General features: G+C 33.4%; 2 long non-coding RNA genes and 1 pseudogene across 2 annotated transcripts; 2 read left to right on the forward strand and 1 right to left on the reverse strand.

The window, feature by feature from the left end:
• Window positions 1-6352: 6352 nt before the first annotated feature.
• Window positions 6353-88129, forward strand: LOC144250263 (uncharacterized). The gene is made up of 5 exons (XR_013342433.1): window positions 6353-6433; window positions 73750-73897; window positions 78951-79060; window positions 82274-82319; window positions 88003-88129. It is a non-coding gene; the product is annotated as an uncharacterized LOC144250263 (long non-coding RNA).
• Window positions 41589-62244, reverse strand: LOC113187784 (MORN repeat-containing protein 5-like; annotated as a pseudogene).
• Window positions 88130-97178: 9049 nt separating the features above from the next.
• Window positions 97179-105835, forward strand: LOC113187792 (uncharacterized). The gene is made up of 3 exons (XR_003301461.2): window positions 97179-97296; window positions 103978-104070; window positions 104803-105835. It is a non-coding gene; the product is annotated as an uncharacterized LOC113187792 (long non-coding RNA).
• Window positions 105836-131792: the final 25957 nt, after the last annotated feature.

The raw sequence follows: 131792 nt of genomic DNA on the forward strand, positions 1-131792 counted from the left end.
AAAAAGTCAGGACCTAATCCAACATGATGAAGATTTGGGCCTACTTTTTATTCTACTAGATGCAGTGTCTCTGTCTTAATTCTTAGGTCCTTGATCCACTTTGAGTTGAGTTTTGTGTAGGGTGAGAGATAGATGTTTAATTTTATTTTGTTGCATATAGATTTCCAATTTTCCCAGAACCATTTGTTGAAAAAGCTATCTTTTCTCCAATGCATGTTTTTGGCACCTTTGTCTGATATAAGATAACTGTGATTATGTGAGTTAGTCTGTGTCCTGTATTCTGTACCATTGGTCTACAAGTCTATTTTGGTGCCAATACCATGCTGCTTTTGTTACTATTGCTCTGTAGTATAGTTTAAGTTCTGGTATAGTGATGCCACCTGCTTCACTCTTCTTGATAAAGACTGTTTTAGCTATTCTGGGTCTCTTATTTTTCCAGATGAATTTCATGACTGCCTTTTCTATTTCTAGGAGGAATGTCATTGAGATTTTGCTTGGAATTGCATTAAATCTGTATAGTGCTTTTGGTAGTATGGTCATTTTTGCATATATTCTTGTCACTGGTGTGGTCAACTAATTGCTTGGCTACCTCAGTCACAGGGTGGGGGATAGAGACACAGAATCAACACACAGAATCTGGGAGCTGGTGAGAGAACTGGCTGGTGACAATCCATAGTCAATGTCCAGTAGCTCAGTTTATTTTTGGAATGCACACAACTGTTATAGGGTTCGAGTGGGGCGTGCCCGTCAATCATACATAAGCAAGATAATATCCATAAGCCAATCATCTTCTGCCTAATGTAACTGCACTGGGAGGAAACTCTAAATATTGCTGTCATGGTGAAAAGCAATCTGGAAGGGTCTTTGTCCCTAAGGGAAGGGGCTTACTGAGTCAGGGATTTCATGCCCAAAAGCCCCTGTTTCTCGGTTTCCTGGCCTGGTAATTTGGCAACACTAACCACAAGTGCTGAGGACATGGTTTCACTGATGGCTGGCTAGAGTAAAGCACCCCATCCTGCAGGTGTTCCTGTCAGGCCTGAAGGAACGTGGAGTCTTCAAGCACTCCGAGATGCTTGGAGCTGCAAGCCAAGCCGGGACTGAAAGTTATTCCAACACATTTTGACAATATTAATTCTGCTAATCCAAGAACAAGGGAGATCTTTCCATCTTCTAAGGTCTTTAATTTCTTTTTTTTTTGTGTTCTGTAGTATTGATTGTAGAGGTCTTTCATCTCTTTTGTTAGGTTGATTCCCAAGTATTTTAGTTTTTTTGATGCTATTGTAAATGGGGTAGTTTTCCTTGATTCCCTTTCAGATGGTTTGTCACTGATATACAGAAATGCCTTTGATTTATGAATGTTGATTTTGTATGCTGCTTCTTTGCTGAATTCATTTACTAGTTCTAGAAGTTTTCTGGTGGAATTTTTGGATCTCCTAGGTATAGAATCATATTGTCAGCAAATAGTACTAATATGAGTTCTTTACCAGCCATATCCCTTTAATTTCTTTCATCTAATTGTTCTGGCCAGTGTTTCAAGAACTATGTTAAATAAAAGTGGTGAAAGAGGAGGGCATATCTGTCCATTTCCAGTTTTTAGAGGGAATGCTTTCAATTTTTCTCCATTTAAAATGATGTTGATCTGGGGCTTAGGATAGATAGCTTTTACAATGTTGCGATAGGTACCTATTATCCCTAGTTTTTCGAAAATGAATGGGCACTGTATTTCGTCAATTGCATTTTCTGCATCTATTGAGATGGTCCTATGATTTTTACCTTTGTGTCTACGCTTATTGATTTCTGTATTTATATTACATTTATTGATTTCTGTATTTTGAACTAACATTGCATCCCTGGAAGGTTGATTGTGGTGCATGCTTTTTTATATGGTTTTGTATTTGATTTGCCAGAATTTTATTGAGAATTTTTGCATCTATGTTCATTAAAGATACTGGCCTAAAGTTTTCTTTCTTTGATATGTCTTTGCCTATTTTTGAATCAGAGTGATATTGACCTCATAGAATGAGTTTGGAAATGCTCCCTTTTTTCTATTTCCTGAAATAAATTGAAGGTGTTGGTATTATTTCCTCTTTAAAGGTCTTGGAGAACTTGCTGTGTATCTATGCAGTTCCAGGCTTTTCTTGGTTGGTAGGCTTCTGAATGCATATTCTATTTCGTCGCTTGAAATAGATCTGTTTACATTGTGTATATCATCCTTATTCAATTTGGGCAAATCATATGACTCTAGAAATTTGTCAATGACTTTGATATTTCCTATTTTATTGGAGTACAAGTTTTCAAAGTAATTTCTAATTTTTTCTGTATTTCTTTCGTGTCTGTTGTGATATTTCCTTTTTCATCACTTATGTTAATAATTTGATTTTCTCTCTCTTTCTTTTCTTTAGCATGGCTAAAAGTCTGTCAATTTTTTTTTATTTTTTTCAAAAAACCAACTTTTTGTTCTGTCATTATTTCCTTTCTTCTACTGCTTTTGGTGTAGATTTGTTCTTCATTTTCTAGGGCTTTGAGATGTAATGTTAAGTCATTTATTTGTTTACTTTTTCTTCTTTTAAGTAATAAACTCCATGCAATGGACTTTCCTCTTGGAACTGCTTTCATAGTGTTCCAGAGGTTTCAAGAAGTTGTATTTGTGTTCTCATTCATCCCTAAAATTTTTTTTAATCTCCTCCTTGATGTCTTCTGCAACCCATTGTTCATTCAGTAGCATATTATTTAGTCTCCAGGTGTTGGAGTAGCTTTTATTTCTTATTTTATCATTGATTTCTAATTTCATTCCATTATGACATGATAGGATGCAGGGTAGTATCTCTAATTTTTAAATATTTTCTAAGAGTTGCTTTTTGGCAAAACATATGCTCTATTTTAGAGAAGGATCCATGTGCTACTGAGAAGAATGTATATTCACTCGTTGAAGGATGAAATATTCTATATATGTCAGTTAAGTCTAAGTTATTGATTGTATTATTGAGTTCTATAGTTTATTTGTTCAGCTTTTGTTTGAAAGATATAATCAGTGGTGAACGAGGTGTGTTAAAGTCACCCAAAATTATTGTGTCATGTTCTATTTGACTTTTGAACTTGAAAAGAGTTTGTTTGATGAACGTAGATATCCCATTGTTTGGGCCATATGTATTTATAATGTTAAGTTTTGTTGGTGTATGGTGCCCTTGAGCAGTTTGTAGTGTCCTTCTCTATCCCTTTTGATTAAATTTAGCTTGAAGTCTACTTTATTTGATATGAGGATGGTAACCCTGCTTGCTTCCATAGTCCATGTGAGTGGTATGATTTTTCCCAACCTTTCACCTTTAGTCTGTTGATGTTTTTTCCTATGAGATGAATCTCTTGGAGGTGACATATTTTGGGTACTTTTTTTTTGTTATCCAATCTGCTAGTCTATGTCTTTTGATACTAAATGTAGGCTATTAATATTCAGGGTTATTATTGAGACATGATTTGTATTCCCAGCCATTTTTGTTTATTTTGGAATTTAATGTGACTTTGTTTCTCCTCTGATTAGTTTTTCCTTAGGTGTAATACCTCCCTCTGCTGACTTTCATTATTGTTTATTTCCTCTTTGTGGGATATTTTGCTGAGAATTTTTTGTAGTGCAGCCTTTCTAGTTGTAAATTCGTTTAACTTTTGTTTATGATGGGAGGTTTTTATTTCTTCATCAAATCTAAAAACTAATTTTCCTGGATAGAAGATTCTTGGTCGTCATCCATTTTGTTTCAGAGCTTGGTATCTGTTGTTCCACAATCTCCTGGCTTTGAGGGTCTGGGTTGAAAAAAATACTGAGATATAAATTGGTCTCCCCCATATGTGATCTGATTCCTTTCTCTTACAGACTTTAGGATTCTATTCTTTTTCTGCGTCTAGGTATTTTCATTATAATGTGCCTTGATGTGGATCTGTTGTAATTTTGTACATTTGGTGTCCTATAAGCCTCTAGTTTTCTAATTCATTCTTCATGCTTAGGAAATTTTCTCATATTATCTCATTGAAGAGATTGTGCATTACTTTGGTTTATAATTCTTTGGCTTCCTCTATCCCAATTAATCTTAGGTTTGGTCTTTTGATGCTGTCCCATAATTCCTGGATGTTCTGTTCATGGTTTCTTACTATCCTCACTGTGTGATCAACTTTATTTTCCAGATTTTATACTTTGTCTCCATTATCTGATATTCTGTCTTCCAAGTGATCTAGTCTGTTGGCTATGCTTTCTATTGAGTTTTTTAATTTGGTTTATTGTTTGCTTCATTTCAAGATTTTCTGTTTTTTTTTTTTTTTTCAGAGTCTCTATCTCTTTTTTGAAGTAATATTTTGCTACCTGTATTTGCTCACTTATTTCTTTGGTGCTGTGATCAATGGATGGCTGTATTTGTTCTCTTATCTGTTTATTGGTATCATGAATGGTTGCCTGTATTTGTTCTCTTATCTCTTTGTTGGAATGATCAATTTTTTGCATGTATTTGCTTATTTAGGTCATTCTTGAATTCACAGATCATTTTAATTATGAACCTTCTGAACTGCTTCTCTGACATTTCATCAACTTTGGTGCCCATGGGTTCTCTTATTGTAGTATCTTGGTTTTGGGGGGCACTTTTCTACCTTGATTTTTTCATGTTGTCTATGTGTCTTCCTTTCTTGCAGGGTGGATCTGTGATATTACAGTTTCTACTCTACATTCTTGTAGTACCCATGCAGATTCTCTTTACCTCACCTTGATTTGGGGCTTTCAGACCCTGCTGGTGTCCCTCAATGTATGCTACTGCAACCAAAAGTGGTGGTGGCAGTAGCGGTGGTAACTTGAGATAATAATGGAGGTGCCCCAAGATGGATGAAATGTCTTACAGTGATGGAGCTGAAAGGGTGGGCCTTATACTTTCTTTGGGATGCCTGCTATGAGATGCAGCCATTTCTAGGCCTTGTCTGTTGTCAAAAGGTAGGGGCTACTGCTTGGGGAAGGCTATGGCAATATCTGCAGTTTCCCAAGTTGTAAGTGGGTTAGGCTTGGGCTCCCTGGTGGGTAGTGTTGGTGAATTTAGACCTATGCTGGGCCTGGGACCCATGTATGTCTGTGTGGGTGGATCTGGGCTGGGCCTGAGCTCTGGTGGGTGTCTGCTGGTTGGAAGAGGTGTTCCTGTGCTGAAGCCTGAGCTCTGGCGGGTGTCTGCCTGTAGCAGGATGGACCCAAACTTACTGTGGGCCTGGGTCCTGCACAGGTCCCCTAATAGGTAATTTAAAATATTATGTTGTATATGAGTGGAAACAAATTATACAAATAGTAACTGAAATATGTCATTAAAATTTCCATTGTTTTTTTTTTAGTAAATAAATCCAGTTAAAAGAGTTTTCAGTTTCTATTTTCCATTTAAAATTTTTTTCTTGTGTCTTTGAGAGCAAATAAGGCAATTACATTTGTTGTGTTTCTTAATATGCAAAAGGTCTACTTATTTTGATTTAGAGTAACTTCTAGAGTAAGCTTCTAAAGGAAGCAGAATTTCAGTGAATTGAACTAAATACCATGACCACAAAAACTGAGCAAATAGTTAGAGTCTTTTGAGAAAAAAATTATACTATATTGACAATAAAAAACAAAGCAAAACAAAAGAACTTCAAAATACATATTTAACCATTTATATCTTAGATTAAAGAAGTAAGGTTGTACTGTTAATTACCTTGGTGATATATAAGTATCCTGTATATATATGTTACAGTTTTCTTAAGTGGGTCTGATAAAGAAAAAAAACATTAAAAACTGAATATCCATATTTGCTATTGCATTAGTGAACCCTTGCTATGATGCAAGAACTATACTGGACCTTCGTAAGATAAAAGACATTCATTGTCATCTCCTGGGGTGAATAGGGCAATAAGAAAGATTCCAAAACTTGAATTGTAAATTCCATTTAAATCATTTGACAGTGGCTTATTATATTCTCTCAGATTGAGCCATAAACAGTTTAGTTTAATTTGCTAAGTCATTGGAATTTTATTATTATATCTAGAAGTTAAACGCCGCAGAAGGAAGTTTGGGTTTCAGTACATTTTATAAATTTGTAATTCTATTTATGAATGTTGTATAGAACTTTATAATTCAAATATCGCCTCTTCTATTAATTGGTGAACCAGGCTGATATCTTCAGCAAAAAAGTCAATGTTAGTTTCTGAATCAACAATTCTACATGTAGAAGACAAAATTTAGGTCTAATTAAGTTGTGGAGAATGAATACATAACTGGAAATACTTTTACACCTGTTATCATAGTTGTAATAGGTCTTAAAATAGCCAGTGACATGTGGCTAATAATAGATTAGGAAACAAACAATATTAGCAGGACATGGACTGGTGAGCTGCCTCCACTTTTACTCAGCATCTGGGTTCCTGGAACTGGTACTTGTCTTGCCCCATTACAGTAAGTTAAACAATTCTATTCTATTTTTTCAAGTTGGCTTTACTTGTGTGTTGCCCATGTATCTGCCCTTGACTGATGTCTTTGGTTATATTAGAAACTGAAACTATCTCATGAATGCTGCATCCTCCTGAATGATTCTTCCTAAAAAATACTACCAAATACTTCTGCCGTCCATCATCCCTAAAACATATTCCCCTTTGTTAGTCGGTATTGATGGAATAAAGTCAAAATATGGAGCTGGTTCTTTTCTACAGAAAATATCACGATGCAGCTTTTGTTTGCCTTGTTCTTTAAAACAACTTCTCTCTCAGTGTTTGGCATTTGATAGAATAAAGTCAGGTCAATGGATAATCTGAGCAGCTATCACTTCAAAATATACACAGCAGACCTTCATCTCCCCACACAAAGTTTGAAGTATTCTTGGCAAAGGAGCTGGCTGTGGAACCAAAAGTGTCATGTCTTTTTCCTTTCTTTCTTATTCTAGTGTGTTTTATGCAGCCAAGGAGAGTTGGCACACTGGTCAAATCAACTTACCAAATCCTTTAATTGTTGGTGGGCCAGATCTATAACAATAATCTATGACTTGACTCTACTTGATCATATATTTAAAAAGTCTCCAATTTCAGGGAATTTTCATAGGCATTATTTGATGGACTGAGTTTACATGATTTATGTAATAAACACAAATGTAGTAACTTTCAAAAGGAAATCTTTTAAAATTTTAATTAAAAATGGAAATAAAAAAATAGATAAAATAGCTAGGAAGCACTAAATACATGTAGTAAAGAAAGGAAACCATATTTTGGTTCCTAAAAGTAAATTCTGGCTGATTTATATATGACGTATTCAGTTTTATATTCACTATCATTACCTCTACCTGCCAATTAGAGAATTGATTAAGTGACTGTATTAATCAATATTCTCACTCTATTTTTGTTCCTATATTCTACAATCATTTTTTTGTTATTGTTTTTCGTTTTTAAATTCTTAGTTGTTTTGCTTTCATTAAGGTTGACAGTTCCTAGTATTGTAATGAAAAGTAAATGGAAGAGTATAAGTATAATCAGTCAGTTACAAATAGTCATAAAATATAACACTCTTTCTTAAGTACAGAGTTTAATTGTATTTATTTTTATCTTTTCATTAATTTTAAATACCTTTTAAAGTGTGGATTGACATAATGTTTGTGATAATTTGATAAGTGTAAGCAATGTAAGAATTCTATTAAAAATTTTACTTGCAAAAGTCCTTACACTGTGAGACTGCAAAGTAGCCAGCATTTGAGAAAAACTATTGCCCTTTTACTATATAAATACACTCAGTCTTGTATACTATTATAGGAAATGTTCTTATAAAAGTTCATGTGTTTAAGAGGTTAAAGAATGCTTTGTAAAGTGAGCAATTCCTTCAGTATCTCTGCCATATCTGAAACACTCTTTCTCTTGGGGGCTCTTTCCTATTTCGCACTACAAAAATGCCACTGAAAACCAACAGTTTGTCCCTAAAGCATCTGAATTTAGCGTAGTCAGATTGTAAGTACATTTTGCACTTATGTACTTAGAGGTTAGTAGAATAAAGATGATTTGAAATTGTGCTGGAATTCCAACTTTTTGAATTTCTGTCCTAATGTTGCTTTAGTTTTATAAGGAAGATATATGAAAAAGATTTATAGTTTATTTATTTGAGGATTCAGCCATCATATTGTACACAAAGTCATTAAAAATGATCAGAAGCTACAAAAGGCCTTAATGACATGCTTGTTTTTAATAAAAGATAACTTTTATTAAATCTCTCTTCTGGATATTTTATTGTAGGCCAACCAATCCATGTAACTGAATAGTAAAAAAAAATTTTGTTTTTCATCAAAAAAAGTTTACACTTTATTTACATATAAATATACATAAAATCCCAAAACTATATTGCAAATCTGTTGATATTTTTTAATAGAGAATCATGTTTCTTTTTCTTTTTTTTTAACCTTATTGTGGCAGCAATACCAAAATGTCACATTTTACTAATTTGATGTTATTGTTGATAAGAAACCTGCAACTGTATCTTGTTATTTAATGTGTTGAAAAAGCAAATATGTTATTATATCATAATTTTAAATTTTTAAAAATTGTGCTTTAATACAATTGACTTCAATTTTAACCTTAGCATTGTATCCAATGAATTTAAATGTTTTTAATTTTATTATATTTCTAAACAGAGGTTTGTAGACTGTTAAAGATACTCATGGCACAAAATAAGTTTAAAAATGCTTATTCTATGCCTTCAACCTAATCTTGGTCCACATGGAAAAATAAACTCAAAAAAATATAACTATCAAAAAAAATTTCTAGATGTAAATTGAAGGGAGTTTCAGAAAGAGATTTTAAATAGAGAATTTTAACAAAAAATTAAAATATCATCTTATATCACACAGAGAAACATTTTGAGGCACAAATTTGGTTCAGTCACAAAAAAAGCACTAGTCAAAATTAAAAATGGCAAAAAAAACCTTTTATTAAGGCTGATACTGTATGAGAGAAAGAAAACTTCATTAAACAAAAGTTGGGTACTTTTTTTTGGTACTGAGGTACTGGGGATTGAACCCAGGGGTGAGTCTACTACTGAGCTACATCCCGTATATTTTTTTCTTTTTCTTTTTGGTACCAGGAATTGAACTCCTTCACAGAGCTACATCCCCAATCCTATTTTTGTATGTTATTTAGAGACAGGGTCTCACTGAGTTACTTAGCGCCTTGCCCTTGCTAAGGCTGGCTTTGAATTTGCAATCATTCTTCCTCAGCCTCCAGAATTTCTGGGTTACAGGGGTACCAGATAAATTGGGTTTATTTTTAAGAGAAGGCAGGCAGGAATTTTAAACCATTATTTTTGCTTATTGGCCTTACCTGAAGAAAAAAGCACTGTGTCTTATCTTCATGAGAAAAGATGGTTTCACTACTGAAGTTAGGCCCCACCCTCCCGCAGAAGCTGAGAGGACAGGAGATCATCTTTCTTGATGATCTCAGGTCCTAGAGAAAGATATCCTTGGGTTACAAAAACTACATGAGGCATTTAAAACAATCTACAACTCAAAAGAGAATTTTTAATTCAAAGTTTTCTAATGTTAAAGGCTCTAAGAAAGTGGAGATCAGGATTAAGATTCAGGAAGAAGCCTACCTAAAACTCCATCAAACTGAGAGCAATGGTCAGGCTACTGTTGTCATTTCAACAGCCCCTAATAGCATTTCTCTCTATTTACTAGAGTGAGGGAGAGAATCCAGATCCTGCAAGACACATTATTTCTGAGTATATGTTTGTGTGTAAATGTTAATATGTGTGAGTGTGTGTGTGTGTGTGTGTGTGTGTGTGTGTACACATGATGACAATGTGGTATTTTTCAGAAAAGCTGCTTTATGGTTACCTGAGCTAACTAAATAAATTATTAAGAACAATAAGTTTTGATAAGAAGTTATAGGTTTTTCCAGTAATTTTTTTAAATGATCATTTCTTTTTCTGTCTGCCAAAGACATGGTATATCATCAAATCTAAATGTAAGCACTCTGTACCAATAAAAAAAAAGCAAAGAAAGAAAAAAAAAAGGCAAGCAAACCCGATGTCCTTCTTGATTAAGTAATCACCATTTCAGTGCAAAGCCAAGAAGAGCTATTTTTTCCTCCCTGACATAGAAACTGCAACCTAATTCTCATTCCTAATCACAGAATCAAAGGTGAGCATTTGACCAACCTCATTCTCTCTTTAAATCACTCTATTTTTCTGCCCAAACTTCATTTTTTTTTACATTACTTGATTATTCACATTCATGATTGAATCAGCTTTTTTTGCCCTTGGATATTTCTTGTTCTTCATATTCACAAAACAGTATTTCCTGATCACAATATCAGAATCAAGAAATAAATTAACAACTGAAACACAATGAAAGCTTTTATTTTTCTTTTTAAGCATCAATAATTGGTGATGTCTTTAAGAGTTATGAAATATGTAAAATCAATTGTAAATGGGTACAAATTTCTAGGGTCCATATTTAAACTTGAAATCTTGTTTAACCTTATGCTTTTACTTGTTAATACTATTATTATAATTATTTAAAACCAGGAAGAAGTAATAAACTTGTGATAGCTGACAATATGCAAATTTAACTACTTTTAATTGAACTACTTTGAACAAAGTCTTTTTCTTTTGTGCAGAAATTAAAATCACATGCTAGTTCCAAGGTTTAACTTGCAAATAATGAAAAAGATAGTAAGTAGTTCCCTTAGGACTGCAATTCTGCACTGCAATTCATTTTCTTTTACTTTGAGAACAGCATACTGGATAATTTAAGCACAAAGAAGTGGAGAAAAAAGAGGTTTTTGTGTTTTCTGAATGTAAATTAAATTTCTGGTTTTTGGCCAAAAGGGGGCAGGCATTTCCATGATAATGGGAGAGATCTTTTTGAATTTGGGAATTTAAATGGTTAAAAAAAAAAAAAAAAGAAGAAGAAGAAGAAGAAAAAGCTATTATCTACTCCAAGATTCCACTTCTACTGAGAAAACTCTTGGGTTCTTCTAATAAGAAAGATACATCAGAGCTTCCTGACAAGAACAGAGTAAGCCTTTGTTAGCCTGGACTTTTCTGTCACTCACTTATAGATAACATCAAGCACTGAGACAGAGACCAGATTTCTCCTTGAGATAGACATTTTTTTTTATTAACAATTTGTCAAGTAAAAATAAAAAAAGTGATCTGCTAATTATTGTATGAGACTCCTCAGTGATTATATAATTGATCTTAGTAGTAATATATATAAGTTTCATAATTTTTGTCCACCATATCCATTTGCAGGTTCTTTACAATATGCTTGTATATGCTGAAGTAAAAATACGTTTTTCTTTTAGTTTCTAGAACTTTATTCATAAAAAAACTCTTAGTCCAACTGGTTTAGTTATCTCAAAATGTAAAAAGTCACCAAATAAAATAAAAGAAGTATTATTTTATTGCAGCTTAAAAATTATTCATGTATATATGTATGCCTATAATTACAATCACTTATATATATGAATATTGTTTATAAGAATGTTGACATCCTGTACTGTCATTCAAGATATACTGTCAACATGCACTATTTTGAAGCACCTTGAATATGTGCAGTATTTCTGTAGCCTGGGGCGCAGACATACAGCTTGCGCTTTATCATCTCTCTCCAAGTCTTTTATAAAATTGAAACTTCCTACTTTGCATATGTCTTTATTTCCTTCCCTCTCTTTATTGATAAGATTGAGTTTTACATTTGTGTTACTCTATATGAAAATATAAATAGATAAAAATCGCCATTTTCTTGTGTTTTTTTTTTTTTCAGTGCAGGTGGAGGTAGGAGTTTTCTTGTGTGTAAAGACTCATTCATCACAGAAAGAATGATGACTTCTGTTTCCTATGACAACTGTGTAAAGGCATCTTGTGTGAATGTATTATTGTTGCTTGTAGATTAGTCTTTTGTTGCCTTTATGTAGTAGGGAAGCACTATTAGGATTTAGGATAGTATAAATCATAAAACTGCAGCAAATAAACAAGGATTTGTTTTTTTTTACTCTTTTCAAATACTTCATATTCAAATAAAATTTCAAAAAGGAAGCAAATATAAATGATTAAAAATTTGAGAATATTCCACAGGTATTCGCAAGACAGTAACAAAATAAATAAATAGATATGCAAACAGTGAAAGCTTAATTTTACTTTTTCTTCTGAATAGAATACTATATTAGTGTTTCTTTCTGAATCAATTTATGAATCTATTAATTCACATGACTGTAAAGAAAATGACTAGTTAAATTTAGTACTAGATATTTTAAACTCATTTTTTTTAGTCCCCAAAAATGACATCTACCTTCTCAAGTTCTAGTGTGTATATGAGAATCTGTCAATCAAAATGCACGATGTTTCATATCTAAGCGTATCTGTCAGGAAGTCCTATTCAAGATCCATTGAATTTACTCTGGGTAAATGACTGAAGTGAATTCTTTTGGAAATTTCAAAAGTAATTACCAGGCTCAAATTTGTATGTGCAAATTTGGAAAACAAAGAAAGTAAATTTTGGAGATACATTGTCAAGCTCTAACCCATTTAAAGTCAAGAAATTATATTTTAGTAATTATTTTAATATTTTCTTTAAGTAGTAAAAAATGATAATGTTTCAGCTTTTAAGAAGAGTTATTTCGGTGAGAACTTCTTAACAATCTATTTACTGAGTGACTTTCTTATCTATTTAATGAAGAGATTCATCCTCTTCTCCTTTCAAAAATTAAAGATTTTTTGAGAAGCATCCCAGTCCTCTGCTTAATATTACACAGTGATTTTGATTGTTTTTGAAATTTAAAGATGATAACAAAATGAGAATTGTGCTTATTTAATACCACCTTAAATGAACTTCAGTTTCTAGGTTCTTTTCTGTGGAGGGAACACGAAAAGATGTAGGTGTTTTCAAAACTTTTGTAAACAATCCAAATACTGAATAATTGATTGAACTGTTTAAAAAGACTGGAACAGCTTAATCATGGCCTGGAACAAATTTCCTTTAAGTGTATAAATCTATTTCTTAAACAATTTATTACATTTATATTAGAAAATTAATTTTCTTCAGTATAGATGAAGCTATCTATAAGGACAGTATGAAACAAGTTTATAAGATCTTTATCAACTTAAAACTCCACATTTTGTATTTTCTTTTGCATTCTGTGAATGTTCTTCCATCTATGTGTTTGATACTATTTCAAATTTCATTTCTATAGATGAGAGAATTGAAGCTCAAAGATGTTCAAATAACATGCCCCAAAGGTGATTATCTTGATGTCATCCCCTTTTGATTCAATGAGTTAATCAGAATTATATTTTTCAAATACATTTCCATCTACTTACTTTATTAATACTTCTGTTTAATACAGTTACAGAGATTAAAATGGAAATTTTGAGCACTTAACTAATGATGGAACTTTAGTCAAGTTCCATAAACACTCTGTGAATTATGTTTCTTACTTCAAAATATGTATGTTAATAATAGTATTCCTAACAATGTTTTAAAATTTAAAAATTCCATATGTCTCAGAGTGATCTAAAATCTGAAGTGTTTTTGTTACAGATTAATCATTTATTCAGACACACATCAACTCTTATACAGTATGCACTGTGTGTTCAACACTGTGTAGGCCTTATATTAATGTCAGCCTGCCTTCTAAGAGTTTTGGAATCCTCAAAACAATATCAGCTAACTTAACTTTGTGTTACAATGATTTTGGCCTAGAAACCATTTGTGTCAATCTGTTATTGTGGCATAAAAATTACCACAGCAGTAAAAAGCACCCAGTTTTTAGTCTATAGATAGTTTGTCCTGTAGGTCTAAAGTCTGGTCATGACTGTATTCTTTGTTGACATTCTAGCAAGTCTGAATGTGAACAGGCAAGCTATATTCTTCTTTGAAGTCTTGACTGGGGACAATCAATTTTTTTTTTTAATTCATTCAAGTTGTTGGCAGTATTTTCTACTTATAATTTGACCTGAGTTCCCTGCTTTTTTTTTTTTTTTTTTTTTTTTTTTTGCTAGTTATCAGTTGAGGATCACTTTCAGCTCCTAGAGGCTACTCTTAGTACCTATAATGTTACCCTTTTACGACATGATACCTTATGTCTTCAAAGCCAGCAAGAGAATCTTTGAGCACAGAAAAAGACTGAGCTTACTTTCAGAGGTCTCTCTGATTAGGATGCATCTAATCAGAAGGCAAAATCCCTTTCATCTTTGCCATTTAACATAGCACTGCCTTAACAGCGATATCCCTTCCTATGCACAGGCCCAACATACTTAGGCAGGAGGAAGGGTCGGGAATCTTGGGAGCATTTTAGAAAGCTTTCTAGTACCACAACACATAAGGGTGATTTGATTTGAAATGTTCCTTATTCACGAACTGCTATGAGATAGGCTAGTTCCGGAAGGTGAAGTGCAGAAAAAAACAAATGATATGATTCTTGTGGAAGTGGACTCTGAACCCACTACCACTGAAATGTATAACAGTGACTTGGTAAAATTAGCCAGTCTTCACAATCACAACATGAGAAGCATGTCAAATTATCAAATTATGTTTAATGTCTCCTATATTCGTTTTAGTCCCTGATATCACAAGACAAGACAAATTACAATCCAGGAACCTGAATAATGAAGATATCAAAATAGTTTTTACGACATTGGGACAGAAACCGGATAGCAATATTTTAAGATATTGTGCCAACAACACGAACATGCAGACAATGGCACAAAACCATCTGCATTTATGACTCAGACACTGGAAATTCATATTAACAAATGAGAAAAACAATCAATCGGCTATTCTCAGTCACTCCATATTTGATTCTTCTGTCACAGTGGCTTTCCTCCTTTTTGCTTCTATAGTTCAAATTGGAAAATGACTGTCTGCAGTTGTAATATGTGAAAAATAGTCCACACTTTGATGGATCCTTATTACTTATTAAATGTTTAATAGGCTGCAAGACTCACTCTAAGCTCTGTTTCATTTCCCTTGGTGCATATAGTATGACTTGTTAGGGGAAGAATACTAGCAGTTCTTGGCGAGTTTTATAAATAGTATTAGGAAAAACTTCAAGATACTTATTTTCTCCTATTTAGCTTACACTGAGCTGAATTTCAAGCATAATAACCTCAATGGGGAATATTGCTAAAGTTAAATAGAAAATAGAGAGATAAATCCTTACCTGTATATAGAAAACTAGAGAATTAAAGAAATATATTTTTGGTGATCTACACAATCTTCAGAGCATTAGGAAAAGAGAAAGGTCACTGGGCTCAACAAGCAACCCCTGCTGTTTCCTCATCACTGGCTTCCTGTTCACTCTCTTCACTCTTCTCTTCTCTTTGTCTAATACATATTGACTTTCTTATTTCACAGACTCTGTGATATTTTGTAGCAAGGTTGGTAACCCTGAAGATTTTCTTTCACTGCAAAACAAAGGGTCACTCCTCTGAAGGTCTTTCATATATCCTCATTTTAAAATGTTGTTTAGAAGAGGAAGGAATACTGTTGTTTAAGGTAATAGAATTTTACATGAAAATTCTTTTTTTTAAAAAACCAAACCCAGTGTTCTTAAAAATCGGGCACATGTGGTATATATATATAAATGCATATTTATTTTATAACTTATAATTTTACATAGAATTAATTCCTACCCTACTTAAAACAAGCACATAGTTGCATATACATGGATGCATATATATACACATATATATATGAGGGCATACATACATGCATGTTTATGTGTGGAAACACACACATGTATACATGACCCTAAAGCTGCTTGAAGTAAAAGACTAATTTTAGGAAATAAGATTTATAAACTCAGTATAATCAGACTGTATATTGCTAATCAGAAAACAAATTTTTCTCAGTCCTATTCATATGTCCAAGAAATATACCGTGGGTTAATGTTTTAGCTTCATTTTACTGTGAAACATGTGTTCTCTTATTCATTGTTTTCAACATCACTGATCCCTACAGCACTCTATTTTCTTCATTTTTTTTTTAAACTAAGTATTGGGTGCACATTAATATCTCCCTCTTTTTACAGAAGTCTCTGAAAGAAACATTTTGGACAAAGTGATTATATTATTTGGGGTCCATTTCTTATCCATAAGCCTACTTATCCCTACTGGGACAATGTTCATTTTTCACTATTGAACTAAAAGTTTTGACTATTAGTGGATCTCTTTATTCCCTCTATTCTTCACACAAATCCTCTTCCGTTTTGACTTCACCAGAAGCTCAATTCTTTAAAAGCTTCTCTGAGCTGACCCACCCACAGAATTGAACAGTCACATCAACTTAATCCATTATGATTACTCTTGTACCACTTTAAAAATGACTATAATCCAATTATGATTGGGAACACACTGATACTCTTTTTCTCTATATATCTCCCCTCTTAGAGTATATAAATTTGTGTTTGTGTTTAACCTTAGGATTGTTAGCTTTAATGAATCAACATACAAACAAGGAATCTAGTTCAATTTGAATTTCAAATAAGCAATTGATAAGTGTTTAGGATACTTTAAATTTTATATAAACACCAGATAATATTTTGATGTAAGTATCTCCCATGCAGTACATTAGTTTTTTATTCCCAATTTGAATCAGTCATATCTTTGTTTATTTATCATCACAAACCCCTATCTGCTAGCTTAGCATGGAGTCAAATGCCACAAAATGAAACAATAAAAAATAGCCTATAATGGAAAATGACCCATTTTCTTTTTCAGATACTTCATCTGTAAAACAGGACAATGACACCTGTATAACTAAACTTGAAGCAAATTACATTATAAATGTATATTACTTTCCACAAGAGTTTTCACATAGAAGGTGCTCAGTATTTTATTTTTAAAATTGGTAACAGGGCTAGTTCCTTTGATACCTGTTCATCACTGTACTTAGACTTTGACCTGAAAATCAAATTTTAAATTATTCTTTTGAACAGAATATGATAAAAGTATACGCATGCACACACATATATATTAATTATTGCTCTTTGGAGACATAATTCAAATAACATAAAACAACCCATTTACAGTACATAATAAATCAATGAAGTTATGCTACTATCACAGGTATATATTTTGAAACATATTTTAGTTGTGTGTAGATGATAAATATATGCAAATGACAAAAATTTCAATAGATATAAAATATGAATGGGAAGTCTTACTTCTACATCCTATTACCAGTCTCTTAATTCTGTCCTCAGAGACAATAATAATTACTTTTCAAAAATTATCTCTGAATGTCTATGCATATATACATAGCACATAAAATATAGAAATTAAAGAAGAGTATATTCAGTTGTGTATTTGATGTTTTTATCACTTAATATGGGTCTTGAAGTTCTTTCCACATTGGCATAAATAAATCTGTTATCTCTTCTCAATTATTCTATAATATGCTGGTATATTGCACATATACTTTATGTAAACTGATTTATAATGAACTTTTGGGTTGTTAATTTACTTTTATAAATGCTCCAACAGTAAACACTTTTGGTCATCCATCTTTATTCAAATTCATGTATAAGTGCCTCTATAAGTTAAATTCTTCCAGTTGAATGCAGTATTTCTTTAAAAATTGCTATGTGAGCCAGTTTTTACTAAAGTACAGAAAGACATACACTGTATAAATTCCCACAGGGAATGGAAATTTTTCTGTAATGACTCATACCTTCAACGATGAGTGCAGGAAAAGAGCATAGCTTTGGAGACTGCACTTCCAAACTGGACTGGAAAAAAGTGTGGCGTATATATATATATATATATATATATATATATATTTAAGACATATGTTTTTATGACATATATACATGTCATAAAAATAAACTACTCCACATAGAGAAAAGTCAGTTACTTAGGAAATAATTATGTGTATCAATATCATGTATGCTCATTTTTAAGTTATAATCCTAAAATGAAGCCTTCTTTTTCAAAACACCTGTCTAATAACAGGGAACCCACTGTTGGTCCCTCACTTTGAGTATACAGGCATCTAGAAGTTGCAATGAAAATTCAACAAAGCAGTGTATTTAAGTTAAGATTATACTTAAATTTCAAAAATGAATAATAAGTTATGAAACTTTTGAAGAAAGCTAATAGTAAGAAACAGAAAGCCTAAGCTGAAAACACTCGCCTAAAAATAATGCAATAAAATAAAAATAAATATTTTAAAAGTCTGTTTTATTAATCAGAGATAGTCTTAATGTTATATTTTTAAAAAGCAGTTTTAATTTAAGAGGGACAATGTAGATAAATCAAAATTATGATGGTTAAAGTTAAAATATTAAAAATCAATCAGGGAATGATTAGTGATCAGTGCAAGAAACACAACTGAAGGTTTGAAAGACAGAGCCAAGTGTATATTCCACAATATAAGAGAAGATATCAGATGAAAGAGTTCAGAGAAAATTAAGAGATAAGGTTGATTGTTTTAAAAAAGACCTAAACTAATTTAATATCACTTTCAGAAAGAAAAATAGAGAAAATTGAGACTATTATTAAATAAATGATTTAAGACATTTCCAAAGACAAATAAATAGAGTTCTTTAGGTTGAAAAGGTCAGTTAAGTGAATGAAAACAGTCCCACAACATGACAGGATTTCAGAACAACAACCATAGAGAAAAGTCTTCAAATTGTCTTTGAAAAACAAATACATCACTGAAGCAGAAATGAAAATCAGATTGGCATCACAAATCTAGTGCCACAGTGAATTCAGGGATACAGCAATACCTCCAATGTCTAGAGGGAAAATTTTGTCAAGCTTAAAATTCTTTACTCAAGCAAATCAGATAGGCATAGATTGCTCATTAATAAAAAGCAAACCAGGTTAAGCTTACATAAGCAAAGTTTTCTTTTTCTCACATCAGAAATAGTTGTAGGGAAATGGTTCCATTATGGTCTCTTAGTAATGTGCGTGTCTCCACACAGGCATGCCCATCTCTTGGCACAATACCCCGTGATCCTTCTTGAAACTTGGGAATCTATGAGGAGCTATATAATGTTGGTTAACTTCTACTTTCCTGTTTTTGATGAGACATGGAATTTTCATTTTGCCCATCACTTGGCTGAACTTTAGGTATCTTTTGTCATCTGACACTCTGTTTCAGTGTCATCCTGTTGGACTAGAGGTGCAAGAAATTGATACCATGCTGATCTTGTATATGGTGCCTGTGTAAGTAATAACAGTTCAACCCATTTGGTCTCTCTGTCATTTTACTTATCAAACATACTAGAGTGTGATCAGTCAACCTACTGACTATGACAGTGTTAGCCTCTATGCTGCTACTGATAGAACACTGGTCCAGTTCAGAGTTAGATATCTCAGTCAAGTTAGAAAGACCCAGACACATTGTTAATTTTTTAAGTATTTGCTCTGCTTGCCATGTAGGTTTCTGTCTTCATACTTGCCTGGTGGTCACAAGATGGTTCACACTGCTCTTGACTGATTTTCACAATTATGAGCAAAACAGTAAGAGAATTGGAGAGGGCAGATGGAGAACATCAGCTGATTCTTTTTATTTGTATTTCTACAGAAACAAAAGTATTATTCTTTTTTTAGGTCTTTCCCTTTGCTCGCAGAATTTCACTGAGATTTGCCAGACGTAACTGTGTTTCTTAGCCACCCACTGCTGTCAGGAAACTGAGAATTGAGTACTGAAACTGAATTTCACTCTCCTGAGGCTTCATATTAGAGGCTGGCAAGGAAATCTGGAGCCTGGTAAGGGTGTTAAGTGAGCCAGTCATACTCTTTGTACACCAACCAAATAAAGTTTAGGGACAAAAAAAAATAACAATAATTTCAAGCACATACACAAAAAATAACTCATAAAATGTTTCATAGACTTTTCTTGGAGGAAAAAAAATCCTTAAAGTTGTATATACACAGACACAAAATTACCAAAAATAAAAATTATAAAAACCCGGAAGATTATAAAATTCAAGAGACAGTTATCCAAATCCCAGAGTAGATTGGTTTATAAATACTGAATATTAAAAGGATATCACCAAGAAATAAAGAGATACCTAAAAAGAACAGTGACTAAAGTGTGTTATGTTATAATTCAAGTAAATGTGCAATTTTGTAAGCATATATATTTTTTCTATTAATAAGCATATATATTTTTTTCTATTAATAGGATGAAAAAATAACCTAAAAGAATCAAAATTCATTTTAAGAAGCCTTAATCTATCAATGCCAGAAAACAATATGATATGAATTTTTAAGCATTCAAGGAACACAGTTTTACTAATTTTTTTTAATGGGTCTGGTCATATTTGATCTTGCAGGAAGGAAAAAAGGTCCTTAACTAAGTAGACATACTCAATTTAGTATGATGTTGTGAATCCTGTATATCAGTATGAATGAAAACAAAATTATAGTTTTAGAATTAATTGTAGTTTAATAATGTAAATATTATAAACCTGAATAATATAAACAAACTACACATGGCCACAAACCACAAGATAGGAGAAATGAGGGATAATATATATAGTTTCAATAAATGTTGTCTATAATTAATGGATCAATAACCAATAACGTGTATTATGTATATGAACTCAGGGAAAGGACCAAAACTATTGAACACAAACATTAAGGGTCTGATAGGAAAGGAATTAGAACAGGAAGGAAAAATTCCTCTAATATTTTTGTTTCTTATATTGGAGAACCAATGCATTCTGTCTAAATACAAATGAATGAGAAAATGACATACAGTACTTTATACTTCAATATATTATTAGTAATTATAAAATTATCTAAAATATTAATAGTTAAAATTGGTGAAATAAATACATATAAAATACAAAATAAAATATATATGCTAAAAATAAATTCTAAATATCTTGTCACTGAGAATGAGTTATTCTTCAGTCTTATAATATAGGCATCTTAGCTCATTAATTATAAGAAGGTATATACCAAGAACATAATTAATTTTTAAAACCTCAAGAAAGAAAAATATTGCAAATTAAACTATAATTCAATTAATTACTAAAATAATAATTTTATTTTTATATCTTTGAAAGAGTAGTGTTAGACATATATATAAATTTGATTCTACATCATCATGGTCAATAGAAAATAAAAGTGACATAAGTTGATTTTTGTATTTTTAAAGTTCTTCATATCTAAAGCTTGAATCACTGTTCTCCATTGTCTTTGTAATATTCTTATTTATTTTCAATATACATTTTTCCCTGCTATTAAATTAGTCAATGAAGGATATTTCTTTAAATATTGTTCTGCATTGTCTCTAGAATTTTATGTTATGGACACCAGTTATAAAAGGCTTGATGCTGGTACTCTATTGATATCAGAAAGTGTCTACAAAGATATATAAAAACTCATCAAAACTCAGATTTCTCCTTTCAGATGATTCTCAGTAGTTGATGAAAATGTAGACATATCAGCTGCATTAAGATGCCACAAAAGAACAATGACCCTTGTTTATGCACAGCCAGTGATGTATTTGTTGTTTAATTCTGTCTGCTAGACAAAAATTATAGGATACGGAATATCATAGATGCATTTTGATTTTTAAAGATGTGAAAATGTGAAAAACAAGCATGTAACTGTAATGGAAGAAATGTGATATTTGACCTAGTAAGTATTTTCTTGCTGAGTGGCATGACTAACAAGTACTGACTTCTAAGATATTTAATGTTGAATAGATGCATTAAATTCTATACTCTTGTATTAAGAGACAATATTTTTTTCAGTGAGTAGTAACTCTTTGACTCTGAGTATACATAGTGTAAGTATTAATTTTTCTTCTGCTTTTGTATTCTTAATCATTAATGAGGGAGAATGAATAAAATGTAATTATAAAAGGGTGTATATTGTAGTGATTTACGTGGCCTAAGGAAATTGGAAACATATATCTTGAAGCCCTTTGATAAATGACAGATAAAGGTGTTGTGGATGCCGAAGACAACCATGTATCCTTGCCCGTCAGGCCATGCACCAAAGTATGCACTATCATTACAAGTTTCTACTCAGTAGAGACCCCTTTTTTTAAATTGAAAGAAACTCTTCATAGTAGGTAAAATTCTAGAATATCTCAGTCTAACAGAAATATAATTTAAACAGTATATGTAAGAGTATATGTAACTCATAATAATAAAAGTAAAATGAAATGGAATAAATTTCAATGTTTTAAGCTCAATATTAACAAAATATATTATTTTAAAATATAGTCAGTATAAAAATAGTAATGCAATATTTTACATATTTTTGGTACTAAGTCTTCAATGTCCAGTGTGTGTTCTCTACTTGAATTGGTACTCAATAGCCAAATGCAACTGGCAGATACCATGCTAGATAGCATATCTCTAGCTTATAAATGCCAGCATAGTTCTATACTCCAAATGTTGGTGTTTTTGAAAGACCTCTATACCTATCTTCCATTTTGATCTGCCTGGCTATGGTCACAGAATTGTGAATGTGGTGCTATGGTCTCAGGTTCACTGATTTCTTAAGCAGCAGCAGTCTCCCAAGTGTTAATGTATACATAAAAAGTGAAGTGTAATATCAAGCCTGAGGCTAGGTAGAAATTTCTGGTTGTGAAGATAGACAAGAAAGAACTTAGACTTATTCACTATTAGAATAGCAGCAGAGCACTAAAAACACTAAATTACTGGATCCTTTGTGTGTGGTATCTGCCTTGTGTCTTAGCCTCCCTTTTCAGGCATGAATTTTGAGTGAGATTTTCTATTTTAATTTTCCTTCTTAACTCTTTTTCTTTCTGTCTCGCTGTCTCTCATTTCTATTGTCATTACTAATTTTCCTCTTTCAAAGCCACTTTTTTTCCCTCTATTTCTTTTTGTCTTGAGGCATAAAATCCATTCACTGTTGATCCATCATGGTAGGCAGGGATGCTTCTCCCCCTGGATATTTATACATTCACATGCTTCAGCACGAACTGCACACTCTATTATTACTGCCTCACCCTGTTCTTATGCAGAAAACCAGCTACTTGCCATGGTTTTGTTGTGTTTAATGCTTGCTTATAATTTATACTCCACATAATTTCCTAAATTTTATCTGACTTTCTTTCATCAGAATGCCTTCAACATTCTAAGCTGTATTCCTCAAGCTGTTTCGTGCTGCAGTAGACACTCACAAATCTTTATTATTGCTATATGCTTAGAATGAAAGATTAAAGAGTTATTAGTTTCTGGTTCTCTAAACCAGCCTCATTTTGTGTTTTAGTCCAATATGCAGTGTTTTATATATTTCATATTATTTTTAGGCATACAAAAATAAGAATAGGTTAGTCAATAAGCCTTTTTAACCAATTTATAAAATCAGTATTTATAGAGGTGAGTATGAAATTTTAATAAATTCCTTTTTTTTAGAAATATTACAATTTAATGAAGAAGATAACTTGTAATTCTAGGAACTTAATCTAGCTTTATATTACTTACTATTAAATAATATGACTTTAAAGAAAATAAAGTAGAAGTCTATAACAGACTTAAAATTAAAAAATGAAAGACTGATAAAAATCATTATTCTAGAGTAAAGCAGATATGTGATTCTATATGCTAATTTTACTGTATTCTAATGTGCCAAGTACTGTTTTAAGTATGTATCCAAAATATATTTAATATTTATGGTAACCTAATAAAGTTTATTAGCATTTTCCACAGATGAGAAAACTGAAGTATAGGAAAGTCTTTGTCAAGAAAATAGCAGATGGTACAGAATAGAGGACACAGTAACCAATCCACAAAACTACAACTATCTTATATTTGATAAAGGGGCTAAAAGCATGCAATGGAGGAAGGATAGCATCTTCAACAAATGGTGCTGGGAAAACTGGAAATCCATTTGCACCAAAATGAATCTGAATCCCTTTCTCTCGCCGTGCACAAAAGTTAACTCAAAATGGATCAAGGAGCTTGATATTAAATCAGAGACACGGCATCTGATAGAAGAAAAAGTTGGTTATGATCTACACGCTGTGGGATCGGGCTCCAAATTCCTCAATAGGACACCCATAGCGCTAGAGTTAACAAATAGAATCAACAAATGGGACTTACTCAAACTAAAAAGTTTTTTCTCAGCAAAAGAAACAATAAGAGAGATAAATAGGGAGCCTACATCCTGGGAACAAATCTTTACTCCACACACTTCAGATAGAGCCCTAATAACCAGAATATACAAAGAACTCAAAAAATTAGACAATAAGATAACAAATAACCCAATCAATAAATGGGCCAAGGACCTGAACAGACACTTCTCAGAGGAGGACATACAATCAATCAACAAGTACATGAAAAAATGCTCACCATCGCTAGCAGTCAGAGAAATGCAAATCAAAACTACCCTAAGATACCATCTCACTCCAGTAAGACTGGCAGCCATTAGGAAGTCAAACAACAATAAGTGCTGGAGAGGATGCGGGGAAAAGGGCACTCTTGTTCATTGCTGGTGGGACTGCAAATTGGTGCAGCCAATTTGGAAAGCAGTATGGAGATTTCTCGGAAAGCTGGGAATGGAACCACCATTTGACCCAGCTATTCCCCTTCTCGGTCTATTCCCTAAAGCCCTAACAAGAGCATGCTACAGGGACACTGCTACATCGATGTTCATAGCAGCTCAATTCACGATAGCAAGACTGTGGAACCAGCCTAGATGCCCTTCAATAGATGAATGGATAAAAAAAATGTGGCATTTATACACTATGGAGTATTACTCTGCATTAAAAAATGACAAAATTATAGAATTTGGAGGGAAATGGATGGCATTAGAGCAGATTATGCTAAGTGAAACTAGTCAATCTTTAAAAAACAAATACCAAATGACTCCTTTGATATAAGGGGTGTAAACAAGGACAGGGTAGGGACGAAGAGCTTGAGAAGAATATTTACAGTAAACAGGGATGAGAGGTGGGAGGGAAAGGGAGTGAGAAGGGAAATTGCATGGAAATGGAAGGCGATCCTCAGGGTTATACAAAATGTCATATAAGAGGTAAGGAGGGGTAAGTCAAGAGAATACAAATGGAAGACATGATTTACAGTAGAAGGGGTAGAGAGAGAAAAGGGGAGGGGAGGGGAGGGGGGATAGTAGACAATAGGACAGACAGCAGAATACATCAGACACTAGAAAGGCAATATGTCAATCAATGGAAGGGTAACTGATGTGATACAGCAATTTGTATACGGGGTAAAAGCGGGAGTTCATAATCCACTTGAATCAAACCGTGTAATATGATGTATTAAGAACTATGTAATGTTATGAACGACCAATAAAAAAAAAAAAAAGAAAAAAAAAAAAAAGAAAATATACTCTTAAAAGGTATAATTTTTTTTTTGCTGCTGAGGTTCTCAGAAAGAACTTCATTGGGTGAGTATACAAAAGTAATTGTTGTTAATAATATTCATTTCAAAATAAAATTTGACATTTGAAAAAAAAAAAAATAGCAGAACCCAGCACACCGCCGTGGGAGGTCAGGCCCAGTGGCTCAGATCCACCCACATCAGCCTGCAGGACCCAGGCTCACAGTAGGCCCAGGTCCATTTCCTCCAATGACAGACACTGGACTGAGCCCAGCCTCCAGCACAGGACCACCTCTTCTGAGCAGCAGACTACTGACTAGAGGCCAGGCTCTGCCAGATTCACCCACTCCAACTTGCACAGGACCTAGGCATCTCAAAGACAGTGTAAGGCCCACCCTTTCAGCCTCATCTCTGTAGTACATTGCTTTCATTCCTGGGCATCTCTACTATTATCTCGAGTTGCCTTGGCTATCGTCTCCACCACCTTTAGGTGCAGTAGCATACATTAAGAGGCACCAACAGGGTCTGGAAGACCAATATTAAGGTGAAGTATAGAAAATCTGCATGAGTACCACAAGAATATAGGGTAAAAACTGTAATACCTCACATCCATGCTACAAGAAAGGAAGACACATAGACAACATGAAAAAACAAGGGAGGAAAGTGCCCCAAACAAACCAGAATACTAAATAAGAGAACCCAAGGACAGTGAAGTTGAAATGACAGACAAGAAGTTCAGAAGGTTCATAATTAAAATGATCTGTGAATTAAAGAATGACTTAAATGAGCAAATACATGCAAAAATTGATCACTCCAACAAAGAGATAAGAGAACAAACACAGGTAACAAAAGATTACTTCAAGAAAGAGCTAGAGACTCTGAAAAAAAAAAAAAGACCCAACAATATGCTGCCTTCAAGAGACTCAACTCATAGGAAAAGACATTCACAGACTGAAGGTGAAAGGCTGAAAAAAATCATACCACTCACATGGACTGTGGAAGCAAGCAGGGGTTACCATCCTCATATCAAATAAAGTAGACTTCAAACTAAAATCAATCAAAAAGGATAAAGAAGGACACTACATGCTGCTCAAGGAAAACATACACGAACAAAACTTAACAATTATACATATATGTGCCCCAAACAATGGAGTGTCTGCGTTCATCAAACTCTTCTCAAGTTCAAGAGTCAAATAGACCACAACACAATAATTTTGGGTGACTTTAAAACACCTCTTTCACCACTAGATACATCTTCCAAACAAAGGAACTATAGAACTCAATAATACAATCAATAACTTAGACTTCAATAACATATATAGAATATTTCATCCTTCAATGAGAGAATACTCCTTATTCTCAGCAGCACATGGATCCTTCTCTAAAATAGACCATATATTATGCCACAAAGCAACTCTTAGAAAATATAAAAAATAGAGATACTACCCTGAATTCTATCTATCAGATCATAATGAAAAAAAATTAGAAATCAATGATAAAAAATAAATAAAAGCTACTCAGATTAGCACTATTTGACATGATTCTTTACCTAAAAGATCCAAAACTTCCACCAGAAAACTTCTAGAACTAGTAAATGAATTCAGCAAAGTAGCAGGATATAAAATCAACACCCATAAATCAAAGGCATTTCAGTGTATCAGTGACAAAGCATCTGAAAGGGAAATAAGGAAAACTACCCCATTGACAATAGCCTAGAAAAACAAAACAACAACAAAAACAGAAACAACAACAACAGAAACAACAACAACAGAAACAACAACTTGGGAATTAACAAAAGAGGTGAAAGATCTATATAATGAAACTTACAGAGTCCTAAAGAAAGAAATCAAATAAGACCTTAGATGGAAAGATCTACCTTGTTCTTAAATAGGAAGAATTAATATTATTAAATTGACCATACTACCAAAAGCACTATACAGATTTAATGCAATTCCAATCAAAATCTCAATGACATTTCTCATAAAAATAAAAAAAGCAGTCATGAAATTCATCTGGAAAATTAAGAGACCCATAATAGCTAAAGGAATCCTTAACAGGAATAGTGAAGCAGATGGCATCACTATACAAGACCTCAAACTATACTACAGAGCAATAGTAACAAAAAAATCATAATATTGGCACCAAAACAGACTGGTAGATCAATGGTGCAGAATAGAGGACACAGAGTCTAGTCCACAAAATTACAATTATCTTATATTAGACAAAGGTGCCAAAAACATGCATTGGAGAAAAGATAGTCTTTTCAACAAATGGTGCTGGGAAAACTGGAAATCCATATGCAGCAAAGTGAAATTAAAACTCTATCTCTGACCATGCATAAAACTCAACTCAAAATGGATGAAGGACCTAGGAATGAAACCAGAGACCTTATGTCTAATAGAAGAAAAAGTAGGCCCTAATATCCACCATGTAGTATTAGGCCCCAACTTCCTTAATAAGACTCCTTTGGCACAAGAATTAAAATCAAGAATCAATAAATGGGATGAACTCAAACTAAAAAGTTTCTGCTCAGCAAAAGAAACAATCTGTGAGGTGAATAGAGAGCCTACATCTTCAGGAAATCTTTACCCCTCAGATATCAGATAGAGCACTAATCTCTAGGGTAAATGAATTCAGCAAAGAACACAAAAAGGTAAGCACCAAAAAAACAAATAACCCAATCAATAAATGGGCCAAGGACCTGAACAGACAATTCTCAAAAGATGATATAGTCAATTAACAAATATGTGAAAAAATGTTCATCATCACTAGCAATTAGAGAAATGCAAATCAGAACTACTCTAAGATTTCATCTCACTCCAGACAGAATGGTAGCTATTATGAATATAAACAACAATAAGTGTGGGCGACGATGTGGGGAAAAAGGCACACTCATACATTGCTAGTGGGGCTGAAAATTAGTGCAGCCGATATGAAAGCTGTATGGAGATTCCTTGGAAAATTGGGAATGAAACCACCATTTGACTCAGCTATCCCTCTCCTCAGTCTATACCCAAAGGACTTTAAAAAATCATAATACAGGAACACAACCACTTCAATGTTTAGAGCAACACAATTCACAATTGCTAAACTGTGGAACCAACATGTATGCCCTTCAATAGATGAATTGATAAAAAAAAGTAGCATATATATACAATGGAATATTACTCAGCAATAAAAGAGAATAAAATCATGGCATTTGCAGGTAAATGGATAAATTAGAGAATGTAATGCTATGTGAAGTTAGCCAATCCCCAAAACCAAATGCTGAATGTTTTCTCTGATATAAGGAGGCTGATTCATAGTGGGGTAGGGAGGGGGAGCATAGGAGGAATAGACAAACTCTAGATAGGGCAGAGGGGTGGGAGGGGAAAGGAGGGGGCATTGGGTTAGAAATGATGATGGCACAATCATCATTTCTAACCCAATGCATTGGAGAAAAGATAGTCTTTTCAACAAATGGACATCATTATCCAAAGAACATGTATGAAGACACAAATTGGTGTGAATATACTTTGTATAAAACCAGAGATATGAAAAATTGTGCTCTATATGTGTAATAAGAATTGTAACACAGTCTGCTCTCATATTTAAATAAAAAAAGAAAATAGCCGAACCAGGATTAAATCGAAAGCCGTATTCTGCAGAAATTATTTTCTAAGTAGTCATACCATATCACCTCTCATCTGCCATACATGTCTTAAGAGAATAAGGAGAATAGGGAACTATGTCAAAGGCATTTTTGGTCAAGGTGCTCAGATTAAGTATTAGGAATTTCACTTTCCAAGTTATAGTAAAAGGGTAAAGAGTGCTGGTCATCCCCCAATATCTATAGTTATCCTTTGTTAAGAATTTTATCTTCAAACAAGTTTGCCTGAAATGAATATTTCATTATCCCTCATTCTCAAATCTAGTGGAAACATGTGAATAATTTCTGATCAGTGTGATTTTTCTTTTCTTTATTTTATCTTCAGGCTTTTGCCCTCAAAGAAAACTTTGAACCAGTCATAAATGATCCATCTCTTTTCCCATTCTTTTTCTTTTCCCTTTTCCCAACATGTAGAGTGTGAACATGATGGTGAGTTTCCTTAACATCTAAAGTCAGGTCATCTCCAGAAGAATGAAAGACAATAAAACAGAGTGCAATAAACTTCAGTCTCTGCATTGACCTGGGTCTACATTAGAGATAAATGTCTACTCTCTTTAAACCACTGTTACTCTGGGAAATTGCTAAAATAGTCCTTCTAATACTCTAATGAATATAAGTGGATTCAGTTTACTATATAGTTCTCTAGATCAGTTATCATCAATTTCCTTCCTGCCTGTCCCTTGCCTTTTGTGCAGGTGTTGGCTAAAAGTCTGAGGGAGAAAAGGGAGTAGCACAGATTCTATTCTATTTCCATTACAGCTTTGCTCAAGAACTTAATATCAAGTGTCTTCTATCTACTTTTAAACTCTACTGTGTACATATTACATGCATACACACACATACACAAACAATTCAGACAGGGATATAGTTCCGCACAAAAATATATGTCTCTGATAGAAGATATAGAGATGACAATATTTTCAAGAATACAGTTTCCTAGTGAAAACTTCTTTTGGAAAATATGACCTAAGTCAATTTATTCCAATTGAATGACACAGTAAGGACCATCTTAGTTTGCAAAAGTCTTTGAATTAAATAATATAAAATGTTATATTACAATTTAAATGGTAGGATTTTTCATGCCACTACATAGTATTGGAAATACGAGTTAAGTCAGTTTTCCAGCTCACAGATTTTTCTCACTATTCCCTGAAAAATTGTAGGAGTGGGAAGAGAATTTCATTATACTATAAACTGTTTCCAATTTTTACCTTAGACAAACTGTGTACATAGAGTCAAACGGTACTCAGTTTGAAATAACTTGACACTGCATATATTAAGCTAACGGGAAGGCAACACAAGTACACTGAAACTGATTTAGTATGCAATATTTATCTGTGGGAGAGAGAAACACAATTCAATTCAGGCTGATTCATCCTCCGTTTTCTGTGCACAAAATCCCACAGGAGGTCATCTACTATCATTTTATACCTATTTGGTATGCTCGAATATATCAGGCAGTAATAGAGTAAAACCTGCGATCATGGCAGACAGGGTAAGCAGCTCTTCCCCATGTAGCTAGCACGCAGAGTTTAAGCTTTTGCTTTTTTCCCTCATCCACTTTGTGACTGTGAAATTACCATAATTGTTTTTGAAAAAACTTTTATATTTCCACTTTACCAGTCAAACTGGGAGGCCTTTCCATTCTGTGTACTGTTTCTAACTTAGGATGAGTATCATTTTTGAGATTGGAGATGATCTTAGTTTTATTTATTTATCCAATTTGATTAATTCTTTTGCTGCTACCCGTTGATACAGCATGACTTATTTTTTAACTTATTTTTTCTGGATCATGTTCTTGGCTCTCCAAATATAAATAACATTTCTTTCTTCAGTTTTCCAAATATTAATTTTTAAAACTAAATTTACTAGAGATTTATATACAACCAGTGATGCTATCTGAGGAAATAAATTCTGTCTTTGAGTACACTTAATTAAATATATTTCTTAAAGTATTACTCTATCCTAAGTTACTATGAATTCTCTTTAGTATTAGATTGATATTATTTTGTTTTTATTATTAATATTTGCCTTTTATTGTTATGAAGAGCTTGAAAGTATTTTTAATAATAATAACTTTTTAAAAAAACACAAATTATGTATTCTGCTAAAAGAGCTTATTTTTTTATAAGTGTATATGTTAGACCTTCTATATCCAAATGACAATTATTCAAAATAGTAACTTTAGAAGATTATTGCTTATTTCAATGGTGCTATCAAAATTTAAAATTTGTATAGGATGTTTTCTGTAATTTTTCTGAGCTATCTTATAAAGTGTTAAAATGACCATTTTTATTACATGATAATCATTCAATATTTTAAAATCAAAAGTCATTTTATTTCAGTTTCATTGCTTCCCATATTTTTGTTCAATTTGAGGGGATTTGGGCTCATTTTTAAGGTATCAAATCCATACATAATAAGTTATTGGTAATATTTTATTCTGAAGTTGCAATGCTATGACCAAAATACCCAACACGAATAACTTAGAAGAGGAAAAAATATATATTTGGAATTCATTATTTCAGGGTTCTCAATTCATAGATTTGACACGAATGTTCTGGGCCCAAGATAAGGCAAAATATCATAGAGGAAGACATGGCAGAGGGAAGATGCTCCTTCCATGAAAGCAAAGAAAAGGGAGGTAGGGAAAGGTGCCATAGGGAATGTGAACTCTTCCAGGGCACATCCCCAGTGATTCACTTCCCCCAACATAACTGCATACACCCCAACTACCTACAGTTACCACTCAGTTAGTCCTTTCAAACTAGGATGGACCCATTAAGTTACAGTTCTCATAATTCAATTATTTTTCTGCTAAACATTTTTATATTAATAAAAGAGTTTTAGGGAGATACTACATATCACAATATTCTGCACCTGACCTCTAAAATCCTGGCCATCTCACACTGCAAAATTCATTTAGTTCAACTTTAAGCATTCCATGACCTTAATAGTCCAGAATTGCCCAAAATTCCAGGTCCAAGGCTTTTTCTGAGACTCAAATGCAAACTCTTGGCTATGAGCTGCTGTAAAACTCAAAAAAAAAAAAAAAAGCAAGTTACATACATGCAATATACAGAGGTACAGAGTAAAGAGTAAACATTAAATATAAAGAACAGATGGGGCCATGCAAAAATAAAACACAATTGGTCAAACAGTTCCCACAATTCTTTGAATAGCATCTAGGACACATGACTCTGAGATATTATTTCTAAAGGGCTTGGGCAGCCCCACTCCTTTGGCCTTGCAAATTGCAATTCACATGGACTCTCTTTTAGCTTGGCTATCTTTGCAGCCATCAGCTTTTCTCACCAGACAGCCATCATTACTAGCTTCTCTTAATTTCTGAAGTTTTCATTTTGTCTTCACCCTCACAGATTCAGGAATCACCATCTCAGGAATGCCGGGTAGGGATTTTGATCCTGATACATTTTTGCTTGGTCTCCCAGGCCTTACTTTGAAATCTGAGTGAAACTTCCATGAATCTCATCTTGCATTCCTGAAGTGCCACATGGATGACACCAGGGTCTGCTACCAGTTGATACAATAGCTGCACTCTCTGTGATCATAACTATAGCAATCTCTGAGTACCTGGATGGCCGAGTTGGACGAAACAATTTCCAAAGTATTCATGTGAAAACAGGGAACTCCATGCATGACATCTTTTCTATCTACAACCTAGAGATTGCAGTGGGTGTGGTTTTATAAATTCTTGAGATGCCCTCAAGCTATCTTTCCTAACACCTCAATGCAATGTATCTCTTTAGCTACAGTATCTCTTTAGCTACAGTAATTTCTTCAACAAACACAACTTCCCCAGTTTTACATGCACTTTTCTAGTCTAACTGCAAGTCTTTAAAATCCTTTAGATCTGTTTTCTGCTCTTAATTCTCACAGTAAACCTGGCTAAAATCTGCCATCAAAATCCTTGCCACTGATTGAATGCTGTGCTGCATTGAAATTTCTTATGCCAGATCAATTAGTGCATCACTTTTAAATTCAGCCACACACAAAATCTCATGATGTGTGCAAAATATAGAGAATTTCTTGGCAAGAATATAACACAAGTGATCTATAGTTCAATTCCCAAGAGAGTCTTCATCTCCCTCTAAAAATCTCATGAGCCTAATCTTTACTATCTGTATTCTGGTCTTCTGAGTTATCATCAGAATTGTCCATTAGTCTTTGCTTACAACATTCTAAAGATTTTTTCAATCTGCATCTCCAAACTTTTCCAAATTACTTCCACAGTTCATCTTCAAAGATTTCTGGACCACATGGTCAGGTTAGTTGTTACTGTGGTAACAACTCTTCTCCAGATACAACTTTCTATTTTAGTCAGGTTTTGTGTTACTGTGACCAATATATGAAACAAGGACAATTTAGAAGAAGAAAAGTTTATATGGAGCTCATGATATCAGAGGTGGTCTCAATATGGCTGACTCCATTGGTCTAGGTCCAAGGCGAAGTAGAATATTATGGGGAATGGTGTGGTTGAGGGAAGATACTCCCCTTATGGTAGTAATAATGCAGAGAGGGGTGGGGGAAGGGGCCACAGGAAAGGTCAATCTTTTGAGGGCATGCCCCCAATGAAAATAGGCTCTACCTGCCAATTCAGTCCATTCAAACTAGGATGGACTAATTAGGTCACACCTCTCAGAATTCAATCATGTTACCTCTGAATAGTCCTGCATTAATACAGGAGCTTTTAGGTCACCTTATATCTAAGCTATAACAGGTAACAATAAAACATATTCATGATTAACTTTACAACTTTGTTTTCTGCCTATTACTGACTTTTCTTGTTTATGGCCCAGTTTCTCCTTAGTTATTTAGGATTCAACTACAAACAATGTTTCAGCCTTTTTTCTCTTCATTTTCTTTAGACTAATTTTTGAAACCCTTGAATTCTATGAGTTTTAACATCTTCACTTCACTTCTTTTTTTTTCTAATATTATTTTAGTTGTCCTTGGATCTTCTTTTATTTGTTTATTTATATGTGGTGCTGAGATTTGAATCTAGTGCCTCCCATACATGCTAGTCAAGCACTCTACCACTGAACTACAACTTCAGCCCTCTTCATTTATTTTCATGATGAATGCTACTGCCGGTTCAATTCAGGCTTTTGTAAATACTTCTCGTGTGGGGGCTATTTTTTTTCTCAAATACCTATCTCAGCATAGTTTTAATTTTTAAATCCTTCATATTATATCCTGGAGAATATACAATTTTCCTAGTGCATAATTTCAGGTCGGACTTATCATTTGATGGATGGTGCTTCTTTGGGCAAGTCTGTGGCTACAATAGGAAATCGCAATCTCTTTCTGTATAAAATGATTAACAGGAATAAGTGGGTGCAGCTGGTCATTTCCAAGGGTATATTTAGAAGGATCATAGATTTTCTTCATTTTTTTTATTAAACATAGGTTAGAACTTAATGAAGCAACATGACCTTGTTCTAGAGTAGGATCTGAATGTTCAGCTAGAATAAATATCACTCAAAAAAATTAAAGCAAGACATTTATTTTCTTTAGTATAATATCAAACGTTTGTATTATGTAACACAATGCCATAATTGATGAGTGGATGATATATTACAAAATAAAGAGGATGATTATGGCCACCTACCACTCAATAGACTTTATGGACATATAAGTTCTAAATGATCAATCTAATCTAGCTACTAAGATTCAGGATACTGAAATCATCAGTTTTAAAATTTTTATTGCTATAGCTGAATTCATTCTTTACCTGGGAAGTAATTATACAGAAGAATTATAAATACTACTTCCATTTTCACTCAATATTTTCCAATTCTGCTTCTTTTCTTAGAGAAGAGTCATGCAATTGAGAATCTATGCCTGTTAAAAAACCAAACCAAACATCAAAACCCAAATGTTTATTTTTTCCCTTTCCCTTCCTAGGTGCATTATATTTCCCTAAAACTATTAAAGAGACAAATTCAAAGTCATGCCTTTTCATAAAGTTTATACAGGTGATAAAACTGAGGTGGTGATAAGTTAAGAAATTTGTCATGTTTCCGGCTGGCACTTATTCTTTTTAAATACAACTTTACCAAATAAATGGATAAATCAAAAGTTTTCTATAATTAATTAACAATTTCTAAGCATACAGTAGAGTTTCTGCTATGAATTTCTTCTACCATTCCCTAGAAATAAGGTGAAATTTTATATAAAAGTATTTATACTTTTTCTCTTCTCTGGCTGGGTTTTGTTTTTTCTTCCTCTTTAGTCTTCCAAATACTGTTGAATAACCACTGAATTTTTTTTTACATATTAGACAAAATCTAGTCATGGAATACAAGTTTTATACACACAAACACACACACATACCTAAACATATACATACACATACACGTCTTTAAGATCTTACAAAATGGACCAAGTATTACACGATAAGCAAACTTTTGCTGAGAAAAACATGGAATTGGCATCTGATTTCTTAATCATTTCAGACAATAGTCTTTTTGCTCCTACTATGTGTAGAATAGCAAGATATATAAAGATAAAGGAACTTGCTTAACTATTGAAATTTAAATTAAAAATATTTTGTCTTTACTCTGTGAATTAGAAATTATTGATTTCTCAAGGTTGCCTACATGTTTGAATTTGTCATTATCACCACATTATTTTTTTAACATAGTTTCTAATATATTGGGTCATTTGCTTAATTCTTGAATTAAAACCATACTGCTTTCTTTAGAGAAGTTCTCTTGATGGTAAAGTTTTAGTTATTTTGAATGACAATATTATGTATTTTTGCTGTGCAAGTCTAAGCTGACAAATTTTACATATTTTCACTTTGGAAATATTATGTCATTAACATTATTGTGATGTTTGCTGCCACACTTATTTTTGTTATTTTTATATGACATTAGGATAGTAGTATTTGATGAATTTATTTTAAGATAAAACATCAGGGGAGAGAGAAACCAGTGACATAAAACATTTCACAATATAACATTCAAATAAATAAAATAAAAATTGAAATATAAGAAGAAATATATATATATATATATATAAATTAATAGTTGGAAATTTTAATATACATTTATGAGTACCATTATCAATAATTGGTAGGCCATGTAAAAATAATATAAAAGTATATAGACAAAATTCATAAAAATTGACATTTTTTGGTGTAGATCCATGTAGAGTACTTTCCTAGCATGGGTGATCCCCAGCATAAAAATAGCAACAATGAAAACAATAACTTCTAAAAAGAGACCTAGCAACTTAAACAAAGAAGGGAGAAGATTGAAAACTTCTTGATAAGCAACCAATTACAAGATATGAGGAAATAACATTAAAAGACATTAAATTTAAAGTGAAGGAAAGAAACAAAAGCAGAAGTTATTAAAAAATTAAGCACATAAAAAATTAAGCATGCAAAAATGAAAGTTAAAGGAATAATCGATTATAAAAATACATCATAGAAATGATAAACTTATAGTAAATTTCACATAAAATAACGAGGATACAATTACATTTGACACATGATAGATATTTTATAAATAAATATGCTGAATAGTATTTTTAAAAGCCCTTTTAAGCCCATAAATTAGATAATGTATTCAAAGCAAATATATCCCTAGAAAAGTATAATATAAAAACAGAATAGTGGAAAAATAGATACTATAACCAAATCTGTAGTTAAAAATAAAGCTATAATTAAATATTTCCCCAAATGAATAAATAATAAGACTCAAGAACTGACATATTGAAGTTCTGTTCAAATGTGAAGGGCAAACACAGACAGTTTTAATATATAATAATTTCAAGAGAAAGAGACTTTCTGAAACAGAATTTACCAGAAGGACTACTATTGATAAATTAGCAAAAACTCTATTTGAATATTTTTTTAATCAAAAGATAACACAGAAGAATGAAAAACAAATAGTAACATAGAGATAAAATTTCCAACACTTTAATATAATCAAGAACTTGTGCCCATGATTTATTTTAATAACTAATAAGAATCATTAGTGAATTAGAATAGAAATTTCTCATTCACTCTGCATGCCCTTTGATAGGGGGTCTTAGGGAGGTGAGACTTACAGCAAACCCATCTGGAACATTACTGGTTTCCCTGAGAGGTAACAGCAGAAATGTGTACTGAGTATATGATTTAAGGGGATAATTCTAAAAACTGGGCCTACATTGTCACCCCCACATGTTTCCTCTCAAAATGCAATTTACCTTCAGTCTTACTTGGTTAAGTCCATAGTATATACTACATTCCTCAGCAAACAGTTCGTTATCTTCAGGAGAAATTGAGGCCTGAAGAAAAGTTCCTCCCTGCTGATAAGGTGAGCACATGTTACCCTGAAAGAAGAACTTTTATGAGCCTCACATAGACAAGATTCCAGAACTCAGGGACATAAGAATTCTCCCTAACCATAAAATCTATAAGGACACGTTCCAATTAGAACAAGTCAGCATGGGCCAAAGTGACCCAGAGTTACCTTGGAACTTTACCATGCACAGTGGGTATTTGGAAGTCTGATGCAATCCTGCTGTCAGTCAAAAGTCAAGAGATGGACTTGGTGGGACTCTTTGGAAACTTCCCTGGGAACGCCAATAAAACTGAAGGGAAGGAGGTTCATGCCACTTTAATTCTCTCTGAGAAGAACCACTCTCTCCCTTGAGAATTTCCTTTTTATCCTTTTTTCTTTCCCTTATAAAAAATTCCTGGCTGCTACTCTGAGGGACATACCTGAAATCATTCTGGTGTGATCACAAGAACTAGTTAGAAAAGATCGCAGTGGCCATCTCAGCTCCACTGTAGGCCCTTGTTCATCAGGACAGAGATTAAAGAATTAGGAAATCACTGGGTTTGTTTTGTTTTGTTGTTGTTTTAAGTATTGTGCACAGAAGGGACAATCGCATTGAATTATTTTAATAGCCCCAAGGTGCCAATGTCTGGGCTTGGCACTGAATCACGAGCCACCACACACTTGTAGATTCAAACAGCAATTCTTTATTCCCGAACTCACACCAGCCTCCACACAGGTTCAGGGGCAATCTAAAATCTGCCCGCACCATTCATTTACTCCACGAGGTTTTTTCCAAATCCCATTTGAATCTCAGGAGAACTCAACAGGAACAAACAGCAGGAACACCCTAATCCCAGTAGCAATAATCTTCAACCTCCAACTTCCCTAAAACCCCTATTGTCTTAAACCGGGAACGCCTTAAACTTGTCTTAAACCGGGAACGCCCTAAACCCAAATTATCTTAAACCCGGAAACCTGCAGGATACACCCTAATCCTGGATCCACCCTGGTCATTGAGCAGGGTCACCTTTCTCAAACACGCAAGCAAGGTCACAGCAAATTTCCAAGGCAAGTCCATTTAACATGGGGTACGCTGGCAAGGAAATATTGATGCGTCATTCCTACTTGGCAATGGCCCTCAGCACCAAGGAATTGAATCCTCATGCAGGGAGAAGTACCATGTGGATGTGCACCTTAGGTAGAGATGATGAAGATACTAAACATTCATGCAATCAGGCTCTCAAAGTGCATGTCACAGACTAGAAACACATTAAATGATAGTCATTTTCACTATTAGTCATGAAGATGCCAATTGAAACCAGTGAGATATACATTGATTTGTTCTATTGGCAAAATGAGAAAACAAAACAAAACAAACAAAAACCTCTGTTGTAACAAATTTAAAGATTTTGACAACTGAGATGCTGGGTGTGTTAATTTGTAGAAAAACTTTGGAAACCAATTCTTAATATATAGTAAAGTTGAAGATATAGGATACTCATGACCTAGTCTTCTATACAGCGAGGAATACTTTCAGAAGTATATTTAGAGACATATACAAGTATATCATAGCAGGATTGTTTTTAAAACTCCCAAATTACATTAACAATAAAATACATAAATAATTAACATTTTGTGCACTCTATTTACTAAAGTGAGCCAAATAATTATATAACTTATACATTGTAATATATAATGTATAACATATAATATATTGTAATAACATTAATAAAGTATATAACTCACACAAAACCATGGATTTTTTTCACAAACTTATTATTTATTGAAAACTACAACTTATAAATGAATATATGTTGGGGCTGGGGATGTGGCTCAAGCAGTAGCGCGCTTGCCTGGTATGCGTGCGGCCCGGGTTCGATCCTCAGCACCACATACCAACAAAGATGTTGTGTCCGCCGAGAACTAAAAAAAATAAAAATTAAAAAAAAAATGAATATATGCTATGACTATTAATGTAAATCTCAGAGAAGGCAAAAATGTTAACTACATATTAATAATTATAATTATTTTTAATTATTCAGTTGCACACATGACTTAAAATGTTGACATTCAAAGAAGGCAATAATTATTTTTAAAAGTCATAAAAGAAAGGAAAACTAATAATATTTGTTTGGTTTTTAAAATCAAAGACCTATCCAGTCTCTTTCCCACGTTTCTCCTCCCCTTGACTTGCTAATGCCTGGAATCTTTTAAAAATTTACATATTTTCTATTTCAATATACCAGAAAGAGTAAAACTTTTCAATTTAGTTATAGCTGTGATTAAGTTTGGATTAATATTAATGTTATAATAAATTGGAATGAAAATAATTATTTTAAAATTATCAAGTGAAATTGGAATAGAAGTATACCAAATGTGAAATTTCTACAATTTTTGAAAAATGTCTTTTTTATTTAAGAACAAAACTGAGACTACCCCTCAGAGAAAAATCCTTCTCACAGCATCAATCGTATTTTCTTCAAGCAATTTCTGTTGTTTTGGCTTTTGCCAATCTGACAGGATTTCAGGCATACAAATTGCAGTATGCTTAGTTTAGCCAAATCAACTTGAAAAGTTCTTCCCATAAAAAATCTCACTTTTCTAGCTCTCAAACAGATTTAAATGAGGAAAATCTGGTACTTAATGTTCTCCTGGTTAGGTTGCTTAGCGACCACTCCACCCTGCAGCTCACTCTGTGGTTTAGGTGTAAAAATTAACTATTGCAACACTTTTGGGAATTCAAGTGAACTTACAAACAAATCTAATAAAATATACCTGCAAAACTCACTTGGCATGTCTTCGGTGAGGCTAAATGGAATTTGTTCATTTAAGATATCAGCTCTGTTTTCTTCTTCATAAATTGAAATTTGAAAGCAGCTATGAATGCATAATTTTAGAACTGATCACAGGATTTACCTGTGTGTGTGTGGGGGGGGCACACATGTGTGTTTAAAGATTTCTCTTCACTGATTTAAAAGAGTTCAGTTTAAGATATACAAGTTAGGTGACTGACTGTTAATGACATCAATAAACATGTTAAATAAGTAAATATTTTAGTTCAGTTTTTTTAAGAGAAATGGTTTGAAAACAAAGTGTAAATGTTTAACTTATTTATAACTTTTTTGAAAGAAAATATAAAATATTTCATAAACTGCTATCTCTTTATATATTATTTCATAGTTTTTATCCTTTATAGTATCAGACCTTGAGTTTCATGATCATCACTAAAGAGTTCTGATTTCTAAAACCATAATAAAGACATTTTCTCATCAAATGCTATTCTTCAGTTTTTAACTAAATCCTTATTTGATAGGTCTTGTAATCTTTTTTTTAAATATTTATTTTCTAGTTGTAGTTGGACACAATTCCTTTATTTAACTTATCTATTTTTATGTTGTGCTGAGGATGGAACTCAAGGCCTGGTACCTGCTAGTCTAGTGCTCTACTGCTGAGCTAAAACCCAGCCCTGAGGTCTTGTCTTCTTAGTCATTTGTATTTCTAATTTTCAATTTGGGTCTGTCACAAAAATTCTCATAAAAATATTTTTCTAAAAACAAACGAACCATGTTCTTAGTTTTTTTCAACGTATCTGTAAAATAATGAGCCAGGTATGGTGCACAAAATCTAAGCCTGGTTTAGCATATAGTTAGCATATAAATATTCTTTCTTGTGGTTCTTCTCAGATGTATTATTTGGAAAAAAAGTATTATTTGAAGACATATGTAATCTCTTATTTCTGTTCTTACTATACATAAAACTAATTAAATTTTGAGACTTGATTATGGGTTTCAGTTATAAGTCTTACTTTCCAATTTGTATTTTCCTGAAGTCATAAAGAGAACTTGATTTCCCTCCCTTAGTCATGAATTAAGTGGAAATAGTAATATAGTTAATACCTATGGAGATGCATTTGAGATGTATTGTGTTTAACGATGGGAATAGTTATATTAGGAAAATTTTTAATTAGGCTTACTATTTTCCTGTGAATAGCAATGCATTGACTTTTCATGAAGAAATAGTGTGTTATAGATAAATGGTTTTTAAAATGAGGCTGTTTTGGTTTTTTATCAAATTTAAGAATTGAAAATTACCTTTCCCTAGGAAGAGGAAATCATTTCTAAAGATGATTATAATTGAGGCATCATCACAGAAGAATATTTAAAGTATCAATTCCCATTGACTAGTTCTTTTGCTACCATATAATGAAAATGAAAATAAACTTTTTTTTTTGAGTGCAGAAAGCCTTTATTCCTGAGTCAAAATTTAGATTCTAGAATTACATGCTTGTGAAGGAAGCCAATGCCAGCAGTGCAGATGGCTGCGTTTGGTAGAGGCTGCTGCAGAACTCACAGTTTGGGCCTGTGACTCATGATCTCATCCTTCTGACAGGACCAGATGATCATCATCATCTGCATTTCTCAGAACGTGGTTCCTATAGTCCTTGATTATCCTCCTGTTGGGGTTGTAGAAGCCATCTCCACAATCCTAGGAGGCTGGGGGGATTTTTCTAGGTGGGTCTATGTTGATGAGTTGAGAGATACCTGAAGGCTTCAAGCCAAAGTAGATCTCCCTGTGAAACCTCTGTCATAGCCATCGCAGTAGTGTCAGTACCACGGATTAGCATGGTACTGTATGTAGCCCATCTGCAAATGTATACATGCTCTTGATGGCCAATCCGTTTCCCCAGAGAAGCATCATATATACTCCCGCTGGGGAAGTACAGTGTTCCTTCGCCTTAAAACATGCCATCCTTCATTTCCCCATCATATCTTGTTCCTTCATTTCCCCCCCAACGTATCTTGTTTAGGTTGGGAGGATATATTCAGCTTTGCACTCCATCATCCCATCTACATATTCTGCAATGTATTTGCTCCCTGTGTACTACGAGATGCCCCTTTATAGGCTCTAGACGCTGGGATCCCAACTTCAGTGAAAGTAAACATTTTCATTTGTGAAGTGTCAAAATTTTAGAACAAGCAGGTAATACATAAATAAAGAATAAGGCTGAAGAACTTGATAGACAGGAGGGCTGAAAGGAGTGTAGGAAATAGAAACGGAGTTCTCATCTTGGATACAAAAATAGTACTATTTTGAATAGCCATAATGGTTTTTTTGTACATAAAACACTGGAATGCCTTATGTACTCATGGTGTGAGGACTAAATCCTTGAAATTTTAAATAAATAAATTTTTCATAAGTTATTTCTCTTAGATTGATCAGTTCAATAAAGAAGACAGAAAATGGATCACAGAATTTCCTAAGTAGGAATTCAGTGCCTAGAAGTTGTCTTTAAATCCTCTTATTGTTGTTGACCTCCTGGTCTCTTGTTCTGCTGAGTGTGCCCAAGGCAGTTCTTCCTGTCAGTGCCTGAAAAGAAGCATTGATTCTCTCCTAACTATTCAGTACAGCACAGACCAGCAGATTAAGAGAGGTGCTAATGGCAAGATCGGAAGTAGAGAAAAACTTTTCAGAGGCGTGGGGAGGCATATAAGATTCAGAAATGCAGTTATTGCCTGCATTAAAGAATAGACACATAGCAATAGAGAGACATTTATTGAAAAGTATAAAAATGGATATAAAAACCAGAGCTGCCAAAGAGAAAAAGATAAAAGAAACAGAGGTGTTCCTTGAATAAACAAGTAACATTTGGGTAAAGAAGGAGGTGGGGGGAACAAAAGTGAGATGACAGATGGAGGTGGCTTACAAAAGTGCAAGATTATACTAAAGAACTTCAACTTAGCATTCAATAAAGGGTTAGAAGGTTCTCTAGCACAGACTGGAATACCTTTTCCTGTACTAGAAAATGAAATATTAAAAGGCTTTATTATTGCACTGGAGCAGATAATTAGGCAATTAAAACTATTAAAATTTGATAGAATATCAGAACTATAAAGCATGCCTGCCAAGTTTTAACTTTTCAAGCTAAGAACTTGGCTTTTGAAACGTTCACTTTGCTTTTAAAAATTATTATTGCCTCATTGCTGAATAAGTTTTCTTTCCATTATTAGGAAGCAGAAATATTGAAGGTAGAAGTAGGGTGTGACATTACAGAAAAATAGTAAATTTATAGGGAATCATATACAGAAAATGAAGAAACAGGGCTGTTCAATTGGAAAAATTTTATGAATTAAAAACAATTTTACTAGCTGAGATTAATTCTTTTTGAGAGAAACACTAATGTTAAAAAAACATTTGTGAAGAGAATATACACAGAGACATAAGCATTCCACAACAAATTAACTCAAGTGTTATGTCTTTTTATGATTTTAAATGTATGTGAATGTATCATATACAATAGCCTAAGGAACAAAGAAGATCTTAGAAATAAGAAAATATAAATTAAATTCAAGATTGATTGTAAATTTTTTAATAGATAAGATTTTTCAAAGCATTTACGTAGTTTCTAATTTACCATTATTAAGGATTTTCTAATATTTTACTAATAAAGAAAAAAGTAGTTAGGATTTGACTTCTAATTAGGACAAAGGGGAAAATATATTCATGCTGGGCAAATTTAGTCTCTTTTGTTATTTCACCTCAAAAATATCATTATCATAAGTTATCATTTGACCATTACTATAGCAACTTGGTTTGAACTGTAAAAATGAACTTAAATATTTCAGCATAGAAGAATTCTGAGAGCTTAGTCAATTTTTTATTGTTTTTTTAAAACCCCAGCAAATCATAGCCATAATGTGAATGACATTTTATTTTATACTTCCGATAAGAATTGGACCACATTTCAAGAGAATATTGTAGTGTTTTAAATTATACAGCAATATATTAATATATTTCTGAGTAAAATGCAATAAACTAATTTATTTTAAATTTTCTTGGTAGCCTGTCACATTCTTGTAACACTGAAGATTAAGATTGTTAAGAGAAACTATGACTTTCAAGAATAAAATAAGCAAAATTCACTTACTAATCTGAAAAAAATTGTTTTCAGAGAAATGTGTCTTTGTATTTAAAGAGTCAGTGTTCAGATTTCCAGTGAAGACGACTGATTAATGACATGCTGGAATATCTTACTTTCTGTAGCAAACAAATGTGCATTGAGCTTTTACTAGACATTCATGTTCAAAAATAAGAAGAGGAGATATCTAAATGACCAGCAACAAAAAAAGTATCCAGAATTATGAACTGGTGTTGAATTCACATGGCCCAAAGAATGAGAAGCAGCAAATATGAATCTTAAGAAGTAGAATTTAAAACATATATGCACTCAGAGTTAAAATTAATCTGAATAAAACCAGGGCTATAAAGGAACTGTTTTGCTTATAAATAATGAACAGAACAAATCTGTCTGTTGACTTAGGACCCCAGTTGAAGACAGTTCCTTACCTAGGCTAATATATAAGAGAATCAACTATTAAAAGACTGAAAAATTAAACTTTACTCTGTTTCAGCTTTAGTAAAAAAAACTTGGGAATTAAATTGAAGACTTATATACTTTTGTGCATGCTTTAACAAATTTTTACTTTTTAAATCTATGGTGATTGTTCTAAAGACTGGTACTAAAGATCTGAATTAAAAAAAAAAATAAATGAAGACTGAGAGCAGCTGAATTCACAATGACTTTTTAAACTTTTAGTACATTACCAAATATAAGTATCAGTTTGGAATTAATCAGAAGATAGGAGCTCACAAACAAAAAACATAGAATGTATGGGAAATATTACAGGAGGCTATCTATTGCCTCAAATGAGGAAAAGTAGCAAAATTCCCAAGGAGAGTAGAGAGTAGCAGCATGCTAAAAAGATATGTGAAAATTTACATTAGAAATTTTGGTTTTGGCACTTGTTGAAACTTTGGCAGAGTCTTTGAAAACTAGGTCAGCCTGAAAGGCAAGTGATTCACTTTAGATGGAGATTCAACCAAGAGATTTTATTGGGGGGTTGCCTGAAAGAGAAGAAACAGAGAGGAAAAGAGCAGCAGCAGCATGAGCCTGCAAGCTTCAGCTTAAGAAGGGTTGCTCTGGTGATGTGGTGGGTGCTGATTGGCAGGGTGACTCAGGAACCAGTGAGCAGACACTGTGTCCCTCCAGGATTGGTAGAGAAAACATTTGACTTTGACGCCCTTTGGCTTGGTGCCCTTGAGGGAGAAGGGGTAGGGGTAAGGGATTACATGATGTTCTTCTGGAGAGATGGAAACTTAATTTAAGCTGGGAGAAACCCAATGGGGGAAATAAAACCATAGGCAAGGTCTCACACATACCCAACACAGGCTCCATGTGCAGAGAGTTTGATCAAATCTAAACATTTAAGCTGATTCTAGGATATGACTGTAGTGTGATTATAATATTCAAAGAGTTTGGGTCAAAATAGTTCCAATGAAACAAGCATAAAATCTACAAAAATTGGAAATAAAAGTTGTCTTTTATTTTAATTTAAAAATTCAGCTTTTAGTTTTAAAGAATAAAGAAACTCAGAGCTTCCTGACAATGTTGTTTTTGAGTAAGTTATACTTTATTATGAGATATAAATGTTTGTAAATTTAAGTTTTAAAGTACTTTCATAACCATTAGAAATTTAGAGTTGAAATTTATTTAAAATATTTCGGTTTTCCTTTATTAAGGGCCTGAATTCATAATTCATGTATACCTGTGTGGCTTTATGCTGGGTCCCTACCACAAGATAGTGCTCTGTATTGGCCACACTGCATGGTCCTCTCCTTGATCTATAATTTATCATAGTCAGTTTGAACTGCTATAACAAAATTCCATAAACTGGATGATGAATAGGACAGAAATGTATTTCCCATAGTTCTGAACTTTGGGAAGTTCAAGTTCAAGCTGGCACTAAGGTGTTGAGGATCTTTTTCCCTGACACATAAATGGAGACTTCTCCCTGCATCCTCACATGGTAGAGGGTCAAAGCAGCACTCTGATGCCTCTTTTATAAAGGCACTAGTTACATTAAAAAGGACTGTGCCTTCATGACATAATTGCCTCCCAAAGGCTCATTTCCTAATACCATTTAATTTAGCAATTAGTTTTAACGTATGAATTTTGAGAAGAAACATTCAGACCACTAACACAAATATTTCACTTTACTTGATATAGTAATTAAATAAATATTGCAATTTTAAAATTAAATAAATATCGCAATTTTTACTGTCAGTGATGTTCCTTGTTTCATAAGCATAAAAATATGTTCCCTAATTTCACATATAATTTTTCTATAATCTCTAACTTTTGTTGAATTGTTCTGGCACTTATTCCAATTGTCTGTTATTATTCCAATTGTCTATTAGCTCTTTCTAAATAGAACATCATTGGTTGTGGTAAGGTCTTGATTTTTCTTTTAGATCCTTTTCTTCACATTATTTCTTTAATTACTCAATATTAGCCAAGGATTAATATTTGATAAAAATTATTAATGAATTACTTTCGAGAAATTAAAAAAGGTCAATTACTAAAAAACTAGCTTTTGATATATAAAACAAACTTCCTAAAATTTATTTTGCTAGTATTTTGTCATATATAAGTATATATATATATATATATATATATATATATATATATATATATATAGTAGAATAATATTTATTGAACTATATAAAGTTACTATTTCAGTATATTTTAATTTGTTTAAAACATGCTAGATTTTCAAAATTTTCATTGCAGTTTTAAAAAAACTTTACCTTTTTAAAAAAATGGTCTCTAAAGTCCAAACATTTCTACTCAAGTTGTCTATATTTAATATAAATTAATATTTACATATCTTCAAGATCCATCAAATGATTTTTAAATTTTAGTGATCAAAGTTACGATCAACATAATAAGTGTAAGAAAAATAAACAAAGAAATAGGAATAGAGAAAGAAAGGAAGGAAGGAAAGTAGGAAGGAAGAAGTAAGAAAAGGAGAGAAAATGAAAAGAAGGAACAAAGGAAGAAAGCTCAACATACATTAATATACCTCAGTGTGCCTAAATCATTCTTTTTGTTCTCAAGTTAAACAATGTACTGGAAATTTATCAAATGAAACATTGATCTGACATTGCATATTTATATCTGCAATAGCACTGGGCATTATATATAAATATTTTTTAAATTATTACAAAAAATATCTGTTATGGGCAGAAAAAGTTTCAGTCTTTTAAATCTTGTATGAGGACCCTTCAAGAATATCAGATTCCAATTCAATAAGCTAGTTACAATATATTGCAACTAAGAGCTCAAATAAAATTCGTACTATTTTTCTTTTAATTTTTTAAAATATGTTTTTAGTTGTATTTTCATGTGGTGCTGAGGCTAGAACCCAGTGTAAGGCAAGTGCTTTGCCACTGAGTCACAACTCCAGCCCATACTAATTTTTTTTAATGGTTAAAAAAGTTTGGGATTTGTTGTTTTTGCTAAACAATAATGTTTTTTTTTTTTTAATTTTGAAGACAGGGCCTTGAATTATTTAATTTTGATCCATTTATTTAATTTAAAAAAAAGGAAGGGCAAAGAGATCATGGGCCCAAATTAGTTGATAAGCCCCACCTCACCTCAAAGCTCTAGCCAGTCTCATGAGCATTGTCCACATCCCACTCAGTGCCTGATATTCAGGCCTGAGACTCCTTTGAAGGCCCAGGGATGAGTGGCATTTTTAATTCTTGGCAAGTTAGTCAAATTAGACAAACTTGTGGGCTAAAGTCCAGAAATTCTTTTCAGGTTTTCTGCCTGTTGATTGAGCACATATTTGCTTGGAAAGATTCAGGGGATGGAGGTAGGGAACATGAGCAGGAGCATGGCAGAGAAGAGAAACTTGAGTCCACTCAAGATTTTTCCTGGTCTAGACATTCCTTTTTACAGAAAAAAACTATTTTAACTAGTTGGAAAAGCAATTGTCAACATCATGTTTGCTGCCAATAAAACAAAACAGATAGAAAGATATGGTTTTTGAAGAACATGATTACTATCCATAATGATAACATGTCACTTTGATATAGATACCCATTTTAATAGATATCTTTCTAAAATAAAAGAATTATTTTTTTGAGAGAAGGACTTGCTATGTTGCCAAGACTGGTTTTGAATTCATGGACTCAAGTAGACCTATTGCCTCAGCCACCTGAATAACTAAGATGACCAGCATGCACCACTGCACCTAACTTCAAAAATACTTTTATTACAAATCGATGAACTGAAAGATATTAGTGACTATACTTGGATAATAGTACTAGTTATAAATCATGTAGACATGACTGAAAGAACATCAATTGTTCCACTAAAAATTTAAAAATAACAATTAGAAAGAGCAGACTTGTCTTTTACCCAAGTGAACCCTACAAGTATTAATATTTTCTATGTATTCTATGATAGGATGAAGGCTGAGAAACACTGAAATTGAAATATATTAAAGATATTCAGTGATATTTAAAATTGTTATTAAATATTTAAATATCACTATTTAGATATCATTACTTAACTCTAAAAATAATGATATTTAGATACTTAAAAGGCTAAAAAAAGAATGTTCCAAAATATCCTGTGGAGGAATAGTAAGATAGCAACAATGAAACAGAAATGAAGGGTTATGGAGATTATGATGGGACTCTCTAATATAGTTCCAAATGAAAAATAAACGGGAGTAAATTAAGTGAATGATAGAGAGGAAGAATTTGGAAAAATAACACTTGAGGTTATTCTAAAATGAAAAAAACTTATGAATTATCAAACTGAGAGTAGAATAAGCACATTATAGTAAAATTGCCAAACACCAGGACAGAGAGGATATTCTAGAGTCCAGCAGAGAGACATATTCAGATTATCTACAGAAGAATACTGTCAGAACAGCAGGTATTATTTTGTTACAGCAGCTTTGAAAATAAATTTAAATAATCACTTAGAAACATGACTCCTACAGACATGTGGATAAAAGATGTGCTTCCACAATTAAAAAGATGAATGTAAACTTAAGATAAAAAGTTAACATGAACAAATATAGGTAAAGCCTAATAGTAATTTTACCAAGAATTAAAAATAAAAAATGAGATCTACAACAAAGAGAGAAAATAGAAAAATCAATATATTTAATAATAAATGTGCAGTAAATAATGGGAAAAAATGGCATGTGGAGAAAGAAAATGTTGACAAGAAATTAAAATATGTAATACTATTTGCCTTCTTTTGGATAAAGAATAAGGAATTGATTAATATAAGCATTTGTTAGAAAAAACATAGATTTAAGTTGAAATGACAATAACTGAAGGTGTACGAAGAAATCTACATTTTTTTAAAAATTGAAATTAAGGGGAAAAATAACAAGAAAATAACCTAAAAAGGCCAGAAAATAGGACATAGCAAATGAAATTGTGTCAAATGCAAGTGGCATAAAACTCTTTAAACTGTCAATCACTGGAACAAATGTAAACAGGCTTAACTCCATATTGGATGATTTAAAAACCTTCCATCAGCTAAAAGCTAAAATTTAGATGTACATTCTTTTATGAGAAATATCTAAAGTAGGGGACATAGGAAAGTCAGGAGTAAAGGGATAGAAAAGTGTACTCCAGTAAATGCTATCCATAAATCCTAGTATAGTCAAGTGAAGCTCAGACAAATGAGGATGCAAGATAAACAGTGTTATAAGGGCAAAGATAATCTTTTATGAGTATTTGAAACCAGGGTGTATTGTGCAAAAATAAAAACAGAAGAACATTACCATTTGAAAACCATTACATAACTCTAAGCGCCACTGTCAACAAATTAGAAAAAAGTAAGTACCAAATATCATTTGCCCATGTTATATTAAAATTTTCAAGATTTTCAGATTTTTTAGTGAAAAAAGTAATGATATCATGAGTGTAACATAGTGATAATAAATTATAACTTTTTATATATTTTGATTTGATATAAAATTTATTTTACCTTATATTATGTAATAAATATCTGTTTATTAACACAGATTAATTCTGTTAAATTTTTAAACTTTTAATTATTTATTTTACTAACTAAATACTGTAGTTCAATCTTTTAAAATTTCTGAAAAGTATATTAAAATAGTATATGAAATAATCACTTTTAATTCCAAAGAAGTAGGCATTTTTCATATTTTGGTTTAAATATTTTTAAATGACAATAGAGTTGGGGATGTGGCTCAGTAGTAAAACACACACCTAGCATGCCTAAGGACAAGGGTTCAATACCCAGTCTGGCAAACAAAACCCCCCAAACACTTTTTAGCCTCCATGCAGAAGCCAGATGATGAAGGGAATGTCATTGCGTGGTAAGAAGATGCCCAAATTGTGCCACTTCTGTGGCTCGAAGGCCTACCACCTCCAGCAGTCAACCTATTGCAAATATAGCTGTCCTGCCAATCACAGAAGAAAACATAAGGGGAGTGAGTGCCAACACTACAAGATGAAATACCACTTGACTGGTTGAGTGAGGCACCTAAAACTTGTATACTGCAGACTGAGGCGTGAATTCTGTGAAGGATCAGCTCCTAAACCCAAGAGGGCAGCTGTTGCAATATCCAGCTCATCTTGAATTTCAAGAATTAGTCAACCAATAAATATTCCTGTTATAAATAAATAAATAAATGCTCCCAAACTAAATGACCATGCTGCTGCTGCTACTGGTGATGTTGATGATGACAGCTCTTTTTTGTTTTTTTTTTTTTTTCAATTGAGTTTTTACTCTATCTCTTGAAGTATTTGCCTCCTTCACAAAAAAATATCATAATCCATCCCTGTTATGTGTTTGAGGAAAGTTTAGGTTTGAAGTTAATAAGTGACAGAATCAAGAATAGAAAAAAGTCCATTGTGATGCAGTAGGAATCTGTTAAAACCTAAACTGGAACTTAGATACAAATGTGTTTCTTGCAAGCAATTAGTGCCATACTATCACAAATAATGATTTACATATATGCACAATATTCATGTATATTACTTATTGCTTATATACCACTGGACTGGTCATAAATGATGTTTGTGTATATGTACATGATTGAATAAATTTTGAGGAAAGGAATTTGTCCCAATGGAGATAGGCATTAAAATCTCACCTCAGTTAACAAAGGCTTTGTTGTTATATGAAGCAATGATTCTAAAAACAACATAAATTTTACTATTTTAGATGCTTCTTCAAACTCTGGTTGAAACTTTGGGAAAGACTGAATATGAAGGTAAAGGGGACAAGGTCTAGCTTTTACAAAAAAAGGAGAGTACTAGACCAATTTCACTAAAGATATTGTAACTTTCTACTACTCAATTACTCTTAAGCAGCATTATTTACTTCATCAACTCTCGTGCAATTAGTTATTTTTGGAGATAAAGTTAGAATAGGTTTTAGCAAATGACAAAACACACAACCACATAATAAGACAAAATATTGATTTGTATTACCTATACTTTAAATTGCCATTGCAGGATTAATTACCAATGTGAAAAGGAAAAAAAAAATAAATGTTACTTTATCAAAAATTTCCTATTTGTTCATGTCTTTAAGAAGGAAATAGAGATATATACTTATTACGGGCAGGTTCAACTATCATAATTCTTAAAAAATTATAGTCATAGTATTGCAGTTTTGAAAGCTGTAGCCTTAAAATCATGTTCAATTGGAAGTTCACCTGGAAAAGAAAAACAAATTAAGTTAGTATTGTAAACCCATCGAGTAAGGTACTATTAATATGTCATACTTCTTAACAAAATTTGTGCATTTCTCTTTAAGGTATTATTTGATTAAGGAAAGTTTAAGAAAAAAAATGCTCTTGGGAAGTATCTCAGGGAACCTCACAGTAAATTGACTTACAGATTTTGTCTGAAATTGGTCAATGATGTCTGTTTCTTATAGATTACATATCTTTCAATCATTTCTATAGCTACATAATTAAAGTATAATTATATATTTATCTAGGATGATGATGTGTATTTCTATATATTATCTATATATGATATTTATGTCTAAATAGTATTAAAATAGTATAAATATAGGCTAATATAGTAGTATTTTTAATAGTATACTATATGTGTGTATATGTTGTGGGTTTGAAAATGTTTCCCTCCAAATTAAATATTGAATTTCTAAACCCTAGAATTTCATAGTATAACATAATATAGAAATAAGGTCATTACAGATGTAATTAATTAAAATAGTCACACTGGAGTATAATGGCTCCCTAATCCAATAAGAATGATGTCCTCATAAAAGGAGAAATCTGGATCCAGAAGTGTACACAAGGAAAATGCCATGGGAAGATGAAGGCAAAGATTGAGTGATGGTTTTACATGTCAAATCCTGACAAAGATGGTCAGCATACCACCAGAATTGAGGCAAGAAGCATGGGACAAATTCTCCTTCATAGCTGTCAGAAGGAATTAATGCTCTTAAAATGTTGATTTTGGACTTCTAGGCTCCAGAACTCTGAGGCAAGAATTTTCTGTTGTTTAAGCGATTCCATTTGTGTAACTTTTATTGCCAGCCTAGCTAACTAATACCCCAATTTATATTATAATATACACTATAGATAATAGAGCTATCTAGTACTTATTTATTTACACTAATATGTATATCTACATCTAATATAAAATGTAGTGCCACCATTCTGGAAACTGTGAGAAGTTCCTAAGCTAAAATATAAGTGTAGTTGATAGTTTCAGTGAGACACAATTTTATTTTGTTTGAAGGGCAAATGCAAAACTTCAGTTTGTAATTGTGCTTGTTGATGTATAGTGTTTATGTAAATAGAATACCTTGCAGAAAAGTAATGAAGTATTGGAAATGACCTTTGAGGTTATTGAATCCAGCATCTGTCTCAATACTGGAATACTACCCATAAGATCCTTGAATGACAGCCAATTATTTCCTTTCAAGGGAGCAGACAGAGGAGTGTGACTGACTGCCTAAAGGCACCAGGGAAGCTTTAAAAGAGGAAGTGATAATTAGACTGAGTTGAAGCATGAACTAGAAAGCCAGATTTCCCTAAGGCTAGAGCGTAATGTGTGGGAGAGAGGAAAGTGGGAAGTTCACGAAAAGCTGGCCTTGCCAGATTGTGAAGTGCCTTACATACTGTACAAAGGAGCAATGGGTCCTAAGTTAAGAGTAAGAAGTTCTGGTGTGCTATTGCACAGTTGGGTAACTATAGATAACGGTATTTTAAAGCCTATTTCAAAAAGCTAGAATAAATGATTTGAATGTTTTTTACCACAATGAAATGATAAATGTTGGGAGAATTCAATTTTTACCTTGATTTGAACATTGCACATTGTACATATGTATTGAAACATCACATGAACCTCATAAATAAGTACTATTTTATTCATTTATTAATTTTTTAATTACACAATGGATCACTGCAAAGTCTCTTATATAATAGGGAATTTGGGGACCATTTTAAGCTTAATAATAACAAAATGTAAAGCAAATCTCCCATTATTAATAAATACACATTTTAGGATGCTCATAATTCTGAGAGAAGGGACATACTTTGAAGAACAATAAGAATCCAGGCAGCTCAAACAATTGCAGCATTCTATCATTTTACTATTAAATAATTTGCAATTTCTGATTTGATGTCATCTGCTTAATGGGCATGTCCAGTCACTGGATCCCTTTCCAGTTGTTCCTCCTGTCATTTACTGCCCCAACTCCCATATATCTGGCATACTGATTTATTTAATATTTCATAAATACACATTTTCTTCATGGTACTGTGCCTCTTTATCAGCTGCTTTCATGGACTAAAACATCATTGCCATCATTTTTTGTTATTAAAATATTATTTATCTTTCAGGTACAATTCAAAGTCACCTACATTTTGAAGTACTTCTAAGCAGTTAAAGCAATATTGTTCTCCCATTCTGTTCTCTGGACAGTTTGAACTTTACTCAATAACAGACCTTATTTCATTGCATTATTCTTATTTGTATAACTTAGTGACCACACACCCACTGATATGGGCCCTTTTGAGATTAATAATGGTATTACATTTATCTTTGTGTTTTCAGTCTATGAGGAGAGTTTTGTGTACATGGTGCAAAATTAATAGATGTTGATTATGTAAAAACAAATGAATAATATATTTGGTGACTTTTCAGTTGGAAATTTGAGGATAAATGAAATGTCATAAGATTAGAAAAATGTAATAAAAATAATCTTTTTCACAAGCCCATTATGAAACCTTGCAGAAACTCTCTGTAAAACTCAATTTTATTTTATTTTTTTTACATATTGCTACGGCCTTGTTCTATAACAACAAGTTGAAAATTCCACAAACATTTGGCAAAATATCAGTAATAAATGCTAATATTTTAGAATAGTTTTTGCTTAAAGTTGAACTCACAAAGTAAAACTGTGCCCAATGAAAACTTATGAGTACATCAAGTATAGAAAAAATGACCACAAAATTTACTTGTTCAAGAAAATTATACCAACTTTACTTTCGTCTTGAACTAATCTCATGTTTTATCTATGCCCATAAATATCACTTAGAATAATGTAATGTTTAAATTTTATCCTCATATGGTTTAAAACATTGAACTGATCATTAAAATAATTCTATAAAAGAGGATAAAAATGATCATGTCTGAGATTTCTTCATCTTTCATGCTTCCTCCATAGCTGCATTCCATTATAGTGTCAGGGTGTCTTGGAGGAGAGATTTTATTTTTGCAGGGGTCATGAAACAGAGTATTTTGTGAAGTGGAAACATCTGGGCTCCTTTTCTCTAGGACTATCTGTTGGCCATCAAGTTGCTGCTTGATATGTTGGCAACTGTAACTGAAACCTCAGTAGCTGTAATTTATGATCTGGTCTCACTTCAGCTCCTGCTGTCATAGAAGACCCTTCTGGCGTCTGGCTGAGATTCCCATTCAGCTGTGTGCTACACTGCAGAAGGCCTTCTTGTCCCTGTAATGAAAATATCTTGCAATAAACAGAAAATTTTGTGGAGTTTAAACACGAATTTACACTATTCATCCAAAATTGCATTCTATTAATTTATTATGATTTCATCCAAAATGTGCGTGTAGTTCTCAGTGGAATCCTGTGTTTCTCATTCCAGCATTTAACAGGAAAAAGTGATTTTAAATATGTTTTAGATTGATTGACCTTTGTTCAGACTTAGGTTTTTATCGATAGAGATTCCTAAAACCTCCCTCATGAGCATATGCACATTAGTGATTTCCAGTTATTGATTTTCTTTGAATCATGTCTTTCTTTGATGCCCTGAAAATGAAATTCTGTAAGTTTGTCTCCATGAATTTCTTCATAAATATTATGAATATGATGATCCTTTTAAATGTATTTTTCAATGATGTGAAATAACAGACTGTCTAAAATCTTTGTTTTACTACTAGTTGTCCTGAAAAGTAATCTTATGCATTCATGTATATATAAACAGGTGTGTATATATATATGTGTGTGTGTTTTATATAAATCCAAATATATGTATATAATATATATTTGTATATATGTATGCATATATACTTATATATTATATGTGTGGGCTTGTGTATATGAATAAAATTTTGTGACTACTCTATAATTATATAAGTTGGATTATTTAATATTCTTGGTAATATTCATTATATATAAGATTCATTTTATCTATATTAGAGCTAAAGATGCTTCTTCTTGGAAAAAAATTCTGTCCCAACTTTTAATAGGCTTTTAAAATTACTAAGCAAGTTTACTACTTTAGTTATTTTGGTTAAAATTATTTTTAACGCAATTTAAATTATAACTAAATGGTAAAAAATAAAGTCTCAAGAGTCAAACTATATGGATTATCTCTAAAATGAAAATAATAATAATATTTATATAATTATATAATATTATATAAATCATATAATATTAATAATAATATATTCCTTTACAGAATCTGATTTTTGTTGTTGTTGTTGTTGTTATCAGAGATTGAACCCAGGGGCGCTTAACCACTGAGCCACATTCACGTTTTTTTGTTTAATACTTCATTTAGAGACAGGTCTCCCTAAATTGCTTAGGACCTCACTAATTTGCTGAGGCTGGTTTTGAACTCACAATCCTCTTGCCTAAGTTTCCCGAGTTTCGAGGATTACAGGTGTATGCCACCATATCCAGCTGAAATAACACTTCTTGAAGATCATCCATCACCTAATGGCCTTGAAACAAAAAGAGTAATTAATGCAATTGTGTGAAGGGTCTTCATTATACAATATATCTGACTATTAAAGCAGCAGTTAACTCTATCAACTTGTACTTCCTCAGCTCATTTTCCAAAGGGATGCAAGACTCTTATATTCAGTCAAGTGTTCTTGAATAAATCTACAAATTATAAACATATTTATACCATAATTACCTATGCATAAATCCATAATTTGTATATATTCATATTGCCTAAGAAATTGTATAAAAACTAAGATATAAATAAGTGATTTTTCAGGGAAATAATATTGAACATAATATTGTTGAACGTCTTAAATTTGTAGTCAAAGGAGAAAAAAATGATGTAGGCTGGCCTTAAAGTTATGGGTATTGCACACATTTCTGCACATTGATGTTCTTAACATACTGTTATATTATTGTTGTTTCAATAAGCAGAACCATTTTTTCTCCAACAAATCTTATACCTGAGTGTATTTTTAAATATACTGAGCTTGAAAATGAGAGTACTACTGCATCTACAGTCATCCATCCTCTCAATGGCTCAGCCTTGGTGAACCCTAACACAGGATCCTCTGATACTGAGGATTGAAAATTACTCCTTCAACTAATTTAATTCACATTGTTCTACTAGTCAATCAAAGAACTATGTGCTCAGCTTTTATTATCTTAGTTTCTCATTCTTTCAATCATGTAAAAGTCATTATAATTGACTATTATGGGTCACACACTATTATTGGTGCTGAGTTATAGTAGCAAAGCAACAGTCAATCATCTGTTCCTTGGTGCATGCCATATTATTATTAGTATTGGTAGCATGGGACTATAAATAACAAATAAATCAAAATAATACCATAAATATTATCACATATGTTTACAAGTTCTGTGAAAGTGATAAAGCAGTATCTGAATGAAGAAATTGGGCTATAGAAGTGAATGTCTACTTAGGTTCTCTTAATGAATTGAAATGCACATACAGATGAATATTTGGAGCTAGAGCCTTCCATGAAAAAGAGGAAGCAATGCAATAATCCTAAACTATATTGAATTTAGCTTATTTGAACATCAGAGAGCAGGGTAGCATTAAGAAACACAGTGAGGACTCTTTTCACCAAGATGGTGCTGAAAGAGAGAAGCAACCTCCTGCAACTCCCCAAGTCAAAGCCAAAGCTAAGGCTTCAAGGGCCAAGAGTACACTGTGTAAATGTATGCACAGCCACAAAAAAGTAAGATACACAAGTCACCCATATTTGGCAGCCTAAGACAATAAGACTCCTGAGTAATTCTGAATATCAGAAGAGCACCCTCAGAAGAAATAAGCTTGACCTCTATGCTATGGTTAAGGTTCCCTGGAACACTGAATCTGCTATGAAGAAGGCAGAAGATGACAAGACGCTCATGTTCATCGTGGATGCCAAAGCCAATAAGCATCAAGTCAAACAGTGAGCTAAGTAGCTCTATGACATTCATGTGGACAAGGTCATTGCTCTGATCAGGCCTGATGGAAAGAAGAAGGCATTTAGTCAACTATATCCTCTTTATGATGCTTCTGATACTGCTAGCAAAATTGGAATCAGATAAACTGAGGCCAATGTGCTAATTATAATATGATTTTTCTTCCCCTCCTCCTCCTCCGCCTCCTCCTCCTCCTTCTCCTCCTCCTCCTCCTTCTCCTCCTCCTCTTTCTTCTTCTTCTTTTACTATTTAAAAAGAATAAAAAGAAATTTGGTGAGAATAGCAGAAATACGCTGTCTTTAAGATTGTACCTGAGACTTAGTCAAGGAACTGTTCATAAAGGGCTTTGTAGAACTTAGTAAGGAGGTCAGATGCTTTACCAAGTTTAGTAAAGTACACTGGAGGCTTAAGGAGTGAAGGATGTGATTTATAATATCTTTAAAAAAATCTCTTTGACAGCCCAGACAAGAGAGAATGATCCAGGAGCAAGAGAGTAAAGAGCATATACTCTAACGTGCTTTCTTTGGATGGTAGTTTGAGCCATTTGGGGAATCACAAAGTCACTTCTTAAATGTGTTTAGGAAAAGAAAAAAAATCTGGCTTAAATAACAAAAAGGACCGAATATCTATTGAACAATTAGTTTGAATTTATTCTCAATTAAAGATCATTTTGCTGATCATTGTATTGGCTTCCTGGTCTATCCTAAAAAAGGTAAGGAATTCTACTTAGTCCAGTATGTGCACTCACCTATAATTAAAGATTCTAAATGTAGATCCCCTCTTTTCCTCTTTGATTTGTCTCTCTTGCTTATTTGTAAACTTATGCTAAATTTGAGGTTGTTAGCTGTAAAACATATAGGGTGTTTCTTTGGAATCAGCCCTAAATCATTTATTTTATTGGGATTTTTTTACTTCTAAAAAAGTGAAAGTGGAGAAAGTTATGGTAGGATATTAATAAATTAGTAATTAAAAATCTGATGCATGGACAAATATCCTAGGCTTTTAATCAATACATACTCCATATATCACATTAATTTCAACAAACCTTAATAGATTTTCTTGTATAATCAGACTCATTTCTCAAAGATGCCACTACCAAACTGAATAAGAACTCTGGGTCTAAAGACATAAAATGAGATTATTATATACATTATCAAAGCCCATCACAGTAATAAATGGTTAAGACTTAAAATATTTAAGACTAGAAAGTATAGGATACTATTCTTGATCACAAGTAGATGGAACATTAAATTTATTTTATAATATTTTCATATTTACCATAAATATGTAATATATTCTGAAGTTTCTTCTCATGATGTGAGCTACATATATTATCATCACTGATTTATGAAGCATTTAAAGTGAAGTGTTTAATCTTCTGAAATTTTATGACATTTGTAGATTTCATTACATATGCATATACATATGAGCACAAATGTGCTTATCATAACCAACATCATGACTCAATTTTAATACTTTGTTAAATGACTTTTAAAATGCACATAATGATTGTGATTTTTACTGAAATTTTGGAAGAGTCAGTATTCCACGGACACAATAGAAAAAATACTTAACAGGAGTGCTAGATCAAACTTTGAAAGTAAGAAAATAAAGTGTCAAGCGAATCTATTGTTATTGTTCATAAATCAGCATAAGTAGAATTAAAAATGTGACAACATGCTAAGTTAGACATCATGAAAAGCCTGTATAATCTTGAGAGCATGCCTTGACATTTAAAGTATATGTAACAACTCATTTTATAAGAAATAGCCTAGATCCCAAGAGAGCAGCTCAGATGTATCTGAAAAACATCTGCAAAGCTGCTTGTTTTTTGCAAAATTTTGTTTACCAATAGCACACAGATCAAACTACTTAAAAAAGAAGATATGCTCAAAAAGCAGAAAAACAATCAAGATCAAATATCTTAATGATTATATGCTATCTTCAAAGGTCAGACATTAAGTCAAAAGCTTTCAATGAAAATCTAACTTTAGCTATTGATGTTTCTTTTTTTTTGCAAGTGTTTACAGCACAAAAGATGAAAGCCAGTGATCTGAACAATTTGTACGTATCAGTATAGAAAGATGGTATAGCTTTTATATTTATACAAGTGTGTGGTTCCTTCACATAGAGTATTTAAGGATTTTAATTAATTCATTTTAATTAAATAATGAATATGGTTGGCACTCTGAAATTTTTCATATGATTTATGTTTCACACACATACCATTTTCAAAAAAGACCATACACTGGCCATATTTTTCCTTTTTTCATGTGAGAAAATTTATGCACATAAAATTTAAATTATACATTCAACTAAGAAGAAGTAGATATAGAACTGATATTGAACTATATTTTATACAGTGTTCTTTCAATGAAACATATAGTAATAATGAAATTTATTTGTAAATTGGACCTGTAAGTTTCTCTTTATTATTAGTTTTTTGTACTTCTAACAGATCTCCAAAAGAAATTCCTTAAAGTTATACCATCTTTCTACATTAATACGTGCAAATGTGCAGATCATTGGCTTTCATCTTTTGTGCTGTAATCATAGTCATATTACAGATGGCAAGTTGTTTCTTCAACTGTTTAATCTAAAGTTTTCTTCTACTATCATTCATTGGAAAACAATTTCATCTTTTAAAATGAAAGGTATAGTGTGTTTCAACTGTACGTTTCTGCTGTACTCTCTCCTAGACTTATTTTTTTTTTTTTTTTTTTTTTTTTTTTTTTTTTTTTTTTTTTTTTTTTTTTTTTTTTTGGTTTTCGGCAGACAACATCTTTGTATGTGGTGCTGAGGATCGAACCAGGGCCGCACGCATGCCGGGCGAGCGCGCTACCGCTTGAGCAACATCCCCAGCCCTCTCCTAGACTTATGTAAGCCCCAACAAGCTCCTTTTTTCCTGTTTCATATTACTCTTCATTTGCATGAATGTGATTTTTATTTTGATACATTAAATTTAGAAAAAAATTAAAAATTAGTACAAGAAATTTCTGTTAACCCTTTATGCAAATCACAAATTGCTTACGTTTTGCTGTTTCTTTTATTTCTTTCTTAAATACAGATGTGTCTTTTTTCCAGACAATTTAAAATAAGTTGAAGACTTTTATCCTCTTGTCTCAAATATTTTAATGTATGTCTCCTTAGAATAAGGGAACTTGTCATATTACCCTAGTGCATATTTAAATTTCATTAATTGCCCCCAAAATGTCTTTTATAGCTATTTTATTCTACTCCCAAAATCAAGGATGGTGCATTCATTGTGTTTGGTTGCCCTGACTCTTCAGAACATATAGTCAGTCAGACTTTCTTGAAGTTGACATTTTTGAAGACTATATAAAGGCTAGGAATTGTGTAGATTGTATCTCAGTTGTCTGATATTTCCTCATTATTACTTCCAGGGTATGCATTATTGGCAGGAATAGTACAGAAATGATATAATGCCTTTTCAAAGATTTCTATCAGGAGTTACTTGATGTCAGTTTGTCTTAATATTAGTAAGATGTGATCACTTCCTTTGTATTTTTGGGGTTTCTCCATTAAGTTTTCTCATTTGGGTTTGTGATTAATTAGTACTTCAGGGGAATATAATTACAGAATTTGTAAAAATTCTATACTTCATTAAATTTCCATTGACTAGTTTTAGCATCTATTGATGATATCTTCATGTTTTCTTTTACTAGGTACTATGCTGTAAATTTTTTACCTATACTTTGCTATAATTACTTATTTTCATGCTCAAATTATCCCATATTCAACCAGTGGGAACCTCATCAGTGTGGTTTGCACCCTTCATTCATTTAATATTTTCTGTATAACAAAATGTTTTATTTTCAACCTTTTATATTTCTCTCAGAGCACTGGATTCAGACTTTTCTCCAAAGATCCCTGGTTTCTTGGAGTAGATAGAAGGTAATATTTACAAATCAGAGCCTGGGCAATAGTTGTTCTCTGCTACTGGGATGTAAGTTTTTCCAAGTTCTGTCAGCACATGCAAATGTATTTCTGTCTCTCTATATATGTACCAAAAAGTATAAGACCATTCCAATAAAGGCAACTGCAAACCAACATCACAGAGCACATTGCATTTTTTTCCATATTAGCAGCTCTTTTCTCCAACAGTTACAAAAAGGCTTGTTTTGGGTCATTCTCAATATATTAACTCTTCTGCTCAAATGTCGAAAATAAAGGAAGTGATTTTGTAACTGCTAAAAATATCATTGTGGAAAAAAAATCCATGAGAGTATAATAATTTTCACACTTATTTTTGGAGTCAAAATTTATATAGTGTGGAATATATAAATTTCTTTTCAATGACTTTTGAAAAATATATAATATGGTGATTCTGGTACATATATTAGTATACAGAACAATTACCTCACTCCAAAGTCCTTTTGTGTTTCTTCCCAGTGAATGGTCTCAATCCCTCCTCCACAGGCAATTATTATTATGATTATTTTGGCCATATAGTCATTTTGTCTGTTATCAATCTTTCTATAAATGGAACCATACATTACCTAATCTTTGAGTGCAGCTCTATGGTTGTGGGTAGTGTGTGAGATTCATCTGGGCCATGGTAAATATCAGTTGTGTGCTACCATTTAATGCTTAATAACATTTCAATGTATAATCCTAACACTTTAATTTTTTGCTTTCTCCTGATCATAGAAGTCTGTGTTGTTGTCAACTGTTTGGAGCTATTATGAATAAAGTCAGAATGAACATACCTGTACAAGTCTTTCTGTGAACAGAAATATTTAATTTCTCATGAACGAATATTTGCAAATTCCTAGATCTATGTATAACTTTCTAACAAACTGCCAAATCTTTTCCATGTTTCTCAAGTATTTTCACCTAGTTTGAGGTTTGCCTACTTATTTTCTTAATAGTCTATTTAAATGAACAAAGTGCTTAATTTCAATGAAATCTAAATTTCCATTTTTATTATCATCTATTGTTTTATTATTCATTATTTATTATCAGGTCAAATAATTCTTGTCTACCCAAAGTTGCCAGGTTGTTAAAATAATTTGTGTGTGGCGTGAGACAGAAGTTTATGTGTCTTCTCCAAATGTATATGCATTTTTTCTAGCATTATTTGTTAAAAATATTTTTCTTTATTTATTGAATTGATTCAGTGTTACTGTTGATAACCAGTGTTTGAATATACTTTTCTCTTTTGTGACATTTAGTTATTTGAGTCTCCTTGTTTGTTTGTTTATTTTTGTTAGATTTGTGTTAATTTCTTAAATTTAAATCCTGAACACAAACTTCTTCTTCAAGAGTTGTTTGTAAATACTAACACCTTAATATTTCCATGTGAATTTCCAGTTCACTTTATAATTTTCTATTAGATGAAACAAACAAACAAAAGAACTCATTACGATTATAAGTCAGGTTCATGTGAAATTACAGATCAATTTGAAGAAGTTGACATTTTGCCATCTTCAGCATTCCAGTCCATTAATTAATATTGATTAATATGGTATATCTTTCCATTTATCTTGGCTTTCTTAGCATTGTTTTATAGATTGTAATATAGGGAACCTTCCTATCAGCAAAATAAAATTTTCTTTTTTGAGTGCTGAATACTGAGGATTGAACCTGGGGACACTTTACCATTAAGCAACATTCTCAGTCCTTTTAATTTTTATTTTTGAGACAAGGCCTCACTAAGTAGCTAATGCTGGCTTTGAACTCAAGATCATTTTGCCCCAGCTCCTGAGTGGCTGGGATTACAGGTGTGCATCACTACACCTGGCTAAAAGTCTTTAAAGGTTTTAAAACTGCTGCAGACCTATTTTTAAATGTTTTCTCATTTTGGCTTCAAATCTGGAAAAACATATTGATTCATTTATGTAACTTACTTCGCTCCAAACTTGCAGAATTCACTTGCAATATTACATGTTTTGTAGAGCTCTTGGGTTTTTATATATCAGGATTATGTATAAACAATCTTGCTTGTCAAGAGGGACAATTATCAGTGTTGTTTGTCAAGAGGGACAGTTATCTTTCACTTCTCTCTTTACTACGTTTAGTATTTTTAAAATTTTAATTTGTTATCTATGACAACAGAATGCATTAAAATTCATTTTACATATATAGTCCATGATTTTTCATATCTCTGGTTGTACACAAAGTAGAGTCACACCCTTTGATTCTACATACATATACTTAGGATAATGATGTCCATCTCATTCCATCCTCTTCCTGTCCCCATACACCCTAACTTTCCCTCTTTTCTCTTTGCCCTATCTAAACTGATCCTCCCATGCCCCCCCCCAACCACATTATGAATTAGCACCCTTAAATCAGAGAAAACATGACATTTGTTTTTTGTTTGGGATAGGCTAACTTCACTTAACAGTATATTCTCCAACTCCATTAATTTACCTGCAAATGCCATGATTTTATTCTTTTTTAATGCTGAATAATATTCCATTCTGTATATATACCACATTTCCTTTATCCATTCATCTAGGTTGGTTCTACAGTTTAGCTATTGTGAATTGTGCTGCAATAAACATTGATGTGACTTGTGTCTTGTAGTATGATGTTTTTAAGTCTTTTGGGTTTAGACCTAGGAGTTGGATAGCTGGGTCAAATGGTGATTCTATTTCCAATTTTCCAAGGAATCTCCATACTGCTTTCCATATTGGCTGCACCAATTTGCAGTTCCACCAGTGAAGCATGAGTGCACCTTTTCCCCCATATCCTCACCAACACTTATTGTTGTTTATGTTTTTAATAGCTGCCTTTCTGACTGAAGTGAGATGAAATCTAGTAGTTTTGATTTGCATTTCTCTAATTGCTAGAGATATTGAATATTTTTTCACATATTTTGTATTTCTTTTTCTGAGAAGTGTCTGTTCAGGTTCTTGGCACATTTATTGACTGGATTATTTGTTTTTTTGGTGTTAAGATGTTTGAGTTCTTTATATATCCTAGAGATTAGTGCTGAATCTGATTTGTGTGTTGTAAAAATTTGTTCCCAAAATGTAGGCTCTCTATTCACCTCACTGATTGTTTCTTTTGCTGAGAAGAAGCTTTTGAGTTTGAATCCATCTCATTTATTGATTCTTGATTTTAATTCTTGCGCTATAGGTATCTTATTAAGGAAATCAGGACCTAATCTGATGTGATAGAGATTTGGGCCTACTTTTTCTTCTTTAATTCCTAAGTCCTTGATCCACTTTGAGTTGAGTTTTGTGCATGCCGAGAGATAGGGGTTCTATTTATTTATTTATTTTTGCATATTCATTTCCAGTATTCCTGCTCCATTTGTTGAAGAGACTATCTTTTCTCCAATGTATGTTTTTGGCACCTTTGTCTGATATAAGATAACTGTGATTATGTGGGTTAGTCTCTGTGTCCTGTATTCTGTACCATTGGTCTACAAGTCTATTTTGGTGCCAATACCATGCTGCTTTTGTTACTATTGCTCTGTAGTATAGTTTAAGTTCTGGTATAGTGATGCCACCTGCTTCACTCTTCTTGATAAAGATTGTTTTAGCTATTCTGGGTCTTTTATTTTTCCAGATGAATTTCATGACTGCCTTTTCTATTTCTATGAAGAATGTCATTGGGATTTTGATTGGAATTGCATTAAATCCATATAGTGCTTTTGGTAGTATGATCATTTTGACAAAATTAATTCTGTGTATCCAAGAACAAGGGGAATCTTTTCATCTTCTAAGGTCTTCTTTAATTATTTTCTTTAGAATTATGTAGTTTTCATTGTAGAGGACTTCTACCTCTTTTGTTAAGTTGATTCCCAAGTATTTGATTTACCTTTTTTTTTTGATGCTATTGTAAATGGGATAGTTTTCCTTATTTTCCTCAAATTTATATCCTGCTACTTTGCTGAATATACTTACTAGTTCTAGAAGTTTTCTGGTGGAAGTTTTTGGGTATTCTAGGTACAGAATCATATCATAGGCAAATAGTGCTAATTTGAGTTCTTCTTTTCCTATCTATATCCATTGAATTTCTTTCCTCTGCCTAACTGCTCTTGCTAGTGTTTCAAAAACTATGTTAAATAGAAGTGGTGAAAGAGGGCATCTCTGTCTTGTTTCAGTTTTTAGGGGTAATGCTTTCAATTTTTCTTTATTTAGAATCATGTTGGCCTGGGGCTTAGCATAGATAGCTTTTATGATGTTGAGATATGTTCCTGTTATCCCTAATTTTTCTACTGTTTTGAACATAAGGGTTCTGTATTTTGCTGAATGCCTTTTCTGCATCTATTGAGATGATAATATAGTTCTTATCTTTGAGTCTATTGATGTCATGAATTACATTTATTGATTTCTGTATGTTGAAGCAAACTCGAATCCCTGGGATGAATCCCACTTTATTGTGGTGCATGATCTTTTTCATAAGGTTTTGTATTTGATTTGCCAAAATTTTATTGAGAATTTTTACCTTTACATTCATTAGCGATATTTGGTCTGAAGTTTTCTTTTCTTGATTTGTCTTTTCCTGGTTTGGGAATCAGGGTGATATTGGTCTCATAAAATGAGTTTGGAAGTGCTCCCTCTTTGTCTATTTTACAAAATAATTTGAAGAGTATTGCTATTAGTTCTTCTTTAAGGTCTTGTAGAACTCAGTTGTGTATCCATCCAGTCCTGGGCTTTTCTTGGTTGGTAGGCTTCTTCTGATGGCATCTTTTATTTCATTTCTTGAAATTAATATGTTTAGGGATTGGGCTGTGGCTGAGCGGTGGAGCACTCACCTAGCATGTTCAAGGCCCTGGGTTTGATCCTTAGCACCATGTAACAATAAATAAATAAAATAAAGGTATTGTGCCCAACTACAACTAAAAAATAAACATATAAAAATGAATTGATCTGTTTAAATTATGTATATCATCCTGATTCAATTTGGGCAAATCATATGACTCTAGAAATTTGTCAGTGCCTTTGATATTCTCAATTTTACTGGAGTAAAAGTTTTCAAAGTAATTTCTAATTATCTTCTGTATATCTGTAGTGTCTGTTGTGATATTTCCTGTTTCATCACTTATGTTAGTAATTTGAGTCTTTGTTTCTTTTTCTTTGTTAACATAGCTAAGGGTTTCTCAATTTTATTTATTTTTTCAAAGAACCAACTTTTTGTTTTGTCAGTTTTTAACTTTTTGTTGATGTTGTTCTTTCAATTTCATTGGAGTAGTTTTTATTTTTTATTTTATCATTGATTTCTAATCTTATTATATTATAATTTGATACAATGCAGGGTAGCATCTCTACTTTTTTTATTCAGTAAGAGTTTTTTTTTTAATTCAGTAAGTTTGTGGCTTAATTTATGATCTATTTTATAGAAGGATCCATATGTTGCTGAGAAGAAAGTATATTCATTCATTGAAGGATAAAATATTCTATTTATGTCAGTTAAGTCTAAGTTATTGATTTTTATTATTGAATTCTATTGTTTCCTTGATCAGCTTTTGTTTGGAAGATGTATCCAAAGGTGAAAGAGGTGTGTTAAAGTCACCCCCAAATTATTATATTGTATCTATTTGACTCTTGAACTTGAAAAAGAGTTTGATGAATGTAGATGCTCCATTGTTTGGGCCATATATATTTATAATTGCTATGTCTTATTGATGTGTGATTCCCTTAAGCAGTATCCATATCCTTCTTTGTCACTTTTGATTAACTTTGACCTGAAGTGTACTTTATTTTATACGAGGTTGCAAACCCCTGCTTGTTTCCGTAGTCCATGTAAGTGGTATAATTTTTCCCAACCTTTCACCTTCAGTCTATGGATGCCTTTTTTTATGAGATTAGGCACTTGGAGGCACCATATTGTTGGGTCTTTTTTTTTTCTAATCCAATCTGATAACCTGTCTTTTTGATTGGTGAGTTTGGGCCATCAACATTTAGGGGTATTATTGAGAGATGATTTGTATTCCCAGCCATTTTTGTTTATTTTTGGTATTTGACTTGGTTTCTCCTTTGATTAGTTTTTCCTTTAGTATAATACCTTTCTCTGCTGATTTTCATTGTTGTATTTTATTTCCTGAACATGGAATATTTTGTCGAGAACGTTCTCTAGTACAAGCTTTCTAGTTGTAAATTCTTTTAACAATATTTAAAAATTTATTTATCATGAAAGGTTTTTTATTTCATCATCAAATCTAAAGCTTAATTTTTCTGGATATAAAATTCTTGTTTGTTATTCATTTTCTCTCAGAGCTTGGTATATGTTGTTCCAGGATCTCCTTGCTTTGGGGGTCTGGGTTGAAAAATTTGCTGAGATATGCATTTGTCTCCCCTCTATGTGATCTGATTCCTCTCTCTTGTGGCCTTTAAGATTCTATCCTTGTTCTGTATGCTAGACATTTTCATTATAATGTGCCTTGGTGTAGATCTGTTGTGATTTTGTACATTTGGTGTCCTGTAAGCCTCTTATATTTGGTTTTCCAATTCATTCTTCATGTTTGGGAAAATTTCTGATATTATCTTACTGAAGAAATTGTGCATTCCTTTGGTTTGAAACTCTGTGCCTTCCTATATACCAATAACTTTTAGATTTGGTCTTTTCATTCTATCCCATAATTCTTGGACATTCTGCTCATGGTTTATTACCATCTGTACTGTGTGGTCAACTTTATTTTCCAGATTTTATACTTTGTCTTCATTATCTGATGCTCTGTCTTCCAAGTGATCTAGTCTGTTTGTGATGCTTTCTATTGAGTATTTTATTTGGTTTATTGTTTTCCTCATCTCCAGGATTTCTATTTTTCCCCCCAGAATCTCCATCTCATTCTTGGAGTTGTCTTTTGCTATCTGTATTTGCTCCCTTATCTCTTTGTTGTTGTGATGAATGAATGCCTGTATTTTTTTCCTTATCTGTTTATTTGTGTCATCAATGGTTGCTTATATTTGCTCTCTTATCTCTTTTTTTTGGAATGATAAAGTAAAGTTTTGCCTGTATTTGCTCATTTAGGTCATTATTTAATACACAGATAATTTTATTTATGAACATTCTGAACTCCTTCTCTGAAATTTCATCAACTGTGCTGTCCATGCGTTCTGTAATTGTAGTATACTGGTTTGTTTGGGGCACTTTCCTCCATTTTTTTTTTTATGTTGCCTATGTGACTTTCATTTTTGCTGTGTGCATCTGAGGATTACAGTTTCTATTTTATAATCTTGTAGTATCCTTGCAGATTATTGGTAACTCACCTTGGTTTTGGGCTAACAAACCCTGTAGGTGTTCCAGGATGGATGCTACTACAACTCTAGGTGGTGGTGATAATAGCAGGAGGTAACTAGAGATAGAAGTGGAATTACTACAAGATGGATGCAACGTCTTTCAGAGATGGAGCTGAAAGGGTGCGCCTTACATTGGCTTTAGGATGCCTGCTCCAAGATGAAGTTTCTTGTAGGCCCTGTCTGTTGTCCCAAGGTAGAGGTTACTGATTCGGAAAAGCTATGGGGATAATGCAGTGCCCTAATATGGAAGTGGGTTAGGCCTAGGGTCCCAGTTGAGATAGGGTGGTCAGTTGGGACCCAGGTCTATGCTGCGCCTGGGCTTCTGCCCAAATTGGCAGAGGAGGATCTGTGCTAGGCCTGAGTTCCAGTGGGTGTCTGTCTTTTTAGTTTTTTGTTTGTTTGTTTGTTTGTTTGGTTTGGTTTTTTTTTTTTTTTCCTTTTCTTATACTGACTTTGTACCAAGTAAAATTTTAAATAAAACTATTGAGAGTTTATCTCATTGCCATATTTAAAATGTTTGAAGGAAAACACAAAGCCCTTTCTCATCACTTATTTTGATACAGATTTTTTAAAATACTATGTTCAGTTTTTTACTTGATGAGGTTTTAAAGGTCATAAATGTGCATTTAAATTTGTCTCTCTTTTAAAATCGTAAGTAAAAATTGTTATATATTTGTGCTCTTTTTTATGTTAACTTAACAGTTGATTGGTTTTTAAGAATTATAATTTCTTACATTCCATGGGCAAACACCAATTAGACATACTGTACTCTATTTTATTACATATTGATTAATTTAATTTGTCTACATTTTCAAAGCTTTTTCACTTAGCTTATTATATATATATATTATATTATATATATATATTATATATATATATAATTTTTTGGTGGAGTCTATACCATATTTTCATTATGAGGTTATGCTAGTATCATAAAATATGGTAGAGTATATAGCCACTTGCTCTATATTCTAATAAGATTTAGGTAAATTTGGAGTTTTTTTTGTCCCTTTTATGTTTGATGTATTCATCAATGAAAATATCTATGCCTAGTTTAAATTTTGGAAGTTTCCAATTCACTTGAGAATTAAGAAAAATATGTGTTTCTGGCATCAAGTTGGTATTAGCTTATTTTATTTGTCTTTATTATATCTTAAGCTTGGTATAATTTTAGCAATTTGGATGTTGTGTAAATCTGAATGTTCCTTTAACCTGTGAAACCCTTGTTTGTTTTCCTCAACTCTTTATTAACAACACTAAATACCTGAAGATTTCATTATCTTGAACTAATTCTTAGTAAATCTTAATTGGGTTTTGTGTAAAGGTGGGGTGGGATGCTTCTTGGTATGGGCACAGTTTTATCTTTATTCATATTTCATTCATGAAAGTTATTAAGATATAAAATTTATGCTTTTATGATTTCATAATAAAAATAAGTTCATGTACTTATTTTAACAACAACCAGTTTTCCTGAAACTGTGAAGATTTAAAATGCTTCTTACTAAAACTTTCTGTAAATTAATGAGCAATTTTTTAGAAAGAGCTAAATTTAATATATCCTTACTTCTGAACTTCATCTCATATAGTATAATTTATAAGGCAAATATAATACACAGACTGGCTTACTTTTAAAAAGTGTCATATTTTATAATTTCTTATAGTAAGATAGTTCCTTTCAAACCAATATAAAATTCTGAACAAGTGTGAACACATTCAAAACACACAACTTTTTTTTTTAAATAATTTCAAGTGAAAAAATTGACTGGGAATTAGACTTGTCATTTTCTTGGTTTCTGTAATAAAATAAAATAATATACTTATCTTACTTGTGAATCAATGTCAAGGAGGATCTGTGCTAGATAGTTTTACTATATAGAAGAATCAAAACATGTAAACATAGATGGTGCGTGCGTGCAAAAGGTGACATAAATAACAGTTTTATATGGTATGGACTGGTTTTCTTAAAAAATAGTTGACCTTTTGACAATTTGGTATATATAATTAGAGTATTTTTTCTGAAGATGCATAATATATAAATATATGTTGCATTTTTATTTCAGAATATATCAGAATTTTTCATGTATTATATTAATCTTATCTCCACAAGTGTATTATTCACTGTTTTCAGGGTATTTACTAGAGCTAATTAAACATATGCAACTTGGAAATATTTAAACTAGACGAATTCAAATAATGGAGAAGTATAAAATTATTTGTCTGTTTATTAATAGATACAAATTTCTTAATAAAATCTGTTGGAAAAATTACTTTTTACTTGAATTTCAGAAAATTATTATTCTTCCTTCAAAAACCAGTCCTTTTTTCCCTGAAGAACTAATTCAGTATGTATAACCTTCAGAGAGGCTTTTTACCCAATTTTAAGTGTACACATTCTATACTTTCTTTGAAGACAGATGAATGAGCCAGTCCATTTAAAATGTCTTGAAGGAGGCACTTAAGTCCTTAAAATGTTTTATTCAAGTTTTTTGAGATATCATTAATTATAAGGATTGGAATTATTTTCTTGATTCTCTCATGAGAATATTCTTACTTATTCATCATTCACTTGAAATGATTTTGACTTTTCTGAAATAACCAATTTTCTCTTTGCATGCATTGTGTTTGAATCACATTGAATGACATTCCCAGAAGCCAAATATATATCAAATTCCATTGTTTTATTTTATTTTGAGATATTGAAATAAAACTCACTCTGCTGTTTTCAACAGTGTCATTTTCAGATATGAGCAAAGTAACAAACAGTAGGGCCTTGGAATCTTGGTCTATATTGCTATCACTATTTCTGTATTTGGTTTTAATTTTTCAAGGAAGATAAAACAAATTGACAAGACAGAGAGATAGTGAATAAAAATAAAATATAACTCAAAACTGAGTTTTTTTCAAGAATTGTTTATGCACAAAAATCTGTTATAAAGTTATTTATATACACAAGTAAATTGAATGGATTATGCTCTCAGCAGATAGCCTAATATGATTGGTAGCCTCCCCTCATCCCCCCCACCCCCAAAATAATGTAAAAGACCTTGTTTTTATGAAGTAACATAAGATTATGGCCCAATGGTAATGCCAACGGATTTTTAAAAGAAAATATAGTATTGAATTTTTAGATAAATGCAGAGAAATCCACAACTCTAGTTTAATTGGTCTTGATACATAATCATGTGATGGTAACTAACATATTGAAATAGCATTTTGTCACTTCTGGTAAAGTATGAGCATGAAACTGTGCCATGATAATTACTTTTAATAAATTACTGACATCATTAAAGTGTATTGAATGCACAATTTTGAGCCTACCCCAGTTTATCTACCTTTATGTTACGGAAGCCATAATTTTCTCTTTTACTTTGGGATGCTTTCTCTACTGTGGAACCTTAAATCTTCCCCATCCCATAAATACGTGAACATAAACCTGTGATTTATTGCAATTTAGCTTCTGTTTCTGTGGAGGAGGTTTACTGTGCTGAGAAAACTCATTAATCTCATTCACAGCTCGTAGTATAAACATAACCTTTACAATATATAACCAAACAAATTATGTGTTTGTGTGATTTACTGTTTCTCTTTTGGAAAGAGAACAAATTGTTGTGTTTCTTTCTGCTTTGGGTTTTAATATTCATTGATAAATTTTCACTATTAATATAACCAGGTATAAAACATATTGTTTTTCATTTTGACACCATGCTTTACCTTTAGTTATTATAAAAAGAAATATCGAAATGTGATTTGACATAAAACTAACTTCAAAACAAAACTATCTTCTATTGTGTATGTGTGTGATAAAATTGACTTGTGACACTGAATCTAATCATGAGCTCAATTTTAAATCTGCACGTGGATATCTTAACTCCCATTTTATATTCACTTAGTACAGAATGTCTTTAAAAGAAATAGGTTTAAAATCATCAAGCCATGTTAATTTGTGCAAAATACTTTCTTTATTTTGCATTCTATTTTGCTGTGTCATTCTTGATTCTCCTGAGATCTATCAATTGAGTTTTTAAAGGTGTAATCATGCTAATATAAAAAAAAAAGTTCTGTTGCCAGGTAAAAGCTTTGTTCAAAATGATTTCTCATTTGTTTCATTTATCTTCGCAATCTCCTGAAATTTTTATTCTGCATAATGCCCTCTCCTTGCAAATGTTTTGATTTTAAAAGATAATTCTCAATCTTATAAGTAGAACTGGGCTCTTTCAATCAGGGTTTAAAAAATAATAATTTCAACAATAAATGAGATAGTATACTCCTTTTTCAAGTTCATAATGTTTAGTATGAACATTATGTTTCTATGTAAGATTTCAGCAATAATTTTTTAAATTTTCCAATCATTAACTCTCTATCAATTAAAGATCTGTTGTTTTAAACAGTTTTTGCTTGAAATTTAATAATTGTCCAATTAAAATCCATTTTTTTTCATTTCTCTGTATAGAATAATCTGAGAGATATTTATGAAAGGTCTTTGACATGGAATTTAAGAAGTACTACTTACAAGAAACTTAGTATGGCTTTAAAATAAATCTTCTATTAATCAAGAATATGCAAAAAGGAAATTTTCATGCTGCTTTTCCTGCTTCTTACTGGTAGTTGGAGGTCCATTTCTCCACTGTCATTCAACCTGTTCTCACTGAGCTTGCCAGCAAAGCAGTAGAGGGCACTATGAGAATGTGACAGCAAAGATATTGAGCTTCTAGCATTGTGCTATAAAATTCAGCAGAGTCTGTTTTTCAATCCTAGGTTATCCTCGATTTACTGATCCGTGAATTGAGAATGATCTGTCATAATCTGATGCTTACCAATGGAATATTGGGTGTTCACTTGGCTCAAATCTCAGTCTCTTGGCCGTTGATTGAAACCTCTTCTCTGAACCAAACATGGACATTAGGTCAGTGCACATTAGCATATGGCTTAATTTCTACTCTCTGAGGGCTCTACCCGTAATGTTCTGACAAAATGTGATTTCTTCCATCTGCCCATTTTTCTTGCCTCTCTGATCCTTGTATGGATAGAGCATATGGGATATCATAATAATTAATTTACCAAGGCTCTTACTCTGTCTGCCAACAACAAATTACTTTTACAAATAAAAATCTCAAAATTAAACATACAACTACAATTTTTCCTATTTCCCAAATATCCTGCTTATTGTATTATGACAATGGCAATTTCTGAGTGGGATTTAAGCTAACAAAAGCACCAAGTTTGTCTCAAATAATATCATCAATGGTTGGATGTCTAACTTCTTAGTTGTTTTTTACACTGTACTTGTAAACCAAGGAATAGAAGAAGGAGGTGGGCAAAATGTCTCCTGACTTACCTAGTTACATGATTCAATTCAGTTCTATGAGCTTTGTACTTCCGGGAAAAATTGTCCCAAATTCTGATAACAGGTTTACTGCCAGTCCTGTTGTTCTGCATTAAACAATTTCTTGGATGCTTTTGACTTTCCATGAATACTTAGTAGAATATTGGAAAATATTACACCAGTAGCTGTTCAGTACATTGTATCAAATATCAAAGCAACTCCTTAGAGACACTTGCTCTTATTCTTCCCTGTACAAGATTAATATGAATACAAACATTACAATTTATACTTGTTTAAAAATATTATTTACATCTTTGATATTTCCCCCATTCACTGTGACTAAAAACTGCTCAGAATTGAGGCCACTTTTACCTCTGAATATTATATAACATATATTTAAATGCTCATAATAGATAAGAGAATGATAAAAAATTGCAAACTATTATACATAAATGTACTTACATCTTACTTTGTTTATATATTTCCAAATTACTACTATTTCAGGAAAGCATGTTGAAATATGGAGTTTATGAATTCCATGTTGCATTATCTTTAATGTCCTTATATTTGTAAATAAAGCCTGATAGGTAAATAAAAAGTGAAACCAACTTGTAAAAATCTTTATCAATTATTCTAGATTATAAAAGACACATAAAAAGAGTTGTTCAGCTCTTGGAACCAAGAACCTTTAGTTATGCACAGTTAAAGATAAGATCTTTTGAGAATACTCACAAAAACTAGATGATATACATTGCTATTTTCTTTTGCAGTCGTTTCATAAGATAAGTATATGAAATTATTAGCTATCTAAAATTAATGAATCAGTGTTAAAAGATACACAGAGAAGGAAAAAGAATGCACAAGATTGATTCATAAATGGGTTTTCTTTTCAAGCTAAAAGATCAACACATCATTTGATCTGAAATGAAGGGTTGCTTTACAATAAAGCAGATAAAATAGTACTGTATAATTTTTATATGTGCCCCTCCTTATGACTCTCCATCTGCAACAGTTCTCTAACTCCCACACCCTGAAATCTCTTTGCAGACATTCCTTTAGTGATAGATAAGAATAGCTGGGATCATTCCTGTTCTTAGAGCTACTTTTCAGAAATTGTACAAAGATCAGTGTAAATCCTATATACCATGATAAGTAATCATCTAAAACACATCCTGGTATATGGACTTTCATATTCAAATGTTCTGCTACCTGTCAGTTTTATTAGATCATCATCTTTATTGGAATTATTTTTTAATGGACACAATACTTTTATTTTTATTTATATTTATGTGGTGCTAAGAATCGAACCCAGTGCCTCACATGTGCCAGGCAAGTGCTCTACCATTGAGCCACAACCTCAGCCCCCCCCCCCTTTTTTATAAAACTGGTATTATTTTTGAAAACATTAAACTTTTGGAAGCAACATTAAATAAACTTTATTTTCTGTTTAAAACAAGTAAAGAAAATAGGATGTTTTAAGTGCTTATCATGCACTGGACACTGTAATGAAACTTTTAGTACATCATCTCATGTAATCCTCAAGATAATTATGTTTAGTCAGTCTTATCAGCACTTTATATCTTGGAAGTGAGGCTTAAATAGCTTAAAATTTTGCTGAGTATAGAGCTAGTACTCAAACCCAAACCTTTTGAGAATATAATTTGTGGTCTTCCTAATGTGTCTAGCTCCCATGCACCATTGCTGCCCTCTTTCCTGATGTTCAGGCCATTGTTGTATATGATGAGGAAATAGGTTTGGATGAAGTTATTCCATTAGAGATGACTAGTTGCATACTTCAGCACAGTGTGGAGAAACCTGTTAGGTATAATGATTATGTTTATAATTTGTTCTGATCTTTCCTCCATATTGGACTATTTACCTGGATTTATAATGATTTAAGGTGCATGCTAAAATCAGATTCTGGACTTAGTACTGCATTAAGACTCCAGAATCATTTGAAAGATGAGCTGGAGTAAGCAAAAAATAATTTTCAAGAAGAATTTGCCATAGCCTGGGTATAGTGCCTTAGAATATGGTCTAAGAAGTTGTGGTGGTCATTTTTTTTTTCAAATAAACTATTTTCATTTGGAGATTTCATGAGAAATTTCCCATTGAATCAGCTTAAGGAGTTGTTTATTTCAACTGAGAAATAGTTCTAGTTTTTAATTTTAAAATGTTTTTATTTTGTAAATTGAAATCATGTTTCCTTCTTTTCACTAGTTTCTAGAAATTTGATAAGCAAACTGTGTTCCCTTGCAGTTAATATTGAAGATATTATAGTTTTGGCTTTACTTCACTTCTTTTTTGCTCAATGTTCATGATTTGTTATACCTTTATTTTAATTTAATTCAAACATTAGTAAAATGCTCAATAAAGTCTTATGCAACAAATGGCATAAAATCTTTGTAAACATATAAATAAATTCAATTCTTCAGTGTTAACAGCATAATGTATCTTGTGCCATTTGAAACTTTAGAGACTCATTCCCAAAGACCTAGTTTTGGATGCTTATTCTAAGCTAACATTGTCATTCACCTAGATTTTTATAGCAGCCTCCAAATTGATCTCTCTGGTGAAACTCATGTCTCATACATTTTGCTGTTTCTCCACAGAACATTCAAAGTGATATTTTGAATGATCAACATTGTCCTCCATAGACCAGAATATTTCCATGAGCTTACAATGTTGTTAAAATAAAATCTCTTGGGCTGGAATTGTGGCTCAGCAATAGAGCTCTCTCCTAGCACAGACGGGACCCATTTCAATCCTCAGCACCTCCTTTAAAATAAAATAAAATAAAATAAAATCCCCAATTCTTTAACCTGTATTAAGAGATTTTTTTGTCAAATACATTCACCTTATATGTCTAACAGTATCCAGGACCACTCACAATCTGCTGTATTTACATTGACCTACACTTCAGAGCCCTTTATGCATATTCTCTTCATCAAGCCACTAACTCAAACTGTTTCTCTGAGCAATAGGGTCTCCACAAAATGGCTCCTTGTAAGATGTATCAGTCAGTCTAGACCATTCACTCTTAACTCTGTCCCCCTGAGATAAAAGTACAATTCTACTTTTAATTACAAAACTTTTCAAAATTTATAATTATATATTTGTTTATTGTACTTTCTATAAAGTGTAAGTTTTCTGAAGGAAAAAAATGTTATCTAAATGTTTACCACTTTAAATAGTAAATGGTACCTGTTATTTGCTTAGCTTTTATAATTAAAGTATAAATTTGAGTATTTTCAAGTACATTCTCCTAAAACATAGGCAATGAATACCTTTTTATTATTTAGCATTGTGTTTTACTACCAGTTTACAACTGAGACATCTCTACTTGATTATTGACTTAATATTAAAATTCAGTGTGTGGAGGCTTTAGCAACATTTAGTGAAATCCATTAAAAACTAAACATTTCACTGTGAAGTCTAAATACTTATGAGGTATTTTTTTATTCAATACAACTTGAAATGTGCATTTTGTATTTAGAGAGGTTTGATTATTTGTTAACAAATGTCTCATCAGAATATCTAGTATATAACTTTTATGTTGCATTTGATAATAAGATATAGATATTGTAACAGAAGTAAATGGGGTATGATGGAAAATAGATATTATGATAATATTAGAATGGAAATTCCCTGCTTCTGTTAAATCTTCAAGAATATTGAATAGTTTGCTTATTGCAATGACATCTATTTCTATATATCAAATAAATGCAAACAATGTTTTGCTACTCACAAGACACATTTTTCCCTTCTTCTACATCCTGTATCCTGTGTTTATATATTGTTGTTGAACATCCTGGTTTTAGTTTTGCATCGCTGCCTTCTCTTTAAGAACAAGTGATCTCCAAATTGCTTTCCTTTGTTTCTTAGCTACACACTTGTTGCCTGTTCCATACCCACTTTTTACTCTCATTTGATTATGCTGGCTTCTTAAGCAGAATACCTGCTGAGAGGTTATCTGCTTTTGAAAAGACCCAATTGTCTTTAGAGCAAAATGAAATATAGGCACAGAAGCCCAATTATTATTAACTGTTAGCATAATTGTAATTATGAGTAAAATGTTTCATTATAGTACATCTGTTGAATTTTTAAACGAATCTCTGTAATGTGCTATATTAATAAGCAGCTAGGAACTGCTGACTTGGCACCCTTTTGGATCACATTTGTGACAACAAAAGAGGTTATGAAAATGAATTTGCCGTCGGAGCCCCACTGAGTTAGTTACTAGGATTCACAAGTTTATTGTGGTAATAAAGCAACATGAGACAGTAATGCTAGGGACTCAGATATACAAGGGATGTTCAAGCTGCTCTCACATTATGGAGAAGAACTGTGCTGGGGGTCGTATATAATTTAGTAGAGCAGCTGTCTCTGTGCTAAAGAAAATCAGAAATTCTTCTCCATCTTTTCCCTTCTTGGCTTGTTTGTCCCATGTGCTGTTCTCCTGATTCAGAATTTTTGAATTGTTTAAGTTATACAGGGAAGTTATGCTTATTATAGTCTGTGGGTTGCAGACTCACCTCTTTTATGGAAAGCCACAGAGAAATGGCACAGATCTGATCTTCAAACACAATGGGGGTCGTGCCTTTTTTCTTCTCTTTGTGATTTCCACATGAAGCACCAGGGATCAAACACAAGAAACCATAGAGATGAAGGTCAACTGACGTGGAAGGAAACAAACTCTTGAAATCTATAAATCAGGATTATCTCTCTGGCATATGCAAACAAGTAAGCATGGGTTTTGTACTGAAGCATGAATAGCAAAATCCCTGCCAAATATATAATACGTGCTTGCTTGAAAATTCTTGTTTAAAACCTTCTTAATTACCATTAACATTGTCTTTTTGTCTAGATCAAATTTATAGGAAGTTTGCAATGAAACTTGCTCCCTTTCATCTATATTTTATGATTAATCAATTAAAATTTTTGTCTGAAAACATTATGATCAAACTGGATTCACTTGAGCCCTGGAAAAATTTTCTTTGCACATGCAAAACAAATTATTTGTGTCTATAGATAGCTTTAATTCTTTTTCTATTACTGTGTGAAAATTACTGTGAATTTACCAGCTTAAAACAATACACAATGTTTTTTTTTTCTTGTTTTCTTTTAAATCTTTACAAGACTGTGAGTTAGAAGTCTGGATACAGTGTGTCTGTACTCAGTGTGTCAATGCCTGCAATTCAAGACGTTGGCTTGGTTGTGTTTTGTCTTGAGGATCTAGGGAAGAATCTGTTTCCAAGCTCATTCCGGTTGTTGATAAAATTCAGTTCCTTGCAGCTGTGGCGCTAGTATCTCTATTTTCTTTTAGCCTGTCAGTTGTGGCTCCCCCTTCACTTCTAAAGGCTGCCCATGTTCTTTGCCACTTTTCCCCATCATTTTTAAAGCCAGAAGAAGATAACTTTCCTTGCATGGAATTCCTTTCACAATTCAAATCTCTCTGATTTTCTTTGAATCTAATTTCTAGGCCTATAATTAAAGGGTCTTAATTCCTACCCATAAAATCTTATTGAAGGCTCAAATGATTTACTATATCAATCACATATGTAAAATCCTTTTAGGACAGCACTTAGATCAGTGTTGTATTAATTAACAAGAAGAAGGTATGTGTAGACTAGAAGTTAGAATATCAGGATATTAAAGGTCATTGTAAAATTCTGCCTATCATTCAGCCCTTCATACAAACATATGTTCAATCTATCAAGTAGATGCAGTAGAACTTGATTAGAATTATAGCATTGGATAGTGACTTTTTAAAATATAGCATCAAAAATCAACATTCTTACTTTGCAGAATATGTCTTTACTTAATTAAAAAAAAACTGTAAATGGATTGAAGAAGGATGAGTGGAGCAGAGGGAAGGGAGTATGGGATGAGGGAGAAGAAAGAAGTGCTGGGTCTGATTTGGAGAAGGTTGGGTTCCATGCTTTTGTGACTATGTCAAGGTGTATCCTGGTGTTGGAATACTAAGAAGAATATAAAATAAAACAAAATAAGAATAATTCACCAACTTAATTATATGTTCAGTTCATCCTTCATTCATACAAGAAATATTTATTGTATCTCTGATATGTGCAACAGCTAAGGATAAAAAAGTATACACAGATCTCTCCTCTCAGAGAACTTGTAGATACATAATTAGAAACAGAAGATGCAGTTACATACAAGAACCACTGTATTCTTGAGCAGCTCAATATCTTCTGATAAACATGAAAAGAATAAATATTGTATTATTACAAAATATAATTATTTAGTTTTAACTGTGGTGTTATAAAGACCAAAATATAAGACTCACAATTAAGATATGTATCTATTGTGCATACCCAGGTTTATAGTAGCACAATTCACAGCAGCCAGACTATAGCATCAACCCAGGTACTGATCAATGGCTAAAGAAATTGTGGTATATATACACTATGGAATTTAATCCAGCTATAAAGAAAAATGAAGTATGTCATTTGCAGGAAAATGGATGGAACTAGAGATCATTATGTTAAGTGTAATAAGTCAAACTAAGAAGGTGAAGGGGTAGAACTTTTCTCTCATATGAGGAAACTAGAGAGGAAAACAGAAAAAAAAATGGAGTCGATCTCATAATAATCAAAGTGAGATCACTAGAAGAAAAGGAACAAAGGGTGGGAGGTTGGGAGAGAGGGGGGAAATGCTGGGGAATGATACTGGCCAAATTATTTTGTTATATTGTATAGATGTACAAATATGTAACAACAAATCCCACCACTATATACAACTATAATACATCAATAAAATGTAGAATAAAAAAATAAAAAGACATGTATCAGGGATGCAGCCAAGAAAAGAAGGGTTAGAGAGGCTTCCCTGAGATAGGCCCATGTAAATTCTGATTTGAAGAGGAGGAAACTAACACAATGAATACAGGCAGGAAGAAAAGAGTGCTGATGGGAGAAGCTTAGCTCTTTTTTCACTCATGAAAAATATTAATATACTTTTTATTTTGTAATAATACCCTAGAAAATGGACATAGAGAATTTTCTATACACCAAAATCTGCAAATATTTTTTATAGTTAAATGTACAATTTTTTTAACTGATTATGGGAATTAACTTTTAAGAAATTATTACATTTTGCCTTGAAGTATACAAATAATGTTTTCTTTCTAATGTGTAATACATTTAGAATTGTACTTACAGCACACAGACACACATACACATACACACACACACACACACTGCTTAATAGATGTCTGGCACATTTACAAATAGCAGCTCATTTAATCCTCATCATAATGCTATTAGATTGCTACAATAATTATCTCCATTTTACACTTGAAGAAATCTGAAGCGCAAAGAGGTTAAACATGAAGATCACAGAGTGATCACAGAGTGAGAGAGACAGAAACTAATGAAGAGTTTTGGCTCTCAGGTGTGTGATATTTTCCCTTATCCTCTACTGTCCAGTGCCAAAATACTTGCAATTTCTAGGATCCAGCCTAGAGTACAATATGATGTAATGGTTTTCTTCTCCTTCTCCTTATCCTTCTCATTTATATTTGAATCTCATTGATTCATGCTACTCTGCCTTTTCATGCATGATGATAACTGTTCATCTTTGAAAATACATCAGACCTAAAAACATTCTGCTTTCTTCATAATCAACTTTGATCAAACTGATATTTTTGGAAAGTTCTAAGAAATTGAAAGGACACATATTCTTTTTAAATGCTTATCTATGATAAATATTTTATTTTTAATATTAATGTAAATAAACCTCTAAAACCTGTAAAAATATAATGATATTGATTGAAATTATTACAGAAGTATTATATTAAATTTGTGTATTTCCTTTACTTTATTCTAAAAAACTATATTAAAAGGACATGGTTGTTTATAAAATCAAATGTGATCAGTGTTTCCTTTTCACTATTCCCTCCCTCTCTTAATATCATTCTCTTTCTTTCCATAGGTCAGTTACCATAAAACCATATATAACTGATAATTTAGGAAATCAGGTAAGAAAAAGCAATAAAGTTTTATAGTTGGAAACAAAAAACATCCTGTCTTCTTTTATAGACAAAATATTTGTGTACATAAATATTTCTAAGACATCTGCTAAAATATATGACCTAGGATTAAATGAATTTAGAAAAAGTTAAATAATTCAAGTTGAAAGTCCTAAAAATCAACCTAATATCTACGTAGTAGCAACAGATAATTAAAAATTAAGCTAAAAAGCAATTTAAAAGGTATTGACTCATAGAATGTTTTAAATTTAAAATACAACATGCAATAAATGAATAGTGAAATTTTAAAAATCTGAAATAAGTTTTAGAGAGAGAAAGGGGAGGGTGAGAGTTCTACTCTACACATTCATTGCAATAGCTATAATTAAAAAAGATGAGAATACAAGTGTTTGTAAGAATGTGATATGATTGGAACTCTAATACATTGCTTGTATGAATACCATATGGTAAAACACTGGGGGGGGGAGTAATTAGGCAGTTTCTTACAAAGTTAAACATAATCAGTATATGATCTAATGAATGTATTATATACATTTTCCCAGGAAAAATATAAACATACCTTCTGAAAAAAAAATACTGAGAATGATTCTTTAAAACAGATTTGTTCATAATAGATAACTGGAAAAATAATAAAAAAGCATATCATAAAGTGAATTCAGAAACAAATTGTGGTATATTTATAGAAGGAAGTACTAATCATCAATAAAATTTAATGAACCATGTATAAACATTATAGATAAAAGTCAAAATATTATCCTGAAAATGAGAAGCTAGATACCAATGTACAGATGCCATATAATTACATTTATGTGAAATATTATGATAAGTAAAATATGCTACAATGGGCAAAATATCTAACTTTATATGAAATTCTATGATAAATAATATATTAATGGTTGAGAGGTTTTAGTAGGAAAGGATAAAAGATGAAAAAAAAAACATTTTTGTTTGGAGTGGCAGTTTTACAGGCATGTACATGTGCAAAATTTCTCCAAATTAATTTTAAAATAGGTACATTTTATTTTTTATTTTGGTACCAGGGATTGAACTCAGGTCAGTAGACCACTGAGCCACATCCCAGCCCTATTTTGTATTTTATTTAGAAACAGGGTTTCACTGAGTTGATTAGCACCTCTCTTTTGCTGAGGCTGGCTTTGAATTCGCAATCTTCCTGTCTGAGCCTCCCAGAGCTACTAGGATTACAGGCATGCACCACTGAGTCCAGATACATTTTATTTTGTATAAAATATATCTAAATTGACTTTATAAAAATATTTCGTCTCAATAAAATATTTTGATATTGTTCTATTTTCTAATTTTGTCATGTAATTAATTTGTCCTCACATACCTGATCTTATGTACATTCTAGGGGCATTATTGAGAAGTCAAGACACATATGGCAGAATTTTTTAGTTTATAACCTTAATGGGTTCATAATATAAATTAAGTTGAACATTTGGATTTTATTCCATTACTAAAGGTTAGGATTCATTTGTAAATTCAATAGTACTATCAGCAATGACAGAGATTAGAATGTTGAGTAATGACAGAAATTAGAAAGCTAAAACCAATTCAAAATGAAGGATAATTCATAAATAATGGAGAGATTGGGTAATGCAACCAATTCTACTTGTCACAAAGTTAATGGGACACAATTGGACATAAATTTTAAAATAATAAATTCTAAAACTTAAATATTTACTTAAATGCCAACATGTTCTTTAATGTTATAATGAGAAAAAAATCATCACTACTGGAATTGTTAACTAATTATTTTTTTAAACACATAAAAATTAATTTGTAGAAAGTTACTCTCCTTGTCCTACAACTAGTTACTCTACAAGATGATTTTAGGTATTATGTAGACACACATTTTAAAATTCATATATATATATATATATATATATATATATATATATATATATATATATATATGAAAGAGTGTAACTGTGTATTAAAGCTAAAACTTCATGTGAATTTTTGCTTCATGTTAAAATATGTTTAGTGGGAAGACATTCAAGGTCTCTCTGAAATAAAACTGGATGATATTATTAGTGAACATATAATGCAAATTATATAAAAACTGTGAGGATGATACAAAATAGTTATTTCATACTTTCATACTACTCTGCAATTCTGTTATTCATTTCCTGGATTGCTGTTTTCTTTTTATATAAATTTTAAATTTAATTTTTATTAAAAATCATCTTCAGTTACTAATTCCACTGCACATAATCCTTCTATTTCACTAATTTTAATGTTTCATAGATACTAGATTTTTTTTTAACATGCTGCTTGAAACTTTTTATGTTCATTCTTTAGGAAAAACAGAAGTTACGTGTTCTAAGACTAGCGTTTATCAAAGTGTTATTTCTTTGAGGGCAAAAAAATTACCTCTTTTAGCTTATTTTGCATAGTGATTAAAAAGGTTCAAAATTCTATATACAGGGAAAAACTACCCCTTCACAAGAAATTTTAGGACACACTTTTTTTTTTTTCAGTGTTCTGCATTCTGAGAAAAAGCCTCATTTATGTTTAACACAACAGTGTTGATCTTTTGATGCAATGGTTTCATTTTTAGCTTAGAAATTTCTGCTTATTTTACTGAAATTTATACCTATCCATGATATTCTTGTTTTATTTAATTGGGAAATAAACTTTCAAAATTATGGACTAAGTTGGATGTATGATATTAACAATTATCAATTGCTAGTAATCAATTAGTGTCAAGGATAATTCGAGACATTCTTACTTCCAAGAACAGTATTTAAACATTTTTGTTCTTCTGATGACTCCCTGCTACCGTATTTCCAGCTGTGTTTAGCCACATTCACAGGCTTCTTCACATTCTTTTTAATTTGTCATTTTAATCAATAATATTGAAATCACAGAGAGAAAAACATCTAGCTTAGTAATGATGTAGACTCTGTTGATTTGAGCTACTTGTGCCAATTTCACAAAAACATAAATTACCAGGTTAAATGGAAGCTCAATCCCTTGCCTTATACAAAAAGTATTTAAACAGTGACATCTCATGGTTGAAACTCCTTTTTCTAACTCTTGAGTTTGATTTTGGAAGTATGTGTTCTTCTCCCCTACTTGTTTTTTTTTTTTTTTTTTTTTTTTTTTTTTTTTTTTTTTTTTTTTTTTTTTTTTCTGGTTCCTGTAACTTTTGGAACTAACCTTGAATATGTTCCCAGAATACATAGATGCTCCTGCTTTTATGTCTTCTCTTACACTGTTTCTGTGACTATTTCCGGGTGTGACCTAATGTTCATGGTAGATCTAGGAGAGGAAGGATGGAGAGAACTTCTAATATAAGGAAGCAGAGGTAATTGATAACTTTTGGAAGGTGAGTATCTTTCAACATCAAAACATTAAAAATTTCTAAAAAAACCCTTAGTGTAAGTGACTTAACACAGGCAGTCAATAGGTATCACACTTTTGAGAAATTTGGAAGTGCAAATGAAATAACAGAGAAGGAAACTTGTGACACTGGAGAGTGAAATGTCAGAAACCAATTGAGAGGAGCAGGCTAAATATTTTTGCAGTGTGAAGAGATAATTAAAGGAGTGGGTTCCCAGCAGATAAAGAAAGAAATGGAATTGGGAAACTTTGTCTTAAAAGGCAGGAGACATCAATGCTACTGAGAATATGAAGAAGGAAATGGAGAATATTATAAAAACTGAAATATTTGGATCATAGAAATGCATATTGGGGAAATCATGTCAGTGAAACTTGATCTTTTAATAACATAAAAAAATATGTACATGTGAGGGCAGGAAGTATATGGGACATCTCTTTACTTTCATTTTGCTCTGAACTTAAAACTGCTCTAAAAATAAAGTCTATTAAAAAAAAAAACTTCACATTTCCACCCAACTAATATCAGAAATTCAGGTGTGAGGGAAACAAATCTTCAGAACTACCTTTGATGGTATTATAAGAAATCAGTTCAAGGGATCAAGAAAATAATTCAAGTTTCCATTTGAAGCTAAGCAACATAATTTTACATTATATATGGTTCTATTTATTTGTACTATTGCAATTCTAAAATAAAGACCCAGGAAGTCAGTGTATTTTGTGGGGAGGGTGTCTTGGTCTGTACTTATTGATAACTAAAGTACTAGAGGCAAGAGAGACCAGGATGCTCATAATGGCTGCTAGTAATTGAGCACCCACCATGGACCTAGTGCTGTGATGCCTAGTTCATATAACTCATCTGCCACCTTGGCCATAATCCCATAGGTTGTACTGTTTTGATAACAGAGAATATTATATTATTATTATCATGAATAACAGTAGTATTTTCTGTCATTTATTAAATATTTACTGTGTGGCAGCACTAATCAAGTGCTTCATAAGAATTAATTCAAAACAAACACAGTGACACATGTCTGTAATCCCAGTTACTTGGGAGATTAAAGCTGGAGAATTCTTAGAGCCCAGAAGTTTGAAGCCAAAATGGGCAACAAAGAGAAGCCATTTCAAAAAAATAGTGGTTTAATTTAGAAGGTTTTGTGTGGACTCATATTAACTAGACTCTAACATGCTCAATATTACTTAACTCCATTAATCTTTACCACAACTCTATCTAGTAGCTGACTAATGTTCTAGATGAGAGAAATAAACCAGTTATTATGTAATTTTCAATTAAAATACATATCATTTGACTCTAGATGTTGCACTGTTAAATACCACATGGTAGTACTGGAATTCTAATTCAAATCTGCCTGTCTCTGAAACAAGATGAAGAAAAATTAGTAAATCCTGGATTTCAGGCCAAAGAGGGGACAAAATGCTAAATGATACTGAATCAGAAATGAAACTGAGAAGTAGGAATTGTTAAACCATTCATATACATATATATAAATTAGATAAAGTAAGGAAGTAAAATGTGATTTCTTAGATATCAAATAATGAAGATTTTTTTTTCTGTAGAAGATAAAGAAAGTACATCATGGCAATAGATACGCCCAAGGATTGGCCTTTATCTTCTTGAAGAGTTCATATGGAAATAAATGATTATTGGAGCCAACCCAATGGGTTTTTAATTATCAGAGAAAAAGAATGGGGCCCAGGATATACGTTAGCAAGATAATCCAAATGTTAGTGTTATTAGCAGTATAGCAGCAGATCTGACCATTTGAGAAATATTAAAGACTTTCAAGAGGATATTATTCATGTGTTGCATAGGCTTTATAAAAGTAAAAGTGAAATGGAGGAATATAAAAAAAATCACTACTTTTGTAGACAAATTGTACTATCGTAATTCTTTTCCCTTTTTTGCTATCATTCACAACTGGTGTCACAATTAATTATTAAAATGAATAAATCTTTTATAAAAGCTATCTAGAACAAACTAATACTATTCCTTACTCCTTTAAAACAATTTTATGTGTTTAATAAATGAAGAGAAATAGGTGAACATATACTATTTTATTTATCTTTCCTTTAATCTGCCTACTGGAAAAAATATAATGTAATTTAAAAAAATAAATACCAGAAAGCAAAAGTATAAGAGAAGTGTGAATAGGATAATTTAAAAAAAGGACAAATCTAAATTCTCATTGTTTTCAAAGATTGTTCCTTATCCTCAACCTAAATTTGTGTCTCATTTGAATGAGTTATACATGATCACATAAACACTATGTACAATTTTTCTCTCTAGTACAGTCCACAGTCACTGCAATCACCAAATGTGGAAGCCACCATAATGCAAATATAGAAGCCTCTTGTGATGTCACAATGTCACTCCACATCAATGGGCTAAGATTGAAGATACTGCTGTGCCAGACACCCAGGTGTAGTATGCCAAATGCTCTGTTGGTTAAACCCATGCCTCCGTCAGTAAAGGTCAGGCGAGCGTCGGAGGAAGAGACCACCAAGAGATTGTCTCATGCAACAGCAAGGGGTTTATTGGGGGTCCAGCATGCTAGGGCTCAGAGCTCACTTGAATAAAACAAAGAGCCCCGAGTACAGCTTAAGCAGAGCTTATATACTTTCCTTGGAGAGGGCAGGGAGGGAAGTTCATTGACCGGTCAGGGCGAGTGGGCGGTTTGCGGGCGAGTGGGTAAGGGAGTATACATTCTGCAGTTTGGCAGTTGGGGACAGCACATTCTGGGAACAAGATTAGCAAACAGTTCTCAAGATTATTAACCTTTCATTTTCCACTTCTTCTTCTGGCTACTTTTAATCATAAAACTGATCATTGGGGGGGTGTCACATTCTATGTCTGCTAGTGGGGTATATTGTTGTCTGATTACCATAAGTCCAATTTGAGCTTGGAGAAAGGAAACTACACGGTTGAGCAAACAGGGTCCTACAGTTAGCAATAATATGAGGATTATTAAAGGACCGGCCAGGGCTGATAAAAGCGTAGTTAACCAGGGGGACTGTGTGAACCAAGACTCAAACCATCCTTTTTGGGCGTCTCTCTCTTGCTGACGCTCTTCAAGGCGTCTTCTTAATTTACTCATAGATTCTTTTACAACTCCAGTATGGTCAGCATAAAAATAACATTCTTATCTCAATGCAGCACAAAGGTCCTCTTCTCTCATGAAGAGGAGGTCCAACCTTTGCCTGTTCTGTAAAACAACTTCAGAGAGAGAGGTTAAAGATTCCTGCAAAGTTGTGATGGAGGTTTCTAATGTCTTTAAGTTTTGGTCTTTTGCTGCTTCTAATTGGGTCATTTGTTGTGTCCCACAGACTAGGGCAGTGGTTCCTGTGCCCACCCCTGCAGCAACTCCCATTCCTAATAGGATGGCTAAAGTGAGGGATACAGGTTCCCGGAGGAACCGGGTTGTATGCCCCCTTATTTGATCTTTAAATGAACCTGCGTCATGATAGAGCACTCTGGGAAACATCTGCACCATTACATAATTAATTACATCTGTTGACCATTTTATGAAAACATAAACAATGTTTAAGTATATAGAATTATACTGTTGTAGGGATGGACAAGGCAAGGCACCTAAGATAGCACTGAAGACAGGGAAACAGTCCTATTTGGTTGCAACCGGATTCAGAGGGCATTGCTTCTGTTGTAATCAATTAATTCCCTGAACCCCAAGTTTAGGTAGTTTCAGAATTTTGTACTCAACATGTAAGGGAAGGGGCTCAGAAGTTTACAGTCTGCAGAAGTTTATAAAAAGCAGTTTTTGTTTCTGTTTTTTTCCTCTGTTCTGGGCAAGTTAACTTTTCAAGGACACCTGGGAGGGGGAGAGCTTTTTCTTCCCTTTTTTTTCTCCCCCTGCCAGCTGTTACCATGGAGCCCAGTTGGTAACTTCCTTATCTTAGAAATGTAGTCATCTCTGTGAAGCCCCAGCTCAAGGCCAGAGGCCTTGTTCACATATTTTGTGAAAAACTAGTAAGGGGGTGTCTAGCTTAGGAGTGCTGATTTTTCCAGCCAGTGGCCAAATAGAACAGGGCAACATGAAAAGAGGAAGTTTATCTATACTGAACTCTTTTATAGGGATTCTTTTGCTGAAAGTCCTAAAGTCAGCCATGGTGAAGACTTCTGGAGAAGGTCAGTTAAGACTTTTCTGTGGGCCTGGTACAAAGGGGGAAGACGGGGAAGGTGGGGCTGAGAGCAGCTCCATGGATCTGAGAATGAGGAAGGAGAGATGTAAAAGAATAATGGGAAAGGGGTTTGGGATTTTTCTAGCAACAAAAACTTGAGTAGTAGAACAGGTAGAGCAGAGGAGAAGACGGGAGTGAGTGTCCCAAAAAGCCCGTGAGGGACTTTAAATTCTTAGTAACCTGTTTTCAGTGATGACAAAGCAACTTTAAAGGTCATTTTCATTACATCTTGGATAGGGGTCTGAGGGCTCTCCTCAGCTGGTTTAAGCTTTGGGTTAGCTGGTAAGAGGACCTGGTGGGACCCGGAGTGGGCACTGACAGGAGAAGAGAGGAGTGAGTGGGTGGAGGGGTACCTCAGTACCTGCTACCTCAGCAAGGGGGCAATGGTCTGAGAACTGGCAGAGGTTTGGGTTTTTGATCTAGTAATTGGAGGGGAGAAATCAGGTTGCTGAGGTGGGAGTGACAGCAGAGAGTCTGGAGCAGAAGGCTGAGAGTGAGGATCTATTGGAGAAGCATAGTTTAGGATGTGAGCAAAGGAGGGAAAAGGCCTCCACATAGGGGAATCTCCTTCCACCCTTTTGAGCACTTGCAGAAGTTAAAAAGGTCACGCAGAATTTGAGGATTTAGAGACCCCTCTGGGGGCCATCAGTTTTGGTTATCTAATTGGTAATATGGCCAATGCTGTGTATTGAATTTGATGAGGAGTTTGGATTCCACCAGGCAGCCCCTGTATGCTCATATCCCCATGACTTACAGAAGAAGTTTGCTTTTCCCCCATACAGCTGTGACTGTTTGTGGCTTCAATAGTCCGCCGGGCAAACATAGTAATCTAGGCTAGCCAACCTACATCTGGCTCGCGTGTCCCTACATCCCTAATGTTTGTTTCTATTATCTATGGTAAGGAAGGGACTTAGTGGAATTTTAGTGGGATCCTCTTTATCAGGGATATCCCAAAAGGAAAGACCTATAGCCAGCTGACAAATGTCTGGGTGGAGAGATGGCCACCAGGTCCCTAAGGGGGCTGTATGCGAGATAGACCATACTTCTTGTCCAGTAGGATTTGTGATCAGCCATTGCTGCTGAACAGGCTGATGGGGGTTAGGACTGTTGGTGGTCAAGGGGAGAGTCCATAGCCCTATCCACAAGGCAAATGCGCAATTTGAGAGGGTTACCAGTCTTTTCCAATTTCCAGCCAGAGTCTGGATAGGGCGCAGGCTTGAGATGAGAGGCATGGATCCAGGAAGTGATTCCGTCTACCTTTACCACTGTAGGTGTTATAAGTAGCATCTGGTATGGTCCTTTCTAGCGGGGTTCTAGGGATGACACCTGATGTTGTCTTACGTAGACGAAGTCTCCCACTTGATATCGGCGTGGAGTCCCTTTGTCCCCAGGTTGGTAGGCAGTGGCCAGCTGTTTCCATAGGTATCTCTGGGTTCTTTCAAGAGCTTTAAGTCTGTCAAGCAAGGGGGTGTGGAAGGAATCGTTAGATCATAGAGTTGGGGTTAGGTCCCTTACTGGAGGAGGGGCACCATAGAGAATTTCATAAGGGGTGAGGTTACACAAAGAAACAGAGGGAGTATTTCTTGCATGAAACAGTGCATAAGGCAGGAGCATAGTCCAATCTTTTATGCCGGTCTCTAAGCTTAATTTCGTTAAGGTCTCTTTAATGGTTCTATTCATTCTTTCTATCTGTCCTGAGCTCTGGGGTCTATAAGTACAATGTAACTTCCAATTAATCCCCAGGGTCCTGGTTAACCCCTGACTTACCTGGGCCACGAACGCCAGTCCATTATCAGACCCTATTACCTTAGGCAGGCCATATCTTGGAAAAATATCTTCCAGGATCTTCTTGACCACCATTTGCGTTGTTTCTTTTTTTGTGGGGAAGGCTTTAATCCATCCTGAAAATGTATCTACAAAGACTAGGAGATATTTAAGTCCATACCTTGCTGGCTTAATTTCAGTAAAGTCCATTTTCCAGAATTGTCCTGGTCTGGTTCCTCGTAGGTGCTTTTCTGCAGGAAGCTTGGAAGAGTAAGCATTAACCAATTGACAGACCCGACAGGCTTTTGTTACCTATTCAGCTATTTCCTTTCCCTGTGAGTCGGTTAGTGGAAAACTCTGTTCTTGATCTTTCAGGAATGCCTGCAGTTTCTTTGAACGAAGGTGAGTGAGTTGATGTACATTTTTAACGTAGTGTAGGGCTTTCTGAAATTGCAGGCTGGGCTCAGTGAAGTCGAGGAGTTCAGTATCAGTGTCCTTAGATGTTAAGTTGTCAGGGTGCTCCAACATAGTTAAATCTCCTGACTTATGTTCCCCTGGTGTGTAAAGTGTTAACATGGTTACTCCGTTTAGGGCTGCCAATTTAGCCTCTTCATCTGCCCTCCTGTTAGATGGGGGTGGTATCTACACAACGGTTTGTTTTCTGGGCTCAGTGAGCCATCGTTTACTGCCCCTAAGGGAATAGCCCAGGAAGATTACTTCTTGCTGGCAAATTTGGGCCTTTTTGGCAGAAGCTCTATACCCGAGTTGAGCAAGCTCAGATAATAGTGCTTGGGTCCCAGACTTACAGTTTTCCTTGGTGTTGGCTGCCAGTAGCAGGTCATCCACATATTGAAGCAGGGTGACTTTGGGGTGCATAGTTCTGAAGTTGTTGAGATCTCTGTGGAGGGCTTCATCAAAAGGGTGGGGGAGTTTTTGAACCCCTGTGGGAGTCTGGTCCAAGTTAGTTGACCAGATGTTCCGGTTTCTGGGTTTACCCACTCGAAAGCAAACAGCAACTGATTATCTTTATGCAGAGGCAAGCAAAAGAAAGCATCTTTTAAGTCCAGAACAGTATACCATTTTCATTCAGGGTTCAGAGTGCTAAGCAGATTGTATGGATTAGGTACCGTGGGGTGAATGTCCTGCACTCTGTTGTTGATCTCTCTTAGGTCTTGAACGGGGCGATAGTCCCCAGTTCCTGGCTTTTTTACTGGTAGCAGGGGAGTGTTCCAGGCCGATTGACATGGCCTTAGGACCCCTAAGGCCAGATATTTCTGAATATGGGGCCTTATCCCATCTTTAGCTTCTTTGCTCAGAGGATATTGTTTGACATTGATTGGGGAGGGTGAGGTTTTTAACTCCACTGTTATTGGAGGTTGTTTCATGGCTAGGCCTAACCCAGCAGTTTCTGCCCAGGCATCTGGGTAATCTGTTATGCATTTCTGGGGTAGCTTGCCTGTTTTATCAGTCTTGGGGGGTGTGAAGACTTGATGTTCATCTTCTACTGACATAGTTAAAGCCATGACTATAGGAGTTTTTACTGAAGGATTTAGAAATTTCATTTGGGGGCCTTCAGGGTTAAAAGTTATTTTGACCCGGAGCTTGGTGAGCAGATCTCTGCCCATCACAGGGGCTGGGCATTCTGGGATCACTAGGAAGGAGTGATGGACTTTTCTTTTCCCCAAGTCCATGGTCCTCTTAGTTGTCCAAGCCCGATATTTACTGCCTTTAGCGCTTTGAACTAGAGACCTTTTATTTGATAGAGGGCCCAATGGGGCCTTAAGGGCTGAGTATATTGCCCCTGTATCCATTTCAAAGTTTACTGGGGTCCCCTCCACTTCAAAAGTTACCCTGAGCTTGGGGAGGTGATCTGAGCCCCGACTTTCCTAGTCATCCTCCAGAATCAGAATGGCTGGCTGGCGTGGCTGTCTCTTTCTAGGGCACTCTTTGGCCTAGTGTCCTTTTTCTTTACAGTAGGCACATTGATCTGAGGCCAGGGGTGGCCTTTGGCGTGGGCCCAGGTATCCCTTCCTGTCTCCCTGTTTCTTAGTTTCTGGCCTATTTGTTGTTGTGACCAGGACCTTATTCAATGCCTTAGTCTGTCTTTTGCTTCTTTCATCCTCCCTTTGCTCCCTTTCTTTCTCCCTACTTTGTTCCTTCTCTTCCTCAGTTTCTCTCTTATAGTATACCTTCTGGGCTTCTCTGACTAAATCTCTCAAAATCATATCTTGTAATCCATCTAAGTGTTGTAACTTTTTTTTAATATCCAGGGCAGCTTGCCCAATAAAGGCTATCATGACAGATGCCTTTTGATCCTCTGCCTGAGGATCGAAAGGAGTATATCTCCTTTATGCCTCCATAATTCTCTCTAGAAACATAGAGGGAGATTCATCAGGCCCTTGAATAATTTCTCTTACCTTGGCTAAATTAGTCAGTCGCCTAGTGGCCGGCGATAAGTGGACAGATGTTCCCTACCTTTAAAGGTGTTGGGGTCCCAGTTGGGTCGGTTCAAGGGGAAGTTGTGTTGGTCGTCCATCTGGTCTGAGGATATTTTTTTCTAGCTTCCAGGAGGATTCTCTTTTGTTCCTCTGTCATGAAGAGAGTCCCTAGGAGTTGTTGGCAGTCAACCCAAGTAGGCTGGTGTGAAAACGTCAATGATTCAACCAGACCTGTGAGCCGGGTGGGGTCCTCGGAAAAAGAGAGATTGTTATTTTTCCAGTTATATAGCTCTGAAGAGGAGAAAGGCCAATACTGGTAGGCTTGCATTTCTCCACCTTGGCTGTCATCAATCATTGGCCCGTAGGGACGGAGGGGGAGCATTACGGGAGTTCCAGGGTTTTCAATCATTTGCCACCTGCGAGTTCCTTTAGGCGGGCCAGTTTCCTCCAGGGGAGGAGGGGCTGTGTGTGCTGCAGGGGAGTCATCTGGAGGGCACTGGGCCGGCTTAGCTTCCTCCAATGGTGGAGAGGCTGAGTCAGCAGCAGGGGAATCACTTAGAGGGTGTTGGGGGTTGGGGGACAAGGGCAGGAGATAAGGAGGGGGAGGAGAGTCCAGTAGAGTCAAATCTTGAGACTCAGGGAGAACAGAGGGTGGAGGAGGAGGAGAAGCAGAGGGTTTGAGAGACAGAATCATGGGGGAAGGAGTAGGAGCAGGGGCAGGGACAAGGAAAGACTTCACCCATGGAGGAGGAGATTCGAAGTGGTCCTGCCAAGTTAAGATATACGGCTGTTGATCTGGATGGCTATGTGGCCACGGCTGAAAGACAAAGACAATATCTCTGACTTTTCGAATTAGTGGGAAGTAGAAAGATCCTTCTAGGGGCCATTTGACTCCAAAGGTGGGCCATTCTGAGGCACAGAGAGTCTGTCAGGTCCGGCGTTTTACTGAAAAAGAAAGATTCTGAGCCTTTAAGCGGACTTTGGTCCAGTGATCAAGGGTCAGGGACAGAGGCGTTGAAGTGCTCTGTCCCATAATGAAAGATACACAAACAGTGAAAGCAACAATACATGACACAGACAAGACAAGACAATAAAGACAGGCAATGGACGTCCAACACTGAGACCAGAACTGAGTAGCCGGCAAAACCCGATGGGCTGGCAATACCGAATCCGAAACAAAATATCACCCAGTCGAGGAGACTATTGTTCCTCGATTTCCCGAGTCCTCTGGGGCGTCCCCCAGGGATGTGGCCTGTGGCTCTGTGACATGTTTGTCAGCCACCGTGGGAGACAGCTCACTCTCTTCACCGACAGCCATTTTGCCAAGCCCTAACCTGAAACTTGAAACCTGAAACCTGAAACCAGAAACCAGAAAGAGGTGCCTTACTTACCCCGAGAGGAGCCTGTTGGGGGTCTTTCGTCCGCCGCTGCCAAATCTCGGTGGAACCTCTATAAGTAAAGGTCGGGCGAGCATCGAGGAAGAGACCACCAAGAGACTGTCTCATGCAACAGCAAGGGGTTTATTGGGGGTCCAGCATGCTGGGGCTCAGAGCTCACTTGAATACAACAAAGAGCCCCGAGTACAGATTAAGCAGAGCTTATATACTTTCCTTGGAGAGGGCAGGGAGGGAAGTTCATTGACCGGTCAGGGCAAGTGGGCGGTTTGCGGGCGAGCGTGTAAGGGAGTACATTCTGCAGTTTGGCAATTTGGGACAGCACATTCTGGGAACAAGATTAGCAAACAGTTCTCAAGATTATTAACCTTTCACCTCCTCAAAGAAAGAAATTTAGATTAAATACATTATGCTATTTTTATTGTTATTGAGCAATCCATTTCAGAAGCAGAAAGCCTGACTTTCAATGCACTTCCCCACCAACAGTGATCTGTACTTCCCAGCTCTCCATTCCTTTCTGCCCTTCTCAAATATTGTACTATGTCCTTATAATTGTTACCAGACACCTTTATATTCACATCAAATTCTTAGAGGCTGAACACATTACTTCCAGGCCTTTAGAGTGAAAAGTGTTCATTTTCTCATACATCATATACCTCATTGTGGTAAAAATGGGTTAACTTCCTCTTTTTCACCATTACTGCTTCAAAACTAATATTCCCAGAATATTTTCCAGAAAATTATCACATCCGTAAAGTTAATAAGTATGTTTATACTTTCCTCTCCCCTCTTTATAATAGTAGTAGCTAACATTTATGTAGATAATATTATATGTTACACATTGTTTAAAATATTTCATGTATTTTAAATTACTTAATCAGGACAAAAATATATTTGTCTCTCAACTCCTCCTCTGGTCTCTATGTCTCTCTCATACAGATGTTTTCTCCTTTACTAATAATCAAATGATAAAATACCTTAAAGTTCAGTTCTAAAAATGCTCTCTTCTCACTCTTTATCTATAAATCTCTTCATCAGAAATGAACTCATTTACCTTTTATAATCCATTGAGTTCCAAACCTATTATCTCTAGTTCAGAACTTGTTCTTGAGTAATATTTCAGTTTATGCAACTAATTATTTGACATGTCTCTATATGTGTCCAAAAAAAAAAAACTTCATTCAAAAGTTAACATTTGTCTCTATATACTTTTGTGGAACAAATAGGACTACCATCTGCTTGGTGGTGAATGTCAGAACTATAGGAATCATCAATTATACATGCCATATCTTACCCAATTAACATATGACCAAGAAATTTCAATTTTACCATTTAAACACATTTTGAATTTATTCCTTTTTTTCCTCAATCAATACTGAATTTTTGTTTATTTTTTTAAACTACCATTACTTTCTAGCTGGATTATAGCTCCCTGTGATATGGTTTGGATATGGTTTGAGTATATCCTGCAAATTTTCATGTGTTAATTTCCTGGTCCCCAGGACAGTGACATGGGCAATGAAGAAATCTTTAGGAGGGAAGGCTTAGTGTCAGGTCCTTTGAGAGAGGTTAAGGGAAGTTTTATGGATTCTCTGAGCTCTCACAAGAACAAGTTGTCCTAAGAATAAACCTGACTCATTAGTCATTCTTCCGCTTCCGGTTTTAGATATGATCTTTTTCTCTCACATCCGTTTCTGCCATTACACTCTCCTCCATGAAGCGACACAACCAATAGAGACTCTCAGTAGAGGTGTTGCAGTGCTGTTTAAAATTCTGAACTCCAAAACAGTGAGTGAAACAGAACTTTATTGTTTATAAGTTAGCTTGCTTCAGGTATTTTACCATAGTAATAAAAAATAGACTCATGCATACTACATTTATTGCTGATTACTCAAAATGTTAACTAATTGATTTATAGCAATCTTTTAAAAATTCTCCTAGGCTCAACATTGCTCTTGTGTGAATTAAAAAAAATACCCAATGTAGCCTGCAACACATTAGATGATTTCTTTGTCCTCTGCTTCAGGGTTGTATGCACCTATGTCTACCTTGATTATTTTCTCCATCTCATCTCTCTCTTTCATCTCTGCTTACTAAATATGTTCCTTTTATAACAGGGAATGTATGTATCCATTCCTTCCATCTGTTACTCTCTAGTCTTTCTTTGGATGCTGCCTCTTCACATGAGTGTTTTTGCTTAATAGTAACTTAAATATGCAAAGCTTTTATTAACTCTCAATTTTACCAGTGTGGTTTTGGTGATACATTTTTTCATTTACAATTTATTGATCAACATTTAAAACATAATGTTTATTTTTCAAACTTATTAAACTGTATTTTTTAATTAATTTGATAATATCTGCTTTTTGTTGTTTGTTTGTTTATTTATAAGTTCTGTGGTAATAGTTCTTTATCACAACAGGTATCAGAAATATATTAGACCATGACTACAGACTACAATTAATGCCCCCCAAATCTGTAGTAAAAACATTAATATATATATATATATATATATATATATAGAGAGAGAGAGAGAGAGAGAGAGAGGGGGGGGGAGGGAGGGAGGGAGAGACAGACAGACTGACTCTGAAATAAAAGCTGAAGGTCTTAAATTTGATGGCTCATTTTGGTAGAAGACACTGGTTCTAAATCTGGCTATAATACTGGGTACTTACCAAATATCTTTACTTTGTAGTAAAAACTATTAAATAAGATTTGCAGTATTCTTAAAGGTTAGCTATGATAGAGTATAATGACTAACTACTGTTTCATTTTCATTTTTTCTAGTAGATTTTATTGGATTTCAGGATTAGTATCTTTTGTCTTATCTGAATTGAACTCTGGACCTGTTTCAAACATATTTCTTGATTATAAATTCACCAACTCTATTAATCAGGTTTTTCCAGAGAAATAGAATCAATGGGACATATATATATATATATATATATATATATATATATATATATATGCACACACACGTAAGAGGAGGTTTTTGGAGTTTGGCAATGAGAACATGAAGGTTGAAAAGTCCCACTATATGCTCTCTGCCAGTCGGAGAAGTAGGAAAGTCAGTGGCATAATTCAGTCTTAGCCCAAATTTCTGAGAAGCAGGAGAAATGACAGTGTAACTCCCAGTTCAAAGATGAATGATGGAGAAAAGAAGGAAGGAAACATCTGTTGTAAGCTCCAGAGCTGAAAGGCCCAAGAATTAGGAGGACTGATATCCAAGGCCTGGAGTTGATAAATGTCTCAAGAAAAGAGAACAAATCTACCCTTCCTTTTATGTTTTATTCTGGTTCCATAAATGGACTAGATGTATCTGCCCACATTAATGAGGATGGATCTCTTTTACTCAGTCAGTCTACTGTCTGGCCAAGATCTGAAACATGAGGTGAAAAGTGTATTATTGTTGTTCTGCTCCATTAAAATATTTTACTATTTGGTGATATAATCATTTTTATTGCTTAAACTTTTTTTGAGCTTGATTATTTAATACTGAAGAAAGGAATACATGTTATATATTAAAATAAGCCTTGTATGTATATAGATAGATATAGATATAGACATAGATATAGATAGGAAAAGTTTTGAAGTTCCTGTTCTCTGGTCCCCATCTTCACTGTGGTTTGGGAAGATACAAAGGGAGGATTGTTGTCTAAAATTGGACATGCCAGTTGGAAATCTTTCTTGTTCCTTGTATAAAGCTGCTCAGAACAATTGAAATTCCAAGTATCTTTCCTTTTAGTAGAATAAAAAAAGCATTCATTAATGTTTACTTATTTTCTTATAATTAGAAGCTCAGATTTATGGCAGTAACTTTTGGTTTTTGGGGAAATTTGACTGTAAAAAACAGCTTACTTTGTAAATCTTAACAATCTACTGGTAACAATGCTAGAGTCAGTACCACAACAAGTTATTCCAAATCTCTGCAGTCTTTTCAGTTTATCAGGATTTGTTGTCATATCCGACTTAGACTTCTTACTATGTCAGATAAAGAATATGGTTTCAGGAGAAAAAGAAGGATAGCAATTTTCAGATATATTTTTTCTCTCCTCACCTTGCTAGAGATCATAACATTCACCAAAAGATAGTGCTTATGCTTATAAAGTTGAAAATATTTCAGTTGTCAAAGTCAATCAATTCCACAGAGGAGAATTTTTTAAAGGAAGAAGAAAGATGGATAAACTTATAACATGAGTTGCTGCTGTGCGATTTGAAGAACCATAAAGATTATTATTCAGGTCAAGTGTCACTTAAAATTGCTTATATCATGTTGCTTTAGAACACTACAATCGATTCTGCATCCTTCTGCAAAACACGGATCACTTGGCAGATGAGTACATGGCTACATGAGTGCTTCTCCTGAGTCCAGACTTATTCAAAGCCAGAGATTCTGAGGTTATTTCAGGGTGCACTGAAAAGTCTCTCTGGATGTACTAGTGCAAATGCTACCAGAACTAATGATACAGTTAGTCTTGCCAAAGCCTAACACTGAAGAGGTATTAAGCTAACTATCTAACACTTCTTCCTTAAATGTAAGGTGTGTATGCTGAAACCAATTACTTTTTACATTCAAAGATTCAATGGATGGTGATTATATTAAAAATCAATATTAAAATGCATGTCTCCCACAGAGAAACAAATTATAACTCTACCATGGAATACTGTGGATTTACAAATAATGTGACAGTCTTATTCCTTTTTATTATTTCAAATAAGACAAGCAAACTAAAAATCTCTCAAGTTTTTAATTAGAAACATCTGTGTTATTATGCTAAAGAAAAAGTGGCATATGTGAATAATTTAGCTTTCACTTTTATGTGCACTATTAAATTCTTAATATTTAGTGTGAATGTTGATTTAAACTGAGCTTGGGCAACTGAACTCCAAAAGGTAGATTGTTGAGCACTAATAATATAGTCCCATCTCAATTTTATGATATGGAATATAGTTTATAATTTTATAATAATTCAGTCAACTTTATCATTAGGTTCAGGAGCTCATGTATTTTAAAATGTAACTTTTACTTTGACATGTGTACCCTTAAAGGAAAAAAGGAAAGAAGAGCTACAAGGAAACTTTGAGAAAATATTGAATATTTAATTTAAAAAATATTTAACAATTATGTTTCTCTCAAAAAGGCATAGAATAAGAAAATCAACTAATTCTTTAATTTAACAAAAGCAGAAACTACTTCAGGAAGAATAAAAGGGTCTTTGCCAAGTTGCTCAAAGTATTATTTCAATAAAAGATTGTATGTTTAAGCTTTACAATTTAAATACAAGCTCCAAAATTAAAAGCTAAACTGCCCATCTCTCACTCCAAAGAATAAACAAATTATTATTCACAATCTTCTCCAGAGATGTTCTCTCAGGATAGTAAAAACATAGAACGCATGCATAAAAATAGTACTGTTTACACAAAAAGTAAAGAAAAATGCAAAGCATACACAAATTACATGATTAGGAAACTCCAGGTCTAATTTGAACAACACCAGAAGTGGAAAAATGAGGGTTTGGGTGAAGAGTCCAACTGACAGTTACTGATGGTGTGGGTATGTGGGGTGATAGTGATGAGCCTAGTAGAGAAATTGAGTAAAGATCCAGCTTTTTGTGGACTAGGTCTGAGTCCTAGAGAGGGGAAGAGCAGCCAGAACTCAAGTGCACACACAGACCCCATGAGACTTCAAAGCTGGAAAATGACTTTCTTCTAGAGATCATAAGAGCAATGTGGGATGAAAACCTGGGTACATTCAGGTCCAGAAAAAGATTTGCTTCCCTTTCTGGAGATCATATCAGCATGTTCTTTGCACTACAATCTGCACAGAAAACCTATTATTCCAGAAGGACAGCTTACTTTTTAAATAAAAGTCTTGTCAATAAGATTTTGCACTCACAGAGCTACACTTGCTGATGGGTGCTTTGCTAGAAGCTGAGGAAGGTGACAATGGAGTTAATTTACATATCTTCAGAAGCTAATTCTTAAATTCATATAGAGAAATTCATCGACTAAGCTCTTTGGGAACTTGAATTTCATAATTTTATATAACAACTCCCTAAACTGATCTTATCCTTAACCTAGGATTTTGTATTCTAAAATGCAAATATTAAGTTGATACATTATTAATTTAAAAAATTATTAATAAAAATATTAATTTAAAAATTATTAAATTTAAAAATTCAGAATTAGGGGAATTTACCACCCCCAATATCTTTGTATTTGTGGTGCTAGGGATTGAATCCAGAGCCTAGCACATATGATAGGCAAACATTGTACAATGGAGCTACACTCCCAGCCCAACCCACAAACTTTTAAGTGGCCATTTTAATGTATAAAATAGCATATGATCACCAAAATTTGACTAACAATGACAGATATTAAATCAAAGATTTCTTTATTTGTTGTATGTACATTTCTGTGTGTGAATGTACCACCTGTTTTACCACATTGCAGAAGTAAATACCTTGAAAGGAAATTTTGATTTAATCCACACTTTGATTAGGATTTATCAACTGTACAATTCCTCAGGACTATTTTTGCTAGTTCTCAAACATATTTTGCTATATGCTTAAGGGTATTGGATAGTAACTACAATATAATATTTGAGGAATATTCAGCAACTTCCATATTTTAGTTTATCTTAATAATTCTCATATTTAGATGATGGTACATTGCAAAGGAAGTGCAGCATATTATCTAGTAACTCTACTTGAAGGAATGATGTGGAAGTAAATGTTGATGTTATTTAGTCAGTGGGTGTGCTGGAAATATTAATATAAGGACTGGTTGCAGTTTAAGTGCTTACTGCCTGTTTGTAAAACCTGGAATAGTATTGAATACACATATTCTCAGATTTATTCAAGAGTATATTTATGGCCAGACTGTCACTATGGTGTCATTTTGTAGGAGTGTGCAAAAAATTCAACAAGGCAAGCACTCTTCAATTTAGAGCCACTTTATGAAAGTATTTAAATAACAGAAAAAAAATTATGGCTTAGTCTGTCAGATACATAAAACAAACACAAAACAAACTGACAATTGGTCAAACGAGATTTTGGCACTTATACATAAAATAATTCTGGATGATCCCTAAACTTCATCTTACAAATAAAGTCTAGGTATTAAGGAGAGATTATCAGATACTATCTTTATTTGATTCTTCTCTCCACTTCTAATTTCCAAAATTCTCTTTAATTGTTCAACTTCATTTATGCATTATTGTCCTTAGGGTCTAATGACCCTGGCATCTACATAATGTTAGTTGGATAAAATATTATTTGTTAGCAGGGAAGACTGTGCCTGTAAGAGGGAGCACATGATAATGATGAAGATGTTTTTGATGGCTAACACCTTATATTTAATACTTTTTCACAATGATTATGGAATATTTCTCAGGCAATGAAGAAACAACCTGAATTGGTGCAGCTAATCTCTCCAGGTCATTTGATATATTTGTGTACATTTCTCTGATAGTAATTTGGATGTGATTCTACCACATTAACTGGATGTGGAATGTTGATCTTGAGTTGTCTGTGCTTGCCATCTGACTACATTTAGAATCATATTTCCAGCCAAGTAGCAGCACAGAGATGTAGTTAATTGTAAACAGCATTTGTTAAGTACAAACTTCACAAACTGCCTACAACATACACTATGTTCATATCTATTATTTTGTCCTTTGTCTCCTATATATAATAAACATTACAACTAATGGATAAAAGACAAAATCAACTAAAATACTGAATAATAAGAAGAGATTAACTACAATAGGTCAGATTTCCCTTTTTTTATAGTCTGATTACTCATATTCATAGTCTGATTTAATTCTGCACTTCAACAATTATTCTCCTGTTATTTCCATGCTGGATGTGAACTTTCATTCTTGGTAAACAAATAGGCCACACAGTGATTTTTCATGGGACTCAGCCCTCTCTAGCATGCAAATACATTTATAGCACTAATAATTAGCACTCAGATCTAAGAAAGATTTATACAAATTAGGTATTAATTTTGCATAGCGATTCATACAGTGTATGAAAACGTTTTTATATACAACAATTTATTTGGTGTATTTTAAATCTGTTACTGAAAACATCAGCCACAGTCTATATTAGGGAAAACAAGCAGGCTCCATACAGACACACTAAAAGCACCTTCATGTGTTCATAAAACATAGTAGTCACTATAGATAGTGAAATATGTATGCCAAGTATGCATCTTAGTTCTTCTTAACTAGAAGGAGAGCTAAGCATGATCAAGGAGCTAATGGCCATTAAATCAGTTCCTACTATAAAAGTCAATCTTTCTCATATCTACATTAAAAAGAGGAAACATAAAAGCAAGGAATGGAGAACCATACATATTACTTACAATCCTGTCTCAAATTAGTCATTTTGACATTCAAAATGAAAAGAGGAGGAAGATTCTGCCAAGTGTTCACTCCAGGTGTTTTTCTCTTGCTTTCTTTAGTTTGCTCTCACAACCATAAACCAAAATCAGATTTCCTCTGTAGCAGTACCTAGACAGAAGAAAGTTTTGATCTTCGGAAAATTGTCTTATCAAGTAAGATACATTTGTTAACTATTGATATATCAGTTTCTTCTTCCATTATTGGTATTTTGAGAATAATAGCCATGTAGTATAAAACCTTAATATATGTTGTTTTGGGGAAGAGAGGTGGTTGTTAATATTGTTATGCTTCTACCCTCCACCCGCAATCAAGGGGATACTATAAACAATGTTTATACTGTGTATGGGCTGGAGAAACAATGGTAGGTATTTAATTCATTCTACCATAACTATGATCTGAGATGCAACTCTACCTTTTTGTTTTCTTACTAGTAATGTAGAATCCTGAAGACCCATGTGATGAGTCATAATTTCAAAAGAACTTTTGTTATTTTATCTTAAATAGCCAAATATAACCAAGGCAAACATTAACACCAAAAATCTTCTATTCTGGATCTTATAATGGAGAGCTGGGAAGCTGTTTATTTGGTGGCTAATTCTGTTTTTTTTTTTAATACTATACACCAAGATAAATTAGCTATAACTTAGTAAAAAAGACATAATTCCCAAACATTCTAATGCCTGGAAATGTTTTAGATTGGTTAATAGTTGCTTAACTTACCCTCAAAATATAAGTCAATAACATAAGGGAACATGAAAGTTTTAAATAATATTTTTATAAAGTTTATGAAACCTGAAGTATTATGTCCATTCCCATATAATTCTATACAGTAAAGCAACCAGTATTTTTAGATATGTGTTTTGTGTTTTGTAATTTTGTTGCAGATGCTCAAACAGGAATTGAATCCTTCCAAAGTTAACCATATACGTCTGGAAATAAAGAGCTGTGTCTTTGGCTGTAGCCTAATATAAGAACTGTGCCTGACAGGGGAATTTGATGTTGAATAGGTGTGTTAGTCTGATTTTTATAGCCGTGACCAATATACCTGAAAAGAACAACTCAGAAAAGAAAAAAAGTTGATTTTAAGATCACAGTGTTAGAGTTTTAGCCCACCTGCTGACTTGATTTCTCTGAGCCTGAAGTGAGGCAAACCACAATAGTGTAAGTGAGTAGTGGAGAAAAACAATACACTTCATGTTAGTCAGGAAGCAGAGAGTGAGAACAAGGAGCCAGAGCCAAAATATACTCAATACTAAAGGGCATGTTCCCAGTGACCTAATTCCTTCAGCCATCCCCCACCTTCATACAATTACTATATGTAGTCCATTGAAATTATTAATCCATCAAATAGGTTGATCCACTGATGAGGTTTCATCCCTCATAGGCTAATCATTTCACCTCTGAGTATTGCTACATTGGATATATTTTAAACATATGAGCTTCTCAGCATATACTACATATGCAAGTCATAGTAATAGATGAAATAACAATTAAACCAAATAAATAATTACACAAAATATATTAGTTTAGGTTTTGATCCATTTTGATAGTCATAAGTTATGATCATTGTTTCTATTGTTTACTCTTAACAACAAGGGGAAATTCTGGGGAATGGTATTGGCCATATTATACTGTGATGTGGTGTGAAAGTATGAGTATGTAGCAATAAATCCCACCATTATGTATAACTATTATGCTCCAGAAAAAATGTGGAAAATAAAGAACAAATGGTTAAAGTAAAAAGTATTAGATCCTTGGAGAAATTGACCATGTGGAAGGCATACTAGTTGTTGAGATTGGTGCCTCTTGGCATGGAGTAGAGAGAAAGTATCTTGAGCAAAAGAGTATGTATTTGAACCCACTGGGAACTAAATAAAGTAAAAATATTTCATTACAAAAGTAGAAGCAAAATGGAATCACATGAAGGAAAACTTGAATTTTCTCTGTGAAAGTGGATGGGTTATATATATATATATATATATATATATACATATACATATATATATGGTTCAATTATGAAGTCACTCTCAAATAATCATAACTTTTCAAAAATAATTGTTTCTTTTAAACAAATACCATATCTGGCTTACTTAGATGTCCTAAATGAAGGTGAAAAATCTTCAGAAACATTATATCATATGATGTCATATTATGTGCTGCTATAATATCTCACCTGCATTGAAAATAGTATAGGATCATGTATCTACATGGTCTTCCTAAAATCTAATATTCTATTACTCTGTTTGGATTCATGATTAAGTAATAAATTAAATACAATTATTATTGGGGTTTTATTGTGTCATATTTATATATGCATATAATATAATTTGATTATTTTAATTCCCTAGTATCTCCCCTTTTTCCCTCTTCCTGATTCCCTTTCTTCACTTCCCTGTCTCTCTTCTAATAACTACAAAACTTTTAATGTAATATGTTACAGAAATGTCATACTAAAACCAAACAAACATCAAAACTTTATTCAATTCAGTCTGTGTCATACACCAGTACTGTAGGTCACATTCTTGTTTGATACATAATTCTGCATTATATGAACATTTTGCATTAGACCTTATTTTTTAAGAAAATATATCTTTCTACAAAAGGAGTATCCTTAAAGAAATTGAGCCATGAAGTATTTTTACAATTCAATATGTGTTGATTCTTTCCTATGTATAGGAGACAAAAATCCTAGTTCAAACTGCTTTAATTCTCATGAAAGGTAGTAATGGTGAATGTGTTGGCTTATATAACAGAAAAGTCCAGGGCAGCATCTACAGGTTTTTTCAGAAAGAAGGAATTTATAGTTTCTTCAGTTTTACTAAGAAAACAGTTTTACTCATCATTGAGAGCAAGATCAATCATTTTACTTTAAAAAATGAGAAGGTATTAAATTGAGATTTGATCTCAGAGCCTGGATTTAAGAGTAGATTAAAGCTTCTGGACAATTCAACCTGGCATAGGTGTTGCTTGGATGGTCTACAATTCAGCAGTTAAACTAATGACAATTCTAAAGTTCAGGGTTAAGGGAGGGACGATTAGTATTGCATTCCCTGACAAGCAACAGGCTACTGAGAAAATTCAAAATAGGCTTAAGTTTGTAGATAGATACCAATGACAGGAAAACTTAACATAATTCAGGTGAAGATATCTAGTGTGGCATTCTAAAAAAAATGCTGGAGGATTGAACTTATAGTGTCTTTCTCTTTTATATTTTTCCTTACTCTAGATTTCAGTAGAAGTATCAAAATTTTAATAAAAATTAACATCTTTAGAATATTTTCATAAGCTCATAATAGGATAAATACATTGTCTAATGAATCTTGAGAAGCATTAAAATTGAAATTTGATAATGAAAATGACAAAGACATTAGTTGATTTGCAGCTAATTTCAAAAATTATTTCATGAAGAAAGTGCATATGAGTTTAACTAGTATGACATACTCAGCACATTCAAAGATCTAAAGAGGACCATTTCCCCAAGGACAATTCTTCTGTCTTCATCCACCACTTTGCAGTTTCCCCTAGGCTTACTGTATAATTTCATATGACCTTTAGTTAGATCTCACCTCTGCTAGGAAGCCACTTTTAAAATTTTTTCTCTGGGGTTGTATTTAAATAAAGTCTTTGGTATAATTAAACAAGTGTTACAGGGGAAAGAGGATGTAAGTATTCTAGTAAGATTTTAAAAGGAATGCTTTGGGATTTATCAATTGAGTAAGTCATTGAGGAGAGAAAGACTTCACTAATAAAAAATCAGATTTAAGTGTATTTTCAAAGTCCAATTATGATTACTCTAATTGTCTTTTAATTAAAAATAATGCTTGCATGGTCTTATGTGGAAACTAATAATTTTTAAAAATAGATCACATTTTTATTGATTTTATTATTATTTTTTAAAATACACAAAAACTGTGCAATGCATTACAATTCTTATTATACATATAGAGCACAATTTTTCATATCTCTGTATATAAAGTATGTTCACACCAATTTATGCCATTATACATGCACATTTTTTTTGCATTACAATTCTTAATACATATATATACCACAATTTTTCATATCTCTGTTTGTATATAAGGTATGTTGACACCCAATTCAAGTCTTCATACATGTACTTTGTATAAGGATGGTGGAATGTGATGGAAACTAATAATTAATAAAATTTAATTCATTATGGCTTTACAAAAATGGTGATCTTTTATTTCATACTAAATAATAAAAAAAAACATGGCACTAAAAGAGGACATAGAATTTTTAATCTAAAGTGATTCTTAGGATTATACATATACAGAGTAGTTACCTCTAGACATTTCAGAAAAGTCTTTGACTAAAACTCTATTAATGGTACCTAAATAATCACAACAGATCATTTAACACTTACATCTTTGATTTTTCTTTTAGTTTTATTACAGTTTAATCTTATTTAGTAATCATCACATTATTTTCTTAAGATAGTTTAACATTAATTATTTGCTGAGTACTACATTTTGTATATTCCTATTTTTATAGAATAATTAAAAATCATAATTTATCTAATTGATTTTTCTTTTAAGAAAAACACCTATACATGGGATTTTATTTTTGTAACAAAGATCATTTTCCTGGCAATCTTGTTTACCTATACTCTCTAAACTTCTATTTCTTCGCATGTAAAATGAAAGCAGTATTGTCTAGGGGACAAGACAATTGAGTCATTAGAATTAAATGAGACAATGCTTCAGTTATCATTATTGTCCTATTATGAGACATTATCCTTTCCTTTTCAAAATTGAATTTTTAACTGATAGGTAAAAACATAAAAATGCACATGTTTATGGGGTATCATGTAATGTTTTAAATGTGTACAGTAATTTTAAATTAGGTTAAACATAGCTATCTCCTTGAACATTTATCATTTCTTTATGGTGAAAACATTCAAAATACTTCCTTATATCTTTTAAAAATATACTTACATTATCATTATGTATAGTCGTCCTGCTATGCAATAGCACAGTTGGATTTCTCCCTCCCCTCCACTCTCCTCTGTCTCTGGAAACCCCCTATTCTATTCTCAACCTAAGATAGACTTTTTGTTATTCCACATATGAATTAGACCATGTAGTACTTGTCTTTCTATGCCTGGCTTATTTGACTTTACATGAGTATCTCTAGTTCTATCAACACTGTAACAAGTGATATATTTCATCCTTTTTATATCTTCTATCCAATTTCTAGTTCCAACCAGAGAGTTTCATGTATTTACTTAAAGTACTAACTCTTTGACCCATCTTTTATTTTCCATTGTAATTTGTCTTTTTCTTAACCTACATTTCTATTCACATTTTTAAAAGCCCTACTTAGTCATTTTAGCATTATGATAATTAATCTGTAGTTCAATTATCAGCAACTTTTAAAAGAGGGCAAACATCCCCGGTATATGTGTATTTATTTATTTATTATAAAATAAAATTGTGAATTACTTTAAAACTTTTGCTTAATACTGTAGAAGAAACTCTGATATTCATCCTGATTTTTTTACTTAATTGAATGTCTCTAGATGATGAAGAAGGTAATTCATAAAATATCAAAAGGGGAGAATCATGTGGTTTTACATTTTATCCTATTGGCCCTTTTACAATCATATTCAGTGTTTAAGACATTCTAATTGAAATTCCACAGAAATTCAATATTTTAATTTCAGCAAAACTTTATGTATTTTCTGTTACAAAACAATTATTTAGTCTAATGATAATGCTTTAATTTTTTAGAAATATTTATTTATTTATTTATTTATATTTTACAAATGGCTTCATGATCTATTAACAGGTTTGAGATGATATTTAAAAAAAAAAAAACTTCTTTCCAAGTTCTCTTACTTTCAATATTCCATTTTTCTTTGACACATAGATAAAATGTGTGTGCTTTTCCCAAGAGCTGATGGTGATATGCTATTGATAACATACTACCTTGTTTGCTTCTATCAGAATACTAATGCTAGGACAACAAATTTGAATCTCTTCTCTTTTTATTAAGGAAAAACATCTACCTTTAATATTTATAACCATTTACACTTCCCTAAGGATTACTGTAAACCTCTGTGGAGAAAAAACTTTATTTTCTTAAGTCACTCTGCTATCATTTGAATATTTTTTTTCTCCCTTAAAAGTCATGCTGATATTTAGTACTCATTGTGAGGTACCAAAAAGATACTTGATCTGACCATAGTGTCTATAGGTTGGGTCTTTGGGAGGTGATTATCAGTAATTAAGTTCATTAGGGTGGAAGTTCCAAATTGCATCATGGGAGACTAATAAGAAGAGGAACCAGAACACACACACATGCTCCTCACACTCCATGTTTCTTTTTCACTCCTTGTCTCTGGTCATGCCCTAGGGTTGTGATGCCCTGGAATGACTTTGGACCTCTCAGTAAGAAAGCCATCAACACATACAGCCCATTGACCTTGCATTTGCAGAATCTTTAGATAAAATAATTTTTTTCTTTCATATATGTTATATGGTAACATAAAACAGACTAATACCTACCTCTTATCTTTTAACCACTTACTGTAAATATTGACCTAAGGTTAGCAGAACTGATTTTATATAATTAGGTTCATCAATGTGATTGATTTATTTCTTACAACAGCTTTGTCCAATAATTGACCTATGACTAGTATAATTCATGAATTATAACTGTGTTTACCTGAAAATTTAAGTGATTTGATGCTGTAATTTTTGTTTTTTTGTTTGTTCATGTTTATGTCTGCATACTTAGTATTATCTTAATCTTCATTTTGGCTGAAGGAGTAGGACATTTAAGCTGTTTATCAATTTATTGATTTTGTTTGTTAAATGTAATAATTTGCAAACTTCTTAATTGGGAACATATAAACTGCAATATATCTCAGTATAGTGAGAGTGAATGCTGAGGTTTTAAGAGCTTATCTGCTCTAAAAAGTATAAATAAATAAATAAAATACTATATATAACCTATCTTATAGAGAGTGTTCTCCTTACATGTGTATCAGATACATATCAACAAAAAATAATTTTCGCAAAAATTATTATAAATAGCACTTCTTTGATTTTACTGCTTCCCAATAAATCAGATACACATAGCCTCTTGTGCTTTGAGTTCTCTTTGGAGAATTTAAATCTAAAAAAGACATCAGGTAAATTTTTACTTTGTCATTTTCACAAAATACATAGGCCTTTGCACTGGACCATTGAAGCATCATTTATGTTTTCTTTTTTGTGCTATGTTTAAAAAGGTATTATTGATTTCATCTATTTTTTCAAAACTTGACTATGAACACCTACAAAGAGAAAACTTGATAGTACAAAGACAAGCAATACATGAGGTAGTGAGTGTGTCTTTAGGCAGCAAACAACATAGTGTGGGTTATTGGTAAGTGTTAGAGATAGGTGAACTTATACTGTCTGAAGTAGTATCATCCTAACCTACTTTATTTACAAATATTTCTCAAGAGAGAATACAAATAATATGTGGAAATTTAATATTATTTTACCCTGAAAGTAAATATTAACTGCATGTTCAAAGTTTTATTGATGATCTGTCTTATTTAAGGTTGTAATGCTGATTCAATAATGTTGAAAAAAGAATAATATTAAGAGTGGTCTTTTAAAGGGGGATAATATCTAGAAATCTCAGAAAACTCAAAAATTTGTATTATGAAAGAAGAGAATCAAATTTTCCTGAAGAATGTTGTAAACATTGTATTAAGATAAACTGAATGAATTTAGTGTTTACATAAAGAATTGTGATGTTTTTCTAGTATTTTCAGCTCCTGCTGTATGTTAGCTTCTACTCTTCTTATTGCTTTACAACTGACACTGTTGGTCAGCTCATTTTCCACCAGGACATTTTTTTTCAGTAGAATAGAGTTTTACAACACTCCTCTGAACACACGTCGATTAACTTGACTTTATTATTCTTTATTGTGTATTGTTTGAGTCTCCTAGTGTGAAACTGATAAGGACAACTAATGTTTTGTTTTTCTCAATACTGTATTTCATTTACTCCTCATTATCTTAAGTTTACAATATTATTTTCTTCTGTTGAATGCACAATATTCACATAATAAGATACTGTTCATCTCTATACAACTGTAGCACATTCTTAATCTCTGAAGGCATAGTCTTTGGTCATAGAGTGTGAAGGTAATTTTTATCCATTGATGGGGCCATCTCAGAGTAGATAGCAATTTTGATAGTCTTTTGTCATATTATTGCTAATGAAGAAGAACCGGCATTTTGAAAATCTATCTCAAAAATTAGAGAAAAATTAAATCATCTTATAAAGGCAAAAATTTGGTTATCACAAATTTTCTTTAATAATGTAAAGAATGTAGTACATTTAGAGTGTCCATATATAAACATGAACACACATGACATACATGTTTTGTTGGCTGGCTAGATTGATCTTATGATGATAATAGCCAAGTTCAGAGAACTTATAACTTGAACAAGGTAATACATACCAAAGAAGATAGAACAGTTTATGGAATGTGGCAATAAACAATAAATACAAGCTGTTATTTTAATGACTTGTTTATATTCAGCAACTTCTTTGATCTAAAAAAACACCTTAAAAGATAATGTGACATCACATTTTAACTAATAAAATTGGGTTTTAGATACTAAGTTAACTAACTGGATTCTAAACTTCTTACATATAAGCAACAAAGAGGATTTCACATTTCAGTTAAAAGTCTAAATTATATTTACTTTAATTTGCTTTTAGTAAGTACAATTTCATTTCATACTTAAACCTTACAAGGAAAAAATATAAAAATATATGACTGGTCAATTATGGTGCAACCATATATGCTAATTATTGTATATTAATTAGTAGATTGTTTTATATTTTGAGCTCTTTGTATTATTTCTGTGTTAATGTCATTGACTGAAAAATTGTTTTGATTTAGATAGTGCCATCATTGTACTTTATGACATTTTAATTGACAACTTTTAGCATATGACTTATAGAAAACAATATTTCTGTATACGGAGTACTTGCTGTTATTCTCATCATGCTGATCCTTCTGCGAGAATAAAGATGATGAATGAGTAAAAACGGTAATGAATTCAATTGAATAATACTTTGAAGAATTTCATTCACACATTAAATAAAAATAGTGGTATCAGTTAACAAGCAAGGCAATTTTTTTTAGGAAAAAAATTATCATTGTAAGAGAATTTGAATATGATGGTACAAAGGAGAGAAGATATCCATGAGATTTAGTTGGAATTGAGCTGAGGACTGAGGTCAACAGTTATATGCCAGCTAGTGGCCCTTAAAGATGTCTTATAACGTGAGCCAGAGGGAAGCAGAGAAAATGAGAAGTTGAAAAACTTTAAAAATTATAAATAGAGAAATAGCAACATGCTACGTTTTTTTATAGTGCTTTACATTTCCACATAGCATGATTTGTTTTATCCATATTTTGAATACTCCAGTGAAATATCAGGGATTATCTTCCCATTTTATAACTTGGTCAAGTGAGGTTCATGAAAAGTGTGATTTTTTTTCAAGGTCACACAAATTGAGTTGTCAGAGCTAAGATGAAAATTCTAGACTTTCAAACCAAATGCAATGTTTTTTCCCTCACACCCCATTGTCCCCAGCCCCCTTGAAGAACTAACTCTCTGATCTTTGTGTTCGACTCAGAGAATTAGTTGTGAGACTTCTATGCATTCTATAGTCTCCAGTGCATACATAAATCAGGGGCTGGCATAAAGACAATCAAAGAAATAAATGGCCATTTTTTTCAGTTTGGCATACTGTAAACAATTTTTAAAGTAGATTAATGTATATAATTTATACTTATGCTGAGAACTTTAAGAAAGAAAAAAAATAACAAGCTTTTACAGCCTTAGCAATTTTTATTCCTTTCTACTTCTCTTCCTCATATGTCATCTTACCTTGAAAATCAATAAAAAGGATTCTCTTTTAAATCCATTTATGTTCAAATTCAACTCTGAATTCAACAAGTGCTTTAAAAAAGACAAACTAACCTAGTTTTCTAGACCCCATGAATTTGCTCTGCTGGATATAGATGCCATTTTAGATTCTTGTATGTCCCAAAGCTTATTTCTGAACACAGTTTCTCTTTTTAATACAATCTCCATCTTTCTTCTCTTATCCTTGCTGACATTTCATTTCAATCAGGGTTGAGACCTTGCCTTCAATCTTTTTGAATCAACTTTTGATGGATAGAGGTGGTTTGTTAACAGCAGCGGTACCTATTAGAGCAGTGGTGTCTGTCGGTCTTTGATTTTTCTCTACAGGTCATTGTTTATCTTATTCCTGTCTATTTTAGAAACTTCAGTGAATTTAAGAAATATATTTAAAAGCCAATTTACCATTTTGGAAGTGATCATTTTCTTTTGTTGTTGTTTTTGTTATACCCAAGGACATAGTGTTACATTTTGATGGAAGTTTCCTTTCTTTATTATCTACTAACATCATCAGAGAAATGAAGAAGAATTGTCCCAGCATGTATGCTACACCTTGGAAGAATGTTATTGCTTTGGGAAGTTGCATTATTATTTAAGTCCAATAATAAAACTTTATGAAAAAAACTACTTCTTAAACTAATTTTATTTAAAAAAATATGCTTAAGATGAAAAGGTTCAATATGTTGTATTGTTTCTAACATTATGAAATAGATGGATGACTGAACTGTAGCCTTTTCACAGTAAGAAAGGTGTTAACTCAGGTCATCATTTAAAAACAATATTAATTTTTTATATTTAGAAAAAAATTAGAAAACTGTAAATCTCAGTAGCAATTTCCAAGTCCATCTTGCAATGGAAAATTGCTGCACAATAACAAGATAGAATCTTATAAAAAATGTCAGACAATTTAAACAGAAGAAATCCTACATTGAAAGGTCATCAACTGTGCACACAGACCTGGGTTCACAAGTCATTGCCTGTAAATTATAATTCAAAAAGGAAAATGAGAGAAAATTCAAGATGGTATATAGAGGAAGGCTGTATTTTTAATTGCTCTCTGGCTTGGAATTCCAGTAGCAAGGGTACTGCATCTCAGTGAGGTGGATAAAAGAGGCAATTCACTGAAGTTCAATATTGGATAGTGTTTCTTAGTGCTCAGAAATTCAGATGCAATGAAGAAAAAATAAGAAGGAATACACCAGGGCCAAGTCAGCTGTGGCAGTGGAAAGCAGCAGCAGTGCTCATTAATCACAAAGGGGAGGGATAACAGAGAACTGCAAGAGGCAACTTCTGCAGAGAAAAACCTGCAAATCAGAAAAGCAACCAGACTTAGCCCATCTAGAGACTGCATAGCCGACAGGTGTTTGAAAAGTGCTGTTTTTCTCAACTGGCAAACAGAGAGCTGAGGTAGGAGTCTTCTTGAGAAGTTTCTGTAGCTTGCTGCTGAGGGAACCTGAGTGATCATACTGATCTTTGCCATTGTGTCCTAGCAAGAACCTACCATGTGACCTAGGATAGACGTAACAGAATGTGCATGAAACAGGGACAGAGAAGATTATACCCTGGAGGATTCAAGTCAGAAAAATGAAAAACTGTGCAATTCACTTTCCCTTTGGATCTGATGGCTCACATGAACAGCTGAAGAGGGTTGGGAAACTGAATAGGTGAGTGTGAATACACTACGGCATTAAGCCTGGGAAGGCCATATTGATGGACAGTAGAGTATATGAAGTGTTGCTTCTGGTTCTAGGAGTAGAATTCTTGGGAGGTCCCTGAGATCCAGACTCCTAGCGGAGATCATTATCTGTCCAGTCTCATGGTTGTGTTGATCTAATCTCTCCAGAACAGATACCACCAAAGGAATCCCCTAAGTCTTGATAAGACCTAAACTCCAGCTGCAAGAATTCCCCTAATATAGAACTGTGAAGTTGCCCAATCCTGGGAGTACATAGATTTGGTCTGTTCAGGCAAAATTCCAATCAGCAGTACTTCCCATTCTATCCTACCTCATATTGGTGAGAGGGAAAACTGAGAGCTATTTCAAGCAGCTTCAGTTTTATACCACTTGAGCTGGCAGCTTGGGGAGCAAAACAAGAAGATAAAGGAATTAATAAACTCCAGACCTTATGAGCAACATATTGCCCTCTACTCTCTGTCTCAGTAAATAACCCCCTCCCCCCCCCCAAAAAAAAAACATTAAAAGGACAGCCAGAAGGGACTGGAGTTGTGGCTCAGTGGTAGAGCACTTGCCTAGCATGTGTGAGACCCTGGGTTCGATTCTCAGCATCACATATACATAAATGAATAAAATAAGGATCCATCGACATCTAAATAAATAAATAAATAAATAAGGACAGCCAGGCATAGGCAGTGATCATCTACTTTCACTGACAGTTTTGACCACCTCAATGGAAAAAAACTAATCTTTTATTATACAACTATACATAATCCACCCCCTCAACTTTAAGTAGTTTTTAATGATAGCAATTTTTTCTTGTCTTGTCTTTTGGGGGTAGGGTTTTTATGTCTTTATTTTGGTTTTGTTGGTTTGTTTCTCTTTTCTTTCTTCTGCTAATAACTAAATTCTCTTGTTATCTCCCTCTTTATATTGTTTTTTGTTTGTTTGTTTGTTTCTCTTCATTCTTTGTAACCACCACTTGCTACATCTCTTCTATATTCTCTCTGTTCACATTTTGGACAATCTAAACTTTTTCTACTTTCTTATCACATTTTCTTTTTCCATAACATTAGCTAACTGTATTTTTTATCATTTTTAGAATTATTCAGTTTATATAACTCCTGCCCCCACCATTCATGTTGTTGCAGTTGTTAGTACTATGGATGACATAATTGATATCTGCTGTTTACTTTAATGCCAATAGTCATTTGTGGCTATTGTTTGTGTTGCTGGCAATTGCTGACTCCTCATTCCTGTTTTTGTGATTGATACTTACTATAATAGATGTCACAGTAGAAAACTGGTATGTACTGTAATGTATATTTTTTGCTTTAGTGGCTGCTATTGTTTGTTTCCCCTTTTCTATGCAGTGCTGTAAGTCTATAGGGACATGACAAGTTATTACTGTATAGAATATGCTGCTGAACTAAACTGAGCAAAAATATATGATTCTTATTCCACACACAAGCTAACCATACTATAACATCAGCTATACTTAAGTATAAAGAATAAAAGAGACAAAAATTCCAAACTAATGATGAAGTCTGAAGTAGGAATGGAAGAGAAAGGCCCTCAGGGCTCATTCCATTGGTCCCACTCATTCTTACAGCAAAAATAGAGAATTAGCCCAAGGACTGTTGGATATTACACCTATAAGGAGGTCTCAATCTAGATCACTCTGGAACACATTGGCAAGAGAAGACTATTCACTAGTAAAAGCTGATATAATAGAGTGAAAGAGAAATCCATCCCAACAGATGTACAAAATCCTATAGAGAAATATAAAAAAAATGAAAAAGCAAGCTAATATGATCACTCCTAAAGTTCATAATTCATCACATCAGAGATACTGAAGTGGATAAAATATTAGATAAAGAATTTAAAGAAATTATTATAAAAATAATCAATGAATTCCAAGAGAACACAGAAACCCAACCTAATAAATTAAAGAAGTCAGTGTAGGATAGAGAGAAATATTGAAAAGGAACCAATCAACCAAACATAACTCTCAGAAATGAAAGACTCAATATATCAAATAAAATGTTCAATTGAAAGTATCTCTAATAGAGGTGACAATGCTAAGGACAGAATATGAGAGATAAAAGAAAAAGTGGATGACCTTGAACATTTAGACAGTAATAAAGGAAATAACCCAGAATATACACAGAATCTGGGACATGAAGAGACAAAATTTAAGAATCATTAACATTGAAGAAGGTTGAGATATGCCATTTAATAGCATGGATAAACTCTTCAGGGTAATAATAACAAAAAATTTCCCAAACCTTGAGAATGAGATGAATATCCAAAACCAAGGGACATTCAGAACCCCAAATAATCAAGATCAAAAATGAACCTCTACCTTACACATTATAAATAAAATGCCTAACATAAGAAAATAACAGAATATTAAAAGCCTCGAGATACATGACTTTCCAAAATTGAACAAAAATATACGTAAAAAACCTAAACCAACCCATAACTGTCAATGAGATAGAATCTGTAATAAAAACCCAACAAAGTCCAGGAATTGATTCTCAGCTAAATTTTACCTGACCTTTAAAGAAGAACCAATGTCAATGCTCTTCAAATTGTTCCATGAAATAGAAAGGGGTAGAAAATTTTCAAATTTATTCTATAAAGCCAGTGCCACATTCGTACCCAAACTAGATAAGGACATATTCAGGAAAGAAAAACACAAATAACCCTGATTAACTTAGATATCAAAATTCTTAATAAAATATGATTATATTCAATAATATACTAAAAAATTGTACATCATGATCAAGTTGTGCAAGGATATTTTAATAAATGTAAATCAATAACTGTAATTCATCACATAAATAGAGCTAAGAACAAAAATCACTTAGTCATCTCAATACATGCAGAGAAAACCTTTGAAAAAATTCAGCACCCATTCTTGATAAAAACACTGGAGAAAATAGGAATAGAAGAAAACTACCTCAACATCATAAAGGCTATATATGATAAACCCAACACCAACATCACTATGAATGGGTAAAACCTGGAAGCATTTTACTTAATATATGGAGCAATACAAGACTGTCTTTTTTATAAATTCTATTTAATATACTCCTAGTAATTCTATATAGAACAATTAGAAAAGAGAATAAAATAAAAGGGATAAAAATAAGAAAGAAACAGCTCAAATTATCACTGTTTGTGAATGATAGGATCCTATGTTAAAATATACAGTAAGTTCTACAAGAAGACTCCTAGAACTGATAACAAATCCAGCAAATTAGCAGGTTACAAAATCAACATACCAAAATCAAAACTTTTCTATACACTAATAAGGAATCATCTGAGCTAGAAATCAGGAAAACAGCACTATTCACAATAACCTCACAAACAAAAACAAAAACAAAATCTAGGAATAAATCTAAACAAGGAGGTAAAAGACCTTGACAATAAAAACTTTAGAACTCTGAAAAAATAATTTAAAGAAAAAGAATAAGAGGGGCTGGGGATGTGGCTCAAGCGGTACTGTGCTCCCCTGGCATGTGTGGAGTGCTGGGTTCGATCCTCAGCACCACATAAAAATAAAGATGTGTGTCCACCGAAAACTAAAAAATAAATATTGAAAAACTCTCTCTCTCTCTCTCTCTCAAAAAAAAGAAGAAGAAGAAAGAATATTGAAAGATCTCCCATGTTCATGAATATGAGGAACTAATATTATTAAAATGACCATACTATCAAAAACAATATAGAGATTGTTATGATTTAGACATGAAGGGTTTCCTAAAAGCTCAGGAATAAGAAAATGCAAGAAAGTTTAAAGGTGAAATAATTAGGTTATGAAGTAAACAGTGTATTAATCCACCGATATGGATTAACTGTGCCATAACTGTAGAAAGGTGGAAGAGGCTAGAGGAGATAGGTCACTGGTTGCATGATTTTAGGGTTTGTATTTTGTCCCTGCTGAAAAAAAGCTCTCTTCGCTTCCTGATCATCATGTCCTCAGCTGTTTTCCTCTTCCACATCCTTCCACTATGAAGCTCTACCTCACTTCCAACAAAGAGCAACATAATCAGCCATCTCTGGACTCTGCAACCATGAGGAACACATAAACTGTTCCTCCTCTAAAATTTTTCATGTCAGGTTTGCTATTCACAGTGGTGAAAAAGTGGTTGAAAGCACAGGTTTTATACAATCCTGATGAAAATACCAATGACATTCTTCACAGAACTAGATAAAACAGTTCTAAATTTTATTTGGAATTATAAAAGACCAAGAATAGTCAAAGCAATTTGAAATTAAAAGGTAATGTTGGAAGCATCACAATACCTGACTTCAATAATACTAGAGAACTATAGTAACAAAAACTGCATAGTACTGGTATAAAAATGGATATGTAGACCAATGACAAAGAATTGAAGACACAGAGACAAACCAGTCAGATATAGTCATCTTTTGCTAAAAACTGCTATTAAAGAAAATATAGCTTTAAAAAAATGGCACTGGGAAAACTGGTTATCCAAATGTAAAAGAATAAGATTAAACCCTTATTTCTTCACCTTGCACAAAAGTCAAGTCAAAATGGATGAGTCTTAGGAGTTAACCAGAAACTATGCAACTCCTAAAAAAATAAAATAAAATAAAGGGTCAACATGCCACCATATAGGTGGAAGCAATGACTTTCTCAATAGAACAACTAAAGCTCAGAAAATAACACCAATGGTTAATAAATGAGATGGCATCAAATTAAAAAAAAAAAACTTTGACACAGTAAAGGAAAAATTAAGAATGTAAAATCTCAGTTGATTTCTTAACCCACACACTCAGAGCTAGGAGGTCTTGGATTAATATATACCAAGCTCTGAAAGAAAATGGATGCCAGCCAAGAATACTATACACAAAAATATTGAGCTTCTAATTTCATGATGAAATAAAAACTTCCTATGATAAACAAGAGTTAAAATAATTTACTGTAGGAGTAACTTTCGGTTTGCAGCTAGCTGCTATGAGAAGTTCAGAGTGCTTGAAAAACCTACTGTCATACAGCCTGACAGGAACACCTGTAGGATGGGGTGCTCTGCTCTAGGTTTGGGAAACCACATCTTCAATGATTGAGGTCAGCGTTGCCAGGGAACAGAGAGGCAAGGCCTCAGGGCATGATTCCCCAACTCATAAGGCCCTCTCTCATAGGGACAAAGCTCCTGTCAGACTGCCTTTCACCACATAGCAATATTAAGAGCTTCCTCATAGTGCAGTTACATTACTCATAAGATGATTGGCTTTTAAATGTTACGTAGCCTGCTTGCTTATGTATGATTGGAGGATGTGCCCTAACCGAGCCCAATAACAGTTGTACTCATTTCCACAATAAATGACTTTGCTGGAGGGGGCTGAGGTTTCCACCTGCCAGCTCTCACCAGCTCCAGGTGTCTATGTGTTGACTCCACATCCCCAACACACACAGAGACTGAGGTAGCTGAATGACCCACAACTACAATTTACAACTAGAAAGCCTACAGTACAGAACATTCTCAGAAAAAATATTTCATGAAGAAGAAATGAAAAAAAGTGAAAATCAGCAAAGGGAAGAACAATACTAAAGCAATAGTCAATTTAAGGAGAAAACAATTTAAATGAAAACCAAAAATAAAACAAAATGACTGGCAATACAAATCATATTCCAATAATAACTTTGAATGCAAATGACCTAAACTCGTCAAGCAAAAAACATAGACTGGCAGATGGGATTAAAAAATAAGACCCAGTAATATACTGTCTCTAATAGACTCACCTCATAGGCAAAGATGTTCACTGACTGTAGGTGAAAGGATGGGAAAATAATCATATTACTCACATGGATCTTGTAAACATGCAGAGGTTTCTAGCCACATATCATATAAAGTGGACTTCAAGCCAAAGTTAATCAGAAAGGACAAAGAAGAAAATTTCATACTGCTTAAAGGAATTATATATCAATAAGGGATAAGAATCATAATTATTGATGCCCCAAAGAATGGAGCATCTAAATACTTAAAAACAAAAACAACAACAACAACAACAAAAAAACACTTCTCAATATCAAGAATCAAATAGATCACAATGCAATAATACTGGATGACTTTAACATGCCTTGCTCACCACTGGATAGATCTTAAAAACAAAATAAAACAAAACAAAAAATAATATAGAAGCTACAGAACTAAATAATAAAATTAATAATTTAGACTTAACAAACATATACTACATTATTTCATCCATTATGTCTGAATACAATGTCTTTTCCATAGCACTCATATCCTTCTCTAAAATAGATCATATCCTCAGCTACAAAACAAATCATAGCAAGTACAAAGAAAAAAGATAGAGATAATACCTTGCATACTCTATCATATCAAAATGGAATGAAATAAGAAATTAATGATTAATTTTTTTAAAAATAGAAGCTTCTCTAAACCCTGGAGACTAAGTAATACCTATTAAATGTCAATGGATGGCAGAAGATATCAGGATAAAATAAAAACTACTTAGAAGTAAGTGAGAATAGCAACAAAACTTATCCAGTCCTCTGGGACACTATGAAGGCAGTTCTTAGAGGAAAATTGATTGCATTGAGCTCATTCACTAAAATAATAGAAAGTCACCAATTAAATAACCTAGCAATATATCTCAAAAAAATAGAGAAAGAAGAGAAAATCAACACAAAAAGCTCACTCTGCCCAAAACTCAACTCAAAATAGATTATGGACCTAGGCATTAGAACAAGCCTCTAGACCTTGAATAAAACATAGGCCCAACTCTCCATCATGTTGACTAAGGGAAGCAACTTCCTAAAAAAAAAAAAATCCTAAAGTACAGGAAGTAAAATGAAGAATCAATAAATGGAGTGGTATTCAATTAAAAACTTCACAGCAAAGAAAACCATCAAGAACATGAAAATAGAACCTTAAGAATGTGAGAAAATCATCTCTAGGTTATACAAAGAACACCAAAAAATTCACACCAAAAAAACCAAATAACCCAAACAACAAATGGGTACAAGATATCACTAAACATTTTACAGAAGAACAAATATGAATGGTCAACAACAAAAAATTCAACATCTCTAACAATTAGAGAAATGCAAATTAAAACTACAATGAAGCCAGGCATGGTGGCACACGCCTATTATCCCAGCGACTAGGGAGGCTGAGGCAGGAGAATGATGAGTTCAAAGCCAATCTCAGCAATTTAGCATGGCCTTGAGCAGCTCAGTGAGACTCTGTCTCTAATAAAATGTTAAAAAGTGCTGGGGATTTGACTTGGTAGTTAAGCACCCCTGGGTTCAATCCCTGGTACTAAAAACAAACAAACAAACAATGACAAAAAAAACCAAAAACAAACAAACAAACAAAAAACTACACTGAGATTAAATTTCATTACATTTCATGGAAATTAAAGTTGGTGAGGATGTAAGTAAAATGTACAGTCATACATTGTTAATAGAACTGCAAATTGGTGCAAACACTCTGGAAAGCAGCATAGAGATTCCTCAGAAAACTTGACATGGAACCAGTATTTTTCCAAGTTATTACACTCCTCAGTATGTAACTAAAGGACTTAAAATATTCATACCACAATGATGCAGCCACATCAATGTTTATAGCAGCTTAATTCATAAGAGAAAAACTAAGGAATCGAACTTGGTGCCCTTCAGAAGATGAAATGGTAAAGAAAAATAAGGCATTCCAGTGAATCTAATGAAAAATCTGATAAGAACTATATGGGGAAAGTATGAAGAAACTTTCCTCTCAACTTCACAAGTGTTAAGGCTTTACTCTTCTTAGGGGGCAGATAATTTTGTTATAGTATCATGATGTGAGTGAGACGCTACTATACTTTGATATGAATTATTTGGAAGAAAATTTAATTGAATGCCTTGAATGTTGACAGGAAGATGCCTTCCAGATGCCAAAGTTAGTATAAATATTTAAACTTGAAATAACAAGACTATTGAATTATCTTAAAAAGCTATATATTTTTTCTCTTCAAACTGCTCATATACTGTCCCAGAAATTTTGATATGTTGTATTTATGTCATCATTTGTTTTAAAGATTTTCTTGATTTCGTCTCTTATTTATTTTATAATCTATTTTTTAAAAGAATATTTTCAATCTCAATGTTTTATGTAGTTTCTTTTACCTTATTGATTTCTAGTTTCATTTGATTATCATCTGATAAAATATATGGAATTAACAGTTATTTTTATATTTGCTAAAACTTACATGGGTTATGTCAATATGGCTGAATTTTCGAAAAGATTCCATGAGCTGCTAAAAGAAGTTAAAATTTATCTATGTTTTCATGAAATACTCTGTAGATACCAATTTCTAGTGCCTGGCTTCACTCAGTGAAGTAAGGGACACATTATGTGAAGAGTGGGTGGAGAAGAAGATTGTTATGGAAAGAGCCCTTGAGTTTTCAAAAGTCACAGAAGGAAATGGTGTGTGAGTAAAAATATGAAAAAGCCACCTTGAAGGCCCATTTGAGGCTGGAACATAGAAGCAAATACTAATGAAAATTAATGGACCCTAAATTCTGTTGAGTGTGAGAATACTTTTTGTAAAAATAAACTTTCTTATTCAGATTTCCCTCCTGTCTCATCTGTGAAAGACAAATGTGGAAATGGTCTATTAGAAAAATGGTAATGGGCTTTAAAAACCATGGTTAATCTTCTTAAGGTGAATTCTGAGATGTGTTCACAGAAGAGAAGAAACTGAACACTGAAGAACAAGTTATAGACTGATGGGACAGAAGTAGTGTACACAGAAATGGAAGATAAAAAAAAAAAGAATTAAACCTTCATTCCAGTGGCTGCTGAATTACTAATATGTCTGGACAATCTTGATTTGGAAAATAACACAAAATTCACTTCAAGGTTAAGGTCAGATGGAGGAATTTGGGAGTATCATAAGTTTCATTAAGGAAACAGAATTTATCCTAATACATCATCCAAACGAAAAGTAAAAACAACAACACGTAACTCTGAGGAGATACATGTAAATACTTTCAAGATTCTGGTAATCAAAAGATATCCACTAAATAGTGTAGGGCATGAAGCTAACATCACATTATTGACTCTGATCCACTTTTATCTTTCTATTGTATTGAATATGGATAATGTTATTATTGTCATGATTTATTTATTTATGTATTTATGTTGGGTGAGATGTGAGGGTTTAAACCTTTAGATTTTGAAGAAACAAGTCTGTAAACAATTGATAGTACAACTTGGCAGAAAACAGCAAAGATAGAGGAGAACTTAACACATTCTAAGATAAAGATACAGAAGATATTTATAGTACACTAAACTGAATAACATAATACAGATTCTTTTAAAATGTCCAAAGCAAATAAATATAAGCTGTACATCTTCAAAGGAAAGATTATAAGGTATTTATAGTATTTTAAATCCAATAACAGAATACTGATTCATGTGTTTTTCTTAAAGTACATAAATCAGTACAAACCATATCCAAGGCCATGAAACAAGTTTACAAATTTAATTTAATTGAAATTACACTCAGTGTAGTCTTTCACCATAAATAAGTCAAACTAGAAAAGAGCAAGATAAAAAAAAAATCTCCAAATCCTTTGAAAATAAGCACGATTCTCAGTAATCTATGGGACAAGAAAGTATAAGGACACTGCACCTAGTGAAAAATTGATAGAATACATCTAAATTAGTACTTGGAAGTTGATATCATTAAAAACACATTAGAAATGAAAAAAAGGCGCAAGTTGATAATCATTTTTACACCTGGGAAATCTTGAATAGTGGAGGGGGGGTGGCTGGGGAGTAAATGAACCAAAATCAAGCAGGATAAAGAACACAAAGCAAACATTAATTATATTGAAAATAGAAACAATGGAAGAAATCAGTAAGATAAAGAGCTGGTTGTTTGAAAAGATTAATAAAGCTCACAAATTTGTAAAAACATTGATGAAGGAAAGAATAGACAAATTTTCAATATCAAGTATTAAATGGAATATTACTTATGGCAGACCCTGAAGAAGTCAGTAGTGTAATAAGGAAACTGTGTTGATGTGATTTGGGTACAATGTGCCTCCCCACACAAGGGTTCATGTATTAGCAGTTTGGTCCTCAGTGGGGTTATGATAGTTGGTGGGATCTTTAAGAGGTGGACCCTATGAAAGGTTATTGGGTAAGTGGATGTCAGAAATTTACAAAACCATACCCACTAAAAATATGTACTTCTTTTATAAGCCCAGGAAATCCTATGACTCTATGAACTGATGTAGAAACACTATATGACAAAATTCAACACCTATGGAAAAAAGTTGTATAAAATAGAAATAGAACATGTTATGGTTGAATTATATCTCTCAAGAGAACATTTTTAGATTCTAATCCCAATCTAGGAATAAGACATTGTTTTCAGAATGACACTATTATGATGTAATTACCTAAAATGGGGTCATAAGAGAGTAGAATGAGCTGTTGTCACAGTGTTAATTGTATCCTTATGAGGAGAACAGGGCAGGCTGCTGGTTCAGTGTGACTTGTGAACTTATAAGGATATGAGGGTAGGCTACTGGTTCAGTTAGCACTTTTGGCCTTATCATGAAAGCAGGGAGGACTGCTTATTCAGTGGCACTTATGTTCTTCTAAGGAGAGCAGGGCAAGCTCCTGATTCACTCTGCCTTGTATCCATGAAAAATATCTTCTTTCCTATCTAATAGATTTTTACATGAAATATTTGAATTTCCATCCCTTTCATTTTAAGTATGTTGTACAGGTATTTCTGCTAAGTTCCTCTGGACATTCCCTTTAACCTAAGATGGAGAAACAACTCTGGTTTAAATCTATATTCAGTAACAGAAAATGCTCTTCTTATATATCTCTACTCCATTCCCCTTAGTTACTGGTATCAAAATGTAATGCATATGTATTATGTAGAACTCTATGGGGAAATTATGATGAACCTTTCCTCCCTCTCATCCACACAGGTGTTTATGCTGTGCTCTATGGTGTCTTAGGGAACATATCATTTTGATATAGTATCACCACATGAGTGAGGTGCCACAGTCCTTTTGACACCAGTTATTTGAGTTTGGAAGAAAAAGAAAATAAATACCTTGAGTATAGATACATTGGGGTCTTCAAAGCAAAAAGTTATTACAGAATTTTAGACAGAAAATAAAAGTTATGTTGAAGTTCCATACAAATTTTAATTTCTAAACAAATAAATGTCAGTCTCATAACCCACTTAAAAAAATGGAGAACTTCCTTGTTCTTATTCTGAAAATAGAAAAACTCTAAAGGCCCAAAGGGAGAGGAATACTGGGGCTTATGGCCAGGTATGATGGGGTGATTCCTTGCTCTGATGTGGATACAGGGAGCCATTTTTAAAACGTTTCAAATAGCAAGGTATATAAGAAAGTGGCTGAGGCAGTTTTTGTCCACAAGTACAGGAAACTCTTGGTGGTGACTGTCGGATACCCAGATAATGCGTTTAGTGGTTGGTGGTTGGTGGCCAGGTCTTTTGATACTGTTTTATTCTGTTATTTTGGGGAGCAAGAATCCTTATTCTAATATAAAAAAGTAGGCCCTAATCTTCATCATGTGGAATTAGACCCCAATTTCTTAATAAGACTCCTGTGGCACAAGAATTAAAATCAAGAATCAATATATGGGACAGACTCAAACTAAAAGGCTTCTTCTCAGGAAAGGAAACAATCTGTGAGGTGAATAGAGAGTCTATATCTTGGGAGCACTAATCACTAGAGTATACAAACAACTCAAAAAGCTTAACACCAAAAAAAAAAAAAAGACAAATAACAAGTAACCCAATCAATAAATGGGCCAAGGACCTGAAGAGACACTTCTCAGAAGATGATGTATAATCAACCAACAAATACATGAAAAAATGTTAACCATCACTAGTGATTAGAGAAATTCAACTCAAAACCACTCTAAGATTTCATTAGAAAATAGAAAAATGGCAACTATTTTGCGTACAAACAACAATAAGTATTGGCGAGGATGTGGGGAAGAGGTACACTCATACACTGCTGGTGGGACTGCAAATTGGTGCAGCCAATATAAAAAGAAGTATGGAGATTTCTTGGAAAATTGGGAATGAAACCACCATTTGACCAAGCTATCCCTTTCCTAGGTCTATATCCAAAGGACTTAAAAACAGCATATTAGAAGGACTCAGCCACATCAATGTTTATAACAGCACAATTCACAATAGCTAAACTGTGGAACCAACCTAGATGCCCTTAAATAGATGAATGGATAAAAAAATGTAGCATATATACACAATGTAATATTACTCAGCAATAAAAGAGAATAAAACCATGGCATTTGCAGGTAAATGGATGGAGTTATAGAAGATAATGCTAAGTGAAGTTAGCCAATAAAAAAAAAATGCCAAATGTTTTATATAAGGAGACTGATTGATAGTGGGATAGGGAGCTGGAGCATGGGGGAATAGACAAACTCTAGATATGGCAGAGGGGTTGGAGGGGAAGGGAAGGGATATGGAGTAATTAATGATGGTGGAATGTGATGTTCATTACTATCCAAAGTACAGGTATGAAGACACGAACTGGTGTGAATATACTATGTATACACTGGAGATACGAAAAATTGTGCCCTATATATGTAATAAGAATTGTAATGCACTCTGCTGTCATATATAAATAAAAAATTTACATAAAAAAGAAGACCCATATAGAAAATGTATCCTTAAGCAAAACAGTAAGAATTTTTGTTTGCTGCCATTAAACAACAAGTCCACTATGATAATAAAAAATGATCATAAATTTAACAGAAATGATGTTAAAAAAAAAGTGCAGGAAGCTCTTGATTGTGACCTGTCAGATACCTAGATAATGGATTTAGTGGTCGGAAGTTGGTGTCTGGGTCTTTGAATACCTTTTTATTCTTTTATTTTTTGGGCTAGCATCCTTCTTAGTTGGTTGTTCTTCTGAGGATGCATAGGCAGAACATTTAGACAAGTATAGTATTGTAGGGGCCCAGGCTCTTGCAAGAAGATGGTGGTCAACGACCACTATGAATCTCTATGGGTCACTGGGCATGGCGGATTTAGACAGATAAAACTAGCCTGCCATCACCTCACTGGGGCAGAGGTGGCACTCAACGTGGTGCATAAAGGAGCCAAGAATATCCCAGTATTCTCAGAACCAAATATCATGAGGAGCCTAGATCATTTGAATATCATTCAGTTATTTCAGGACATTGAAACCCAGAGAAATATTTACATCATAATGGAATATAGATAGGGAAAAGCTATTTGACCAAGCAGGAGGAAGAGGCCCATGGATTTTTAAAACAGGTGGTAGGTATGGTAGACTACTGCCATGACAAGGGGATAATGCACTGTGACCTGAAGCCAGAGAACATTATGGTGGATGCCAGAGGCAACATAAAACTTATTGACTTTGGTATCAGCACCTGGTTTATCTCTGGCCAAAATCTCAGCCACTTCTGGGGCAGTCTCTTACATCTTGCCCCAGAAATGGTCCTGAAGCAAGCACATGACGTCCTCCACGTGGACATCTGGAGCCTGGGCATCATGCTGTATTTTCTGTTGATGGAGAGCCACCCTTTTATGGGGCCCATCACTCAGGAGTTACTGAGGCAGATCATGCTCGAAACTTACAACATCCCTCACTGCGTTCCAGTAGCTGCATGTCAGCTTATCCATCAATTACTGACCCTGAATCCCAGGAAGTGGCCCACAGCCAAGCAAATTCTTCAGCACCCGTGGCTGACCCAGGGTGAGCAGTATGTACCCTAGCATTTTACTGAGGCACTCACCAAACCCCCAGACCCAGAAATAATGACCATTCTGTTTGATCTGGGTTATGATCCATACAAGACCTGAGTGTCTCTGGCCACTAGGAAATTCAATACAGCCATGGAGACATATACCTTATATTGCGGCACCAGAAAAGCCAGGGGGCAGGCTGCATGTTCCAAGGGAAGCCGGTGCCTCCAAGGGTTAAGCCTCACCCATGCCCCATGGGTCTTTCTCATTTCACTGGCATCACCAAAAGGAGTCCTAGTGAGCCTGTGCTTCCCACCCTCCTCATGCTTATGCCCTGTGAGATTCAACTACCTGAGGAGGACAAACAGGTAGTGCAGAAAGCTGTCAGAAGGGCCAGACTTCTGTCTATTCATTTCCACTTCTTGACTGCAAGGACCTCTGCACCTGATGTACCCTCCCAGTCTAACTCTGGGCAACAGCATGCCAACAGGAAGCACTGGAAGTGAATGGTTAGGGGAATTGCTTCTTGTGTCTAAAAACTGTGCTGTTGCATACCATGTGTCAGCAGTAAGGTGGCTCTACTGTAAGAGGGAAGAAATGTTCCACGTAATTAAAGAGTGTGGCTCCGATGAAGTGGAGAGCTAAAACCAAATCCAACAGTAGACAGCCAGGGAACACTATGCTTAGTGGACCCTGACATCTCAGCTTTGGCATGGGTCATGTGGGAGGACTTCTGGATCTACCAGGACATCAGTAGTCTTCTCTGCCCCCGGCTGTGAAAAACATCCATTGTTGGAAGGCAGAAATGAACTGTGGGTTTGTCTAAGCCATCTATTACGCAGAGGTGTCCTCCTTGTGTAACTTTCTGTGTAATCTCACCCATCTGAGACTGATTCTTTGTCTTGGAAAATGTCCTGTTCACAGAGAATTCTGTGATAACACAGTATTTTATGGCTCAGACAGCCCTAGGTTTAAACACAACTGTCTAGTAGTACAAAGAGATATCAGTGCACCCAACCAGCCTTGAGGCACCAGCTGTCCAGAGGGAAAAGAATTACTGTGCAAGGGGTAAGACCCCACTAAGGCCAACTTGCCCACAGCCTCTCACCTTTTGTTAACCTTAAAGGATCCTTCCCCACAATAAATTCCTTTGGTGTGTTTTACTATAAAGAAAGCATTTGTGGGCTTTTTCCCTTTGTTAGGAGCAGATCTGTCAGTTCTTTTTTCACCTGTGAAACCCTCGCTTTAAAAAAAAATATTCTGCATCCTTTGCTTTTATTTCTCAATAAAAACTACTTCTTCTGACTTTCATTTCCAGCCAGCCCACAGCTGGGAGGGTTACTCATTCCCTCCCGACATAGGCTTGGTTGAAAATCTGAGACTGTTTTCCCTGGGACATTTTCCCCTGCCCTACTCCTCTGTATTTCTCCCATTCTTCTGAGATTTTTTTTAAAATGAATTTGTTTCAGACAAATTGTATAATAAAATTACTGTTCCAAAGGTTTAAAAATAGTATGATTTTAAAAATGAGGAGCCTCAGGGTGAAGGCAGGAGCCCACCAGCCATTCTCTCCAAGGCCTTGGCCACTGTTTCTCCCTCTCCAGTGCACACTCACTTTTACCAGAATAAATGGGGACAATAGCTTGAGCTAGAGTAGAAGATCAGTTGGCTTGAGGTAGTATAGAGCATTCACTTGCTTTGGCCTGGTGCTGACAGACTGGATCCCCTTGACTCAGTATGAAGGGAGACTCTCCTCCTTGAGCCAGTGTAGACATGACTTACTTTTATCTGGTGATCTTGGCCAGAAGGAATCCCTTTCTCTGGTGTGTGGTTGTGTGGGGGGGTGAATTTGGCAATTGTTGAAGAAATCATATCTGAGAAGGTATGGGAGACTATCATGTTCTATGGTATTCTCTTCATAACACTGTGTTGGGAGCAGTGAATGAATTATGGGTCTTTGAACATCTCAGAGATAGAGACTGACATCTCCCTTGGGAATCTCTCCATGCCAAGAAAATTGCCCAGTTGTATGGTGATACCCTGTTTAAAGGGAAATTCAATGGAGTTTGTCAGTTCATGACCTAAGGTTCAGGTGCTAGCCACACATGAGTGGAGAATTGTGGGCAGAAGTTGATGACTCTAAGTGGATGGTTCAAACTTTTGACCTCCATTCTGTTTTCAAATAATTTCTTAAAATGAATTGCTTTTAGGTAACAATCTATATAATAAATGTGCAGAGCCTGCTCATTGTCAGTCTTCCTCCATCAGATGTCTCCTGAAATACCAGGTCCCACAATCTCTATTTACTCTATTTTTTGCATTTGTTCATCTTTTTTTCCAATCCCCTGATCAGCCTAATTTGGGGAAACTGAGTAAACATCAGGCTATCATGATAATATCTTGTGCAGAAAAGGAAGAGATGGGCCAGTGGACAGGGGCAGGCCTGCCTGTA

The sequence above is a fragment of the Urocitellus parryii genome, chromosome 2 (assembly GCF_045843805.1).
Source record: "Urocitellus parryii isolate mUroPar1 chromosome 2, mUroPar1.hap1, whole genome shotgun sequence".
NCBI classification, from domain to species: Eukaryota; Metazoa; Chordata; class Mammalia; order Rodentia; family Sciuridae; genus Urocitellus; species Urocitellus parryii.